At 55.0% G+C, this 141552-nt stretch overlaps 1 protein-coding gene across 13 annotated transcripts; it reads right to left on the bottom strand.

Annotated features, from left to right (window-relative positions):
- Positions 1–27699: 27699 nt before the first annotated feature.
- BCOR (BCL6 corepressor) lies at positions 27700–110877 on the bottom strand. 13 transcript variants are annotated; one of them, XM_074603868.1, is made up of 15 exons: positions 110766–110877; positions 66813–66942; positions 65198–65276; positions 61451–64282; positions 60666–60719; positions 59994–60177; positions 51593–51874; positions 50843–51196; positions 45007–45335; positions 44376–44645; positions 38503–38669; positions 31635–31780; positions 30361–30438; positions 29999–30149; positions 27700–28821 (listed from the first exon to the last, which is right to left on the bottom strand). In XM_074603868.1, exons 2-15 carry the CDS (start codon positions 66896–66898, stop codon positions 28527–28529), a joined length of 5307 nt encoding a protein of 1768 aa, XP_074459969.1. In that variant the 5' UTR covers positions 66899–66942; positions 110766–110877; the 3' UTR covers positions 27700–28526. The 13 variants fall into 13 exon arrangements, with proteins under 13 accessions (XP_074459969.1, XP_074459933.1, XP_074459942.1 ...); XM_074603832.1 differs by lacking the exon at positions 110766–110877 and adding an exon at positions 86759–86850; XM_074603841.1 differs by lacking the exon at positions 110766–110877 and adding an exon at positions 86125–86674.
- Between the last annotated feature and the right edge of the window lie 30675 nt (positions 110878–141552).

The following is a 141552-nucleotide window of genomic DNA, read 5'->3' as shown; positions in this document are numbered from 1 at the left end:
CCACAAGCTCAGGAAGTAGCTAAGTGGGGAACATGGGCCTCTGAGCATACCTAACTAGATGCCTTAGCTGATTTAGGCCTTATTTTAAAACTTTGCTACATATGTGAACCAAATCAGATTGGAGTTGTTCTCCATCAAAGCTCTGTAGATAAGCAGAACACTCAACCATCATCCTTCTTTTTCTTTGCTCCATCAAGAAGGAGTTATGCAACTTTAAACTGTGCTGATGGGGCATACAAAACAGACCGAGCCCTTCCCACAGACCATCCCTCAGCCATCCCAGGAAGCTCTAGCACGCATGCTTGGCTCAGTTTCAAGCCCCCAAAAGAGCTCATGTCAGTTACCAACGTCAGCAGAACATGACTTGAGAACCAGGATTCCTGGTTTGCAAAATACTGTCATGATGCCATCCAGCAAGTAGCTAGAAGCTAACTACGCGCATTATAATGAAGATGGGCATGTAAAGGTCCTCCTCGCTCGTTAATCTTGTTTGGGTTTTTTGGGGTTTGGGGATTTTTTTTGAGAGGGAAGAGGTTTTGGGTGGGTGTAGAAGACTTAGCAGTGAAATATCAGGAAAGCAAGTCAAATAGAGAAGCAGTAAGGACTTTAGGTTTTGCATCTCTCATCTTGAATCCCAGCTTTCCTGCAACTAAATTTATGGGGAGGGATGTGGGGAGGGAAATCTGCACTTATTCATTTCTGGAAGTTAAGATGAAGTCATTACGGCTTGCATGGTATGTTTGCTATTATGAAGCTGCAAACAGAGCTACAGAAAGAGCATTTAGTGGGAAATATAGTCTCGGGCACTTGAGTATCCTCCATAACATGCATAACGGAATCAATTTAAACCTAGTGAAAGGGACATTGTCTGATAAAGTAATTCCTCTTTGAACACAAGATGGCAGCCTTAAATAAATGCAACCCCGCACAGCTTTTAATCTTACACATCATTAAATTCCTAATTTACACATTATGTTTTCATGGGCCAACCCATAACTCATTAGTGTTGAACTCATGAGTTGTAAAGACCAACACACTAGACAAATGCTGGTTTCTTTATCCGCTTTTCTTTGGGTGGTAGTTCTCTTTTAATTTACCACAGAGCCAAACTTCAAATTCAACATTAAGAAAGCTTTCTGATCTTGTGTGCTTTGTGCACACTCTGCCCCAAAGAAAAACCTCTCTGATTACTGCTCTGTACCCACAGATTTTACTGTCAGAGGGTGGAGAAGGGAATGGGGAATACCAAGGTTTTTCTCCTAGTTCAAGATACTAGAGTTCCGTGGAAGATATATTTTTCTGTGGGAGGATTTCAAACAGGCCTTGGAGTCAAAACCAAAACAGACTACATAAAGCATAGAATCTGGAGCTGGTCTTCCCACTCTTCCACAAAACTCAACATACCTAATAATGTTTTGATCTCTTTTCTTTCCATTCTCTTGTCCGGGTGTTGCCTGAAAGATGACAAGTCACAAATGCCATCTGAAGAGGAAGGGCTCCATAGTGCTCCAGTACCATGATACTAGAAATAATTATACCAGAATATGTGGCAATGGCAAGAGAAAGACTACAACCACTTTCTCTGCTTTGGAAACTATGGGTGAAAAATGTCCATCATAGAAGTCTTTGCAAGAGACCTGATACCACTGCTTTAATATTACATGTAAGAACATAAATGGCTGTTGGAGCACGTCAGGCCAAGGGCTCTTTCAAGTCAGCCACTGGTCTCCGCTTCTCTATGCAGGCAGTGGCGAAGTGTGAGTCACCATGTGGGGCCATGGAAAGCAGAGCAGCCAGGCAAGAATTGAGGCTAAGTTTTTTCTTCCTGGGTTGGGCTGCAGTTTGTCTTGGCCGCAGGGTCACTGGTCTGCAAGAGCAGCTACTTTGAGCAAGCCAAGGTCCAGCAGCCCAGGCCCCTCTGTGCCCTGCTGGAACTGGGCTGAGGTTCTCCAGAAGGCCAGGAACACTGCTCACGACAAGAAGTTCAGGATCAGCCCTTTCAACCACAGTTGAGCAAGCTGCTGGGGAAAGTCAACACTCCTCTGGGGAACGTTCTGCTGTGCTACTGCCCAAGAAAAGCCATAAACCTAAAATCAAGTAACATTGATGAGGAGAGAGGAGGAATATTCCCACCTCAAGTGTAAACAGTTGCAGGATCTCCTCCCCATCCTCCACTAAGCCAAGTGGAGGCCATCCACAACACCAGCAGAAGAAATTTTGATGAAAGTCCCTGTCTAGGCTCTTGCCAGTCACATCTCCAGCATCTCGCAGCACTTGCACCACTGGGCACCTTACAGACCTTTCAACCCTTTTAGAGAATAACAGTGCTGACACAAGTCATCTGCGCAGCATCCCCCTGTAGCTAATTTCTTATTCCTATACTATGGATGTCTTCATTCATTTTTCTCCTGTTTCCATTCATTTTTCTCCTGTTTTCTTTATCCATCCCTTCTCTTTTCTTTTGGTGGGGGAGAACATACAGGTTTGTTCATAATGAGTTAATGTCCATCTAAAGGGGAAAAGAAAGACATAACAATCAGGCAAAGTATCTTTCTACTGGTACCAGTTTCCCAGTGGAAACTCTCAATGAGCTTGTGGATGGTGAAGGACACTTAGTGTGCAGCAGTGGGGGTTGTTCTTGTGCAGCGGATGAAGAGATTGCGTCTCTTTACAGAGAGTAAACTACCTGGGGAAGAAGGTGGGCCTGTGATGTACAACTAAACAGCAGCAGCAGGTTTTGCTTTAATCTCTAGCACAGATTTTCAGAATGACTTAAAATCATACTGTACTTCTCTATGCCTTAGTTTACTCCTGGGGTAAAAGGATCTAGCACTCAGAGCATTTATATGATGATTCCACTTCACACTCCTCTGCAAACACATTGAGACTTGGAGACCCAAGCTGCATTCTGTCCTTCCTCCACATCCTCCCCATTAGTGATCACTCTAGAGGTCCCCAGCAACATCTGTGCAACCTCGTAAGGGCATATTTTAAAAACAATGGATTGCACAAGCATACCGGGAAGGAATGGATTCCTTTCGTGGTTAAAGCACAGCAGGAGGGCCTCAAAGATTTAGGTTCTATTCCCAGCTCTGCCCAATAGTTTGAACAAATTATTCAACCTTTCCAAGCTTCCAGTTCCCCTTTATGAAAGGGGAACAGTACTTAATGGGGATGCCTGTGATGATTAATGCACGTGATGTGAAGGAGATGAGGGTTGTATTCCTAGATGCATAACAGCGAGTACTATCCTTGGCTTGCCAAATCTCCTTTACTCCTGGCCAGAGATGGGACACAGCCTCCAGAGGTGGCAATTACAGCACTGCCAAATATTGCAGCGATGTATGGCACAGGGCACAGCCACCCCTCCTTGGCAGGGCGCCTCTCCAAACAGGGCTGAGCCGCGCAAGTGCTCCGGGTAGGGCAGTGTCCCTGCAGGCAGCCCAACCCTGCCCAGGCAGCTCCGGGCAGATGCAGAGCCAGGGTGGCCGGCAGGCTCAGTGCCTGCTGCCGTGCTGCCGCCGCTGCTGCTGCAAGCACAGTGGTGGGGCTCAGTGCAGCCTGGAGCAGCCCATGCCCTGCCTGCGCTGCCCCACTGCTTGGCCCGCCCACACCTTGCCTCTGCTGCCCACACCCTGCCTGCCCTGCACAGGCTGCCCACACCCTGCTCCCCATTCCCTGCCTGGGCACTGCTTACCCTGGCTGTGCTGCTACCCTGCCTCCCCAGAGGATCCCAGAGAGCCCCCCACAGCCTTCTGTTCCCCCACACCCCCTGCTTCTGCACAGCCCCTCTCCAGCCAGCCCTCACCTCCAGAGTCAACGCTTCACAAGTGTCTGCTCCTGCTGCTGACACCCACACATATAGAGAGAGTCAGGGTTAGACATCTTTCCATGCTTCCCATTGCCACGCGCTGTCATGGGCACACCCCACCTGGACACATGGGAGCCCAGCGGCTCCCATCTCTGCACACCTTTTCCCTCACCCACAGCCCCTCCGCAGCCTCTCGTGTGCCCTCTTGCCCTCGCACGCTGCCTCTCTCACACACAGGGCTGAGGCAACCCTCCACACAGGGCCAGCCTCCGCAAGCCTCGCCAGAACACAAATGAGACGTACCCTTCAGCTACACACTGCCAAAGACAGCACCTCACACCGCGCAAAGGGTTCCCTCTCTTTTGGCCTCCTTTGCATGCCAGACTTACTCCACACCCTGCATACACCCCTCTGATCCCAAATATAGCCACGCACAGCCGAAGTGTGCACACACCAGCAGGTCCAGAAACCCTAACAGCGACACCCCACTGATATTTACCATCCAGGCTGTTCTCAAACACTACTATAACAGACAAACCCTGTGGCAGAAACAACTGCTCTGTATCTCTCCACCAGTCTTGCTCTGCATGTGCAAATACACAAGTCCTGGCTCCAGGGCTGTGCTGCACATCTCCCACGCGCTCCCTACCTAGCTCTATACCCATATACTTTACAGACAATACATAATTCTGTAAGTATCCCAAATATAGCCCCTACACTTCCACGGGAGTGACTTCCCAAACTCTCTGTGCAACTCAGACACCGTGAGTACATCCACACATCCCATATAGATTTTCACGCTACCCAAGTCAATAGTGCTCTACTGGCAGGACAAGTTACATTGTGGTTGCCAAATCAAGAGACAAGATCCCTTAGATCTTCGTTAGAGGTAGATGCAGTCTGCCCAGAATGGAGACTCAGACTGCTTAGGGCTTTTATTCAGCTTATTCATTTGTCCACTTGCATTTAATGAATTAGCAAAAAGCCATTGTAATATTTATCTCTATTCTTGCAGGAAAACATACATCAGGATCCCATTGTGTCTGATGCGGTGTGAAAACAGATCAAGAGCTGACCCTTGCACCAAACAGAATACATCCTAAGTAAGCGAGAAGACACAACAACCAGTAAGTACTAGAGATGATGGCATTATGCAGAGCTGTTCTCTCCTCCTGCCTTACCACATGAATTTACTTTCAAAATCTCTTATCATTCTTAACACTGCAGTGGGCTGCTTTATGCCTTCCTGCACTTTGGACACTAAGGGGAAAAAAAAACAACCATTTTTTTTTCTCTTTGTCACATTGGTGACATAATCAGCTCTGTCTTGGTTTTCCCTGGCTTCCATCTCCAGTTTCTGGCCATGGATAGTGCCTTTGGTGAGATTTCACCCCACTTTATGTCCTTTTCATTGTCACAAGGTCAGGTCACTTCCTTACAAGTGACCTGCTGTGGTCAAGGTTGTTTTCCTTGACCTGGTTTATTGCCTTTTAAATGTTTTAGTGTTTTGACTGTTTCTCAGGTTGAGCACAGGATGTTTGTTGCACTGGTAAGAGGTTAGTACTGTGAAGCGTAGGGAGTGATATATGGATGGCTCATGCTTTCTTTTGGATTTAATTTTTCATCCTCTAGTGCTCTGTGGTGAAAGGAGTGTTTGCTGCTTGCCTAGGGAGACACCTGACATTTAGACTTTATCTTCTGTAAAGACTTGGGCCAAAATTCCCTTCTCTGACTTTGGGAGTGGCAGAAAAGGACACACAGTTGAAGTGAAAGAGGGGACAAAGAGGGGTTTGTGCCCTTCTGATCCCACGCTGCAGTAAGGAACCATACAGCCCTCTGACGAAAATCGATTGCTCCAATATAAAGGGGGCTTTCATTCCCCAGGCACCTTGCAGTTTGCCCTGCAGAAACTCCTCAGTCCCGTAGTACTCCTGGGCCTTGTGGTGCGGGAGAAGAAAAGAAGAGCCACAGCGTCCTTCTGTAATGTCCTAACCAGAGGAGTCCCCAGTGCCTCTTTTTGGGCCTTTCACAGCCCCTGCGCACTGAAGTAGAATACAAGGGCTGAAGAAAAGGGAAAGAATCTTGCCCTTGAATACTTTGTGCTCAAAGCACTGAAATGCATAGGGTTTCCATTCTTTCTCTCTTTTTTTTCATTTATTTTTTTTGGCTGAGACCTAATTTTGCATTGTCCTAACCTGATTTGGCTGCCCCTGCCTCTGGCTGTAGCTCACGTCCTGAGCCAGTAATGTTGATTTAACAGAGACAGATCTGACAGGAGCAGAAAGAACAGGGAAAGGAGACCTTTCTGGAGATAACCCTCCAGTGTAAAACAGATAGGTGTGCGAATCTCCCCATCTCCAAGGGCACTGGGGAGCAATGATGTCTCCCTCCAGAGTACTCGCTTTCCAAGAACTAAGCACAGTGGCTTTCAGAAATTCTCTCCTTAGATGCTTACAACTGTTTTGCTAGATGGGGCCAGCACCAAGAGATGCTATTGGGTGCAGCTGGTCTTCCCATAGCTCTTTATTCCTGACTTTCCCTAACCCAAGCAGCCACAGCAGCAGACAGTTCTGAAGGGGAGGACACCTCTGTTGGGCATATGAATGGTTGATCATGGGTCAAAGATGCCAGGAGAGGTTTCTTCTGTGAATGAAAGGCTGAAAGTTTGTGTTCCCCACTCCTAAGACACAACCGTCACGTGAGGTTAGTTTGTACTGCCTGTGCCCACACCTGCGCCTTTCCAATTGTTCAGATATCTGAGCTGCAATGACTGATGGCCCATTAATAGCTAAAAAGCCCCCTTGGCACAGTTGCTAAAAGAGGTATGAACTTTCTGTAAATGGCGCTGTTTTATAGTTGTTGGAATAAATGCTACTTACCTGGTTTCCCAATTTTAGATAAGGATTTTGTGTCTTCTTTGATGTGCTCAGTGTGAGAAAGGATCAGTACGGTTGCGTTTTGTGGTTGCCACTGCTGGCCTCCCTGTGGGTAAGTAGTAACTGCTTGCAGAACTGTAGGCAAAGATCTTCTGCATAAATCTTTTATTTCATCAAGTATGATAGGCTGTAAAAGTTAGACCTGCAGCTTTTACTCCTAGGCAAGAAGGACCGAGTTATGCTCTGTCTAACTCTTTTTTTATCAGAAATTTCACTGGCGGGTTGTGTCGATCAGGTGGATTCTTCATAGTACAGAAAGGCTAGCGAGCTTTCCTTGTCATGCTTTGAAAGGAGGCCTGAATGTCCTTGCTCTGATAGAATTTAGAGTGTATGTAATTTCCATGTCGCTGAAATAAAATAGTATTTGTTTTAGAGATTTTGTGAAATACTGTTGTTGTTTTCTAGGCTGACCTTTAGAGGCTCTGTATTGCCGTGGCAGTATGTTGCTATGGGGATCACCTCACATGGGTGAGAGCACGAACCAGTACATAAAGATATACTGGGTGCTTTATGCTGCGCCTATTCAATGGTGCTGCACAATTGGAAATTGCTCCCAAAAATCTGGTAGGCTGACTCATAAACACATAGGGAGAGCTGGCTTAACTGACATCCCTGTTTTCCTATATTTTCCTGTATTGCTTGGTGAGGGCAACTTTTTCATAAGTTAGTTACTTATTTTCAGTGGTGCCATACATTTTGTTTTCTTCTAACAAAAAACAACTTGCAGCAAACTGAGGATCAGTCCTGGAGGAGTCAGATTAAGTCAAAGGTTTAAGCTATATATATATCTCTATGATGTAATAAAGTGCTTTCCTCTTTTTTCTTCTTCCTTTTTTTTTTTTTTATTTTTACATCACCTGTAAGGTAAAAGTGTATCAGTGGTTAATTCTTCCTGGAGAAATCCCATACAAATTCAGAAATACTTTGCTGCTGGACAGATGGCTGAAAGGAAATGATTAATCTACTAACCTTGGATTCAGGAGATATGAATTCGAGTCCCTGCTTGCTGCAGATTTTCCATGTGACACTGATGCGTAAATATCCTAGAATACGGCCACTAGCCTCTCTGCTTGAGCTCGCAGGCTGTAAAATAGCATCACCCTGTCTCTCAGGGCAAGGTGAGAAGAATGAAGGCACATGGCCTCAGTTGGGTAATCCCGGTTCCTTTACAAGGGAGGCTGCAGGCCCACGGCAGCAGGGTGAGCAGAAAATTACTAGGACAGTACCTGAAGCATGTGTGGGAGAGAAGGTGATGGCAAAGTATTTTGTTACAGTTCTGGGGTGGTGTAGACATATATCACAAACCGAGGCTGTTGGATGCTGTGAGGATGGGTGCCATACCAGCGCCTGGCAAAAGCAAGGCTATTTTCAGGAAGCTAAAAGATAATTTGCAGCTGCTCATGCTGACACAGATTTTTCTATAGTTTCATGTCTTGAGGACACTTCTGTTCAGTATGGGCATAATTAGTGCCAGTGACCGTCTCCCAAGGGAGTGTCTGAACTGGAATGCAGCCATCCTGAAGACACAATATCATGAGAAGGTTATCTGAAGAAAACAGGCATGTCGTCCTAATCCCCCTACCTGCTCTCTTTCTCTATCCCCATATCCCATATGCAACATCTTTTATATAGACCCCAGTACTTATTAGTTCCTCAACTATTCTGAAGGACAGATCTGACATTTGCCAAAAAATTCTCTCCTTCTTTGGAACCCTACATGCAACGTGAGACACACCATGGGCTGGCTATAGGCACCATGTCCACCTCTTTCAACACCACCATACAATCCAAATGCACAAGTCCCACAAAAGGAGACTTTGTGTGCAGAGTGAACTTGTTAAACGTGTGTGATGGCCTCTCTAGTGACTAATCTATGGGGGAGAATGGTTCGTGTTTGTTACTACGCATGCTATCTTCAGACCATCCTAAAGAGCAGAGACGAAGGCACACAAACACAGTGTTCCACATAGTCCCTCACACATCTTCCACAAAAGCACTTTCCCCTCTGAAGGAGGGTTTCTCTCCGCCTTTTTGATGAAAAATCCATCATCAAAAGTATTTATTTGTTTTAAGTGAATCCAGAAACCAAAACTCCGAGCTGCTGTCTTTTGCAATTTCCTGAGCTGACTCCACTTCTCTACGCAATTCATCATTGCTTTCTTTGTGCTCTGCCTGCTCTACCCTCAAGAAACATTCAAAGACATTGAGTACAGGCCTTAAAAGTACACATGCCTGCACATGGCAGTCTCTAACATCCTGAGGCTGTATAGGTTGAATTGTCTAGGATTTGGAGCTTGGGGGAGGAATGCATCCAGCAGACGAGTCACAGGCAGGGGCTGGGAGAGGTATTGCCAGGGTTGAGTGTAAAGATTGATACGTTGGAGAGAAAAATCACAAACATTCCCCAGCAACTGGGATCATGGTCCATCTCCAAGAAGGGCTTCACATCTGGGAAGAAACTGCCTGCGGGTAATTGGGTTTGCTAGAGTTGCCTCTCTAATTAATAAGTGATTTGACTTGGAGATTGGAAATAATAGTTGAAATGATGGCATAAGCACAGGGGCATTGGGGCTGCTGCTGCTGTACTATTAAGAAAGGACTTTCCTGCACAGTCTAATGACACTATATGGCAGTTTGAGGAATGTGAAGTTGTTTGCCCAGGAGACCAACAATGTGATAATATTGGCATATAACCTTCTAGTATTTGAGTAATTAGTTGCTTAGCTACTTTGGATAGGTCATTATTTTGCAAACTGGAAACATTTGCAAGTGGTGATATTTTCCCCGGTATGGTGAAAGAGCTAAACCTATTCTGGCAGTGTTCAACTCCTAGAAATATATATGCATAAATTGTTTCTAATGAGACCATCTGCCTTTTATAGCCCCTTTGGAACTAAATAGTATCCAAAGACCACTCTGTCTTTTAGATATCTGTGGTCAGAAAGGCTGCTCCTGGCAATAAAAGTATATAGTTTTTTGCAGATAGAGAAGCTTTTTGATTCCTACATTTCAAGACGTGTGTTTGTGTGTGTCTGTGCACGCACCCATGATACTTGCTTATATTTGTTAAAATTATTAGAACTCACTGGCCCAAATCTCTTAAGAAATAGCATCTGGCAACTCATCTGCTAAATTAGTATTTTCAAAGAGAACAGAAAGTCCGATTTTTCACTTACAGGGCTGGGGGGAGCTTTGCAGCCCTTCTTCACCATGTCAGTATCTGCAAATGGATGGCATTATTTTAAAGGAATGCCCTCAATTTAAAACCACAGCTGAGTTTCTCAGACTAGGCATCTCATGTTGAAGCAGTCACATTTTGACGCTGGCATGAAAATGGTGCAACGTGCAGGGCGCTGAGCCCGGCCGGTCGCCCTACGTGGGGGGAGACACAGAGGGGCCCAGCACCTCTCAGATTCCACACGGCTGTCATCCTGGTGCCCACATCAGGCCAAGGGAACAAGTTTCTTCTTTTACTTGCGCTTATAAGCGTACAACAATTACTACAAAAACAACACGATAACCTGTAATTCAGTGCTTGCTTCCTCCTTGCCTTCTCTTGGCCAGAGCCGACCAAGTGAGAACACAGGAGTCAGGTGCTTTTCTTCACCAGCTAGTTTTCAGTCAAATCCCCTTTAAAGTCCTTCTGTGGCAACACAGACCTTTAAAAAGCCTCCGCTGAATGTTTGTTTGGTTGTTGTTTTCCTCTGCGACCACGTGGATGTATTGGCATCAGTCTGAGGCTTCGTCAAGTCGTACTCCGTGTGGTTTCTCTTTAAACGCTCCCTGCGGTTTCTGGCTGAGGAGATGGCCGAAAGCGCCGGATCAGTCTCAGAGGGACGAGCTGCACAGGGGACAGCAAACCGGTCCCACAGCCATACGAGTGGTGCCGAGGGGTCCTAATGTTGGTGCAACAGGGCTGCATGCAGCAGTGTCATCTGGGTACACGATAATACACGTTTTTTTCTCCCACGGACTTGCATGCCTATGGCATCATCCCTGTTTGCCCCAGAGGAAGCGTCTCCCCGCTGGCCATGCAGCCCCATGCCCACAGCACGCCACCTCCGCCACCGTCCCTCGCCCCGCTCCCGTCATGGCTGCGGGCCCTGCCGGGCGCAGGGGCGCGGGAGGGGACCACCCTCCACTCGCTGCCCAGCCAGCCAGGGGCAGGGGAGGCAGGCAGGCTGTCATGGCAGCTGGGCCTGTGCCCAGGCTCGTGTCCTGCCAGCAGCTCACGGGGCCGGGCCTCCTGCCCCAAGCTGGGTATACTGGGCACACTGGTGAGGGAGCGGCGTTCACCCAGCAAAACATCTGGCACAGGCAGAGGCACACTGGGCCTGCAGGGAGGGAGAAGGCAGAGGAGGAGGTCCATGGCAGGGGGGCTGGAACAAGATGACCTTCAAGGTCCCTTCCAACCCAAACCATTCTATGATTCTATGAGGAGGCCGGGCGCCTGGCTGTTGAATGGGGAGGTCACACAAGGAGTGAGTGTCTTGAGGCAGCTCCGCAAACCTCTCCACCCCGGGGGAGGCCGTTCCCCTCGGCATGAGGCTCCAGTCCCTCGAGAGCTCTCGGGAAGCTGGAGAGCCCGGACAAGCCTACATCCAGGCCTGCCTGGCCTGAAGGGGCCGGGGATCAGGGCTAATCCACACCCCATCCCGGGGCGAGCAGCAGGGAGAGCAAAAGGAGGCAGAAAACCTAGTGTAGGCACAGCCCCGAGTTTCTGGATTAGCTGAACTAAAAGCTGTCGGTGCCCCCAGGACAGCACACAGGAGGGGTTTTTCAGGGCGTACCTGGTAGATGACCAGCCCTGAGGCAGTCAGATGTTTCCGTGGTACTCTGTCTTGAATTAAATATTATCTGCCAGGTCATGTTAATTAACATTCCATCTGTCATAACACAGCAGGGTAGTGAGCTGAGGGGGGGGAGGATAAACACTCTCGTATTCACTACCTGCTGCTAATTAGTGGAGGAATTAAATAATAAAAAATTTTAAAAGGCTGCACTCTTTCTAAGGGTTGGTGAATCAGTGCTTTGTGGTATCTCAGCTGCTTTGGGTGAATCCGGGGTCTCAACTGTAGCCAATATTAATCCAGAACTTCAGTCAGTGATACGAGTGCATATTCTTGTCTTAATTACAGCCTGGCTGTAGCCATGCTACGCACAGCTCAGGACACATGCACACTCAGGAGGCTTAGGGTTGGAGTTTTTTCAGTCATCATCTCTGCACCCCAGGAAAAAAAAATCTCTCCCTTTGAAACCTCACTTGCCCTATTTCCTCTCAGAGGAAAGTTTTTCTGGAAAGTTTGATAAAACTCCTTTGGTGTTTTTAGAGCTGTAGTGCTTTGAAATGTATCTGAACTTTCCTTTAGAGAACTTTTTCTTTTTTTTCCTTTTTTCCTTTCTCAGCTCAAACACACTCCACAATTGCTTGGCCTTGTTGTGTACCTGTCTGAGGCAGATTAACTAGCATAATAAGAATATCGACAAGTTAGTGGCTCGTCCTATTTCTTTAAAATGCGGTGAAATCCATTTTCTCTTCTCAGGTCAAGTGTCCAGTAATCACCACAGAATTTGTTATTTTAACTTACTTTACAGATAAGTATTTGTGCGCACCATTGCAAGAGATAATATAACACGTGGGAGTTCTTACACGGTAGATAGCTCTGCACCGAGCGTGTCCACCACCACAGCCATGCCTGTTATGAGACAGCATTAGTGTGATCCTGCCTCACTCAGGCACATTCCCATCAAGCTAACCAGTCACAGTTAGCTTTGATGGCTGCTGAAACGACTTGTTTTGCTCTTTGGCAGGGCTGTTTTTGTAGTTTTATCTAGCCAGCTTTACTGCTACATCGGCATTCACAGCAGAAGTGCTTTGCTAGCACAGAGCAGCAGTATTCCCCTACCTACAAAGCATCCCAGATGCAGATACCGCGTGACTTAGTGCTAAGAGGACAGCTCTGACAAAGAGCTTCGTCCCTGTTAGTCTTTGTTCCTGGGATAACGGGATTTTCAAGATATGGGGAGTGGGGAGAGGGTTTACTTGTTTTTTGAATATAATGGCTGGACTTGGTTTTGGTATTGTTTCCAGCAAAACACACTTTAAAGCGGAACTTTGGGTTTTTTCTTCATGAGCTTGTTTGTTTGCAAATACGGGGTCTCTATCAGCAGGCCAGGTCTTCTGCAAATATGTGTCTCAGTGTGCTTACAGGCCATCCACGCACAAAAGTTACCATCTGGTTTGTAAACCACAGCCCTGGGGATCAGAGGGGGACTTCCCTTGCAGCTTTTGTCAGAGCTTCGAGACGCCTTCCTCTGGACCGGGTCACAGCTCTGAGCTGCAGCAACGTCATCGCGTGTCTTTGTGCATTTCAGTAAAACAAGCAAAAGTTCACATCTTGGTCAAGAAAAGACAGCAGCCATTACACTAAATCAACACGAGCAAATTGCTTCTGTTGCATTGAGAACGGTGTGGCCAGCGTCACTGTTACGCACATGAGTGAAATGTTCAACCACAGGCAGGAAAAATAAAAGTTCAAAAGGAAATGCGAGACATAGGCAGAGCAGGGTCCTCTCTCTCCCTTCCTGTGCAGAAGTGGACAATCAAAGATGGACAGCAGGTGAGGAGCAGGGATGAATCTGTGGGAAGTCCAAGAGCGCGCCGGGTTTAACGTCTCTTTCACTGCAATTGTAATTTGCTTGTGTGACAGATCCCCTGGAGAAGGAGGGGGAAGTGACATTCATTTTCATACATTGGGGCACTGAAGGGCAGAATCCAAATTTGCAGAGTAGTTGCTGTCTTGCGGTATTTCACAGGGTAGGGGAACCAGTAGGAATTTTTACTCTTTACCATCTCCAACATTAGGCAGACTCACCAGAAAATACTGGGAGTAACATCAGAGGTGGACAAAGTGGTTGCATTTTAGAAAACAGGTCTTCTTTGTGCTGCCGTGTACCTTGTCTGTAATCAATCAGAGAGTTTGAGACGCAGAGATGTACACGAATACCCTTGGCTAGAGGATTGGTTCTGGACATAGACTTCTGTCCGTGTTTGTGACTCAGGCTCACTGCTCCGCCTACGAGCAAGCTCTGCGTGCCTCCTGCCTGGTCAGTCTCACGCTGGGCAACTGAACACTGACAGGTGAATTTTGGTCCTCAGACAGGGCAAGTTCCTAAATCACTGGCCTGTCTTCAACACCTCTCTTACCAAGACCCACATTTCAGGCAGCAAGCGAAGCAAAACGTTTTGACACAGAGTGCACATACAGTTCAGCTTTGCTTGTCGGACGATTGTGGCTATCTTAAACAATGCAATCACAGTCCCACTAGCAGCATTAATGGGAAAACATTCTTGCAATCAGCTTTCTGAAGCTTACACTGGTAATTTTCCATCTTCTACACAGCCTTAGGTAAGCCATGAGAGGGTGGGGGTCTATGTGCGCTGTGTGTATCCGCACACGGGGACAGGGCTTTGCTTTAGCTTTTCTTCCCCAAGTATCGCCATTCGGACATGAAGAATGTAACCTGCAGTAACAATTTTTCCAGAGAAAAATTGTACTTATTTTTGGTGTCATAATAAAGTCAGGAGGGAAAGTGTCTTCACCCCCACCTTGTAGCACAGACAACACTCACAGATTACTAGAAATAGCAATCCCTCCAATAAACCCTGCTGTTAAAATGTTACATAAAGCACAATGATTGCCGGGATCCTCTCTTTGTCTTCCCCTTCTGCCTTTTCTTCCTGGTCTTCAGTTTCAGCTCTATCTCCGTAGTGCTGCTCCAGCCCTTTCTGATTTTATTTTATCCTCTTTGCACAAAGACTGTTTTCTTTTAGGACTTGTCCCTGTTCCCCAAACTATTTTTACCAGTTCCACCTCCGTCTCTTCCCCCTCTGACTCACTGCTGGGAATCCTCTCTTGGATCATTCCTCCTTGCCTCATCCCCACAGCGTGACTCCTCCTCTGCTAGAGGTCAGAGCACGCTTCTCGATTCCTGGCTGTAAAAAAAGGGACATCTTGGAAATCCAATGCCTGGGGGAGTGGGTCGGCAGCTGCTCCTTCCAAAATCAGAGCAAACAGGCTTCCCTGCCTTTCACAGGGCTTAGTCAAAGTTCCCATCACTTGTGAGGTGTCTACATTGAAAGGGGAAGTGTCCTTAATGTTTCTGCTTGGTCCCTCTGCTTTGTCCTTTGGATGGTAGGCATCTGCCAAAGGGGGCTGGGCACTGGGTGGGAGCTGGCGTGCTATTGACCCCCTCCATGGTCAGAGACAGCTTCTCCCTGGAGCCGACCACCTTCAAAGACAAAACTCTGTTTCTCGCCCCTGCCTCCTGACATTGCTCACGCAGAGTTGTTCTCCTTGTCCTGTTAATAAATCTTTTAAAGGCAATAAATCTCCACTCCTTTTAATAATTCATTTTCATGCGACCAGATTCCAGGTAGGTGTTTAGGCTCGCACTTTTCTCCTGGGACTTTGTGGATGGCAAGGAGCCTGTAAACCGCACCATTTAAAAATACCCGTGCTCACACACCTGCCCTCAGCCTCCCTCACTGCCCCAGAATTGCTCCAGCGTCTCGGTGAAGCTGTGTCTTTAAGAGCTGCATCCTTTCCCAATGCCATGCCTTTGGGGTTGTGCTCTCCCTCCCCCAGACCTTAGATTCCCTCTCTGCAGGATGTCAGCTGTCCTCCTTGTCTCCTCCCTTCAGTGGGATGGCTTCCTCTGCTCTTACTGCGATAAGAGTTTGTTTTCTTCTCCAACATACCCTGGGCTACTGCCGCTCTCTGCATTTTTCTGCTTTGATACCTGCATTTATGTTCTGATTTCTCTCCCTCTCCTGGGGCCATACTGCTTTTCTTTTCTCACCCAAAGCCGCTCTGCCGTAAAGACAGGTATAACTAATAGGACTGGGCTCCGTCAATGAAGCAGAGTTCAATTTACCCTTTGCAGAGATCATACGGAATTGGGCACAGACAAGAAACGTCGGGCTAAGATTTATGTGGGACTGTTTGTCTAAATGGGTTCCCTACTTCCTTATTTCCATGGAGCGAGGAAGCTGCCAGCATCTGCTCTGTGCCTGATACCGCCTCCGATTCCACCAGTAGAAACTTTTCCCAAGAGACAGGAGCAGGTAATTTCCCAGGCTGGCGGGAATTTTTGTATCAAGGGCTCCGTTTCCACCAGGGAGATAGATAGGTGCAGGGTGTGGGTTTGCTCTGCAGCTCCTGGCTGTGCGCAGCCTACGTGAGCAGTGGAAATCCTTTGCTCCGGGCAGCTTGTGCGCCACTTGGGAAGGGGAGGCACAGAGCCTCAAGTCAGCCCTCTCAGAGGCTGCTCGTGGTGGGCACAAGGACAGAGGAGCTCTTGCTTTGCTCAGACGCCATGCGTTTCAGCATCCCCCCATCCTCTCCAGAGAGAAACCCCACTGTTGTTCCCGTTGCTTCTGCTGTGCGGGTCTGATGTGAGATCTGATGCTTCTCCTGCCCGAGCTGCGGCAGCCCTGTCTCCTGCGGGACAGCATGCAGCTACTGGAGAGCAGGCAGCAGGTCCAGGGCAGGCTGCCCACCACTGGGCGCTCCCTGGATTTGGGGCTGAAGGAAGACTCCGGCGAGCCACAGAGACTCTTCTATACCCAGGCTTCAACTAGAGAGAAATTCTTTTTTTATGCCTAAAAGTTATGTGGTTTATGGCTTTTTTGAAATGTGCATTAAAGGTCTTGCTTGTCACATGCGGCCCCCTGCATGGCTGTGCAAGCATCCCGGGATTTTACTGTGCAGATACTCCTGCCTTCAGATGGAAGGGAGCGTTGAAACTAACGAAAAATAGGCTGACTTTATACTAGCCCTCTAACAAAATAAATTGAGGGGAATGTGTTAACTTTTGTTTTATTTAACGTCGCCAACTTTCAAGTCAGCTCTCAAGCACCCAGAAGGTTTTAGAAAATGTTTAATCTAGCTCAGACAATTTCCTGAACTCCCTAACTGGACCACCCCATTTTCTGAAACACTGCCAGAAGGCCTCGGTTACTCGCAGGCTCCGGCGTGCTGCTCTTTCACAACTTCTTGCTGTCCTCTCACCCCCCCACCCTCAAGCCGTTGTGCGCGCCTTAATATAGTCCAGAAAGAGGAACCTCCTAGACCTCGCTGCCAGTGCCTGATGAAGCAAGCCCTGCTGATAGCCACCGACATGCCTGGCAAACGGTTGCCCTAGTACGCTTCGAGGCACGAGCACGAGCACGCAGCCTGCCTGCACTAGCCTGCCTGCTCCAGGTGTGCCTTGCCCACCCTCCCAGCTCCCCCTGCCCACAGCCTGAGCATCTGAGCTCTGTGTCTGCCCCTAGAGAGCCCGGGGATGCTCCCTGTCACTGGAGTATGGTACAGTGGTGTAGTCTTTCTTCACCCTGGCTCATACGACAGGTTTGCTGTGCTGGCACCCCTGATGCCCCATCCTGCATTCGGCACAAAGGAGCAGGGGCTGTATCTCAGGGTCATGGGACAGATAAGATGGTGAGCATCACCTCTCTCCTGTCACCTCCCTCACCACTGCATTCTGTCTATGCAGCTGTCGCAGGGCAGGGAGCATCCATCACACACGAGGGTGCTATGCTGACGCCAGACCCCTCAAAGATGCAGCTTTCAGACCTTAAAAATTATTTCTTTTTGCACCACAGCATAGCACAGTTGTAACAGAGTCTGCAGCTCACTGGGGTTTTAGACATTCCCCCATGGAGCGATGCTTGCTGTTTGGGGGCTTATCACCATGTGATAAAAGTTTCCTCCTGAAACTTAGTTTCCTGCTCTTCTCCTGTGCTTCCCTCTGTTGTCCACCCACGCCATTGGCTCCAAATAAGGGCAGCGAGCTCCCTAGAGCTCTCCACCACCTACTCATCACCGTGCTGTCCTTCCTCCCCTGCGCGCTTGCCCTGTCCCCTCTTGGTCACAGAGGAAGCAGGAGGACAGAAAAAACTGGCTGGGCTTTTCCAGGGATTTCTGGAGGGATTTGCTCTCTTTCTCTCCCCAGACCCTACTGGCCCCATCTTTAGGATTTTTACTGGAAGAGATGTCATTCAGCCACAAACACAAATGAAATAAGAAGTCTGGGGGAAGAGGATAAAGGCAGCAGCAAGAAAAGTGATGAATTAAACTGCTAGGATCACGCGTCTGTCTGCAGCTTCTTGCTGGCTAAAACTGACAGAGCTCATCAGAAGTCATCCAAAGCCCATGGGGTCAGAGCTAGCCCCACAGCACAGCCTCTGCTGTGGGATGCTCAGTCCCAGCATGTGCAGGAAGGGGGGTGGCATTCCCAGCTCCCCAGCCAAGGTTGGGGGGAACGATGAAACATCCAGGGCGCTGGGCTTTCCTCCCCTCTCCCCGAGGGAAGCAGCTCTGCAGCAGGGGGGACACTGCCAGTAGGGAACAGCAATTTTCTCGAGGTAAACTTTTGCCAGGGGCAAGGGCTTTCCTGGGGGTAGAGCCATTCGGGACTGGCAGGGCTGGGTTTCACCTACTCAAGATGGCTGGCTTTCCTTGGGTCCCGTAGGTGTCATGCAGCTCTTAGGAGGCTAAACCTCCTACTTCCACGTGCTGGAAGTCGCTGCTCCGAGCGCGATGGCACACAGGGTCTTCCACAGCTTCAGAGTCATAGAGTTATTGCTCAGATATAATTTCCCTGTCCTTCACAGAATTATTGCAGGAGGGAGAGGATTAGCAGGTATGCAAATCACAGTGGGTGGGGGAGGGAGAGAGGGCTATACTAAAAAATTAATAAATGCCACGGCGGTTTTGCTGTTCAAGCTCTCTGGTGCCTTTTTAGGAAAACTAATTTGTTTGCAGGGTGACTGCAGCTCTGATGGGAAGAGGGAGCCAACCTTCCCCCTCCTGGCTCCTGCACTGCGTCAGGTAACAGGATGTCCCCCACAGCTGGGGCTAGGGACAAGCAGCCAGCACCCCCCTACACACACACACACACACACACACACACAGAGTGCAGAACTGCAGCATCAGATGCTCAGGGCTGCTGCATGCTGAGGAGAGGAGATGGCAGATGATGGCAGGAGCACAGCAAAGGCTCTGAGGGAGGGAAGGGACTCCCCAGTGTCTCCATCCCCGCTGGGGTCGACTGCGGTCCCTGACACGCTGGGCTGCGTTGAGACCTCATGGCATGCTGCAGCCGCACCGCACGCCTGCTCCTCTTCTCTGGTTGTCATCTGTCAGTGGCCAGCGCCAGGCAGCAGCCCGGGAGAGCTGGGCAGCTGAGTCCTTCCTTCACCCTGGGTACTTCCCCAGTCTCCCTGTCCCAGCTCCCAGCTCCTTGCCCCGGTCTGATTTAGACATGAGGCAGCGCATCTGCACCCCCACCTCACCTAACCCAAGAGAGTACGCGCTGCTGCAGGGGGGCTAATGGCAAGCTAGAGTGACTTGAGTAAGCCCCTTAGTGCCCGATCTCAATTTCTAAATAAATCTGCTTTAAATTACATTGATTTACGATTCACGTATTTTTATGTGATCAGTCAGCAGTGCTGCAAAACCTTCAGGCGCTTAAGGTGTTTCTAATCTCCCCATCCTGTCGGATGGAGGCACCACTTGCAAAAGGCTTGGGTTTAACCCCTGAATCCACCAGCCACTCAGCCAGACTGTCAGACCAGCCAGAAGCCTGTCTCCTCTCCTATTACTGGGGCTGACTCTTTTCCCGGCTCTTGTACATCATGGTGGCCCGGTGTGATCATTGTGTAGATTATCCAGCATCTCTGGGGTCCCCTGCTGTCACCCCGGGACACTTAACGTGAAACTGGGGTGAGGATATTTTGGACACTGGCTGTGACAGTACACATCTCTGGGAGTTTACATTTTAACATTTGTACCAGGAAATCAGCTCTCTCGGTGTCACAGGGTTAGACAAATACCTGATAAAGAAATAAACCTGTCAAATAAATTTACTTTACAAAAAGACCGCTCCGTGCAGAAGTCTCCATTGTGTATTTTAAAAAAAATGCCTTATGCCTTCACAAACAGACTGCCTGGGATACCACATTCCTCCGTGCTCGGGAGCCGCCGGCAGCGGGAGAGAGACCGTCGTCCTTGGGGCTATTTTGCTGCGATTCAGCACCAGCTGCCGAGCAGACCCGCTCTCCTCCTCCTCCTCCGCCTCCTCCTCCTCCTCCTCCTCCTCCAGCGAGGGACAAGGCTGGCTCACCTTGCTCTGCCTCCAAAGCCACACCGAGGGTCCCACCGAGCGCTGAGCATTACCACTCAGTGAAGTTAAGCCAAACACTGTGCAGGAAAGACTGTAACGTTGTTAGAAAGTTAGCCGGATGTTTGAAGCCCTGGCAAGTCAAAGATGGGCTGAGCACAAGGCTGGTTTTCCGAGATAGTATGTAGCCATAGAAATAAGCCTGGGAAGGGGCTTTCTGGATTTCTCCAGCCTGCGCTGCCCCTGCCACCGCTCCCACTGCGCCCACAAAATAGCCCAAGGCTGAGCGCTGGGGCAGCAGTTGGTTGCTTTCCTCCTGACGGCACTTGTTTACTATTAAATAACCTTGAAGACAGAGACGCTGCTTTGTGTCCACAGAGCCCTGAGCTGGTCTGAGCCACTGGTTTCTCCAGAATAACACACCCTCCCTTCTCTAATATTTCCCAACAGCAGGAGCTGTTGCTTGCCGCTACCCAGGGCATTGCCTCCCAGACTAACAAGGCACCTTTCTGCTGCAGTGTATTTGCATCTCTTTGTTGACTTTGCTAATCAAGCTCACTCCAGAGCCTTTGAAAACAGTGGTAATCAAAGGCACGGTTGGCTCTTGGGGCATGGCAGCCGTTTCAGGAGAGGTAACCCCTTGGGGACCAGGTACTTTTGGTCACTAGACTGTTAACAGCTGCTTGGGGAGATGGTGGATGGGCTGAGCATCCAGGCTCCCGAGGCTCAACCATCTTTCTGAGCCAAGGTAATGCCACACTGCCACCAAAAGGGCAACGCTTCGTTGCCCGTCCCTGACCCCTTGCCCTGCTCCCACAGACAGGCAGCACTGCCTCCTCCCCTTGCATGGAGCTGGGGTGCTCTCCCACCCTATACCCCCCCACCCCGAGGGTCTCCTGGGTCTGGATTTAGCTGAGTCAGTGAGTGCAACCAGCTCATGGGGGTCCCAGCCAGGACCACCCCCATCCAGTAATAGTGATCGCTGAGACGGACCCCACACTGTCACGTAGCAGTCACAATCACTGGCCCTGTGGCAAAGCACCCCAAATCCCCAGGTGCTTGCACAGGTAGGGTCCCCAGGCTGGGGAAGCCAAGTCGGCCAGGGCAGCCGGGCAGCTACAAAGCCACCCTCGTGACACGGAGCTACAGGGCAAAAGGATGAACTCCTCGCTCTGCGTCTGCTCCCATCCCATGCTTCCCTCTGCAGGGAAACCCAGAGCAGAGCCCAGCTCAACTCTGCCTGTGGGTTGTCCCAATTCAGAAAGGGGATATTTTATTTTTTTTTTGTGTAGACTGACATCTCGCAAAGATACTCAAAACTGATATTTCTCCTAAGGTGCCACGGAGGGGGGAGATAAGATATCCAGCTTCAAACTACTAGTTTCAGTTCCCTCAGTGCTTTATGCTACCGGTTTCAGCATCTCAGCAAGGGAGCCCGAGCCTGGCCCCACCGAGCGGTCAGACACCAAACGCCCATTAGATTCCTGTGGTGGTGGAGGAACTTCTCCTAAACAAGCACCCGCAGACCACTGACCTAACACGTGGCAGTGGCAGCCCAGGTCTCCCCACTCCCAGCGCTGGGCTCTGTCATTAACGGCGGCGGTTTCACAGCAGCCAGGACAGGCTGCTGGAGAAGAGTCCCTTCGGTGCGTCTTGGCTCCAGTGCTAAATTTGCATACTGTATTTGCCAAGGGTTATTAGTGTTGATCAGCTGTTAAATAATCTGCCCTTTTCATTTCAGGAGGCCTGTCAGGACTTGCCTTCGCGTAGGCTTTACTTAAACAGGAGTTTCATGGCATATTGGAAAAGGGGTTTCATTAGAGAGCCTTTTCCTTGAGATTTTGACAGCTACAAATACTAAGCACTGTCTCTGGCATCACGATCGCCTGCCACATGTGTTGCCTAACCCTCTACATCCTCAGCGCACGAAGATGGCTGCAGCCACGGAGCAGTGGACATCAGGCCAGGGCCCCGGCGGGCACCCCTCATTGTGCCAGGCAACGACCTGAGAGAGGAGGTGAAGATAAGGACAGATCCCATGTCAGAAAATTAAATTATCCCCTGTCGGAGCAGGGCATGGGGAAGTTGCTGTATGCAGGTTTTAAAAACAGCCTCACCCTGCTCTGCACCTGCGGGGATACAGTCTTTGGAGTGGCTTACGGCTGCGTTTCACCATCCTCCGTTTTAGCTGTGTCTCTTCAGGGCCGTACACCCTTTGCAATCAGCCAGCAACAGGAGCTCCCGAGCCTGGGGAGGCTGGGAGCACGGGCCAACGGTTCAAAGAAGGGTGGCTTGTGACTCATAAGGAAGCAGCAGGATGGGGTAAGAACCGCATTTGGCCTCATGGTTAGGTAACGCCGTCAAAGGCCTCTGGAAAGTCAAGCCAGGAAAAAAAAATAACTTGAGGACTGAGGGGAACTTTGCAATATCCATCTGGTTCCCACACATGTAATTATGCCCAATACCCTATAAATCGTTAAAAGAGCCAGAAAGGAATGAAAAAATATGGATGCAGCAAGGAGCTGAAGAGGGTTTTGATATGCATGCTGACTAGTCTTGAATAGCCCGGCAGAAAAAAGTTGTGCTGCTTTGTGGGCAAAGGACCTTCGCTCTTACCAGCAAGGGAGCTAAAATACCTGCTTGCAGGATGTCAACTGGTGTCAAGGCAGCATCCATGGGGAGCACCAGCTGGTGGAGATAAGGGGGAATGGGGGGGGCCTGTGGAGCTGTGATGGCCACTTTTCCCCCAGCCGTGCTGGAGAGGTGTCCATAAGATAAGGGGAGTGTAATGATAGGACGAGGAGTAACGGTTTCAAGCTGAAAGAGGGGAGATTTAGATTAGATATTAGGAAGAAATTCTTTACTGTGAGGGTGGTGAGGCACTGGAACAGGTTGCCCGGGGAAGCTGTGGATGCCCCATCCCTGGAAGTGTTCAAGGCCAGGCTGGATGGGGCTTTGAGCAGCCTGGTCTAGTGGGAGGTGTCCCTGCCCAGGGCAGGGGGGTTGGGACTAGATGATCTTCCAACCCAAACCATTCTGTGATCCTGTGATTCTATTATTCTAAGATGGCAGCGGGTATCACGCCGGGCATAGACTTCACTTTCTCTCCCACCACTCTTCTAAGGGGGAAGAAACAAAAGCACCCATGAAAACCAAACAATTTGACTGTAACGAACCATAAAACACAGGATCAGCTGTCTGCCCCTCGCTCACCTCGCTGGTGCAGTGACTCGGTTGTGCCTTGCTCGTACTGCCTGAGTTATGGTCATCAAGCGTCAAAGCCAGCAGTTAGAATTGATTAATTGATTTGTCCATTAAATAGGTATTCCTGCTCAATTATTGGCAGGTCTGTTAATGGATTACTATTTAAACGATTCTGATATTTTAAATTACATATTATTTTATAGATGCACATTTACTTAAAAAAAGAGCACCCCTTGCATCTATTAACATATTAAAGAGAAAATAAAACATCCAGGATGATATAATGCACAAGGTGGCATTACTCTGGGTGCTTCCTAAGCTAGGGAAATCTTATTTGTTTAATAATAAGTTGGTCATGAATATGCAAATCTGCATCAATGCAGTACCTCACTGCTGTCACTATTAATGAGTTGCAAATTAATGTGACAACAAAAGGAAAATCTATTTAGTGGCAGAATTGTGGTTCATACCTGGCTCAAGAGAGCAGCCGACTACAGTCACGTCAATCCACTGGAGCAAAATGTGCACATGGTGTGGACAAGGTTTGCTTCGGGTCTGGCAATCCAGAAATAAGTAACCCGCTGCCTGCACCGCCAAGGGTAGAAGGCAGCGTTTCTCCTAATGATCCATCACGCTTAACTTTCAGGAAAATACAATTTCTTCATTCTGCAATCACGGTGAATCTGTGCAAAGCCCACTAACGGGTGAAATGCAAGACTGATGTAGGTGGGAAGACAGCGTGGACATCTAGACGCAGTACTTAAACAGAATTTCTTCAGATCTGTTTGGGGATTTTTTTCCCTCTGCCAATGCTACAAGCTCACAAAGTGAAACTTGTTGGATTCCAGTCACTTTCTTCTCCTGCCCCTCCTTCTAGCAGAAATGCAACGGTGACTAAACACATTGAGAAAAGACCTAATGTATGTCTTCATGAGTGTGGCATTCAACTCTTCTGTGCTGTGTAGTGGCGCCAAGCCCTCTCCTACCAACACTGGACCCACACTGAAATGAAAATACAATGTTCTGCAAACAATTTTAAACAGATACAATACTATTTTTTTCAGTTAGCTTGCATCTGTATAAGTTTAAAGTAGCAATGTGTGCCTTTTTCCTGTACGAACTGAAGAAACGATGCTGAATGTTTACCAGCAGCCCCGCAGAGCCTGGGAATGGCAGCTGGCTGGATTTACCACTCCCTGACACCTTGTTCGTATTAATGCACAAACGATGGGTCTCATCTATAGTTTTGTTATTTAGCACAGAAATGAAGGGAGGAGTCAGCTTCAAACTCTTTTGATTCACGGAGTGAGCTTGGTCCTGGGAGCAGTTCTGAAGACAATTTCCATTCTGCTCCTGTGGTCCTGCAAACTGGAAGCTGGGCTTCCAGCAGGCATCTGGGCTCTCCCTTTAGCAGATTGCTCCCCGAAGAGCACAAACAAGGACGAAACGCCTCTGGCCCTTGCTTGCCACTCACCGTATCAGTGTCTTTGGTGCAAGTCTCCAGCTAGGCCACCAAAGGGGGAGACAACAGTAAAGCAGAAGAAACAAGAAGAGTGTCTGGTGTGAGAAATAACCCAAATGGGAAACACCCGGGCCGACCCCACTGTGCAGAACCCAGTCCTCTCGGGTAAGGCAAGAAAGCGAAGGAGGAGTTCAATATTTTACGGTCCTCAGCAGCATGGCTTATCTTGGGGGAAAAACCTCCCAGCACTGCCTGTGCTGCGGCTTCCCCCCCACCTTAGACAGACAGCCTGGAGCCAGGCATTTCCTGGGATTTCCCAGCCAGCACCAAGTAAAAGTTTGACAAAGGGAACTCCCTTCAGTGAGGCTCATCTGCTTCCTCTATTTGGAGATGGGACTTATTGCACCAGGGGTTCTCCAGCACCTCCCTGGGGCAGCACAACTGGGAAATTTGAGGAAAACGCCCTGGCTTGGGCACCAACAGCATCAACGCTGCACTTTCACCTTGCAGAAGGCAGGACGCAGGATCGGCAGGGTTTTACCATCCCCAAAGGCTGTGTTTCTCTTTCCTTATTTTTTAATAACCTGGAGTGATGCCAGCGGCATGAAGCGAGTATCTTTGGCCCAAGGAGGATGCACAGAAAGGAGAGCGGTGTCAGCCCAGAAGCTGAAATACTGAACATCAGCCCCCTCCCAGCCCTGCCCTGCCGTGCTGGTTGGAGCTGGCTCAGTCCCCGGCTCTGCCCCGCGCACGATTCAGCCCGTTCCAGAGCTGGCAAGGCAGACAGCATTTCACTCCCCCGCCTAGGCTTGCTGTCACCGAGTTTGTTCCTTGTCGGCATGCTGCCATCCCCAGGGTAACTATCCCCTGGGCCTGCCTCCTGTAAAACCTCAAGGGTTTATCAGGGAGTAGAGCGATAGGACGAGGGGTAACGGCTTCAAACTGAAAGAGGGTAGATTTAGATTAGATATTAGGAAGAAATTCTTTACTGTGAGGGTGGTGAGACACTGGAACAGGTTGCCCAGAGAAGCTGTGGATGCCCCATCCCTGGAAGCGTTCAAGGCCGGGCTGGATGGGGCTTTGAGCAGCTTGGTCTAGTGGGAGTTGTCCCTGGCCACGGCACGGGTGTTGGAGCTAGATGGTCTTTAAGATCCCTTCTAACCCAAACCATTCTATGAGACTATGGAACTACATGTGCAGCCAGCCTCTCCTGTGACAATTTCTCCCAAACTGCCCAGAAAATGGTTGGCCAAGCCAGCCAATGCTGCCCTCCTCCTTCGCTGAACCCTGCGTGCTCTCTCTCAAGCACCCTTGCACAGCAAAGTCTCTTTAAAAAAGTACATCCCAGAGATAAAATGGTTGTGTTATGTCAAGGGACAGCACTCCGATCAGGTGTTCCCGCCATGGCCCTATGTTTAGAGCTCAAGCCCCAGGGCAGGCAGACGCTTGCATTACAACAGCATGAGGCTGTTACTGTATTTGAGCATGGGTGCAAGCGCCAGCATGGAGAAGGCCCAACTGTACTCGGTGGAGCCAGTGGAAAGCTGACTAAGCGGAGACGTGTGGAGAGCACATGCTCAAGATCATTTGAGGAGGAGACGGCCAAAAGAGGAAGCCGCGTCAACCTTCTGCTTGCCTGCAGGGCACGGCAAGAAGCGAGGTGTCTGCCATGCACCCCTGGAGGTGGCACGAAGCTGATTTATGCTCAGCTCAAACCATCCAAGCACATTACGCAGCTGATCAGATAAAGGTGTCTGTAACAATTGCTTTGAATGTTCTCCCTTGCTTTAGTTTTTTGGGCCCACCTCTATTTTCAGGATAAAACCAGGCATTAAAAACAGCCGGCACTGGAGAGCAGGGACGTCTGTTTCAGTTCCTTGCAGAGCTGGAGGCTGGCATAAAATGAAACCCAGGGTGCGCATGTAAGCCGCACAGAAGACACCATCATCATCCTTATCCAAAGTCTGGTGAAAGATGTCGGTTGTTGTCTTAAGACTAAAATTTCCCTGTCCAGTGGGGAGACGGGACTTCAGCTGCCAGCAGCAGACAGCTGTCGGAGCTCTCTCTCGTCTCTTGGCTCAGCCACAAAACCACCTTAACCCCCAGAAGCAGTCCCACTGCAAGCCACACACTACAAACATTTGTCAAAAGACTCGATGGCAACACACCACAAGAAGCTCTACGTCTTTCCCTCTGGGACACCTTCAGGAATGTGGCGTCATTCTCTTGCCTTCAGGATGAGGGTAATCTGCACTGTTTCTTAAGCCCCCCCAAGAGCAAAGATTTAACCTGCAGTATGCTGTTTGTTAATCAAAGCCTCTCAGCCTCACTGCTCCAGATGGAGAAACTTTTTTCCAGATGCTTTTCTCAGATGGACCAGGTGCTCTGCTGGAGACACTTTTGGTGGATGTCCTAGCCCTCATCAGAAGAGCAGCGCAATTTAAACATCTCAGCTGAAGCGTTTGGCGATCACAGGACAAACTAGCGTTAAAAACAGACCCAAAGCAAAACTCAAAGAGTTTTGGTTCCCAGCAAGAACTTCCTTCCACAAGGGGAAGTGCAGAGCCAGACCCTCAAGAGAAGGCCTGCCCAAGCCCAGGGAGCCCAGTCTCTTAGATGCAAGGTCCCAAGCTGTGTAGAAGTGACATTCTGGTCACTGTGTCTTTAGATCCCCCTAAAGCCTGCTTATAGCTTTAATGCTCCAAATTAAAACTAAAGCATTTTCCCTGGTACTATCTTCCTCCCCTCTGCAGACACCACTGAAAAGAGAATTCAGTCGATTCAACTTAAAATGATGACAAAGGAGGGAAAATAATTGAACCTATTCACAATTCTTTAACTAAAAGGCGGCACAGAAAGAATTGTGAATACCGCTTTTAAACCTCTGTCCCACAAAAGGCACCCGCTCGATGTTTTCTTGTAACCTTGAATTCAGAAAGCCGATGCAGATTCTACCTCAGATTTCATCAGCTGCTCGCCGGCACCTGTGCCAGCTCCGCTCCGCTTCGGGAACCGCACGCGGAGCCTCCTTTCATAAACATTAATGAGTCGGAGCTCATTTCGCAACCAGGCACGGAATTAATGGGAGTCACTTTAGCCTCTTCATTTCTCAACAGTTTTATTGCCTTTAAGAAAATTTTTGTAAAATATAAATACAAAGGCAGGAGATTTACTTACAAAGTTAAAACACAGATCTCAAACATAAACACACAATTCAGAAAATTTAGTTTATGTACAGTTTCAAGCAACTTCAACATATGTTAGTTTTTCAATATTTTACAAGGTACAGAAAAAATAGTTCAAAGTCTTCTTTAAATAAAGAGCATAAAATGTTTAAACATATATAAACAATCCGGTTTGATGTGTGAAAACTAAATTTCACAGCTTTTAAATTAGGATATAAAAGTTCTTACAATTAGTTGATGCGTATGGATATGGTTTAATTTATATTACAAACTATTGAATTATATTCAATAGTGCTTACCTGGCCAAAGCAGGTAATTCTGTAAACAAAAAAACAAAAATAATATCACCAAGTGCCTTACCGAATTCTATCTCCCAAACAAGCCACACGACTTTGATCACATCACCTAGAAAAAGTCTGTTCTGTGTAATCAGTGCTTTGTATGAAACAAAGTCAATGTGTGGGTGTGTTCTTTAAAAAAAAAATGTGTTCCGAGTAATAACAAACTTATCCCAAAGCCTGTGTGCATTTAAAGAAACATTATATAACAATTTTGTAAAAACTGATTGAAGTTAAAAAAAAATTCTTCCAAAATCCATCCAACTGGAATTCAGATCTCTTATATAAAGGAAAGATATTTTCATATTTAATAGTGTCCTTTCTTTACAGAAACAATTGCATTTTGAACACATATACATAAAGAAGTAACTGTATAGAGCACTGTACATTAAATGGCCTGATGGTTCACCAGAGGATGTCGAAGGGAGGGTCCTCGTGCGGATGCAACCAGTGAAGCGAGGAGCCCAGCAAAGTCTTGAGTTCGCTTGTAAACTCTACCAAGTCCAACAGCTCTTTGCTCTCCGGGTTAAAAGCTTCAAGGTCCGTAGCGCAAGAGAACAACTGGCTGAGGGAAGTCTGTTTGTAAAACTCTGCCTCCGTGATGGTGACGACTTCCAGATTGGGGAAGTTGCAGCGGAAGATGCGAGATGACATTTTTAGCCTCTTCACCACGTCCGAGAGCAGAAGCCAGTTTCGTGGTCTGTGGAAGCAAAGGAGAAAGAGGCTCCAACAACCGACATCAAGTCATGGCCACCTTGACGCTGTGTGACAAACCCTCCCCGACCATCCCCGCGCAAATAACCCCCCTGAAATCAAGACCCAGGAGGTGCAATATAACAGATGCACAGGCGCGTATGCATTTACTCGTAATACTGCTGCCCGCAGCTTTGGGGAAGGAGGGGGATCAGGCACGCAGCGGGCACTGGAGCCTATAAACCCCAGGTTTGTAAGCACGCGTGTGGGTCAGCGGCCATCCCGACCACTGCTCACACGGTTAAAGGTTCACCAGGCTGAGCCCAACTCCCATTTAGCAAGTTAGGAGATGGCCTAGAGTTATAATCAGAAATCTCAGCACCGCTGACTTCCAGAGATGCCAGTATTAAATACAAGTCAGCAGAGGGGTTTCTTCGCAGATTAAGAATACAACTTTTTAATGCAATCTTTGCATTTGCCCGCTTCAGAGAACTTAAGTTATACCCATCACCCAAATAATAAGAACACGCTAAAACCCACACTCCTGCATGATTAATATTTAATACTATTTTTCCCACAGCTGTCATCAAAACTGATGCAAATGACAAATGGCAGCTGTTTATGAAGCTAATTTATATCTTGAATAGAACAGATAATAAAATTTTCCAGGTCTTTGTTTATTATTAAGTATCATAGTATCTTCTGCAAGATGTTTATTTCTTTGATATGATTCAGGGCTTTAAACCAGTTTTGCTGCAAATTCTAGAAGAGCAGTAACAGTGTCATTTCGTCATCCACAAACACGTGTCCACTCAGCAAAACAAAAAAGCCCATTAAATAAAGAACACCTAGAAACATGATATCCAAATTTAAGCGCTTGAAGCACTTGTATTTTGGGGTGTTAGACCAAGATGCCTGCCTGGGATGAGGGAAGGAATCTATCTACGTACAAATATCATTCATTCAGCTCAGGAGTACGGCACTCAAAACACAGCCCTGACACGACAGCTTTTCCCCCTCTTTACCTCCCATGAGCTTATTTCTAAAAAGCCCAACAGTTACAAGTACTGCTCTCTCATTTACGTTAGATAAATGCAAACGCATTTCCCCCTAGACACAAACTGCTGCCACCCCAAGCAGATCGTCTCAGCTATTTTTACCCCAAACCCTGTATTTGTTCTTACCCCTGAGAGAGACACACTTGAATGTTGTAACACGGCAAGGGAGGCTCATCCGAAAATTCAAATTCAAACACATCACTAAAGCCGTCTTCATCTTCATCACCTGGGCCAGGAGGATTTGCCAAGATGTCAAATCCAGACTCATCTTTCGGATCTAAATAAAATTGAATAAAGGTGCCAAGTCAGCATTGAAGAGAGACTGTTGCAGGTCTTGCTTTTTCTTCCAATAACGTGATCTGTAAATAAAATCAGTTCGCTTCCCTCCTCACTTCCTCCACCATAAAAACAAAACAGCCCCCACCCCCACGTGCCGCATGTTTTGAAAGTCTCCGCATACAAAGAAATAAAGGGTAACATTTGCTCACCGCACACAGAGCTGCCATAGAAATCCCAGTACAAACCAGGGTCATCAACACTTCGACCTTGCAGGTCAGTTAAATACTCTGGAGAGGAAAAAACAACAACAAAAACATACTGATGAGAACAAAAAGCTGGCAAGTTTAGCAGACCGTGTGTCATGCAGCCTCACTATGCATCCTCCATACCTTCCATCAAAAAAACCCACACCGAATTCCTGAGGCACCTGCTACAAACAACAGCATATACACACCACTCTCGCAAATATTCCTGGAATTCGCTTTTCTCCTGCATTCTTTCTCCCATCACATCAAATAATGACCCGCCACATCAAATAATCACGCAAGGTCTAACAGGGACACAACCTTAAGCTTCAGAAACCGAGAGGGACGTTTTATTTTTGGGAAAGATAGGATGTACCACACTTTTTGGCCCGCACAGTTATTGTGGACGCCAACTTGGGGGTGAAACAGTGGCCCCAAAGAAACCGATGGAAAGGGTTTTTCCACACAGATAACATTCAGAGGGCGCAATTCTTTTCTACAGATATAATTTGGGAGATTTTCTAGTTGAGTTGACGAAAAGATACCGGGGCTCAGGATGATAAGAAGTCCAAGATACTGGACTTTACTGGAGTCCTGGTACACCTATGCGCTTTCTACACTGCACCATTTAAAGAGGTAAGTGGGTGAGTACTTAAACTCATTGACTGTGAACACTGCAAACGTTTTCAGAGGTAAGTTACTAGGGAATGCAAGGCTCTTTATCCAAAACAAACAGGAAAAAACCTAAAACCCTGTTAGAACATGGACATGTTTTAAGACAAGAGCCTTTAATATAGTTTTACAGCATTTCAGATACAAAATGAGGCAGAACTTGCAAAAAGACAAGTACTAGAAAGACAAAAAGTAAGACCATGGGAAAACATGACTCTGTTTAACAAACAGCTATTCCATTTGGCAACTTTCTTATTTTCATTTCAAGCAGAAAACGGAAGGCACCGAAACAGCCTGCTGACCTCCTACCTAACTACCAAATCTGATAGTGGCATAATCCTTATGACTTATTAAGAGTTTCAATTAGAAGGAGCCCCCATGCATGGCTACGCTTCTCAGCTGCAGCCGCTGGGGTTTTTGCGGGCAGAGAGGGAGCTCCTGCCACCTACCCTAACGCTCCTCGGCATGGAGCCATCCCCGGCAGGCAGGGGGGACTTTGGGGGGGCCAGCGAACCTCCCCCCATTTGCCACAACCAGCAAAGCCCCACGCCAACGTGGCTACGGACCTGTGAGGAAGGTCTCCATGAGCTCACTGTGGGTCATTTTCACGATGGTCCTCCCAGAGTAGGTCGCGAGCGTTGGATCAGCACCGTAAGACAGTAACAGGCGGACAATTTCCAAGTGATCGTTTTCGACCGCGTCATGGATTGGTCTAGGGGGAAATAAGAAAACGATCACAGCGTTACACTTTGACTCAACAGTATTATGCAAATGCGTCTGACAAGAAACTTCTGACTTCAGATCAAAGTTATTTATAGCAAATAACGCTATTAATACAGCTGCCAGTCATCTTATTGTCTGTTTTACTTGCGCATCATCCCCTCCCCTCTTGTCTTTTCACAGTCAGACTGCTCGGGGCAGATATTTCTGCTGCGTCTATTCGTTGCCGTACATATTTCAAGGGCCAGTAAAATAATTACACCGCTGTAACAGAAAGCAAGGAGTTTGCGTAAAGCCTCACAAACATAATTTTGCTGCAAGTCACTCTACCGTTCCAAATCTCTGCCAATTTAACAGCGTGTTGTGGAGTAAGGGCTCATTCAGCCTGCCTCTGGGCAAGCACGGAAATCAGTTACCCAAAGCTCCTAAATTATGTACACAGACGTAAGTTATGAAAATTTGCTAGGAATTAAACTTCCGCGCGATATCCTCTTTAAACAGTACTTGCGAATATATTTGCAGCACAATACAACCCTTATACTCGGAGAATAGAAAAACATGTTATTTAAGTTTAGTCCACCCAGAAATTAACACATTTTACGCGGCGTGAGCAATCTATACAAGCTCAGACATAGATTTTGTGAGCCTACAGAAGGATTATTCATTAATACACATGCCTGCAATTCCGGGTTTAGAATTCCTCATCGCTAATTACAAATTGCATTAACTTTTGCCTTTAAAATTGATTATACGTAACGGGGAGTTGTCTGGAAGCAGAACATATTACCCTTCAGACTAATGAAGATGTGTTAAAAATCCCATCTTTTCCTTAGAGAGCGATGAGCAGGGAATTGAAAGGGGAGTCAAATTCGAAGGCCAGCGATGGTGGCACTTCAACTCAACTCCACCTACACTCCTCCTCCTTCAGGCTCTCAACACCGCCGCCCCCCAACAAGACTTTCAAGCTCTCAAACAGATATATTAAAAGGTAAGAGAAGTAAGAAAGGACTTTAGCTGAAACTCCCTCCTGCAAGGAGGCCACATCCCAACACTCCTTCTGCCGCACACGGTGATGTCCCCTCTATGCCACCACCAATTTGGTACGGAATGGCATCCACAGGAGCTCAGGGCAGAGGGGAGGATCAAACCAGCCGGAAGAGGAAAGCACACCACTCTTTTCCCATCCATCACATAGCACTGCCGGTGGGAGGAGGACTCTGGTCCCTCTCAATAAGAAATATGTTCCAGGTATGTTTATTCCAAGTCCTTTCCAGTAGGCTGTGATTTAGGGCGATTAACATCTGTCACAAGTGAAGCCCTGTGGCTTGCCCCCATCTTGCTGGAAAGCTGTATGCAGTTTTGGTTTTGACATATGCATGCTACACTGACATGAGAAGATGCACTTGGAGAGTTTGAGGCTCATTCCCTACGGATAGAGGGCTCGTCCCGCCCTGCCTGCCTCCTGCACACCCCAGGCCACCAAGACAGCAGTCAAGGAGGTGATCCTCAAGCTGCTGAGCACAGTCCTCAACCCAGCTCCTGCCACCCCTCAGACCCCCAGGCACCAGAGAGCACAACACCTGCAGACCTTCAAAGCCTGATGTGCTGCTCTTTGGAAAGCCACGTGCTGATTTTAAGACTAGAGAGGAACCAGCGCATCCAGGATCCGGCCAGTGCTAAGCATCCCAGGCGATACAATGCAAGAGGTAGCAAATAACAGGGGTGCTGAGGGGGAGGCTGAAGAAGTATCGGGTGTTTCTGGCTGTCAGCAAGCATCCAAGGCCCGAGCTGCCGGGTCATGACACCCCGAGCATCTACAGCGGGAAAGGTCAGCCTTACTGCAAACCCTCCTGTCCCCCACCGGGCACGCCGCATCCCTGGCTGCAAGTCTGGCAACAGGCAGCGGGGACAGATGAGAGTTACAGCTGCCGCCAAATGCTGGGGACGCTATTTCTCCCCCACTCCCTCACTTCACTGGAGTCTTTAATTTCGAACTGTTTTCCATTTTATTTTAGAATTAGCATTTTCTGGTTCAGGGGGGTGGGGGGTGGAAAGAGTTGTGGGTTTATTGGTTTGTGGGTTTTCTCATTTGTTTTTTTTTTTTTGGTTTGTTTTTTTTTTTTTAAGCTGACTTACCTAAGTGGCTTTTGAAGCAGTAATGAATTCAAGATGATCCCTTAACTTATTAAAAACAGCATCTAAATCACCGCCCAGCGTTTCAATCGATTTAACGACACCCGGCCGAGTTTATTAAAGGGCGCCTGGGCATTCCCCGGGAAGGAAAAAAATCACAGCGCACGGGCTGTAACCCCGGGATGGGACCCCCTCTCCCTTCCTACGGGTCACCCAGCCCAGCGCGGTGGCGCAGAAAGGGGCAGGGGCAGTGGGGCAGGCAGGGGGGGCAGGCAGACTCGTCTTTGTCGCCTGCCAGAGCACAGAGAGGCTGCCCCGGGCACAAGAGGGGACTTTATAGAGGCATAGGGAAGGAAAGACGCAGTAAAGCCATGCGGAAGGAGGAACAATAAATAGAAGGAAGTGAAGGAACGAAAGAAAACACTGGCGGGGGGGGGGGGGGGGGGGGGGGGCGGAGATTCCCCATAGATAAGGCAGGGGGAAAAAGGCAGTAACAGAGCGCTGACAGACTATTATTGGCTAGCACAGCCTCTTGGCAAGCTCACGAGAGGGACCATGCAAAGGCACAGCTACACGTTTGCTTCGCCCACCAGGGCCGGCAGAGGAGGGAGTATGTTTCAGTCTTGGCAGAGCTTAGCCATCTTCTTTGTAGGATGCAGAAGCGACTAGTGGAGACGGCAACTTTTTCAGATGTGAAAAAAAGATCCCTGGGAGTCCTCTCCCGGGCTGCTTTGCCCATATAATCTTTTCCGCCCTGCGCATCGTGGAAATAAATACTCTCTATCCCTAATGGTACAGTTAACAGTGGTACAGCTCATTTCTAAAACAAACCCTTCGAAAGGCCCCAGAAGGATCCGGGGACATTTGAGAGCTGCAATATCCTACAGGAGACACGCATCTCAACCCTCTCTTGTGTACTGTTGAATTCTTCCTACTATTTTTACCGCTACTAGAGTTAGGAAAACATTTCACTGGGGGTTTATCATTCCACCACCAAAATTATAAACTATTTAGACCAGTCAGGGTTTGCTCTCAGCCTTTCAGGCACCATCAGCATTTCCCTCACGGCAATAAGAGGTCTCGTAACTCGCTGAGCAATGCCGTATCTCGGGGTTTTATTTTTGCTTCCATCTACTCCATTATGCAACGCTGCCCCACGGAAGAGGCCAGGCACAAGTTGCAGGAGGGCAGCGACGCCGGCTGCCTCTTCTTTAACGCAATTAGCTGCCGGAGGGTACCGCTCTGCCAAGACCAGCTGAAAGGCCGCAGGAAGAGAGCCATCTTGGCATGGTCCTCCCAGGGAAAAAATAAAAAAAAGGCTGAGCTCATCAGCCGCCAGCGAGAAGGATAAAGCAAAACTGGCTGCGGAGAGCAGATCGGGCGAACGAACTCTCTGAAGCAACGGAGAGGCCTCGCTAACAGGCAGGAGATGCCTGTATTTTTAGCATGCGGCTTTGTTTTTAAAGCAGCGCCGGGTTCAGCCAGGGCATGCTGCCGAGGTAAGAGGAGAAGAACAAGGAGATAAGGCCAAAGACACCGGCGACCATCCTTGCCAATGTCAAGCGCAGGTCATCAAACGCCCCTTGTCGAGCTACCCGGGTCCTGTCAGGGAAGAAAAGCCCTCACCTCTTAAGTACAGTCTATTATTATTTATAGGTAAGACGATTAAGAGCCCTTAGTGACTGTGGCACCTCTGAGACAGGTCTTAAAGATCTCGCCCCGTTCTACAATAATCTTTGATTAGCCACTAATTCAGCTGCAGAATGCTGTGTATTCAGGGTCTGCAGGCGCTGCATTTGGAGAGCCATCACCAGCATGGAGTTTCAGGGGAAAAACACAGAAGACAGGCCATATTTAGCCTGGCCAGACAGATGTGCTGCGACTAGGGCAGACAGAGGGACATGGCGCGCTGCTGGCAGCAGTACGTGTGCAGGCAGGGTGAAGGGAAGGACTGCCCCACACCTACACCCCTAAAACGCCGTCACCTCCTCGTCCTGCCACTGCAGTAGGGCACTTCTGATAGTATCAGAAACCAGAGGCTAAAAGCCTACCTCACCTTATCTACTGAACTCAGGACAGACTGGCTGTGTAGGTACATTAAAGGCAACACCAAAGCAAGTGGCTCAGGTCTTTGCTTCACTTTCAGAACTTAAACGCACGCACGCAAAACCGCCACATCGATCTGAGCACCTGCACTTCTAACAGGACTGAACAGCGAGACGCACCGACTTGGCAGAACTTTCCGACATCCTTCCCGTTCGGATGGACATGTTGTTCAGACTGAAGCCATACCCTCACACTTGCCACAACTTTTCAGAGAGTGTCCTCCCAAAAAAGCTGACCGCAGAGGCGGCAGGCAGCAAGTAACGCAGACTGAAGTGTCAGGCGGCTGGGATCCAAGTGACACCCCAGGCTGCCACGCTGATGAACACGGCGTACGCGGTTACATCACAGCCTGTGCACAGTTACATCACTCCTCTATGTGGATTTACGTTAACTGGCTGTACAGAACTAAACACTTCCACTGTTATTGTCTGGAGACTTGAGAGCCTCCAGCACAACCAGAAATGTCTTTGGCTACTGGGCTTGTGAGGTGGCAGAGGGGGCTATACAGTGTAGTTTAAAAAGCAAGGAAGGGGGAGAAGTCTTTGATGGTAGATTTGTTTGGTTTTGGTTTAAGATTTTAATATCTTTCCAAAGGGTGACAACGTTCAGGAATTTTAATTTAAAAAGCAACACAGTTTGAAGAAGACTGACACTTCTTTCCTCCTAAAAGCTAAAGGAGAAAAACTTACTGAAGGTTCAGCAAAGAAACAGGATTTGTCTTGTGAATGTCGTGATTTACTCCACAGCGACCAAGAAGTCTGGCCCCACCAAAAGGCCGGTGATAACACCGATCAGAAGTTTCTTACAGAAACTTCTGCTGTCTGTCCTGCCCAACTCAAGGCAGCTTGACCCTCTTTCATCTGTGTATTAAATGCGTTTTGGATTCACGCTGTCTGTTGGGCAGCTTTTCAAATGAAAAACAAGTCTGCCATCAGAAAAGAAAGGGAAACTTCTGACATTACTGTCTATGATCAGACCACTATCATTTTCATTTCTAAAATGCGTTTTCCCCAAAACAACTTTTCAGGGTACACAAGCCAAGTTTCATCCCTGAAAATCAGCTCCATCTGGGAATCGATATCAAATGTGGACTCTGAACTGGCGGGTGATTAAGACTGGTCAGAAACTTCCTGGGGTTAATTTTCTATAGAGGTTATTCCAGCAAGTGACACAAAAATAATTTAGGATTCTTTTTATGGCGAGTGGCCGCTGTTGCATAGGTCATCTATTAAAGCTGAAGACAGCAGAAAATGCAGGGCTGTTTGTAAGCCTAGAGAGCTCAGACTTCTTACAAAGAAGTGGGAGATGGAGAAGGAATCTGACAATCCAGCCAGAATTTCAATCTTTCTCCAGAAACGTCTCCTTTGGGCCGTGATGGGCCGGTAACAACTGACCATCATGAACCTCTAATGGACCATCCTAACCGGCCCTCTTGGGACTATTGTTTTCCCCGACTCCTCCCTTCCCAAGTTAATAAATAAAGAGCTCAAAAACAAAAGAGGCAGACTCTTAGTTATGGTAATTTTATCTCCCTGGCTATTTGGATGGTGATAGTGAACGCGATAAACCATTTAAGATAACAAGCTGCAGGAGCCTGGCAGAATACAAAGCGACCCATCCCCAGAATGCATAGACTGGATAACGTTCTGCATATGCTGAGGAAATGTTATCCCAAGGTCAGCCCCGCAGAGGTGGTCAAAGAGGTACTTTAGGAGATGCATAAGAAGTTTAAAAAGGTGTGGAGCAGCATTTCGGGCTCCACAAAGCCAAAAAAAAAAAAAAAAAGACGAAGAAAAGCTACGGGAACTAAGCACACCTACTATTTTGTGAAGGAAACTAAAAAAGCCAAATTCGAGATAAACAAAAGTAACTCCGAAATAATCAAATGAGCGGATAGAATTTAACAGTTCAGCAAAACAACATTTTCACGTAGCGTATACAGGACTCGCACACCCAGTCGCCGCCAAACGCTGGAAGTGCTCTTCCATTAACCCCGCTAACGAGGCAAAGCCCGCTCCAGTGGCACAACCCAAAGGACCCGGAGCGCCCAAGAGCAGGGCTGCAGCTCAGGTACCGCTCCTTCCTGCCCTGCAGCTGGGAATTCCACAAACTCTTTAATAAAAACCAAAACAAACCAAAACAAACGTATTAAAATTCCCAGAGGAAAAAAAAAATAATAAAATAACGATGGCTGAACTCCAGTCACACCAAAAGTGTACCCCCACCGCTTCATTAACCGGAGAGCGGAGGAGGAGGTCACCCAGTCCTGCATTCTCCTGCTCAAGGACCAGCAATGAGGAGGCCACCATGTGTCACCCACTTTGGGGGTCTCATGCAGGATGGGGGGGGAGGGGGTGGTCCAAGAGGAGGATAAAGAAGCAAGGGATTGCTTTCTCCCGCCACCATGGCCAAAGAAACCGCTGCCCAGTGGTGGTGACCACCCCGATGTCGGGCCGGGGGGGGGTTGCTGCTAACCTGGTTCCATCCTGAGCGCTGCAGTTGACGTCAGCCCCGTACTCAAGGAGATGCCGCACGATGCTCAGCCAGCCCCTGGCGCACGCCTCGTGCAGGGCACAGTAACCCGCGTTGTCACGATGATTCACATCACACACCTTGTTTTCCAAACAATACAGAACCACTTCCTGGAAGGAGGAGGAAAAACAGATACACCGAGTTATTTCTTGCTGCGGAGACGCACAGATTTCTTCTTCCTTCTTGAAAAGGAAGGGGGAAAAAAGGCAAAAACACAAAATCCCCACGATATGCCCATGTTACTCTCTTCGAAATGGGTCCGTCAAAAGGAAAAGAAAAGGGGGAGCCACTGAAAGTCGTGCTTATTCAGGAGACAGAGCAGAGAGCACGACTTCCCACGAGCAGACTAGCTTAGGCGAAGCAGCACCGAGAGCTCCACGTCCCGCAGGGACCTTCCTGCAGCCCCCAACACGCCAGGAATCGTCACAGAGGGGGAACATGCAACTTTCGCAGACAAAACTCACTGCGTTCCATTTCTCAAAACTTCCACGTGTACAGCTAGCAGGAAGGTTTTTACTCTTACAGCTGCATTTTTTAGCAGAAAATTCTGCAAACACAACAGCAGCACAGCCGACGTCAGTTTGATTTTAGAAAGAAAAAGCGCATGACCCGAAACAAAACACATTTAAGACACACAAAGGACGGTTTGCTACCGGCAAACAACAACAACAACAACAAAAAAAAGCCCGGCTCCATCAAGATTGAGGAAATCCCATTTTCACCCACCCTGGTTTTCTGCATGCAGAACTAAAGCCAGGCGCCAGGTTCCAGTAACGAGCCCGGTGCCGTGGGAAGCCATGTGAATTTAACACAATTCATCTTGCAGTCAAATATACCACGGTCGAGAGCCTAGGCCAGACTCAGCTCTACGCTGCCGTGCGGCCTTGAAACAATGACTGCTCCATCACTCAACCAAAAATTTAGGATGGTGCGAGTCGTTCTCTATTTGTGTCAGATGCAAAAGAAAAAAGAAAAAGAAAACAACACCCAAACACATTTCTAAGTGATGCTGCATGTATAAAATAGCCCCCACGTTCTCAGATTAGCGGCAAGCCATTAATTTTGCATTTGCTCCTCTCGGAAGGCTTGAGCGACATCCTCACAAAGCGGGATGGAGGTGTGGAGGGGGCGAGTGCTTGCTTTGCCAAAAACAAGAGAATAAAACAACCGCCGGGTGCGATGCATTTATTCTTCCCATTTCAAAATCTACCGGAAAGCCCGCAATAATCTGTGCTCTGGGTATTACCTGACCCGAGAGCTGGTATCCAGGATACAGCATGAAGCTGCTCTTTTAGCAGGCCCTCGCTAACCAGGCTAAAGCGAGGGAGCTAATGAGCTGCCCGTCCCAGGCGCCAGAGCACCCCCATCATCTGCTCCCGGGATGGAGCGGTCCGCCACCTACACCTGATGCGCCCACCGCTTTAACCGGGGATCCCCGCAGTCCCGCCTCTCGCCGAACAGGGCCTCTTCATGTGCCTGCTCATCAGCCCAAAGGCCAAAAATCGCTCCCAAACGGCTGCTCTTTACCCTGCGCTCGGCTCCAGCCCTGTCAGAAAGGGCTGTGCAAAATTATACCCTGGAGGTATGAATTTTCCTTCAAAACCAGACCACCCCGCCAGGCAAATTAGCAGATGGATATAGGCAGCAGAAGCAGCTGCCGTTCTCGGCTCCACTTTTAGCATGCAGTTACCATTTAAAATAGATTCAGCAACTCAAAATAAAGACCTTTCATCTATTTTTGTAAATAGGAAAGGATCGTCCTAGGGTGGAATACCTGCTACTGGACAAAAAGGCTAATTTTGTCGGGCAATTCTGTGTTAAGAGGCTATAAGAAGAATGTCATTAACCACAAAATGTAACCATAAAGACCATAAAACTCTACATTGTTAATTAATTAAATGCCTCATTAACTTTTTTTAACATGATTTATTCAATTTACAAAAAAATTAGCCATCACTGCCGAATACAGGAACACGTGGTGGCACAAACACACTTTTGGTTTCATAAGCATCTCTCGCTAACGTTAGAGAAAGGCTGCGAAAGTGCCACCAGGCAATTTAATGTCTGTTCAGGTGCTCTATTCAAACCAGCAATCTGAAAATCACTCGCAGTTAATCCAAAGAGTCAAGCGAGCAGGAAAAGTCCACGATCTGTGCCACCGCTGCTTCTGCTGCCTGCAGTTTGTTACCCCAACTGCGAACAGCCAGCGTTAAGAGGTGCGTGCAAACACGCACACTCCATCCTCATCTACGAAGAGGTGCCCTTCCCTTTCGTCTCTCCCACCCGTGCTCTGCAGCAGCTCCTGCCCCTTTTCCAAGGGACGGGGTCAGCATCCCCCTGGGCATCCCTCATGCCCTGGGTATCCCCCATGCCCTGGGCACACGTGCTGCCACCAAGAAGCACTACTTCCCTCCATCCAACCCCGAAACACAGCCCGTAGGCAAGCCCAGTTGTAACGCTTCCCCATAACACCCTGCCAAACCCCACAAGTGATGCTCGTCCCCCGGCGGGGTGTGGGAGCCCCAGGGGAACTGCACAAGGGCAGGATGATGCTCAGGAGCTCCTGCTCCCATGCCACCAGGGACACCGGGCCAGACCTTCATGTGAGGCATCATCCCCAGGGCAAACCCTCTCCCCCTGCCTGGATAAAGCCTGTCTCCATGAGTGTTTGAAGCCCCTGGAAACAAACACCATCTTTCCCCTACCACACACCGCACATTCCTCTGATTTCACTGCCTTCCCAGGCAGGACTTAATCCCAAATTCACCAGAGAACTTTCCACATCCAGACACACACACCAAAAAGCAACAAGCAGCACAAAGACAGCCAGTGTTTCCTCTCCCATCAAATTCATTACGCAAGCCTTCTGTAATTTTTTTCCCCAAAAGACTTTACGCTCCCTATAATTCCCCCTTCACGAAAAGTAAATTACAGTTTTAAGACTACTATTATCTCAAGTCATTTGTTTCAAATGGGGAAAACAGAATGGATTTGAGAGCACCCGTACACTGGGATGGGTTGCTAACATCCCGATGAAGCACAGCCTGGCGCAAGAAGCCTGGCGAAGGAAAGGCAGAGCTTCCCACCGGCTTCGGCAGGGTCTTCCTCAGACCATATGGATTTCCAGAGCCAAAGACCATTTGCCGCACTGTCTTTAAGTAGCCTTGCTGGTTGCGGCCCTGCAATTTATCTGGCCAGACACAAGCCGCATTTGTCCTTCCAGACACAAGCCGCATTCGTCCTTCAACATTTCACTCTCACGTCAGCTTTTACACACAAAATCCTAACTCTGTGTGTCTGTGTCCCTCCCTGCAACTATCTGAGGTGCATCCATACTGTGCAATTAAGAGTGGGGCAGAGACACCTGAGCGAGCAGCATCTGGGCTCCCCACGGGTCCAAGAGCGATATATACAGCTCGCCGGCATCTCTGCGTGCCAAAGCAGCTCTGGGTTTGGGGTGGGATCTCTGCACAGCCGCAGGGCATCCCTCCTGCACAGGCAGGCAGGCTGCCAAGGGCAGGCACGAACTCAACTGGCCTCAGGGCAGAGATGCTGGTGCTGCTCTGCCCCATACAGCATCCCTGATGCCATCAGGGCTCGCTGCTGCTCTGCCCCATACAGCATCCCTGCCACCATCAGGGCTCGCCGGTGCCTCACGGCTGCCAGCCACTTCCAGCCCCCAGTCCTGCACCAGCACTCGGCGTCCCTTCGCAAGCCACGGCCCCAGTGGTGCAGACTCATTTGCCTCTTCTGCTGTCGGGCTGGCGAGGGGCCACAGGGCTGCTGGCTGTCACCGCAGCAGCGACAAGAAGCCCCCCATGCGCCCATGAGCATCCAGCGCTGCCACTTCAGCATCGGTCCCTGGCCACTGCGCTGCAGCCATCAAAGCAAACAAAAGGGAATTGCAGCGGCCACAGGTCACAAACCAGCAAATTACCTTGACCCACGGAGATTTTTTTTTCTTTTCTTAAATAGAGGAACTTGTAACTTCTTGATCACTCTAATTTTTCTGGAGGCAGAGGGAATTCAGCTTTCTAAGAAATGCAGTAGTCTGGTCACTAGCAAGAAAAACAACACAGCTACAGAGCTTCCATGGCTGACCAAACTATCACAGCTCACCACAGGCCAAATGAAGCCCCAACCAGGCGTCGTGGCCACCCACCGCTCCAGTCCTTGAAAAACATGTCCGATGCCGGACCCCAGTGCCAGCTGGGGCACGCAGACCAGGCTCTCACCCTGTCTCACTGGGCTCTCCTGCCCTGCTCTCCACCTCAACACCAGCCAAACCATCAAGTCAAAACATCGGAATATTTAACCCTATTAAAAACGTGGTGTTTGCTTGATCTTTTGGGTGCATTCAAGTCAGAAAATCCCTGATCCGCTGATGATTGGAACATAGGGTTACCCCAGGTCCCCGACGTTGGTGGGCCTGGGCATCCATAGCTTTCTGCAACCAGCCTGCTACGGGTCAGTGCTGCAGACGGCTCCGGAGAGCCCTTGGCCCCTGCTTGAGCAAGACCCTCAGCCCATCACTGTTTCAGGGATGCTCCCATTGAGACCACGCAGAGAGCCCAAGCATCCCACAGCAGCCAGCTATGTGCCAGCAGCGCTCGCCCCGACAGACACCGCGCACAAGAGGAAAACACAACACCAACAGCTCGGAGCACATGCTACCACACATTTTGATTTTAGATGCGCAGGAAACCTTAGGTGCGTAGGAAATTAAATCACTTAAATTACGGAGATTACCATAGCAACGTTGTAACAACCACTTCTCCTCCTCCTAGCTAGAGCTGGAGTGCCCTGGGGTTAGAAGAAGCCTTTGTCTAGGGTAAACAAAACCTTTCCAACAAACCCCGCCTTCCAGAGCTGGAGAAGGCCTCTCTCCGCACGAGGTTCCTCAGCTATACAAAGGGCATTTCCAGGTTTCTACAAGCTCCTGAGGCTGGGCAGGCCCCACCTGGGCCTGGGAAGGGCTGATGCCACCTTCCATCACGGGGCTCGAGCCCAGCTCTGAGGTCCAAGAGGTCCTCTCACCACCAAGGCGAACCCTGCAACCACGGCATAGCCAGCCGTCGCTTGCTGCAACGAAGCACCTCTTCGCCAGATCTGCAGTTGAGCAACGACGACGCTCAATATACCTCCGTGCCCATATTTCCCCCAATAAAAGCGTGCTTCAAAACAGCAGAGCGAGGGGATTCATCGGTTTCTGATTTTTGTAGCAACAGGGGGGCCGTTTCATTAGACAACATTGTTCCAGCTCCGCCGAGCGGCTCCAGACTCCCGAGCATAAAAGCAGGCAGAGTGCTCCTACGATGCATCTGATCATGCAAGAGGACACTCCAAGCGCTACATCCTGTGTCACATACCAGATACTCCTTGGAGAAAAGAACCAAAAATAAAACCCTTCTCCTAAACTACGCGTTCGTCACAAAATAACAAAAAGCAAAAATCGTACAGCTCGTTAAAGATCACCATAAAGACGACGACTTTAAAAAAAGACATTCATTCTGTTTGCAGATGGCTTGTATTTAAACGGAAGCGAGGGTTACCAATAAAACTCTACCCTCTGCTCATTCCGGCAGGATGCTGCGTGCCCAGCATCCCCGCCAGCTGTGGGGACCCGTTCCCGCAGCGACCTGCCCCCAGACCCCCGCGCCCTGGGGGACAGGAATGCAGCATGGGATCGGGGCCGGGGGGACACCCTGCAAATCTCTCAAAAATTTCCATCTATGAAACTGGAAAGCGGGTTTTAACGTTTGGAGTAAAACCCCAGCCACCGTCCGTCGCGGGGTGAGGAGGGGAGGGACCCTCACCTCGTAGCCCAGGCGTGCCGCCCGCTGCAGCAGCGTTTCCCCCGCGTTCTTGTTGACGATGAGCCTGCGCGCCTCGGGGGGCATGGGCCGGCTGGGGGTGGTCTCCTGAGGGGGGCTTGCCACCGGCAGCTGGGGGGGCTGCGAGACGGGGAGCGAGGTGGGAGTCTGCTGCAGGCGATCGTACGGCTTCTGCTCGTAGGGCTTGGCTGGCGAGGAGTCGCCGTCCGAAGTAGGCTCTGGTCGCTTCCTGACCTTCCTCGTTACCGTCACCTGTCAAAACCATTGTTGTGGGTTGGTTTGGGGTTGGTTTTTTTGCCCATCCTCCTTTTTACAATACAGCGATGGGACTATATTTTGCCAGCAAAGAATTACGCTTTTTCTACTCTTATTTAATTTTTTAAGGAAGACCTGCTAACAGCTTTTAAATGCAAGATACCTCCCTCCCCCCCGCCCCCCCCAAGAGCACCTTTAACTCGGATTAGGAAAAGCAAATGCGAAATGTGCAAAGCATCCACGGACGAATTTGAATGCAATTCCCCGCTACCCGGCATGCACGACAGCGCGTTGGTTTTAAGCAGGCTGGCTCTGCCTTCCAAGAGGCTGGTGGACAATTAAGTCTAAATAAAGATACCTTATCTTCAGCATTTTCGATATCTGTGGTGTCATCCCCTGTCAGAGATGACCTCCTTCTCCTCTCCTGCAGTGCCAAGTGTTTTGTTTTACACTGACGTTTCCCTGATGGCTTCTCACACTCGCTGTATTTCTGCAGCAGAGATGCATGTTGGAAATCCTCCTCTTCGTCTGTGTACAGCCCATCTGTCTTCCGGCTTTCTTTAATTTTCTGCTGTTTGGCAGCCAACCTCGAGGCTGGAGTACAGCTTGGCTGAGCCTGCCTTTTGCTGTTTGCATTGCTGGATGAAAGGCTCTTCATGTGCGGAGACACTGGGAATACGGGCAAGCCTAAATGGGAAGGAAAGGCATTACACATCGCATGGTGTGTTAAAAGGAAAACACATTGCTAGCACTTAACACAAGCTCCTCGACTGCTTAAGAGACCTACCAATTACGTTTTCAAATCATTAATATTTCAAGCGTTCCACATTCAAATTGTGAATAGCATCGTGCCAGTTAATGTTACGTTAACAGTTATTAACGCTCCGATAAAAAAAATCCCTACATTAAATGCCCCGTGCCGGGTGCCGGGGCAAGGCAAAGGCTGTGCTATGCCATGCCATGCCATGCCGGATGGGTGCTGCTACAGACCCGGCCACCACCGGCAGAGCAGGAAGCCACCACCACACCCACTTCGCCGGGAGGGAAAAAAAAAACTCGCCTCCTTACCTGGAACTGCTTTATCTGAAGGGGAACCAACTCCTCTGGCAGCCTGGGCCCAGCCGGGCTTGCCCACCGTGGGCTAGTTGTGGTCGCAGGGCAGACAAATGGATGGCGGAGGGAGGAGGGGGAAAGCAAGAGAGGTGGGAGCACGGATGAGGACAGCGGGACAGCACAGGGGGAATGTTGAGCTTAGGCCCAGGATGGCAGTAAGACTGGGAACATCTCCCTGGCAGCATTTTTACTCGAAAAGCAAAGCAAGAGAGGAAAGGCTACTCAAGGAGCCGTCCCTACAGAAGCCCTGTGCAAACTATCAGAAAGCACAGGGATTTTGCAGGAAAAAGCAGTTGGCTGTGTTTTCCCAAGGACTACGTCCAGAAGCGAGTCTTTCTGCGAGACCGAAAAGCCCTGGGACATCGGGTATCTCAGGGCAGTGCTTGGCCACCAGCAGCGGGATGCTGGCAGGGCTGGGTTTTCTCCAGAGGCTGGCTCTAACAAGCCGGATCCCACAATCTGGGCCACATGCAAAAAGCATGGTTACCTTTTTTTTTTTTTAAAGTCAGAGTGCAGGCAGGTTTACAACAAAACAAGGACAGGAAAGCTGACTTTTTATAGTCTGAATTTCCCTTGGGAAGAGAATTGAGGTGACCTCAGAACCAACTCCTCTGCAGAAAAATTAAAGGTGGCTGGAAAGGAAGGGACACTTCAGCCAAACAATACCACACCACGGAGGGAAGGTGCGGAAAAAAACCCCTGAGCACTTGAAAGAGGCTCCTTTGCTCCAAGAAGTCTCTGAAGTGATGCTACTTTCAGAAAGGAAGAGATGGCAGGAGCAAATAAGGCAGCCGCTCAGAGAAGAGAGACCTTTATTTAAAGAGACTCGATGCAGAGCCAGCCGGTAAAAAAGAAAATAAAATCCAGAATCCTCTTGGTGGGCAACTTCGCACTTTTGTCTTCCTTTAAATAGATCTGTGAAAGCAACTTGCAGAAGGCTTTCTAGATTAAAGATGAAAACAGAAATCCCTCAGTTCTTTCAAGATGCTTTCTAGAAAAAGATGCATACCGCGGCTTGCCAAGCAGATGTCAAGGAATTTACGGGACACACGATGTGCAGATTGTTCAGCAAAAATCCAGTAAGTTTTTTAGGCTTTGCAATCCTGAAGGAAGGCGCCTAGTCATAGGCTGAGCCTACAGATGCAAGGCTCTTTCCAACTCCGCAGACAGCAGAGGAGGAAAGTAAGGAGTGTTTAATTCTCTTGTTCCCAACTAACCTAATTGGAGTAGCACATGTGAAAAGCCCAATTCCAATACAGGAGTTATCATCATTATCTACTTAATCACTTACTAAAAAAAATTGTGAAGATGGAAAGCAGCAGCGATGAGGTCTGGTGAGGGCAAAGGAAAGCAAGAAACTGCTGCACGGAGAAAAACTAGAATAGAAAGAAAGAAACCTCACAGGTCTGGAGAAGAGCAGAAATACGAAAGAATGGAGGGAAAAAAAACCACAGGAAGAAAAGCCTATCTCAAAGAACTGCAGGCTTTCCCATGCAGGGATGCCAAAGCATTAAAAGCAGAAGTTTAATCACCACAGAAGAAGCCTACTCCAGCCTGCAAGCTCCACGTAAACTCTGTGCTCCGCTTTGACCCTCCACAGTGGTGTGGTGACAGCAGGCGCCAGGCTAAACATGCGCCGCAGCTAAGAGACGGAGAGTGGCAACGCTATGCCCAGGAGCTTTGGGATCAATAACGTTGCAAGAGGCCAGCGCTATCCAGAAAAAGCCAAGCATCAGCTTGGGAAATGCAAGACACACACAGGCAGCCGAAAAAAAAAAAAAAAAAAAAAACAACGAAAAAAGGCAAGCGATTAATCCTGGAATCCCACCCCTTCACTGTATAACTGAAGGGAGAAGAAAAACAAGAATGAGCAGGAATATCCCCAAATATCCATGAAAAAAAACCAACTAAACCAAAATCCCAAAAAAACCCAAGGCCTCCGACTGATGTGGGTTGTGGCGAGTCTGACTCGGAGCAGGACCTGCCTCCCTTCCCGCGGGAGCGGGCTGCAGAGAGGTCCGCAGGGAAAAGCAGCTGCTGCCGCGTCACCTGAACGCTGGCTTCGTCAGCTCCCACCCCAGCAGCTGCCTCCTCCTGCCTGCCAAGCCAGCCGCCGCCGTGCTGCCTGCAGCCCGAGGGGCAGGCAGCGGCTTTCCCGGTGGGAGAGAGCCTCCCGGCTCCTCTCCTCAGGGCTTTCATTTCTGCGTTGCCTGGGTTTTCTCCTCTCTGCAATAACCTCCCGGTGCTGCGACTCCCCGGGGAGACCATCGGAAGAGCTGCCTACTGCAGCGCCGGCAGGTTATTACTCAGCTGGGATCCCAGTGGGGACCATGGCTCCCGCGTCGGCCACGGGTCCAGGCGAGCAGCACGATGCCCCGGGGTTGCCAGCATCCCCGTGCTCACGCACCACCCCAGAGAGCCAGCACAGGCAATGTCACCTCGCAAACGGCATGAGGCAGGGACTGAGATTATTTTGGGCAAGCCGCATCCCAGCTCTCGTGGTTCTGACCCGCAAGTGAGGCGACAGCCAGAAAAATCACCAGGGGAACATTTCCAGCAGCCACCGCCTGGTCACCAGCCAGCAGGCACCGACAAGGGACAGAGGGGTGACAGCAGCCCCGTGCTTGCTTGCAATGCCAATGCATGACTTCTCCCACACTAAAATCCCAGGCTGAACATGACTGGAACAACAAACCCAGAAGTCAGCACCCTCTGTCTTCCCAGAGATTTGCGGGCACAGGCGGCAAATCGTCCTGCTGTTAGACTAAGGCTTCACGGGCGCAGGGGCAGACCCCGATGTCCTGTTACAGCCCGCTTCTGGGGATACGGCCAGCTGCCCAGCAGCAGAGACCACCATGTTCGCAGGCAGTGCTTGGGCACGGGGAACAGCCATTCCCAGCCCCAGAGCAAAAAAAAGCTGCAAGCGACACGGTATATTCTCATATTCACAATATCTGCTTGTTTAAGAAAAGTTTGAGGACTAGTGCCGGGCAAGAAAGACAAGCTGGAAGTCTCTGTCCCCATGCGACTGTCACGCAGAGGATGCTCTGTCGCACAACGGGAAAAAACGTCCTCCTCCTGGTCAACTGCGAAAAAGGGGATTCAAAGGTTTACACTTCAGTGGGGCTGGAGGAGTGTCAGCAAAATGATCTGAACGATCTCCGGTGCCTTGCACAATGAATGGCAAGGCATAATTCAGTCAGGTTTGTGATTTTACAGCGGCTTCCAAAACCAAGAAGTTTTTCATAGCCATAGGGCGACTGAGTCTGAATGCCTTCGGGAACGGTGCATAAATCAGGAGCCACTCTTTTTCTTTCCCGAGGTCACGTGTTAAGAGAAGCCCGTCACTGCCACAGGAGGCATTGCAGGGGAAAGCGAGAGCATCCTTACACAATGCGGCTTCTTGTTAGTGACCCTCGTTTAATCTCTACAAGGTATCTCTTTCTGAAAGTACAAAGGGGAGCAGGTGATGGGCAGGGATGTTTGAGCCGATACCACGCTCGCCAAGGCAGCACATAAAGCAAGGGAGTAAGAGTCAAAGCTCCTTTTAAAACTAAGTTTTGATCTCCTGCTCCACAAAACCTGTTGGAGAACCTTCCCCATCAATAAGCATCAAAGTTTGGGGTTTTCTGCCCTCAGATAGTCCTACCAAGGGGAAGGATGGGTGAGGAGCTTTAGGACACAAGGGAAGCCGGTATTTTCGCCTGTGACCATTTTGGAGATGCTACCGAGGAAAACTTTCACTGGTGTGGGATGACTTGCACTCGGTCCTCTCCACGGCATGAGACAAGAGGATCCACTCTCCTCATGCTTCTCCCTTTTGAGGTGATCTCAGCTAAACTACAGGACAGGCCAGCTGGAGGGTGAAATGCTACCAGTTTGATGAAGCTGACAGGTCTGTGAAAGAGGAAGGAGCCCAAATGTCCAACTCAGAGCTCTCCCTCCCAGGAACAGCCTTTCCTCAAAACAGGCAGAGGACTTGGAGGGGTAAGAAGAGGAGAAGAAGGAAGAAAAGAAAGGTATCTGCAACCTTGTACTTGAAAAAAGTATACGTCTCCCTGCTGTGCCCAGAGGAGATGGGGATTCACGAAGAAGTGCAGGAGATGCAGGAGGGGGACCGGCCACGTGGGCTGCGTGCCGCCGTCCCCACCATCCTCCAACCAAACTATGGCAGTAAATGTCACAGGGAAGGGAGAAAGCAGCAGGGGAGACAATCTGCCCGCGGGCTGAGGAGAGTGGTGACCAGCGAGTGTCCTGTCCATCCAAAGGAAAAATTGGCGTATTGCCTCCACAGGTTCTCCTCCAGGATAGGGAATGGGCAGAAAAGGGGAAGACGATGGGGAAAAGGAGGAAGCGGAGTGAGGGGGAACAAAGCAGCAAAAAACAAGTCAAGGAAAGCTGATGCGCTTTGAGCAAGCGGCCCCTTAGGACAGAGACACTGGGAAGATCTGCACCAAGGGGCTGGGGAATGGGGCCACAGGGGTTTACAGGACATGCCCGCGATGAACCAGCACGGCATCCTCTTAGGGAGGAGGATGAGCCTTGCTCTTGCGTGTATACCCTGGGAAAGGCGGGGAACGCAGCAGTGCCGAGGGTGCTGGAGGCGTTGGGTTCCCGAGATCAAGAGCCGCTAGCTGAGCTGATGCTCTTTCAGAGGGTCACAGCCCCTCAAATCCTACGTGTGGTTAAATGCCCTTCCACCGCCTAGCAGCCTGTTTGCTCCCTCCCTCGCCCAGAAGCATGCCTGCGTTGTACGCCACCCCCCGCCCCAGCTCTCCTCTAGAGACATAAATTCATCTTCACGTTATCTATGAAAGAGTATTTAAAGCCAAAACACACACACGCACAAACACATAGTTACACACACATACACAAACACATTTTCTTGTCTGCCAAATATCAGCTACAGTGCAATTCTTAAAGAGGAGGTGTCAGTCCTTATACAAATTGACATCTACAGAAAAAAAAATAATATATAATTTAAAAAAAAAAAAAACTCTCGACAATTCCTTAACATCGGTGGCAGCATGCGTCACTGTAAATGCTAAAGCCGTCTGGTTTCCCTAGTAGTCTCTGCATACCTTGTTCATTGTCACTTGTTTTGAGGGACTCTTCAGACCAACTTCTATTGCTTTTGGCCTCTGACCTTTTCTTGGTGTGCCTTTCTTCTGTGAAGTCTTTGACCTTTGCAGTGGCCTCTGGCTGAACAGCCTCAGCTAAATCTTTCCTGCTTTGCCGGCCCAACTTGCCGGACGGGGATCTCTCTGGTGACACCTGCTGCTCCCATAGTTCCCTAAGATGCTGCAGGTGACGCTGCTTTTTGGGATGGAGCCCTGTTAATTCAATGCACACCTTCAGGTTGGTCACCTCATTACAATTGGGCTCTTCTAAGTGGTTAGAGGAATTGTTTGTCATTTCCCTCTCAGGCCAGTCATCTAATGGAAAAATAACTAAAAATTAATCAAAAAGCCCCCTCAACTTAAAACAAAAGCTACATTTCACTTTCGGGGCATATAGTCTCAGCTTTACCACCACACTATGCATTTTAAAGGTTCGCTCATTAAGGGTTACATGCACTACAGTAACTTGCACCGCTGTGGCTACAGTGTCCAACGACTAGTGCTTTACCCTTATATGCCAAGATTTTTATATATACATATATATATACACATATATATACATACATATATATACATATATATAATTTTAAGTGAAATGACAGTGCTCACATTAGTAACTATCAAGTTCAAAAATGGAAACACATTAAGCCAAAGGGACGTTCCTTTCACAAGACATTCCTTGAGAGAGACCAAAGCAAAATGCTGCCTTACCTTTGGAGTTCTTCTTCTTTTTTGCTTTTGATATAAGTTCATCCTGCAGTTCATCCACAAAGTTTTCATTTTGGCTGCCATCATTTTGCACTCTCTCACCAGAGTGTTTACGCTTCCTGTCCAGACGTGGACATGGATGTTGGCCAATATCTTCTGTTGGCTGGTCTTCCGCTTTTTCATATATAGAATGCCTCTCTAAATAACATTGCTCATTTGAGAGATCTTTTTCCTCTGGAGTTTCAAGAAAGTGACCTTGGTTGTTTTCTGTACTAGTAAAGTTACCTAAAAATGAAAAAAACAAACACCACAAGACCTAATAAATACAAAACAATTCATTGTGAGAAAGCTACGATCTCTGATCTCTTCAATGTCATCTCCACCATGACTTATGGTTTATGAGGCATGCAAATAAACACAAAACCTTACTTCAGAACAAGCCTCCTCTGGTCAGCCTAAGGCAGGAGTTTCCTCAATGGCTAAGTACAACCCCCCAAAAGCGCAATACTTCGTGTTGTTTTTACATCAATTTAAGAAGCACAACATTCACAATACTTGTAGCCATCGAAACATCACAATATGCTTTTTTAAATACAGAAACATCTTCAGATATCGAAAGCGCAGACCCTTTTCAGAAAGCGACCCTGCCCCCCAAAACCATGATAAGTAATAACCCAAGCTTCAACTGTGCAATGACTTTCTTTTCAGAAATACCTTCTGATGATAATAAAGTATCAGTCTTCCGCTGATTCGTAATCCTTCCCTAACTTATCGCATCGAATTGCAGAGTCTGACTTAAAAGCTTTCGTCCCTTCTTCTGGAGATACAAATGGGATACGGAGCACGCACACACGTACACGGGAATACCACTAAGAATAGCTGTGATATTTTGCAAAAAGCACTACTCGAATCCAAGGTTATAAAAAGGCTTCCTCGCTTCAAGTAACCAGCCAGTCACCGTACATCACATGATCTTTGTCACCTCCTTTTAAAAAAGACCTCGCTTTTTTCAGGCAATATTTCCAGCAGCAGCAACTGGGTGAGCTTTGGAAAGCTTACAAGAAACTAGTCTGACAAACTAGCCCCAAAACACCTACGTTGCCATGCTTGCCCTACGTTCAGCTTCCCCTCTCCAGTACTGTTCCCTCAAATTTAGAGACAGCTTAAGTGATTTTAAATGGATGCTTGCTTAAAACAGCAGTTAATCATCATCTTGAACAGGTATTTTTTCTTGCATTTAAACCGCACTAGCCGAGGCACAGTTAGGCAGACATGGGGCACAGACTGCAACACGGTTAATCAGCTTCCTATTTACAATTCTCACAAACAAGTTGCTTTTCCCAGGCGTTTTAGCCCTCCTGGCTGACCAACACTCCTTCTGCACGTCTGCCGCTCTTTGGCAAACTGTCCGTATGCTCCGTCCTACTTCCCCATGGCTCACTGCCCCTTTTCCTCTTCCTCGTCCTTGCCTTTCCTCCTTCTCCCACTTCCCTTCCTGCAAACACATTTGGTTTCCTACCTGGACTCCTGACAGTTTCCCTTCCCTCCCCTTCATCCTCCCAGTCCTTACTCAGCTTCCTCCCCGGTACAGCCTGGCCTTCAACTTCTGCTCTTCCCCCTCCACAGCCCCCCTCTCCCCTCTGAGACCCACCACACCAGTGAGACCCACCACACCAGTATCCAGGCCCTGGCAGCCCCTGGATGCAGCCCAGTTGCATCCCGCCTTATCCCAGGAGCACCTTTCTACAGCTCTGCCAACATCTTCTGGCTTGACGACCGTCCTTGAAATCCCTGTTGTCAGCAATGGAAGGCTGAGGCGGAGAAAAAAACCTCTCCGATGAGATTTTTCTTCGACACAATTTGGAAAAGTCTCCAAGTAGCACCTAGGGCTCTGGAGACGTTTGCAAGCACCAGAGCATCATTTTTACACTGCCTGGGAAGCTGCCTGCAGGGCTGCTTTATAAAACGGCAGAAGACATTTGGCCAAGAAAAATCAAAACAAAAGTTGACTTTTTCCAGGCGAGCGGAACGCTCGGGCCATTCTGCTATTTGGCGATGCTCCTCTCCACAAGGCCGTCTGGCCAACACCTGCTCCCTTCAAGACTTTAAAACGCAGTTTGTCACACTTCTTCCAGCCAGCAATGCTGACACGTTCCAGAGAAAAAAGTCTCTCGGCTTACTATGACTGTGCCTCTAAATCGCCAGTGTCACCCCCCGACACCAGAAGGAAACTGGCAATACCCTGTGTCTGCACATCTGGCACAGAGATGCTGCCCAACAGCTGTACCCTACAACCACACCACCCGCACCGGCAGCCCTGTTTCACACAGCGTAAAAGAAGCTGGACCAGCCACGTTCTAAGTAGCACTTTAGAAATGCTTCTATCAGATTTCACTTTACGTCTTTCATGCAACCTGCTACTTTTCCCCCCCTTTCATAAGGAAACATTATACTTATACGCTCGGTTTCCCCGGACAGACCCGGTAAGAGCACTCCTCCACCCCGCTCCCGCTCTTCATAGCCTTCATGTCTCCGGCGGGTACCAGCAGCTACACACTGCGGTTCACACCGAGAGTCGGTAGATCAGGACGGCTTTCCTGCTCCTAACACCGTCTGGCCTGAGAAAAGGCAGGCACATCCTGACCAATTCCCAGAGAAGCTTTCGCAGGGTCAGAGGAAGTATCAGGCTGTAAGGAAGGGTGGGGGGAGGGGGGGAGTGATGGTCTTAATCTTTGGGGCTTGCAGGAAACAGCAAGCTAATTCCAGCCCGCCACCACCAAAAGCGACCCGCTGCAAATTAATTCCTTGTCTTATCTGCAGAGAGGACTTGGCACAGGGATGCCGAGCGCTGCTCGCTCCAACTGTCCGTGCTAAAAAATTAAAAAGAGGGGAGAGACATTTTCTGTAACCTCTCTAACAGCCTTTCTCCGGGGCTCCGCGTGCCACTGAAAACAGCACACACATTGAAGTTTATCCAAAAAGCCCTCGCTGCCAGCTGCTCTGCCACACCTTTGCTCTCCGGTCACATCCGAGGGGGACATCCCCCCCCCCCCGGCCACTAGAGCTCCGTCTCCTTGGCTGCTGAGCCAGAAATCCCTCTCGAGGACTGCCCGCCGCCGCACACGCGTCCCTGAAATCCGTCCCGCTACGTGCGGTTAAGACCATTAGAGAAGCGACATCTCCGCACATTAATCCAGGCTTGCGTAATCATCCTGCATCCACAGGGCAGAACGGGGACAGCGAAGCCGGGCAGACACGTCCTTGCCGATCCGATCTCCTCTGCTGCTGCCACCGCCGCCGCTCCCCGCCTCTTCCACAGCCGGATTTTCACCGCGAAAGAACAAAGGTCGGCTGCCGTTCGGGACACGGCCATAGCCCAGGGGCTGCCAAGCTCTCCGCGCCGCTCACACGGACACATCGCACACCCAGAGGGTTTATTTTCCCCTTGGCACAGCGGCGGCAGCCACCTCACGGGGCACGGGCTCTATTAATATTTTACCACCGGATTCCATCCACTCCGTCCTCACAAACTGTTTTGCAAGCAACCCGGATCAGACACGACGGCTCCCCAAATTAAGATACGCATGTCAACATGAGGCACGGCAACATAAGCATATCTTGCGTGCCAAACAAAGACAAGGAGAATTTGTTTGCTTTTGTTCACCCCACCCCACCCCCCCCCACCATGTATCTACAACATCCTTTCCTCGCCCCGAGGAAGAAAACAACAAAATACTTGGGAGTTTTCTTATCCTCATTATTCAAACAGTGACGAGGTAGCCAGAAACACAGGATAAATGCTGAGTTCTCATAGCAACACACCTCTATGAATAAGGAGATTAAACTCCTAAACGTCTTCCTTCCTCGAGCCACCGGCCTTTGCCAGTCTCACACCAGCTGCCGAGAACCAGCACCAACAACTCAAAACCACTTCTCACTGTCCTACCCAACTAGAAAACAAGGAAGAATGAACCAGATGCTTTTTCCCTATACGGTTTCTGCCTGAAGCGGCGTCTCCTCAGCGCACGGTCTACAAACTCACGAGAAACAGTTACACGCACGCACAAACGCGCTACCCCAAAAAAAAAGCAAAAAACTTTCCTTCCTTTTTCCATCTTCCTGTTGCCGTCAGCTGCTTGAGGCCAGGCCCTCCCATGCGATGCAAACAAGGAAACATAGAGTTTAAGCTGCAATTCTTTTGTTCAAATAACATGGCAGCTAAAAACAGCCTTTCCTCTTCCCTGGAGCAACCTTCTCATTGCGCTCACTTACGCAAGGCACCCTTTCTTCATCCGAGAATGGTCACGACTATCCAAAGGCTAAACCCCAGCATTCGTCACGGAGATCACAACATCAGTAAGAAATTCCCCCAAGTCACCTTCAGCATCTAATTCCAAGCATCCCACGGGGCAGAGGGAACCCAGCCGATTTCATTTTTCCCCTCCAAGCACCTCTGCTTGGGAACCTTCCACATTTGTTTCCCCCTGCCCAAGCCCTCTGCGCTGCGCAAACAAGCAACGCAACCCCCATTCTCCCTGCGCAGACTTCTGATTTTTTCCTTTTTTTTTTTTTTTTTTTTTTTTTATGCACTATGTCCCATCGCAGGAAGGTAATAACTGACCGGGGCAAAGGACATGTTTACTGTCTCCATCTTTCATTTGCTCAGGTATACGCACAGCCCAGCGAGAAAAGCAAAGCAGCGGATTACCATGCAAAGGGACACCGGCACCTCGCTCTGACGCCAAACATCAGCTCTAAAGGCTCTGGCACGTCACACCATTTACTTTCACCCACAGAAACTGCTTTAACTTTTCCCCCATGACCTCATGCCTTAAGATCAAGTTTTTAACATATCGGGTTTTATTTTTCCCAGCTAAGGCTTAAACGGGCAGTGTCTTCCTCCTATAAAATTAGCTAAACGGTTAATCACACTCCTCGCTCAAGAAATTCGCAGCTTGTAGAATTTATTCAGTCTTTCACACTTGGGTATGATTTTTTCAACACCGCTAGAAGAGCTTTGTTATGAACCGACATGCGATCATCACATGCCCGTATTGATGCGCGCGTCCGTGCCAATAGCTTAAATCACTTGATCTCTGAACAATCCTATGACTCATGACATATGCATCCCATAATTTATCATGTTTGTGCTATGGAAATGCACCGGAGCAGCATCGCCTCAGCAACATTTACAAGTCACCTTGGCAACACAAAGCAGCTTCGCGGCTGCTCTCAGAACGCCCGGCAGAACCTAAACGAGATGGGAGAGAATTAAAGCACTTCTACTTTACTCCTTAGCTTTAATTGCTCATTAATTAGCTAACGCGGCTACCTCCCTTAAATCAGGCCTTTGGAAAAAAAAAAAAAAAAAAAAACAAACAGCAAACAAAACCACGTCTTTTACCCTTGTCCAGAAGGCACGATGAAGCTTAAGAAGGCTCTCGGTACGGGAAAACCATGCACCGCCAAATCAGAGGAAAAGTTCAAGGAATTGGATATTGTGCCTTCGCTTGCTTCAAAAAAAGTCCGTACGCGTGCTACAACAGTAGGAAAATGAGTAAGTCCCAGGGCAAGCTAAAAAAAAGGAGTTTCCATCCCATCAGATGCCTCTGTAAGCATCACCTGCCTGTGCGTTACTTCGCCTTTTGTTGTTGTCGTTGTTGCCGTGGGGCTGGTGGATTCAGAGGAGCCGAGGGGGCGAGCAGCTGCCGGGGCCCCCATCAGCTCCTTGCGCTCCACCACTGACTGGCGCGGCGGCAGCGGCGCAGCCCTGACAGCCGGCTCCGCGCCGCAATCACAGTTTCAGTTGCGGTTTTCCTCTTCCCTGCCGACACCGGGCAGGTGAAGCGCTCGCAGCGGAGCCGGAGCGGGGGGGGGGGGGGTGTGTCACGCTGTTTTTGCTCCTAAATTCCCCACTCCCGCACAGGACACCAGTTTGTAGCTTTTAGCCAGCGCTGGACGAACGCTCCGTCAAACGTGGTGAAACGTCTTTCCAGCAGCGAGATCGCTTGCAGGGGCCAGAAAGGAAAACGGAAGAGGTTGCAAACCATCAGCTAGCTGCTGTTTGAGAGCTTTAAAGCCAAAGGCACCCTCAGCGTGCTTAGAAATCGGGAGGGCCAGGGAAGGCGAGGGATAAGCAGCCCTGGCTCTCGCCAGGGGAAGAGCGGGCAGAGCCCATCGCCCCTTTGGCCAGTTTCTCGGTGAGAGATGCATCAAGACGGCGGGCGGCTCAAACCCCACCAGAGCACAGGCCACTACACTGGAGGCGTTCAAGAAGTGTGAAACTCGGCTTCCTGATTTATCAGCTGCTATCCTGCGGGGCAGGAGGTGAACCCACCACCATAAAAAAAACTTCTACTGAGAACTGGATCTGTACCAGTAAGTATTTGCTGCCGTGAAGGCAGAAGAGGAGCTCCCTCAGCAGAACAGATCCGTGCTTTTAGGAGTTTAGACATTCGGCCAGACTCCGAAATAGCCTGTTAAGTCAGAGCTAATTAGGAGAGGAACGAACTAATGTACTAACATACTTTCCCTGCTTCCAGTGGTTATTTAACAGTCTCAAACACATTTTAGCCAGCAGATTCAAGTGCTGGAGACCTCACTAAACGATCAATTTAAGGATGCACCGCATCATCAGCCTTTTGCAAGGATGAGAGGCGGGGTGTTTCAGCCAACGATGCTTTAATGCTCCCCCTCCCCGCAGCACCCCCCCCCCAGCAGCATGCCCCACGCCCCCGGCCAGGCTCTCCCTCCCTCCCCTGCACCCATTGCCGACCCCGCAGACCACCGTCCCCCTCTGCATCCCCAGACCCATCTCGCCCCGATGCCCCAGACCCACCCCGCTGCTGCTGCTGCTTTCCAGCACACCCAGGGTGGGATTTAACAGAGGACATCACCACGGCACCCTGAGCCTGCTGGGGAGCAAGGGGGTGCTGCAAGGGGAGGAGCCGGGGCAGCAGCTCTCGGCTTTTGCACAGGGACCGTAAAGGCAACGGTGCCTTCCTCCCCCGAAGCTGCCTCCATGCAGCTGGGAGAAGGGAAAGCCCGCTCAGCTTCCAGGGGCTCAGCCTCTCCCCATCCTGGTACCTCCTCCCCTTCCACAAGTAAAACTTTCCCTTGCTCTTTTGCCAGGCCGATTCTTGTTGAGGCCGCTATTCCAGTGACAGCCACACCACAGTAACTCGATTTCGGTGAGTAACCGAGCAAGTACGATTGACCAGCATGCTCTCTGCCAAAAGCATTATTTAAAGACCAGAACAATAATTCAAAGTTATTAAATTGCCTGAATGAAATTTTCTACTAGCCCCACTCATGAATCTCCACCTACGGAGGAGCACACTTAACCAACGAGTTACACAATGCGCGCGCGCGCGCACACACACACACACACACACACACACACACGATGCGGTCTGCAGTGTGTTTCCTCTTGTTTTGCAATACTTTTCAGCATAGGGTTGGGGTTTTTTTCCCTGAGTTGTTAAAAACAAAGTAGCAGCAGGAAGAACTGATCCATTCCTTAATTATACAGGTAAAAAAAAAAGAAGCTGGGAAATTGATGGAAGCCAGATGCTTACCAAGAGTTTAACACCAAAACAAAAAAAAGAGACAATTTTTCTTGCATACAGTAAAAAAAAACAATACCATTTAAGTTTGTCTTGCTTTTAGGACAGTGTTTCTAGCACGCAGCCCTCTTGACACCTTGCCGCAGCCTAGAGGGAAGAGCCAGCCCCACCGACCCCACAGGGAATTTCACAGGCCCCCACACACACACACATGCCTGCGAGGACCTGTGCTGGCCACCCCACACACCCCCCCGGCCACCGCAGCAAGAAGTCACCCAGGCACACTAGTTTCTCAGAGTTTTGAGTTTTACAGGCAGCCTTTATAGACAAGCCAGCCTGGCAGATGATGTCCTTCCCTGCTCCCCATCACCCTTCTCTCCTCCATCCTTGCTTTGCCTGGAAGCTGCAATAGCGGCATTTCCCACAGCTGCAGCACCTTCAGGAACCTAAACTCCTTGCTGCCCCTCACTCTGCCCCCATCTCCTTTCTTCATTTAAAACGTAACCTTAGATCTCCGCTTTCACTGGCTGATGTGGTACTTCATGGATTGAGCAGAACAGACACGGTAACTTTGGTGACAGTTAACTCTCTCTCCTGAAAAGCGGGTACAACCATAGCCAGGAACTTTCAGACCCCGAAACAAGCACAGAGAGCACCAGCCATGCGCGGCAGCTCCGTACCTGCAGAGCCTGAGGTGACAGTGACTTTAACCAGTGAGACACCAGTGACTTTAACACCCCGAGAACACCAAGACTGCGCTGCCCACCCAGCTTTGCCGCAAGCTACCGCGGCGCAGAGACACGCGTACGCGCTTCGGAAAGCCATCTAAATTCGCTTACATCTGTCATTGTCATTTTGGTCAGCAATGGCATCTTCCAGAGCGACAGACTTTGGCTTCTTTTCACTGTTTCCTTTCAAGTTTTCCCAGTCTGCCTGGCTGAATCTGCAGACCTCTGAGTCTTTGGTAGCTGTTTGGCCTTCTCTCTCTTTCATCTCCAACTCTGAGAAGCGCATCATTGCACGCTAGAAAGAGAATTGATATGAAAAAAAAAAAAAAAAAAAAAGTCTTGCGATAAAAGCTACTTCATTTACCTTACCTTATATGAAAGCATTTCCAAAGGAAAAATCGGCTCAAAACCAAGGTTTGAGATAGATAGCTAGGGTAGCAGTTTTAACACACCTGACTTGTAAAGCAGTGTTCTAGCATCTATATGCAAATAGCCACACAATTCTTTCATATATAAGCATATATATATATATGTAAGATATATATATAAATGTATACTGTATATAAAACAAAAACGTTCTGTTTTGGAGGTAAAAAGAGACAAAAACAATAAGAAAAAGAAAAAACAAAACAAAACAAAACCAAAAAGAAAAAAAAACAAACACAAAACCGTACAATGAATAAAGACGACCATGGCCCACAAACTTCCCTTTGTGTATTTGGAAATGAAATTTAACTCAAAGGTTTATGTAAGAGTCTAGTAATAAAAATTTGAAGAACTGACCTCACAGTAAGCAGCAGGTAGACATAAAATACTGTCCTCTTGTAATCCTTCCATCTATGTAATTAAAATGGGCACTCAATGGATCATTTAGATAATTTCATCCATTTTTATAAGCATAAACCAATTCTTTTCTTAACAATGCAAAAACAATTTGGCTTAACTCATCCCTTCATTAAAAGTAAAATACCTTAAGGATATTCCTACACGGTATCTGTCTGCCATCCCTCGGCATCAACCTCGACACCGCTCCTACTCTTTCCTTTACGCGTTTCGCTTGGCGCAAACGTTGCCTGAGACCCGCTAAATGCATGGCTGCGACTCCTCTCCATCGAGCGGCACGTTTGGCATACTAATCACAACTTCTGGGTACGCTCTGCTAGCTGGCACTACAGGCCAGCCGAGAAATTACAGCCATCGCTAGCGCCAAGGTAACATGCATGCCTGTCCGACTCCCCTCCGCAACTGCACAAACATTTCATACGTACATTAACATTTTTCATCAGGTCTTAGCAAAAGCCCTTTAAAAACCTTACTAGCGCGTGCACACGTAAAAAGCCATACATACTATTCTTTACAGCGCCTGGCTCTCATTAACAAACTTACTTCGGCTACTTAGAACCGTTTCTGGCGAGTACGCCCTAGCGAGAAAAAAAACAAAACAAAACAAAACAAAACAAAACAAATCTGATTTCTTCTCTCAAACTTTAAAACTTGACTGCGACTTGCCACAGAGAAATAACGACAAAAAAAAAAAGCGCGGCGGTCGTTGGACCGCGCGGACTCACCTGCAAGGCCCGCTGCTCCCGGCTGAGCTGGCTGGAGTCTGCGTACAGCTCGGTCGTCACACACTTGAATCGATCACCTACGTAACCGGCGGAGTTCGCGATCCTCTTGGCCAACTTGGACGGCTTGGGCTTCAGGATTTTGCCATCGGCAGACTCCGCGTCGTCGGCTCCGTCTTTGGTATAGCTCTGGTTGGCGTCGATGCCGGGCGGCGCGGTCCCCATGCAGAATGGTTTCGCCTCCTCCTGCACCTTGCCAAAAGCCAGAGCTGGAGCATCGCTCTCGTGAGCACCTTCCAAGAAAGTGGGCGAAGGCTGGACCGCCACTCTCTCTTTCGGCTGGCTCACAGGCAGGTCTTCTTTCCTTAAGCCGAACACCGACGAACTCTGGGCTTGCTTGAAATTATAGGTTTCGTGAAGATCATTACTTCTTCCAAACTCCTCTCTCATTACAATAAAATCTCTGTGCTGCGACGCCTGCTCTACCTTGTGCTTTGTAGGGTCATTAGCCTGATTACTGCTTTCTGTAGCAAAGCTGGCTTTCGTTACGTTTGCTTCACTTTTAGCCTCTTGCTCGTCGCGCAGAAGATCTGGGAAGAGGTGCTTGTCACTTTTGGCTGAGTTTTTACCGTGGCTGGAGCTCTGGTGCAATTTCAAGCTCTTGTCGCCGGGCACGTCGAAATGCACCTTCCCACCGCTCTCCAGGAGCTCCGGCAACCGGCCCCTCAGAGCCGGGTCCTCGTAGCGGACCCTCTCGTGCGACCGCGACCTCCTTTCCACCTTCTCCTCCTTAGTGATCTCCAAAGCCGAATGCTGCAGCAGCATGGGGTGCACCATCCCCATCCCCAGGGCATCCTGGTAGGTCATGAACTCCCCACGCCCCGCCGGCAGGCTGTAGGGGAGGCCAGGTTTGGGAGCCAGGTGGCCAGGGTAGAGACTGCCGTTGGGCAACAAGACGGGGTGCGGATACACGTGTCCTTTCCCGTGGAGGGAGAGGGGACTGATGGCTATCCCCTCCGGCACCGGGTACGGGAGGTAACTCCTGGGGTAGGGCAGCGGCGGGGAGCGGAACGTCTCGTTGTGGGGCAGGAAGATGGGGCTGGAGGCCAGGGCGGTCTCGCTCGCCTTGAAGTTGGCTTCCTGCCCGCAGGACTTGGCCACCTTATTGCTGTGTTTCGCGGGGGTGGCAACAGGCTGCCCGACGTGCTGTATGACTGAGGCGGTGCTCTCTGCGGAGCTCCGGGATGTCTTGGCGCAATCCACGTTGGCGTTGGGAGCTGGCGATGCCGACGCCGGCCGCCCCCCTGCCGACACCGTCCCCGAAACGCTGCCGACGACCGCCTCCGTGCCCCCCATCCTGGGGCAGGAGGAGCTCCGCTGCTGCGGGATCACCCAGTCCAGCGCCTTGTTTTTCAGCTGGACGCTCTTCCCACTCTCCTCGCCGGGGCTGGGACCGGGAACAATCCAGGAGGAAGGCGCCGTGCTGATAATTTCAGGCCTGTAGATGGGGCAGCCGTTCCCAGGAGAAATAGTTTCCTTCTGAACGATGTCGCTGCCGGGCAAGTGCGTCCCCCCTCCCGCCCTGCCGTGCACCAGCACCGTCGGTGTCATTTTCTTACCATGGTCTGACTTGCTGGCTGTTTCCGCGTCGACGACTTTTGCCGACAAATCCAGCGGTTTGTCAGTGACGTCTTTGGTGGGGGTCTGCTTCTCCAGGAGTGGGGGGGACCGGCTGTCTTTCCGCTCGTGGCCAGCTTTCCGCGCATGGGGGGCAGCTGGCGGGGGGGCATCCCCGGCATCGCTGCCCTTGGGGAGCTTCCCGTTGGAGAGGCGGGAGGGCGGGAATTCACCGCCGACGTTGACGTAGGGCTTGGGGAGGGTGACGGCGGAGGAGGGAGAGGTGGTGATCCTGGGGAAGTGTTTGTGGAAGTCGGCGTAGGCATCCCCAACCTGGGCGGGCAGGGGGAGGCGGGGAGATGGCCGGGGCGAGTGGGGCAGCAGGAGCGCAGGGTCAGGCGGGATGTTGGCAGGAGCCGGCTTGGCGGCAGGGACCCGGGGCTGCTTGCTGCTCTGGATGTGGGGGTAGGCATGCGCGTCCACGGGGCCAGTGCCAGGGCTGACACCCATCTTCCACGACAAGCTCTTATCCGGACAGTGCACCAAAGGCGGGATGGCCGGCGATGCCGAAGCCGTCGAGAGCCTCATGGGCGACGCCAGCGACGAGGGGATGTGGGGGGCAACGTAGTGGGAGGGAGGCAGGTATAAAAAACGTTCGCCGTTCGTACACACGGGCGAGTAAGCCAGGTGCTGCGGTAAGCTGTAAGTGGACTGCTGAGGTAGCAATGCCTTGTACATGTTCAACGAATACTTATTTGGTGAGTCAAGGAAAGGGTATATGGTGGGCGTCGCGCCCTCCATATAGGGGTTTACCCAGGGGAGCCTTAGGTAACTAGCACCATTGACACCGAGGGGACTCTGCTTGTCACCCGCAGCTCGGTCCAAACCCAGCGTCTCTCCCGTCGGGACAGAGTTTTTTTGTATTCCAGGTGGCGTTTTGTATATAGCGCTGAAGCCATTCGGGGCTTTTCCAGAGACAGCTGCGTTTTCTACCGCTTCGGGGGGATTAGACTTAAACTGTATCTCTGGATTTCTTTCAGGAGTAAATCCCAGCCCGGCTATAGAACTCGTAGCATCCCGTGATTTTTCTGAGCCGAGTCCGCACAAGCTGGAATAGACAATACTACTGGGGACTCTGAGTCCTTCTCGCATGAGTCCAGACCTGTCCATACTCAGAGCTGTGAGACTGTCAATGCGATGTGCTGTAGTCGCATCCACCTTTACAGAACAAGAAGTATGTTACTTTCACATTTCGCCACAGTGACTACCGCTCAAGCTACAAGACACGTCAGCACTTGGAAGAGAAACGATACCAATGCAAACACCCTGTTTGTTGGGAAAACACACAGAGGCTGATCGCACTGGAGAAGGGGAGAACAGGAACCTACGGAGCAATATTTATCACCACAAACAGCAATACAACTCTCTCCGCACCCAAAATCCACCAGCCAGAAACAAAGGCGTGAGGACCCGTAGCCCAAGAAGCCACAAGTGGCCCCGAGATGATGCTCGGTGGCATCACTCCCACGTGGTAACAGGCCCCTCAGCCCCAGCCCCGCCAGAGCACAAGGATGTCAGATGGCGGCGTGGAGAGTGGGAAGGGAAGGATGGAGAGCTTCTCCTCCTCCTCCAGGACCTCTCCCTCCGCCACAGCTCTGCTCCAGAGCTCGCCACCGCCACACAATTCCCGGGGCAAGGAGGTGCCTGAGGATGCAGCACGAAGAAAAGTCCACTGCTGAATTTTGTCCCCATTTGCTGCTTCCTGCATATGCTCGAAAGAGGAGAAAACCACCAACTCTGCTGAAACAGTGATGCACTTAACACTTACGCGAACTATTCCCATTAGACACGCGGGGATGCTGCACGACATTATTCGTAACAGAGCAGAAGTAAGAACATGATGTCATACGACAATGCACCACCACAAAGTCAGCGTCAAGAGATTAACGAGATGATAAATAAACAAAGTCCCATCTCACTGTTTCACAGAAACAAATCGTATGTGCCCAAGTCTGGCTAGAGGTAGTTTAATCATTCCTCCAAATGGATCACGTAATAATACCCGGGGGTGGGGGACAGGGTGGGGAGGACAGGCACAGATTTAGCTACAGCATGAAGCTATAAACTTCTTACCACACTGTGATTCAGGTGATTTTCTTCTCTCAACTCCAGTCTGCTTTTCGGCGCATCGCCATCGTTAACGGGAATTTTCCTATTAAGAAACAGAAGCTTACTATTTGAAAACATCCTGTGCATCTCAGATCAGTGAAAGATTATATTACCTCCATATTTTGATTCCCCTAGAGAAGTCCCGTATGATACCGTACTTATCCTCCTCTGTACCCCTGCACCGGCAAGGACTTCAGAAAGCAAAGACCATTTGAAGACAAGTATAAAGGGTTTTGACAGCAAGAGCACGCCATGCACACCTCAGAGCAGCCTCTTTCAACGCGAGTGATTTTTGTCAAGGTCTTCTCTTTTGCCCCTTGCCCTTTTCTTTTTGCAAGGAGCGAATACCCCATTTTAAACACACCCTGTTCATAAACACTGCCGAGGAGAAAATTAAAACACACACGCTAATATCATACGAACGTCAGCTGTTCCATGCTAAAGAGGGAGCTGCACATCTGTGCCATACCAGTGTTGCAGCACTGGGACTTGTTATCACAGAAAGCGCCGATAAAGAATATACCTTAGTGCCAAATTTCAAATCCCAGGGATAAAAATCGCTGACGTGCAGCAGAAGGAAAGTTTCAGCATTACCCAAAAGAACTCGTTTCAATCAAATGCTTAAAGGCACATCATCAGCTTAAAGTAGAAATGTGATTTTAAAGTATTTGTGTATTCGTTTTTATAAGAGTCACCTCTCCTGCAAGTGGCACGTAGTACCATTACCCCTGAAAAACGGGGAGGAAAGGGGGGGGGAGGGTGCAAAGGCAGAGTGAGACGTTTAGCTGTTTTCCTTCAGTTTCCATTTGCAAATAGTTTTTCCCTGCAAAGACCAAAAACCTTCCCCAACTTCTGGGAGGCCTTTTCCCACAACAGTGAGAACACGGGCTCAAAGAGAAGACACAGAAACACTAAAACCGCATGGAACTGGCACAGAGAACCACGGGGTACCCGCACCTTCAGTTCAGCGTCGTTTTGCTTTTTAAAAAAATGGGGTTTAAGGGAAGAGGACACCAGCCAGTGCCCGCATCACCCCACCAAAAATTACACAAAACTGTCATTTTAATCATCGAATGAATGATATTCAGCAGGAAAAAAAGGTGGGGGGGAAGAGAGATTCACTTGTGGGATATGGGAAGGCCACTGTTCCTATTTCCCGGGACAAGCTGTTGGTCCCCAGGCAGGGAACACCAAGGCGCAGGCGGGAGCCCCTCTGCCGTACAGAGTCACCGCAAGAACGCGTGCACTATTTGGTTTAATTCCCCTTCACGAATACGAAATAATAAATTAATTGTAAAAGCGCGTTTAAAGGCTGCTTTGGGGAGTAATCTCTTTAAAGGGCGTCCCTGCTTCACTGACCCAGGTTGCCTGTTAAATAGTAAATCAGCGGCTGGCTCTACCGCTCTCAGGCACATCGTGTTTCTCCCCCCCGTCCCCCCCAACTCCCCCCTCCAAGCCGGGCTGATCTCGATGCAAGGCGGCAGCTATCTGCTCCAGCATTAGGGAAGCGAGCGAACTCCGAGACCTCACGCTGCAGAATTACAGTGTGGTTTAACTTGCCAGAAGCTTAAATATTTACCTGTCTTCATTAATTCCACACATGCGGACCCTTTCATTGCTCATCCAGCTATGAACGTTGCCATACAGGGGAGTTGCAGAAAGCATGACGTCTTCTTAAAAATCGCCGCTTTTCTTCACGGTTTTATATTCTATTAAAAGAAAAAAAAAGAAAAGAAGAAAAAAAAAAAGTTGAGCAGATTTGTCTAGGAGGAAGTGCAAACATCACGGCGGAGCAGCCAGCCTCCCTCCGGGTAATTAATAATGAATGCAGGATTGGTGCGGGGAGTGAGCTGCCTACGTTAACCGCTAAGGGAGATACCCTGCAATAAAGGAGCAAATTGAGGGCATTTATAGGTCAGAGGAGATGGATCTTTTCCCCAGCGCGCATCCAGAAAATTAAGAATCATTCCAGGCTGACGACAAATAAAAAGTTTCCCCGCTGCATTTCATTTGAACAAGAAACGACTCAGCCGGCCCAAGTGCACACCGATCCCCGAACCTTCGTCTCTCCCACAGGCTGAACCACGGAGGGAGATCCCACGGGCTGAGGGGAACACGCGAAACTACCCACAGGCGCTGACGGAAGCCCCAGCCTTAGGAACGCTGAGGAGCAGGGGCGCATCGCAAGGGCAGCCCCATACCGTGTGCGCGTTAGGGACGCCAACTGCTGATAAAAAGCGTTCACGCGAGGACTTAAGAACTGAAGAGACGCTGCTAGAGAAGGGATCTAAATAAAAACCTCCCCTTTAGCGTCTGCACATGACTAACTTGGAGAAAGGGGTTAAAAATAGTAAGTGGGTTGGCGAGCTCCCCACCCCTTGATTTGATTAAGCACCGAGCCCTGGTGGCTTCTGCATCGGAGCCGCCGCTGCTGCTGCTGCTGCTGCGTGTGCTTTCAGTAATTCAATGATGCCTGCTCACTCCAGGGAAAGAAATCATTAGCAAGCTCGCTGGAGAAGTATTAGCAGTCCGCGAGGATCGGCGCTGTGTGCAGCCGGAGAGGCAGGTGAAAGGTAACCGCATTTTCGCGTCCATCCAGCGGCAGAGGGGGAACGGCTTTTTCCTCCCCGCCGCCTCGCCCAACGCCACCTCCGCTCGCATTAAATCCTAGTTTGCTGCATGAGCGAAGTGTCAGGACAAGCTGCGTTTTATTAACAGGATTATCGCGGCGCATGATTTATTCCAGTGCAAGATTTTAATTGCTCTTCGGAGGTTGAGTCGTTTCTTTTGACTGAGCTTCAGCCTGCATCCTGCTGCTAAATGCTGGGTTAATAAGTAGGGGGAGCCTTTAATGCACAGGATATCCCTCAGCTCTTCCTCTCTCTCAAAAATAGAAGCCTTTAAGCGGGAGGCATGATACTCCTTTTACACACACACACACACACACACACACAAGCCAGTAACGGGCGATTGACCACTGGGAGTTTAATGCCTAACGTCTCCCAAAGCATCCATGCTTCCCCAGCAAACTCATTTCCTTTGTCAGGCTACAAAATATGCAAATGACCACTTTGGCATTTAATGGGGAAGAAGCCCAGATTGGGCCTTTAACACAATACTTCACACACGTTCAGAGAGGTTGAAGAACTGAAACGGCAGGAAAGCCTTGTTCCCCAACACTTTTTTCTCCCCTCAGAGAGGCCTTTTGTGCAAAACTCCACGTCTGGAACAAATGTATATTAATGAAACGGCGTGCTGACCCTCCTCTCTCCAGAACGGTTAGCCTTCCCTAATGAAGTCTGCAAAAATTGCTGCGAGGAAACAAAAATCCACGGAGATTAGATACCGCGCTATCATTCAAAAGGAGTTATTTCACTGGAAAGACGGTTTCTGGACAGATTTACTGGTTTCCAGATGCGCTGCTCGTAATGTTTTCAATAGAGGCAGCAGCAGCACGGAGAGAGTGATTTAGGGTTTTACATAAGGTTCGTAGCCGCCCCGTGCGTGCTGCCTCACCCGTGAGGGACGGAGGCCGGCTCGGAGGAGACGGGACTCCAGTGGCCCACGGTCCCGCTCCCCTCCGGGGGCACGCGAGGCCAACCCACGCCTGCGCCCGCCTGGTTTCCTCGCTGGAAGTGTATCATTAAGATAAGACGCGGTGCCTGAATTAGAGCCCGTCAATCCCCTGACATGTGCAGATAGCGAAATGCTGAAGTTGCACCCGGGGGGGGGAGCTTCCCCAGCAGCAGCAGGGAATCTGGAGGCCCCACATCCCACCACCACCGCGGGAGCAGGGCAAAGCCCACCAGGGTGCAGGGACGCGGGGAGGCGGTGGGAATGTCGCAGGGCCCACCCGGGTGGGTCAGAGCCCGCGCCCCGACGGCTGCCAGCCCCTTCCCCAAAGCCACCCCCTCGGCACTCGCCGCCCCGGGTGCGCGGTTCTAATCGCCGCCCTGATGAACTTCTTGTGAACTGTTTAAAAGTGGAGGTCTGCTGAACGAGCAGCGGCGCCACTGCCAGCCATAATTTCATTGCAATAAGCAGCAGACTTTTAACTCTTCGCACGCCCCTTCCTTCCTTCCTTCCCTCCTTCCCTCGCTCCCTCCCTCCCGCCCCTCTCTCTCCCCGCAAGCGGCCGCCCCCGTCGGGGCCGGCGGCTCGCAGGGAACTCCGGCGGCTCGGCCGAACGCCCCGTCGCTGCGGGGACGGGGGGGACGGGGACGGGGGACCGGGAGGGAGGACACGGGGGGACCGCAGTTATTTATACCCAGCTTGTGTGGGGGCGCAGCCGCCCCCCCCCCCCGCCAATTATACAACCCCGACGGCGGGCTGCGCGCCCCGAGCGGTAGCCGCAGCGGAGGAAACCGACGACACGTCTCTTTCTCCCTCCCTCCTCCTAATCCTCTCCGCCTGTCACCCGCCGGGCCACCGCGGCTTCCCCCCCCCCGCCCCCCCCGCCGCTGTCAGCGCGCCCCAGAGCGCCGCAGCCCCCCCGCCTACCCCCCTTTCTCCCCGGGCCGCCCCCGCTGCGCTGCGCGGCGCGGGGCTCGGCCGCCGGAGAGCGCACGGCATTTCCTCCGGGAGGTGTCTGGCCGATAAAGCCATTTGCGGCTAAATATAGACGGTGATGCACGGAGGAGGGAGGGAGAAAAGGAGGGGGGGAGCGGAGGGGGGGAGCGGGGGGGGGGAGAGAAGCGAGACGCCCAACGCACACGCGGGTTCCGCAGCGATGCCGCCGTGTGAAACCAGTTGTGAAAAGCGCCTGCAAGCACTAACCTGCCTCCCGGCGTGCTGCCGAGCGGGGCCCCGGCGTGCCGGGGCCGTGCCGAGCCCCGCCGAGCGCCCGTCGGTGCCCGCGCCCCGCCGGGGCAGGCGGGGCCCCCGCAGCGCGCCGTGCCGGGCCGTGCCGGTTAAAAAGGGAAACGTTCGGGTCTCCCTCGCAACGTCAACAGACTTTTGGCAGCCATTGACGCCAGCAGCAGCGGCAAAGTTTTTTTTTGTTAACGCGCTCCTGGCGTGGAAAACGAGAAAAACCCGATGCCCGCGGGGAGGGGAGGGGGGAGTGGAAGGAGGAGGAGGAGGAGAAGGAAGACGCCGCTTCTCCGTGCCTCCGGGGGAAAAGAGGAGGGGAGGGCAGCACCGCCCGGGCCGGGGCAGCCTCTTCTCGCCCCCACCCCCGCGACACCTTCCCGGCCCCGGGGTGTGCGAGGTGAAAGTCTCGGCGGGGAAGCAGGAGGAGGAGGGAGAGGAGGGGATACGATGATGATGGAGGAAGCCCGGCTGGCTGCAGCGAGCCAGGAAGCGGGGCGGGAGGAGAATTGCAGCGGCGCACGAGTTCCCTTTTGGCGCCTTTACTCTTTTCCACCTCCGAGCTCCGCCTGGCAGCCCGCCAGTTTCCACTGCACAAGCCACGGAGCCGCCGGCGGCGGCGGCAGCAGCAGCAGCCGGCGGCGGGGAGGGCTCAGAGAGGTAAAAAAATAGAAGTCTGCGAGCCCCGGTGGCACCGACGGAGAGGGCCCGGGCGCTCCGGCAAACAACCACGGCCTTTCGGAAATTAAAAACGATGCAATAAATTACCTGGCTCTGATTTTCCACCCACACCACCACCACCGCCCCCTCCCGCCACCGCCGTCGCCGCCCGGTTCCAGGCCACTGGAAGGATCATTTCTAGATTTGTGAAAATCCCTGCGAGAGGAGGGAAAAGCAATCGGGGACTCGTAGCGATCTACTTCGATTAGCCCTCAGCCCGCTCATCCGGAGTTTGATTTAAAGGGCAGCGCTCGTACGGTATTTATAAGCTTAAATACGGGCAGCTGCTTATGAATGTGTTTAGGTACCTCGTTTATCTTGTTACCTCCGACTTACATATTTACGAGTTATAAAAACAACGACCTGTGCCACCGCTAGAAAGGAGACTTTAAAGACGCTGTATTGCTGCACCGTTTACAATGCGCCGTATAAAACTCTGGCAGCAGCCAGCGATCTAATATTAGACAAGTGTTTAAAGAACAGGGGTGGCTGCGCTTTTTTTTTAAAAAAGAAAAAAAATACCATGGGTTATTTTATGCAACCTCCACACGGCATCACCGCTAGCGACACGTTTTGTAAACCAGTGGAGGAAGCTGCAGACTAAGTAGCCGCCGCACGGATCCGCGGATTAGAGAAGAAGTTTGACCTTTACCCGGGACGTGTGGCATTTCATTTAACCATAAAGCTAAGCACAATGCGCCAGCGAGATCGCTAAACCGATTTAAAATACATATTGAGTCATGCACGACGGTAGTGCATTTCGGTTTAGGCAGCACGCAGGCAGCGCAAAGGGGATCGGCGTCTATTTTAAGGCTCCTGTCGCAGCCACCCCATCCCTGTCCCCGTGTCCCCGTTCCCCCGAGTGTGTCGTGTCGTGTCGTGTCGTGTGTGTGTGTGTGTCCCCGCGGCTCCCACACGTGTCGGACGGCAACCTGGACATTCTGCGCGGAGGAGCCGTCCGAGGGCAACCGGGGCCACCGAGCCACCACAAGCGCCGTCGGGGCATCCCCGGCCCCGCTGGGCATCGCTGAGGATGCCCCGACGGCGCTAGTGCTGGCACCGACTGGACGGAGACACCCCCCCCCCCCCCCGCTTCTGCTCTGCCCGCAGCGGCCCCCGCGGCCCCCCGTTCCCCGCCCCCCGCCTCCCCCCCGCGCCGTCTGTCACGACTTGGACCCTGCACAGACAGTCGCTGCGCCGTAGCGGCAGCGGCGCTTTCCCCCCTTTCCCATATGCTGCGAGGCGAATCATTGCATCGCTCTCAGCGCCGGCGGCAGCCAAAAAGGGAAAAAGAAAAAAAAAAAAAAAGAAAAGAGAAAAAAAAAGTTTCCGATTAATGATAAGCCTAGGAACTGGGGAAGGGGGCGGGGGAGGAGGCCAATAAGGGAAAGTTAAAATGGCTGGCGATCCTTCAAATAACCCTGGCCGCCTTCCCCCGGAGCCCACACGGCGCTGCCTGCCGCGGAGCCCCCCCGGGGAAGCCCCGGACCCTCAGAGAGAGAGAGAGGAGGCTACCCCGGCACACGACGATGCCCATACCTGAAGGTTACGGGACGTTTGCAGGACTGGGGGTCCCCCGCATCCATTCCTCCCCCCCGCCCCGTTAAAACGCATCGAGGGGGTGCGACAGAGAGGCTGCAAAGGCTCACACACGCACACCCCGGGGGGGTGGGGGGGAGGCGAGGCGGCTGGTACCCAACTTTGAGACATCCCTGCACGAAGGATTTCCCGGGGATTCGCGGGAAACACCGACCCCGTCCGCCGCAACGGCAGCCCCGCACCGCCGCTACGGAGCCCGCCCCTCACGGCCCCGTGTGTCGTCCCCCCCGGCGCGGGTGATGCCTGTGTCCCCCGGCGTACGCCGCGGCGGGCGGGCTGCTCTCTCTCCGGGAGGAGTCGGGGGGGGGCTGGGGCTTTCCTCCCCACACACACACACGGTTCAGCCTGCCTCCGCTCCGGCCGTGCCGTGCAGAAGGCTGCCGGAGGAGGCGGCGGGTGATGGAGGGGAGCCGCTAACCGGCTCTGCCGCAGAAACCCCCGGGCCCCCGCGCAGACGGGGCCCCCCGGCGAGAGCCCGGCCTCCCTCCCCTCGCCCACCCGCCGCGGCATCTCCCTACCCAGGCCGTCCGCGCCATTTTAGAGAGAGAGAGACACACACACACACATACGTACACGCAGTCACTCACCCACACACAGACACGCACACACACACACACACACACGCACGGCAGCGAGGTTTCCGCTGCTGCTGCCAGAGACAACAGGCAGCAGCCGAGCTCGGGCTGCGAAGGAGGAGCAGCGGGAGAGGGACGGACACACAGACACACACACACACACAGAGAGAGGCATGCACACCCACGCACCGCGGGCCGGGCAGAAATGTGCATTTCAGGTAATTTAAGGCCGCGTTCCCGGCGCGGGGAAGGGAGAAGAGCGCAGGCCTGCGCGCCCCCACCCCATTAACCCGCCGCGCACTCGGCACCCCGGGAGCCCGTCATTGTTGCCTTTATTCCGTGTGGCTTTTGCTTTTCAGGAGGGGGGATAGAAAGCAAAGAGAGAGGGGAGGGGGGTAAAAAAAAAAAAAAAAAAAGAAAAAAAGAAAAAAAGGGAAAAAGAAAAATACCACCAAGCCAGCCCCTTCCCCCCGCCCGTCCCCCATTGTTCGGCCGCGGGAGGCTGGGCGAGCGCAAACGCCACGGGCTCGCCATTCACCGGGCTCCGCCGTGCCCCCCTCCCCTTCCTCTAGGGAAACTGATGGGGCTCCAGGGATCTCCCCCCCCCCCTCCCCAACACTGAATACAAAAGTCCCAGCGCTCCTGCGAGAGAGTTGGGCGAAAGCCTGTGCTGGCTTCCGCAGCGTTATCCTTCCAGAAATACCGGAGCACGGCCCCCGTTTCCTTCCCCCAGCCCCCGCCGCACCACCCCCCCCCGGGAGGGGGGGGCGGGAGTGATTAATGCGACGTACGCCCTTGGTTTCCCTCCGGCCACCCCGGCGCAGCGCTCCCCGGCGCGGAGCCGCCACGGCACGCCGGGCGGAGGCGGCCCCCTCCCCCCCGCATCCGTCGGGGACGTTGGGAGATATTGATCACGGACGACTTCATTTTGCATAATTGCGGCTGACAGGGCCTGTGGTTCCCTCATTTACGGAGCAACAGCTTCGAGGGGCTGATGGATGGGGACCGGCTCCCTGCGCTCCCCTCAACTCACCACCCCCCCGCACCCCCCCCCCCTCCTCCGCGGCAGCCCCGCCGGGGGACGGCGGCTCCCCACCCCATGCAGCAAATGGCCGGCGCACAAGAGCCAAATATTAAAACTTGGGTGCCTCCGTCTCCCGTTTTACAGAGCGTAAAAAAAGCCTCCCGCTCCCCGCAGGGCTTTGTCTGCACAGCGGCGGCGGCGGGGCCGGCTCCCGGTGCACCGGGACCTTCGGCCGCCTCATGGAAGAAAAAGTGCTTGGGAAGTTGAGGCTTTTCCCTCTCTTCCCCCCCCCCTTCCCTCCCTCGTCCTCCCAACAACAAACAAATAAACATCTCGGTTTCTGCTAAACAATGCATAAAAATTAGCCTCGCCCCAAAGTTTATGTCGGGTTTACGGCGCTACGGTTTCTCCTTGATGGGAAAAACGCTTTTTCCGAGCACTTCTGGAAAGTGCTTGGCAAGGCCTCGGTGAGCAAAGCTGCGTTCCAGGCACCTGGGTGAACGTCTCCGCAACTCTTGTGTCCCAGTCCTGCATCACCTTCTCCAGACCTCTGGAAGAAACCCCCCGTCCAGGGCCGGCACAGCTAGCACCGCACACCACCCGGCTCGGCGTGCGGAAAACACCAGGCAGAGGTGGGGGGGAAGGAAAAGGAAACCCAACACCACCACTCAGGTTTTCCGTGAAAAATGAAAATATAAAAATAATAAAAAAAGGAAATAAAGTTGCCGGTGGCAGCGATGCCCCGCCGGAGAGGAGGCCGCCGCCGGCCCTGCCTTCCCATCCCGGCACTCCGCACCGAAACAAAGCAGCCGAATCAACTGGGATGCAGATGGGCGGCTATGAATTTTTTGCTGCTGCTTAGAGCTTTAATTACTCGTTCTTGATCCGTGGGACTACGACACGACACCGCCAAGGTTAAAATGCCCTGAACAGCTCTGAGCAGATGTGAACGAGTTGGCAGACGCGCAAATGAGGTCTGCCTCTAAGCATGATAACAAGTGACTAATACATTGCATATCGCTGAAAGAAAATTATTTTTCTCTAATTTGCATTAGCTTTTTTCCTTTTTTTTTTTTTTTTTTAACACCAGCGACATTCCCTCCTCAGCGGCAGCAGCATAATCCTGAAAATATTAGTCCGTGACTTTAAAAGATTTGGAAGGAGGCAGAGATTGCCAGTGTTTTGGCTATGCAGGCTTGTTTATCTTTCCGCCTTTGCTCCAAGGCGAAACTAGTTTCGCAAGCAGTATTCTTGCAGAAAAATGGCACATGTCATATAAAACACCAGTTTATAGGAATTGATGCTAAAATTGTTGAATGACTACTGGCGCACTTTCGCCACTAATAGCACAGTGTAATCCATAAAGGACCAAGGGGACAGTCAAGGCCAAAAGAGAAAAAAAATAAAATAGATTGACTGCAGAGTAATAGATAAGGGCAACCCATCGACCAAAATTACAAAAAGGGGGGTGGGGGAGGGAATAAGCATCTCCCTACCTGCTTTCCACCCCAGAGCCGCCTGTCAAAAAGACAATAGTATGTGGAGGTCACTTACTATATAAAACATAGCGATTCTCGTAGGTAGGAAAACTATGTCAGGTACAAATATAGGCCGGAACCCAGTTCTCCAAGTTCCCTCGACTTTCCAGAGGCTCTTCTGAAAGGGGTGGGAGATCACTTTGGGTACCGCAGCAAACTTCAAGAACAGGCAGCATTTTATATCCTACGCTCAAAAGGCGAACCGTGGGGCTTAGATGCAGAGAAGCTTTGAGGAGAAAATAGCCGCTGGGGCTATTTACGCAGGAGGAGTTTTTTCACCGAGGACCTACTCCACGGGTGCCTGGGTGTCCAGGTTATCGGGGGGGAGAAGAACTTCTCCTCTGCCAACATGTGCTGGGGAAGCCAACACGCACTGTGCCCTGCCCGAGGCCACCGGGGCTGCCCCCTCCTCCCGCGGGGCTCCCGAGACGCCTCACCCGCTGCTTCCCGCAACATCACCGGGGGCCACCGCAAACCCGCCGCCGCCGCCGCTTCCCAGGGATTTCCCAGTGCCGAAGGCGGCCGGGGTCGGGCGCGGAGCCGCCCGCTCCTCCCGCAGCCTCCCTGCGCTTGTAAACCAAGCGGAGGAGGAGAAAAAGGCGGGGGGGACGGGGGACGGGACGACGAGGCTTCTCCCCGCCCAGCGCCGTTTGCCCAAGCCGCGCCGCCGCCGCGGCAGGGGAGCGCGGCCGGGCGCCCCGTCGCCGCCGCCCGGGCTGCCCGCCGAGCCCCGGGGCTGCCCGTCGGGCCCCCGGCAAAGCGGCGGGCGGTGCCCTCCGGGAGCGGCCCCGGGGCTGCTCCGGCCGCAGCCAGAGCTTTTGTGTGCGAGTGCCGGCGAGGCGCGGGCTCTTCGCGCTCCAACAGCTGTCACATTATTTGCGCTGGCTGTAAACAGCCTTCGCCTTCACACACACACACCCCACACACACACACGCGCACACACCCCTCATCCCTCCGCTCGCCACAGAGTTAAATCCAGACTAACAATCCCCAGCTAGAGATCAAACCAACAACAGCAGCATTGTGTCTGCCTTCCCTGCTCTACCATCAACTACCGCAGCTGGTTTACTCGAAACAAGGAACACCCTCTCTACCCACCTCCCCCACACCCGGGGCCAGAAACGGGCTCGTTCCCGGCGGCTGGTCAGGCGGAGCCGCGCTGCTCCGCGAGAGGGGGGAGACTTCTTGCGGGGGCGGCGATGGGGTTCTCCGCCAGCCCGATGCCGGCGGGGTGCTCTCTCCCACAGCGGAGAGGGGTTTCCAGCCCGAAGTGGGAGGAAGGGGGAAAGCCTTATCAGAAGTTGAGCTCCGCTCCCGATTCGGGCTTTCGGGCAGGGCGCGGGGGGAGCCCCGCGGCAGCGGGGAATGCCGCGCCCGCAGCTGCGCAGCGGCACACGGCGGGCGCGCCCCCGCGGCGCGGCGCGCCCCCGAGCAGCCCGTCACCCGGGAAGGTCGGGCAAATCCCCCCCTTGGAAGCCACCCCCGGCCCCTGCCGCTTCGCACCGGTCTGTCACCGCAGCGAAACCTCCCGCCGAGGGGCCCCTCCGCCGCCCCCACTCCCGGCGATGACCCCGTCGCTCGCAGAGCCAGCCCGAGGCGCGTTTCCACCTTCAGCCCTTTCCCTCGTAAGGAAAAAACACGTGAAAAAACACCCTAAACAAAACATCTAAAAGACGAGTCCAGTTTCGCTGGCGGTGCAACCACCTGGCCAGCAAAGGAGTGTGCAGCACACTCTCAGCGAGTTTTTTGTTGGGCGCAGCTGGAATTTGAGTGTAAATCCCCATACTTCTTTCCCTGCCTTTACTTATTGTTGTATCGGTGGCAAAGTCGGAGGAGAGGTGGAATATACTGAACAGAAGCAAGAGAAAAATACATCAGCTGGAAGGAAACCTTTCCTTTGCCCAGTTTGACTCCCAGCACTATCCAAATCGTGCATCTCTAAAGTAAAACCGCGACAGGGCGACTTTCTCTAAAATGTGTGTACCGTGTGAACTCTTAAAGAGGCCACAGGAGCTGGAAGCACACTTTCGAGGGGCTCATACGCAGTTTGGGAAGCGGCACTAGCAAGGGGAAACAGCCGGTTTTATTGGAAGCGCATCTGCATCTTGGCCTGGCTCTTGCCCTAGGGCAGCACTCCTCGGGCAGGTTAAGGTGCTTCGCACCACCACCGTGTGATACATCTCCAATCGACTTCCGAATCGGATCCACCGACAAATGATGCCAGGACGACGTACTCGCAGGTCAGTATCATCGACTATTCATTGCCGAGACGTAGCTAGAAATCTGCTGGCCTGGTAAAAACCACTGCTAACAAAACAATGTCAGCAAAGGCTGCAACACACTCTTGTGAGAGACCAGCGATTCGTGCCTACTGAGGCTCTTTCAGCACAAAGGCTTTTAGAGGAAGACGAGAGAGAAGTGGGGGGGGGGGAAAGGAGGGAGGGCTCTCGTGTTTCAGGGCTGCTGTCCCCTGGGAACCAAGAACCAAGTGTAGCTTCAATCAAATGCTGACTTCTCCTCCGGGAGCTCAGTAGGAAACCTGATCTCACTCGCTCATGCCTGCCTCCATGCATATAGGCTGGGTTTTCTTTCATACCAGCAATTTGTATAAAGAGAAGAGAGCCAATGCAGTTTATTGCAAACGAGATCTCGCAGTAACGGATCTAGAGATATTTCTGTAGCTAAAATAAGACAACCTTCAGCCGCCTGCTCAGGGCAGGCCGCGCCGCAGCCGCCCCCGGCTCCGCAGGCAGTGCTCCGCCGTGGGCGCCCCTGGCACGGCACGGCACGGCCTCCCACGCATCTTCCGGAGCCCTGCATCCTCCCCAGCTGGCGGCAGCCGCCCTGGGTTGGGTTTTTGTGCAATGCCAGGTTACACTTCCATTAAAAGGTTTTTACCCCGGGAGATCACTTCCTGCTTGCAAGTATTGTTCCGGCTTCCCCTGCCACTCGCAACTTTAGCCGGAGCGATTCCTTCCCCTCACCCACCAGCTGCGTGGAGACCCTGGGAAGCATCCACCCCTGCCCACTGGCCCCAGGCTGCCCTGGCACGGCAAAGCACGTCACGGGAGGTCTGCCGGGGGTGGGGGGTGGGGGGGAAAGGCAGGCGAGTCCTCCAGGCAGAGCTCGGCATAACTTTGCACCGGGCTGCTTAATTCTGCACGGGGCTTCGCTAATCCACTTTGTGCTTGACTACTCAAACGGGAGGAAAGGAAAACACCGCGCGGGGAGCACGGCCAGGCCAGAGCAAGGTGAGCCAGGGGGACCGCAGCCTGTGGGAAGGGCTTCCCCCAACACCCAGCTCAGCCTCCTACTGCTGTGGGCAAGCCGGAGCAGCTTACAGCACATCCCGGGGGCGTGGGAGCAAAGGGGATTGCCCGGGGATCAGGGATCCCTGTAGGATCTCTCCATAGCCAGGAGCTTTCACATGGAGAAAGTTTGGCTCAGGGAAGGAATTTACACTTAGAAAGAAGAGGAGCTCAGCCCACCCCTTCTCTCCTGCCATTAGCGAGTTCCCTGTGAATTTCAAGGAGAGCTGAGAATACGCCCCTCCAAGCTTTGATTTCACTTCTCTGTCCCTCCCTGCCACCATGCGCAAACGCCGCACTCGAGCCGTTGCTAAATGACCCCCGCAAAGCTCTCCCACCCCCTCCAGGAGCTCCCCGGCTGCAATGCCACTCCGCTCCTGGGGAGCCGGGGGGGAAACGCGGCAGCGCGTGAGGGACAGGCAGCCCCACGACCCCTGGGCCACACAAGCACAGGGACTGCCATCAGGCTGCTCCAGGCATGGTGTCTGCTGCCTGTGCAAGTATGGGCGGACGTACTTCTCTTTGCTATCAACTGTGCCAGGCGCCGGCTACTCCGATCCTCCCGTGGAGGAGGAGATCTGACTTTTATAACTGAGGACACAGGCACAAATGTTTTATAATATGCAAATACTGAAAGACGTACGAGGCCCCTAGATGAGGTATCCGCCAGCGTTGAATGAACACCTGGGATAAGAGCTAGAGCTACTCCAACTGAAAAAGAATAAGCAAAACACGCTCTGAGGAGGAACAGGGCAGGCTGGTAGCAATGGCATACTGCAACCCACCCCGGAGCCGTTGGGAAGTGCACAGGGAAAGACCCCCATGCAGAGCTGCGCTGGCCGGTAGGAGATGGCTTTGAGAGCAGCGGGAGCCGCGGAAAAAGGAGAGCACTTTTGGCTGGGAGGGATCTCGCCCCTCCTGGCCGAGGAGCGGGGCAGAGGAAGCACAATGCCAGGCTTTCCCAGTGCCGGCTCGGCTGCCGAGCGCAAGCCCCGAAGCCTCTCCCCCTTTCCCCAGCGCTCTATTGAACACACTCAGCTCTTTATACCAGCCATTCCCAGTGTGGCTGGTGGATTCTGCGCTTTCCACTTTAATTGTCTTATCCAAATAAAGCTTTGTTTTCCTTAGCACGACAATCCCAACATTCAGGCCGCGATTTTCATTGGACAGAGGAGATATTTTATTCTCCGATTGTTTAGAGAGTCGGGGCTTACACGGAACAGCCCTGGCTTGTGTGCCTCTGCTCACAATGGGGTCTTTGCAGCCCCTGTCTCCCGTCATGTAGATTCATTTTCCGGAGGAATCGGGATGAGAATCATTTTTCTCTGAATTTCATAGCTTTCCAAGTCTACCCTAGGACTTTAACAAGTCTTTTAGTTCGCACCTAGACAATAAATTTAGTTTAATTTAGCTTCCGGTCTTTAATTTTAGCAGGTCTTCTTTTTGCATGCAAATCAATATGGCAATTACCATCTAAAAGCTCGCCCAGCCCCAGGTCAATGTAAATTGATCATTGTCCGCCTTCTACAAAATAACACCGGGAGTCTGTGGTGCATAATGAGATTATACTGGAAACTGTCTTTCAGATCACAAATTATATTTCATGCTGTCAGGATCTTCTCCAAGCGGACTTCCTTGCATGTCTAATCACACGGCACTGCATCTATTAGCTCACGAGGTAGGTCTGGGGGGCGAGGAGCACTTGCGAGCGGAGGGAGAGTCCCGAATAATTCAGGAAACAGTTTAGGAAAACAGGCAGGCAGGTCCTGAAGCGTGCTCTCACTCGCTAACTTTTCCAGCGGTGGAAGAGAGGAGGGGAAAAAAAAGTCTCCGCTCAGCCAAGAACTGCTGTCCAGCAAACAAGGAAAAATGAATTCCCTGCTGGAAGGCAGCAGAACTTTCCTAAATCCACATTTGCGACGCGTTCTTGGCCTCCTCCTTTCCGTCCCCACCTCGTCTGCTCGTCTGTTCAAAGGCGCCCTGGCTGCCCGCTCCAGAGAAACCCCCAGGAAAGACGTGATCCCCCTCCCCAGGAGAGACACCCCATCCCACCGCCGCAGCCTCGGGACCCGAGCGGCTCAGCTCAGAGGGAAAGGTCGATCCGGAGCAGCCAACCGCCGTAAGCCCCCATTCCCTGAAAGGACAGGAGGATTAACAGAAGCTGCTCACGGCCCCGGGAACTCCCCCTGCCTGCAGCCTCTGCGCTGCCTCCTGCACACACACATACACACACAGAGACAGCGAGCGCTGCTCCTCATAGTCAAAAAGGGGTTCCCCTGGCTCTTCCCAGCCAGTCGGCTCAACTCTGCCACTCGGGTTAGCACGAAACCAAGAAAAAGGGGAGCAGGCCCGCACTGGACATCAATTATTTCTAAAGCGAAACCCAGCCTAAGGAGGAAGTATTAAACTTGGCTTCACGCCGCTCTTTCTAAGCCCGCACTAAAACGTGATCTATTGCGGTGTTCGGGGGAAAGATAGCGTATCACATATCACCTGTGCAACCCAACTACTCTGCAGAGTCCCAGCAATAGCCCACACCTTTGGCAAGATGCGCAAAAATTAAGAGACCGCTTCTCCTCTGTACCGAGCACCAATTTACTCCAAGCCACATTTACTCCAAGGGCAACGTGGCTGTTAAGAGCTAAGACCTGAGCTGGAGCAGGCCTTTTACCCATCTCTGCAGGGGCCACTCACCGGTCAAAGTTGAGAGACCTTTTAAACGACAGCCACAGATTGCTAAAACTACTTTGGTATGCACAGCACTCATTATTTTGGGCTGTGGTGGCCTGGGTCCATTTTCTCCGCAAATGGCAACCCGAAAGCACGTCAACAACTTTGTGTGGTCTCACAGCTGCACAGATCCACAAAGTCTGCTTGCCCAGACTGTACAGGAGCCCCTGGTGCTCAGTCACCTTGCCTCTGGCATCCCTTTTAGGGGACCTTGGCTTCTTTATCAACCTTAAAAAAAGTGAATTATCATGGAGTGGGGGGAAGAGGAGGGAAACGGGACGACAATTTCAAACAGCCTGAGAAGCTGCAGGTCTCGGCACATCCTGGTAAAGGCAGATACAGTGCGTGACACGGAGCCTGGATTGTCCACCAGCGCAGGAATAAAGCCAAGGCACCAGTATTGTTTCAAGACCCAGTCCATATTTGGGCATTCAGTTCACACATCCTAAGTATTGCTTTAAATATTAGAATAGAGACATTTGCCAATGTGGTTCATAATGCACTCAAATGGGAGAAGTCGTTTCTGTTTGGCCTCAGATTACTAGCTTGGTCTTGCTAGTCTTTTTTTTTGGGGGGGGCAGTGGTGGAAAAGAGAGGGAAACCCTGCTGAGTCTGTTTGCACTGGTCTCTATTAGATATGCAACAAATCTGCCATTTCCGGTGTTGCTTCTATCTAATTAGAGATGTATTTAGATGTGACGTGTAAATAAGCGCTGAGCTGCCTGCTGCCCTGGCTGCGCGGACTGCTCGGGAGCATTTCCAATAAGGCTGTAGCGCCCGGAACGAGGGCTCAGACAAAGAGGAATGGGAATGGTCTGCGCTGCAGGCGAATCCAACAAAACCAGCTTTTATCTATCGCTCGAAAGCCTTAACAGCTTTTAATCTGTACCGCCCAGGCTTGCACGCCACGATCGCATCTCATCCAGCGAGGACGCCTGGGCACAAAAGGCAGCACACACGCACGCAGGAGCCGCAAAGAACCCCCGGCCCCAACGCAAAACCCCGCTCCCCGCCAGCCCTTGCCCTCCATGGGGCGTGCGTGCCCCCGTGGGCTTCCACGCACCCCCTCCAGGCAGGTACGCCCGGCTTCTGCCTGCGCAGCGAGAGGAGCCGAGGGCTGCCCCCCACGCCGTGGGCACCCACACACAGGCGGCCCCGTGGGGCGAAGGAGGACGAGGTGCCGGGGGGGGAAGAAGCCGACGGGACCCGACGGCGGCCGCGGAAACTCGCTTTCCCCGCGGGGCCGGGAACCTCCGCCGCGGGGTTTCCACTGCAACCCGCGGAAAGGCGGGGGGGAGGGGGGAGCCGAGGGAGGGAGGCGGAGAGCCACCGGGGACGCCCCGTCGCCCGCGGCTCGCCCGCCCGGCCACCCCACGGGGCCCGGCCGAGCAGGAGGGGCTGCGGAGGCTTCCCCGGCCCCACGGCCGCCCGACCCCGGCTCCAAGCGCTCCTCGGAGTTTCCAAGAGAGAGGAAACTCCTGGGAACGAAATAATCTGGCGCTCGCCTCATGAACTCTTTTCCTGTTGTGGGAAACAGCTTCTTATAAAGCCATTCGACGGACGGGGCAGCGCCGGGGGCCCAAGGAGCGCTGCCCCGTCCCCCCCCGCTCCGGCAGCATCCCTGACACCGCTGCTGCTGCTCCTGCATCCTTCCAGGCTGAAGCAGCCGGCCGCGATCCCCTCTCGGCTTCAAGGGTTAACAACCATCGCCACGAAAAAAAAAAAAAAAAAAAAAAAAAAGAAAAGAAAGAAAGAAAAAAAGAAAAAAAAAATATCGCGGTGACCTTTTCCTCTCCGACTCCCCCACTCTCCCTTTCAGGCTCCGGTTCCTGAGCTCGCAGGGAGCCTGAGCGGCTGTCTAGACCGATCTATCACAGACGGACAAACAATACCAGGAGAAGCCCCTGCCCGGTCCCTCAGCCTCCGCCACTCACCTTAGAAATGGCGAAGAACAGAAAAGTGACCGCGATACAATCCTCCCCGGTATATTTATAGCCTTCCACACAGCCCACCTTCATGCCTGACAAATGAGATTTTGTCTGCTCTCTCAGCGTACGCTCCAATAAACACACACTTTTTTTTCCCCCTTTTTTTTTTTTTTTTTTTTTTTTTTTTGGTGCCTGTTTGTTTTTGGTAACATTCCGGGCTCGTCCTTCCGACCTCGGGGCGGGCGAGGGCCCTCCACGCCCGTGGCGGGGAGGCAGGTTTGATAACCGGGGCGGGAGGGGCTGGAGGGCGGGGGGGGGGGGGGGGGGCGGGAAGCGAGAGGGGAGACGGCCACTCGTCCACCCGCAGCAACCTCCCAACCTGGAAACTTCAATGTCCGTATTCATCACGCCCCTTCGCACCCAGCCTCCCTCACCCCAAACGCTCCCCGGTCCCGGCCAACCCACCCCCCTCCCGGGTTGCCTACGAAGGAGGTGTAATACGGGGCGAGGAGCCGGAGGTCCAACGCTGCAAAAGGCTGGGGAATAACTAATGAGCTGTGCAGCCCATTGATCCGGTGCATACTTCCTAATTAACTCTGAGTCACCTATTTGTGACAGCAATTCAAAGAACTGCACCAGGGATAAACTGCAACCCCGGCGCGCGAAGGCAACCGCGGGGGGGGGGGGGGGGGGGAAGAGGCGGCGGGGGGGGGGGGGTGAGAGGAATTTGCTCCTAATCCTCCTAAAAGCAATTAGGGTGAGCGCTGCGCTGGCTACCGCTCGGGGAAAAAAAAAAAAAAAAAAAAAAAAAGGGAAGAAAAGGGGGAAAAAAAAATAGAAAAAACACCCAGCGGCTCCGACAGCAGAACCGAAAGGAAATGAATCGGTGTGTCGCAAGCGCGACGGCACCGGGCTCCAGACAGATAGGGAAGCACCGGCCTCTCGGGGAGGAAAAGCAGGCGGGAGCGGCGGCGGGGGGACGCGGTACGGCGGGCAGCGGCGCGCACAAAGCTGCGGAGAAGCGCGGGGGCGGGCGGACGCGGGGGGGGGGGGCAGCAGCGCGGGCGGCGGCGACCCGGGCGCGGCGGAGCCAACGGTGGCGGTGGGAGGGGGGGGTGCCCCGGGGGCCCGGACACCGCACCGCCCGCCCGCTCTCGCCCCCAGCTTTGTTTCCCAAGCGGCCCTGGCGGGGCACGGCTCTCCCCGGCCGCCCCCCGCGGTAGGGCCACGGGGAGGGGGCGGGAAAAAAAAAGGGGGGAGGAAAGTTAATAGAAACCTTTGGAAAATCCGGGCTTTGCTACGAGGCTACGTGGTGCGGGCTGGGCTCCCCCCGCACCCCCCACCCCTTTTAATACAAACACGAATACAAAAGCTGCAGGCTCCAAAGCGCAGATGAAAGCAATGAACGGAGTTTCTGGAAAAGATTCATTAGTGGGAATTAATGCTGCGAGGAGCTCCGAGGCGATACCATTAAAGCCAGTCCTCACACTTTGTCAGCTCTACACCGCTCACTACGGTCGGGGCTTTTTTTTTTTTTTTTTGGTCGGGGGAGGTGCTCTTCGCCTCCCCCTCGACCCCTCCGCGATCACCCAACCCGGGATCCGACAGACATCGCGGAAACGAGGGAGAGGGAGAACAGGGGAAAAAGAAAAAAAAACAGAAAAAGAAAAAACACAACACACACACACACATCGAGAAAGAAAAGAGGAACGTGAACGCTCCGCAGCCCTCGCCCCCGGACTCGCTCCGCGAACATCAAATGCATGCCTCATATGCTGCGCAGAGCCGCCCCACTTGGCCCCGGCTTCACAAAGCAGCCTCCGCTGCCTCCCTGCCTGGCCGTCCCCCCCCCCCCGCCCCCCCTCCGGCCGGCCCTTTGATGGCAAAAGCCCCCGAGCCTGCCTGCCTCCGGCTCCCTCTCCCAACTCCCAAACTACATTTTAGGGCTGACTAAACTTCCGTGTCACGCCGGACCTCACGCCAGCACAGCTCCGCGCACGGGAAAGCCCCGGGCCGACCGGCCCCACGTGCGCGGCGGCGCCCGCCCCGCTGGGGCGGAGGGAAAAGGGGGGGAAACGGAGCCCCGGGCTCTCCCGGTGAGGGGAAGGCAGCCCGCAGCGGGCTCTCTCCTCCGCTCACCTGCCCGCCGCGCCCGGACACACACCTCCCCCCTCGGCGCAGGAGCCGTCCCCGCTCGGCGGGTCGCCAGCGCCCGCTCCTCGCTCAGCCCGGGGAGCCCCGCACCGCCGCTGCCCCGATCGCAAAGTGTGAGACGACGGGGAACACCACCGCCACCCCCCGACACACACACACACAGGCGCACCGGAGCCGACACCGTGACCGGCAGCCTCGCCCCCGCCTCTCCCCGCGCCTCTGCTGCCCCAAACAGACATCTTTACAAGCAACTGCCTCCAAACTTCGCCGCCGCCACCGCAGCCCCGCAGGCGCACCGGGAGACTCCTCTCCCCACCGCCCGCCCGCCCGCCACCCCCGCTGCCCCGCGCCGTAACTTTCGGTCGCGGCGCCTCTGCCGCCGCCGCCGGCGGTGCCGTCCCCGCGGCTGGGCGAAGGGAGCCCGGCGGCCGCCCCCCGTGGCGGCGGGACCCGGCAGCGGCGGCGGCGGTTCCCCCCGGGAGCTGTTCGCGGAGCGGAGCACTGACCTTCCTGCCGCGCCGCGGGGCTGCGGCGTGCGCGGCTCCCCGCCGCCGGTCCCCACACCGTCGCCTCGCCCTGCTGCTCTCCCGGGAAGGGCAGCCCCGTCGGAAGCGGAGGGGATGGGAGGGGGGTAGGCGAGAAAAGTTTCCCGATCCCCCTCCCCTTTGCCGTGGGTGCGTGTGCCGCGGCTTGCCCCGGCGCGGGCGGATCGGGGAAGGGGTGCGGGAAGGCAGGGAGCTGCTGGGGGGGGGGGAGGGCAGGAGCGCCGCCGCCGCCGCCTGCGCCGACGGGGCAGGTGCCCGCGGGAAGGGCTTTGCTTCCTCGGCTCGGCTTGGGCTCAACGGCGGGAGCGGCAGCGGCAGCCCGCGATGCTCATTCCGTCTGCCGGCTCTGGTTTGGCAGCGCCATGTTGCTGGCTTTGCTCCGGGCGAAGTTCCTGCGCTGGCGAGCGCAGCGCTCCCCACATCTCGCCCGCGCCGCCGTCTCCCGTGCCCTGGCCGCCGCGGCTTTGTGTGTGTGTGGCTGGGGATTTAATTCTCCTCCTCCTCTTCTCCTCCTCTCTCTCTCTCTTTTTCTTCCTCTTCCCCCCCCCCCCCCCCCCCCGCTCTTTAGTCCGCCGGGAAAGCCGCTCTTCCTCACCTTGCCGCTGGGAGACCGGGCTCCGTCTGCTGCACGCTGCGCTCCCCTCGCATCCCCCCTCCCTCTCTCCCTCCTCCTCCTCCTCCTCCTCCAGCCGCCGCCTCTCCTCCCTTCCCCTCCCCCCGGGCAGGCGCTGCACCGAGGGAGCCGCCGCCAGCAGCGGCAGCAGCAGCAGCGCCGCCACCGCTTTTTCCCCTCTGCAAGTTTCCCCCTCCCCTGGCTGCGTTTCCCTGCCCAGGCAGGGCTCGCCCGGCCGCTCGCCCGCTCCCCCCCGCCTTGCCCTGACTAATTGATTTGCCCCCCCCTCGTCTCCGCTCGCCGCGCCGCCGGCCCCTCGCCTCGCCTCGCCCGCTCCCCCCCAGCTGGCACAGGTCACTGCCAAGCTGCGGAGCCCCGGGGGGGGAACTCCGTGCTCCCCGTCCGGCAGGGAGAGGAAAGCCGCCCCCCCCCCGCCGATACTCCCCTCGCTCGCTACCCAGAAGGCCAGTGGAGAACCGCAATTACCATAAAGCTCCGCTCACTCCGCTCCGCCAAGCTGTCAAAAACCCGGCGGCGGCGGCGCTGCCAGACATCGCTGCCAGGCTCCGCGGCGGGTCGCGCCGCGATGCCGCCCCCCGCCGCCCCGCTCGCCCCTCGGCCCCTCTGCCGGACGCCCCCGGCCTTCCCGACTCGCTCCCCCTCTGCCGCACCGCGGTGCCCGGGATCCCCCCACCACCACCCCTGGCGGTGCAGCCCGCGCCCCCCCCGACAGAGCCGCCGGCTCCGGGTTCCCCCCGTCGCGCAAGGGCATCCCCGCCGCCCCAGGACTCGCCGAGGGCTCGCAGCCGTCCTGATCCCCCGCACGGGTCACGACGCGCACGGACCTTTTCGCTCGCACCCTCCCACCCGTGGTGGGGGTTCCCCCCCACCCCCCGGGGCTCCTTTCTGGTCCCACCCGCCGCCCCCAACTTCGCGTGGTCCGCGGCTCGGCCGCGCTGATTTGCGCCTTTTTTTCCCGGTCCCCTTCTCCGAGCTTTCAAATCGGGATGGGAAAAAAAACCCCACTCGTTTGTCAACGTCTGCATTGCGCGGCGCGAGGGGAGCCGGGGCGGGGGGGGGGGGGGAACCTTATTAAAGCGCGTTTTCGCCTGATCCGGCTTTGGCAGCCCTTAACGCGGTTTTTACGGCGTGTGAGCGGTGTGGCAACCCGGGGTGGGGTGGCGACTGAAACGCCGTTTCCCTCGCTGGCATTTCTACGGCTGCTTTAAGATTTCTGCCCAGGTTGAGGAGCCCTTTAATCTCCGGGTTGGTAGTTATCGGCTGCATCTATTTACTTTGGCAAGGCAACTTTTGGCTCGGCGAGCTCGACTCGTAAATTTCACGTTCATAACGCCCATCCCCGCCGATACTCCCGGTTTGGTCCCGCGGAGCCCGCGGCGTGGAGGCTCCCGGGGTGGCCCCGGGGCCGCAGGGCCAGGCGGGCCCCGCGGCCCCGCAGCTCCCCCGCAACCGCCCGGCGCCTTCCCGGTGGAGCGGGAGCTTTGCCACCTCAGCGCCGCCGGCGCCGCATCCAGCCCTTCTCGCCGCCGCTCCGTGTGGGAGCGACTGCCAGCCAAACGCCAGGCGATTAACGCGGACAGTTCGCCCCGGGGGGGATTTTTAATCGCCACGTCCAAGACCCTGCGCGAAAAGGCTGCGGAGACGAGAGCTTTTCTCGCCGAGAGCGCACAAGCAGCAGGCAGGGCGAGGAGTATTCAACGCCAGAGAAGCAATGGGGCTGCCTGCCTGCTCTCCGCCGTTGCCGCTTATCCCCGAAGATGGAAAAGCACGAGTTGCCGAAAGTTGTCCCTACCAAAGCAACCCCCCCACCAAAAAAAAAAAAAAAAAATCCAGAAGTCTTTCATCTAGAATCTAAGCCACGTCTGGAAAAAACGCGGGGGACGCCAGATGCTCGGGGAAGGCTCCACAGAGTGCACACACACACACGCAGACGGGTCACGGCCAGAGGGTTGGCATTTCGTGAAACTGCCATCACGGGGCTTTGGGTTTGGGTTTTCGCTACGTCTCTCTTAAAAAAAAAAAAAATACTGGCCCGCCTCAAAGCAGAAGTGAAATATCCACCGTCTGAAACCCGAAACTCCAGCCGCACCGCTCGGCTTCCTCGCAGGGGAGGCCGGGGAGCCGCCGAGCGCGGCGGCCGGGCTGCGGTCCCGGGATGCCGGCCGGCGGGGCGCACGGCCCCGGGCAGCCGCCGGATTTGATCCCGAAGCGGCGGGCCACGCATCTGAAAAGGCTCCCACACGTTTTTTTAATCTCCGATAACAAGCAGAAGGACACCTGGCCTATTACACTGTAAAGCTATTTTTTATAAAGATGTTTTAGGGCTAGGCATTAAAAGTTATTAGACTGAACACACGTGAGTTACAGGCACACAGCTGGAGGAAAGACCTCTGTTGGTGTGGGTTTTTTCCCCTTTCCTAGGGAAAACCTCATTAAAATTGCTTCTTTCGGTAGGAAAGCAGAACAAGTCCGTTTCCCGGCGAGGTGGCCGCAGCCGCGGCTTCCCGGCTGCATTGATCTGGGCTTTGCCTCTCCCCGGCAGGTCTGGACCCGCGGTGCCATCGGCCCGCACTTGCATCACAGAAGTCGCCCGCTTCCCTTCCCCCGGGCTGCAAACTCCGGCTCACATGTGTGTGCCTACAGCGTGGGGCTGGCTGGTTGGGGGTTTTTTGTGGTTGGTTTTTTTTTTTCCTCCTCCTTAACTAATGACTTCAAGTTATCTCGGGGTAAACGCTCTCCACTTTTATTTTTAACCGTAGTTAAACTTTCTTTCTTTGTGAACCCAGTTTCCTCAGTGGCGGGGAGGAACAGACCCGCGCTTGTTCGCCTCTGTGCCTTTTTTGTTCCTCGGGTCCCCGAGCTTTGCAGCGGGAGGCTGGCGGCTCCCGGCGAAGACATTGGGGCTTCAGTTCGCTCCTCCCGAGGCCTGGCTCGGCCCGGCAGCGCTCCGCGCCGCCTTCCGCTGCCGCGGGTGCGGGCACCGCCGAGATAACACCGCAAAATTCAGAGCATGCCCTTGCCTTGCGGATTACCGGGCTCCAACACACACACACCCCCCCCGCCTCCGTCTCACACGCCCCGGAGGGAGCTGACCCCCGGGTCAGGCCGCTGCACATTGCTCTCTCCCCAGGAGCGGCGGGGGGGGGGGGGCCTCCCCGCACAGATGCTCGGGGCTCCGCGCTGCTGCTGCTGCTGCTGCCTGCGGTTGCTGCCGCCGCGGAGCCGGGTGAGGATGCGCTCGCAAAAAAAAACGGCTGCTCCGATAATGCTAAGTACTTAACCTCCTCGTAAAGACAAATCCATTGTTAATGGCAGAATGGGCTTCTCGCAGGAGGCTTCCAAGTGGGATGGCTTTACGCCGGCTCTCATTTACCTCCAGCGCCGCCTCTAATTGGAAGCCTTCCCCACACCCCCCTTTCCCCCCGCTCCTCCGCCCCCGGCCCGCGCACCTCTGAAAGTTGGGGGTTAAAGTCCAGGAGCGGAGAGGCCGGGCCCCGGCCCCCTCCGCGCCTCTCTCGCCTGCCCGCCAAACGGCAACCGGAGCACGCGGGTCTCCCGGGCAGGGGAAATGAGAGAGAGGGGAGATGGGCGCTGCGAACGTAAAATGAATTAATGCGAGCGAGGTGCTCAGACAGCCTGGTGATGAGTGCTAGGAAAAGCCTATAAATAACAGATCACTGTCCTAAGCTTTGAATTGCCCTGCTTGAGTGTGTCTTAAATCAGACCTTTATCATTGCTTATTGTAAGGCTGTTTTTAATGGAAGTGTAGAAATCTGAATAACAAAACAAGACAAGCCTCAATTGGCGTTATACAGGGTCTGCAGCGCTTTCAGACCTGACACGGTGCCAGCATATTGTTACACCGCCATGCAAACTCCCCGTGCAATCAAGGGGGTTTTGCGTAGCAGAAGTACTGTAATTTTACTTCGTAGTTCAGGGCTACTCTGTTGACAGGAGATCCATTATTTTCTCTCCCTCTCCCCAGAAGAGCCCGAGACGCGCTCGGTTCACGGACTAAGCGCCCCTATCTTTCTTACAAAGGCGAATGACAAATCTCCCCGGTTGCGTTCGCTTTTGCTCCGCACCCTCTATCCCCGCTGCGCAAAAGAGCGGAGATGCCGGCGGGTCCCGCGGGCCCCGTTTGCCGCTCGGAGCGGCCAGCCCGAGGAGGGACGGGCAGGCAAACACGCACGTCTCGGCCAGCCTCCAGCCGGGAAGCTCGGCCTGCCGCCCGGGGCCGGGGGCCGGCTGCCGCCGGGCCCGGGCAGAGCTCGGTGGGGACGGCGCAGCTCCGAGCCCAGCGGGGCGGCCGCGGGGGGACGGGCTAGAGGCACCGAGCTGGGGAAGGAAGGGGAGGGGGGGCGGCAGCCCCGGCCGCCCCCGCTGCAGGAGGAGGGCAGGCTGGTTGCGAGCTGCCCCCTCCACCTCTCCCACTTGCATACCTCGGCCATTTTGTCTGCTTGCGGAGCGCGTGTGCGTGTGTGTGTCTGTGTGTGTGTCCCCGCCTTGCCCCCGCACCGTCCCCTCGGGCAGAGGGGCTGCTGCGGGGCGCTGCCCCGGGCGCAGGGGCCGGGCCCTGCCGGTGGCGGGGTGGTGCGGGCCGGGCGGGCGGGAGGAGGTGAAAGGAGGGCCGGCGGCAGCCCCGGTCGCTCCTGCCAGCGGGGAGATGCAGCCGCTAGGCAAGGCCCTGCAGGGGAGGGGGCGTGCGCCGCACAAGTCTGGAGAGGAGTAAAAATAGCGCCGGAGAGGTTGTCGCTCTCCTCGTCTTTCCCCTCACCCCCTTCCCCAGCCCGGCGGGGGGCAGCGGGCGGCGCGGCGGGGGTCGGCGGGCTGGCGGTGAAGGGGGGGCAGGACCCGAAGGCAGACAAAACGCCGGCCCCGGCGGGAGAGCGGTGTGGGCGAGGTTGAGCCTTCGCCTTTGAAGGCGATGCGCGGGAGACCGGGGCCTGCACCCCCTTTTCCCGGTGGGGTCCCTCATCTCTGGGGGGCGCGGGCTGCGCCCTGGTCCCGGTCCCGGTCCCGTCCCTCGGCGGCCCGGGAGGCGCGGCAGCGAGCGGCAGCTCGGCGGAGGCACGGCAGCCACCGCGCTCCCGAGTTTAAATATAATACGGCGGCCGGGGGAACCGCCATGGTTTGAAGGTGTGTTTGTGCAGACTACAGCTTGTATGTTAATAATTGGATACAGTCGATGAATCACCTCCGTCCTCCTTCTGGTTTTGTTTTTGTGTTGTGTTTTGTTTCGGAGGGGGTGGGGAGAGAAAGCGAGGAGACGATGCCGTGGCTCGGCGCTGAATACCAATTCCCCGCCTGGGTTCATAAACACTGGGGTTATTCACTCCGCCCCAGAGGTGACAGCGGAGGCCTCCGCCGCCGCCCGCGCCCCGCGGCGCAGCCCCCGGGCTCACCGGCGTGAGGAGCGGGATTTGCGCCCCGGCTGGAAGCCCGGCAGCGGCGGGTGGCTCGCCGGGGTGCATACATATGAAATGAGAGCCTGCAACATCAAAGCGGCAGCGGAGCGGGGGCAGGGAGGGGCTCTCGGTGTGTACACGTGTGTACTTTTCCAGAGAAAAGCCCCTAATTTTTCAAATCGTATCCTTCCCCCCCCCCTTCACTCGCATGGCAGACACGCGGAGAGATTCTTTAGTCCTGTACTTAACACTTCACAGTGTTTTTAGCAATTAAGGCGAGAGGGGGGTGGGTATAAAGATAAGCCACTTTTTCGCCCTGCAAGTGTGAAAGATAAGATAACAGTAAGCTGGGGCAAAACGTCTGCTTACAACCTCCCCCCAGCGATTCTGATCGGTCACCTCTTATCGCAGAAAATGTTCATTTCGAAAGCAGCTTCAAAAAAACAAGGGAAAATAAAAGTATTTTCCGTTCAGAAATGCCATTTAAAACCCCATCCTCACTTCATCTCCCTACGTTCCGCCTTCCCCCCCCCTCCCCCCCGCCCTCCCGCCGCCGCGGTACCCAAACCGGGGCAGCAGCCGCTTCCTTAGCGCGCCTCTCGGAAGCCAAATCACGCAGGTAATCAGACGACTGAAACCTGCCCGGCGCCGAGATTAGCAACGCGACCCGCTCCCCGGCGCGCCCCGGCCTTGCCCGCCCGCCGCCCCCGTCGCCGGCGGGTGAAGCGGCCCGCCTTACCGGCCCCTCACTGCCCGTAAAGGGAGCTGCGTTGGGGAGAGCCCCACGCCAGCACCACAGGCAAGAGCGAGAGTGGGGCTGCCTTTTCCAGGTCGTTTCGCTGCGGCACGCCCGACGGCATCGGGGCGGCGATGCTCCCCTCCGTCCTGCCCCTAGCCAAGCTGCAGGATCCGCTGTTGACGGCCGCCCTCGGCATCGAGTCGCTTCTGCTTCCTTCTCTCTCCCCCCCCCTCGCCCGGAGAGCCCCCCCGCGGCCGCTTCCTACCCCGCGACCGCCCCCGCGCCCCGCCGCCCGGCAGGCACAGGCGGAGGCCGCGGACGGGCACGGCGCCCGACGCACACGACGGCGGCCCTGCCCTCCGCCGCACAGGGCAAGGCCCCGCCGCGCCCGCACCCGCCCCGGGGCCGGCGGGCAGGATGCGGGCGCTGCTCCTCCCCCCCCCGCCAGGCAGCGGGGCTCCGTCGCGCCCACGCCGGCCACGGCCGGGGCTACATCGCGCTTGCCCGTCCCCGAGGCCTCCCCCCCCGGGCCCGGAGTTTCCCCTCCCGTCCTTGAGCCGTCGCCACCTGCGATAAGCCGAGATGCCGAGTCGAAAAGGTTTCCCGACACCTCCCCGAGGGCAAGGCGCGGCCGCGCCGTGTCCTCGCTGCCCTGGGAAACCTCCCCAGGGGCCTCCACGCGAGGCAGCGGAGCGCGCGTGGCGTGGGCGTGCGTGCCTCCCCTCCGTCCCACGGCAAAGCCACATCCAACGCCCCGCACGGGAGCCGGGATACGCGGGGACCCCGCGCAGCCCCGACCTGCTCGGGGCCGGAGCGGAGCCGGCGGGGAGCCGAGACGGGGAGGAGGGGGCTTCCCTGGGCTCGCCGCATGTCCCCGTCTCCTCCCGCCGCCCTTCTCAGAAACCCGTCGGTGCCGTGCTCTCGAAGTGAGTGGGTCAGCAGCTGATGACAAGGGGAAAAAAAGAAGAAGAGAGCGAACGAGCGAAAAAAAAAAAAAAACCCCAAAAAAAAACCACCACCACCCTCCCAAACCCCAGCCTGGCGCGATTACTCATCCCGAGTTCCCCTAAGTCAGAGAAACTTGGCGAAGTCCCAAGGCCGAGCCGTTAGCACGGTCTGAGGCTCCCCGGGCACCTTCCGCCGTGGGGCCGGGGCCGAGGGCACGGCGGGGGCGGAGGGACGGGGCACCGGGAGCGGGGGCCGGGGCCGGCGGGGAGTGCGCGTCCCCATCCCCGGCGCTCTTCGCGCTCGAGTTATTGTGAAGCGTTTTATCTTCACAGTCACATCGTCAGCTAACGAAGCTCGGCGGCTGCAGCCCACACGACTTTGGTTCTCTGCATTTATCCTTCAATAAAAGCCGATTCCTTTATTAGAAACAGGAGACGTGTCTCCTACCGCCCCTATCAAATCCCAACTGGCAAGGCGCAGCCGACACCTCCCCCTCAGCCCCCCCCTGCCCGAAAGGGGCAGGCGGCACCACCCCACGGCCTACGCCTCCCCCCCTCCGGACCCCCCACCGCGAGCATCCCGCTCTCCCCCTCTCCAGCCCCTCCACGAACAGGGGCAGCCCCTCGCCCCCTTGCACCGGGGCAGCCAACGCCCCCTCCCCGCGATCCCCCCCCCGGGCAGGAGCAGCCGAGGCCAGCCGGCCCCTCGCTGCTGCGCGCCCCCCCCCGCCCCAAACACCCCGCGCCGGCACGGGCAGCCGCCTCCCACCCCCCCCCCTTCTCCGCCAAATCAATCGCCCCCACCAGGCGCACCCACACGACTTTCGTTCCCCTGCATTTATCGTTCAATAAAAGTCGTTTCCTTTATTAGAAACAGAGGAGACGCTTCTCCCACCGCTCTCACCTCATGCCCCCTCCACAAGCGCAGCCGGCGGCCCCCCCCTTCCACATCGCCCCCCGCTGAGCGTGGCCCGCCCCACCCCCCCACCCTCCCGCTCCCACCACCGCCGCCGCCCCCTAAAAATAACAATAACAGTAATAACAATAATAACAGCCGCCGTCCCCAGCAGTCGCGGCAGCCAGCCCCCCCCCTCCACCGAGCCCAGCCACCCCCCTCCCCTTCCTTCTCAAATCCCCCATCGCTAGGCGCAGCCAAACCTCCCCCCCCCGCTCCCCGCCCGCCTTTCCCCAGGCGCAGCCAACGACCCAGCAAATCCCTTCGCCAGGCACGGCTCGGCCCCCGCCCGCCTCGCAATCCTCCCCCCCCCTCCCCGCTCCCCGCTCCCCGGGCACCGAGCAGGTCTGCGCGGCGGCTGCTTGTGCGACTCCGATCGGAGCTGCCGCCGCCGCTACGGGGCGGGGAAGGTTTCCTCGGGGCGCCGCCGGGAGAGCCGGTGCTCGGAGGATGCCAGCCCGCCTCGCCGTACCGTGCCGTGCCGTGCCCTGCCGTGCCCCGGGGAGAGCGCCCGGCGGAGATCTCGCCGCCGAGGCGAGGGCCGGGACGGAGCGCGCTCTGTATCGCATTAAATTAATCGCCCGGCTCCGGAGGAGGCAGGTGATTCTGCCAAACACAATGAGGGGTTTGAGCGCTGCGGAATAAAGCGCCGTTCATGGGGGGCCGTGGGCGGTGGTGCCCGGCTCCGCCGCGGGAATCGCCGCGTCCCGGGGGATCCCGACGCTGCTCCCCCGCCGCCGGCCCCAAAGCGGGGAGCTCCCGCTCGGCGCACCCCACCCTCGGAATGGATAAAGGGAGGGCATGGGGGCGGGGGGGAAGCGGCGAATAGCCGCCCCGGCACCGGGGGAGCAGCAGCCCCCGGCAATGGGAGATGGGGGGGGGGGGGCCTGCAGCCAGGTGCCCCCCCCGCCAGCGGCCCCCTGGGATGGGGGTTGAGCATCAGCCCCCCCACGGGGAGGCAGGGGCCAAGTGATGGGGACAGCGCAGCCCACCGGGCAGGGCAGGGCGGCGGGGAACGCGGGGCCCCCGGGGCGGGCGGTCCCCGGGGCGGGCGATGCGGGGCGGGCGGCGATGCCCGGGTTCAGGCGGTGGCAGGCGTTGTTTTTCCTCGGAGAGCGGAGGAGGAAATCTCCGGGTTTTTAATGAGGGGGTGCAGCAGGGCTGAGCGCTGGGATTACACGGCGCGGAGACGGAGCTGCGGGCTGTGTGTGCGCGCAGGGCTGGTAGTCTCCGCCCGTCTGCCTGCTAATCGCACGTTTTCCGCTGTTAAAAAGAAACCGAGACGCTGTGGCCGAGCCCAGCGCTGTCTCTGTGACTGTGACATGAAAAGATGGCGCTCTCTCCCCTCCCCCAGCCTCCCTCTCGGCTTACACTTCCTCCCCAACAGCTTTTGCCTTCCAGTTTTTTAAAGCCCTCTTTTCTCCTTTCCTTCCCCCCCGCTCCCGCGGCCGGATGCCACCAGCTTCCCAGCCGATCGGTGGGTCCCTCGGTTGCGACGATTTTTTTTTTTTTTTATCTCTACCTCCCTATTTTCGCCTCTCCCTTTTCTCGGAAACCTCGATCTCCCTCTCTTTATGCCTCGCTCTCTTGTGAACTTCTGCTGCTAATGGGAGGCAGTTTGCAGGAGACGGGGGGGGGGGGGGTGAGGAAAAGCGGGGAAGGGGTTACCCAGCCGCTTCTCCCCCCGCATCTATTTCCTCCTTCTCCCCCGAGGCAGCGGGGGCAGGAAAGCGATCCGGATCGAGGTGTATGCCTGTCGGGGGGAGGGGGGGCCAGGAAGGAGGCTCCGGGAGGTGCCTGCCCGCGCCGGCGACCCGGTCGCGCTGCAGCTGTCCCCGCAGCCGCGGGAGCGCCCGCGGGGAGGGGAGACGACGGCGGCGGGAGGCATCCCCGTCGGAGGAGTTTACCTGCCTAGAAATGTTTTACGGTACTACGTGCACTAAGGTGGTCCCGGCTCCTGCAGCAGCTCCGCGGGACCGGCCGCGGTCCCTCTCGGAAGCAGGAGGGCTGCTTTCCGCCTCACTCCCCGCGTTCATCACCAGACCGATCCAAGTGCTAAATTGTTTGGGGTTTTTTTTACCCTTTCTTTTTTTTTTTTTTTTAAAGCCTGCAAATTAAATTCAGCGCCGCTCTCTCCTCTTTTAGTGTCTGTTATGTTAATTGCACTTAGCGCTGGGGCGCTGCTCGCCAGGGATGCACGAAGGCCTCGGAGATTAACCGCAGGCTCCGGCTCGGACTTTTCTCAGCTAACGGCGAGTTGCGAGCGGCTGCCGAGGAGTTCGCACGATCCCGTGTGATTTCGGGCCGTGCTGATGCTGAATCCAGGGCCAGCCGCTCTTGGCTGGGAGGTCAGGGTGGCAGCGGCTCCCTGTGTGCCCGCAGATCTATTTGCGTAAGGATTTGCATTGCGGGAGGACGGGTATTTTTCCTCCCCGTGGATGGTAAAAATGCAAAATTAAGTGCGACAGTTTCTAGGCAGAAGACGCCACGATTACGTGATCTCGTAGAACCTGTCGGTTGTGCTTTCTGGAGCAGCAGGGAAACCGGACACCTTTATCAATGACTCCTGGAGCCGTTCTTCCGGCCGTTCGCCGTATTTCTCGCCATCTAACCCCAGGCAGCCCGCAAAGTGTCGTGTCGCAGCCCCTGCCCTGCCCGGGGCTGTCCCTACGGCCGGCTGCGCCCCGCGGAATTACCCGGCCTCGCCGCGAAGGAGCGGGTCATGCGTGGCCTTCCCAGACGCGGCCATTCTCCAGCGCCTACTTCATCTATTCGTTATCAGGGGACGGCGTGTGGAGTGACTGAGCCTAATAAGTTGTCCACTTGTTCATTTCAGGAGCATTGATTTCTGGCTCCAAGGCACTCTGTTCTAGCACTGGCTACAGCTGCGGGGCATTTCGCAGCTGGTCTTTGGCCTAGACAAATATCAGCGAGAATGTGAGCGTTATTAGCCACATAAATAAATCATTAACGTGCACACAAATGTTATTTTAGCGTAACTTCCAAGCAGAAAATATCTCGGCGGGGCAAGACGGAGAGGCGCGTTTGGCACAGACCGGCCTCGGGGCAGCCTGGCCGACAGCGGCGGACGGGGGTCGTCGCCCCCCGGGGCGCGGTACCGGGAGGAGAAGCACGGCTCCCTCGCTCCCGATTGAACATTACACAGGGCCGGCCCGCCGTGGCACGGCCGCGGGGCCATGCCTCACAGACCTTTGTCTGCTCTCCCGAGGCCGGGCGGGGACGGCGGCCGCTTTTCTCCCCAAACGCGACGGCACTAATGAGATTACCGGCCGGCTGGCCGCAGCTGATGCCGCGACGCTGCCGAACCCGCCGGCAGAGCCCGGCCCCGGCCCCTGCGCCTCGTTAACGCGGAACCCCGGCAGAAACGACGTTTTGCTTTTCGGCCTCCCGCGAAGGGCTGCCGGCTCTCCCCCCCACTCTCCCCCGTGTCCGGGGAGCGGCGGCAGCCGCCGCCGCCGCCGCCCGGGCCGCGCTCGCCCTGCCCCGCGGAATCCCGCGGGTGCCAGTAAAGCCCTGCCTGGGAGCCCTGCCAAGGCGGTCTCCCTTTGATATTCCGCACCACGGCCGCTCCTCCGCCCGCTCCTAATCACGCAAATGCGAGCCTGCGCCGGCACTCTCCCTAATAAACACCGAGACGCGTTTCGCCGGGCTCCCAAAGTAAATATTGTATGGGAGAAGCGGGGCTGCGCTGGAAAGCTGAAATCTTCCACTTTTTCGCCCTTAGCAACCGACTGAAGCGTTATGCGTTCCCTCTCCGAGCCAAGGCTCGGTGTGATTTACTTTCTGGTTGCGATGCAGATATTCACTTGTCAGTTCAAGGGCAGGACAGAAACTGTGCAAGCGGAGTCTTGTGAACGGAAATCTCCCATTTACGAGGTTCTGCTCCACCACCAACAGCCACCCTCCAGCACCTTTGTTCTGCATGCAGCTGCTTTTATCTCCCCCCCCCCCACCGCCGCCCCAACCACATCTCCATCCGACCCTTCTTCCCACGTCTCACTCCTCAGATGGATTCCCAGTCTTTTCCCGACTGACCCTGGGGGAGGCGGCGGGGGGGGGGGGGAGAGCAAGGGGGAGGGAGGGAGACCGGGAGAGGTTGATGATGAATGACAAGGCAAATGATAAGAGCCGAAGCGACAGCAAAAGCAAACAGAAGTGGTCTCTGCTCTCTCGCAGGGCCCAGCCCCGTCCGCAGCCAGGGGGACTTGTGCCTATGCTCATGAAAGCAACGTTGGCCCCCGCAGGCAGCCCGGCTTCTCCGGGGCGAGATAAACACATTTCGGTCACGTGGCGAGCCTATACGGTGCCATGCTCCTATTTGCTTTCCCCGCTCGCTTTTCACAATAACATGCCATCCGCCAGCCAGCTCCGAGGCTAACCTCACCTCCCTGGCCCCCAGCCAGCCCGCCCGGGCCCGGCCATGCGGGGGAGAAGCCTCCCTGAGGGAGGCTGTACCCCGGCCCGGGGCTTGGGGTAGGGTCCTGCTGCGTCCCAGCTTGGGGCTGGGGCAGGGGCTGGCCGCATCCCCGGGACAGGGCTGGGGCGAACACGGTGTCCCCGCGGAGCGGCGGGGTGGGGTTTCCCCCGGGGACCGCAGGTGCGGGGCGTGTGCGGGCGGTGTCGGCTACGGGGCGGCGGGGGGTGGGGGGGGAGCCCCGCATCACCGGGAGCCACGTCCCGGGCGCGGGATGGGTTCGGCGGAGAGGGGGGAGGAGCGGTTCACCCACGGCGAGACGCCAGCTTTGCCGCTTTAAAATGGCTGCGAAAGGGTGTCCCCGGGCATCCCCTCCCCGCTAGTAGCAGCGGCGGCGAGCCCCGGTCGCCCCGAGCACCGCGGCCGCCTGCGGCAGCCCCGGCTGGTTACGGGAACAATGAGCCACCGCGGGCGCGCCCGGTGCCTCCCCGCTGCCGGGGCCGGGGGCAGCGCCGCGGGGCCGAGGGTGCAGGCGGCGGGGGAGGCGTGCGGGGGGAGCGGGAGGCTGGAGCCGGCCAAGTGCCCCCCCCCCCCTTCCCCCTCCCTTTTCCTCCGCCCGGCGGAGCGAGCGTGCCGTTTAATCCCTTTATCCCCGCTCGCTGGTGGCGGTGCGAGCCGCCGGGCCGGGAGCCACCCGCCAGCCGCCCGGGGAGGCGACGTGCTGGCTCCGCGGCGCAGATGTCGCCGGGTGGGAGCAGGGAGCCGATCCCCACCGGCACCACCTTCACAACGGCAGCAGCGGGGGCGGGAGGGGTCGACCCCCGGGGACCCGGGCACGGCTTGGCCGCGCACCGCGGGGTTCTCGCTCTTCGGAGCCCCCTCCCCCCTCCGCGAGTTGCCTGCCGTCGGGCACCGGAGCCGTGCCCCAGCGTCCCGCCCGGCGCCCCGCGGCCTCCGTATCCCCGCTGCCGGGGCAGGCCTCGCTGTCTCCCCGCGGGGACAGGCTCTGCAGCCTCCCCTCTCTCCGGGCCTCCCCGGGCGAGGCGAGGAGCAGCCCCCGGTGCGGTGCCCAGGTTGGCCAGCCGCCACTCGTCTGCCCCGTGCTCCGAAATCCGGCAATTATGCAAATGCCCGGGATGCTCTCCCCTTTGATCTGAACTTCCTCGGAATGATCCCTTCTCATTACGAAGCATGAAAATGCCTCTCGGACGTGTAAAGTGAACTACAGAGCTCCTTTCATCCCCTTTTGTTACCCGCACCGGGCTCGCCTCTCCAGCCCCGCATTCCCCAAACGCCGGGAAAGGGGGACGGAAAAGGGGCTCCCGGGGCGAAGGCGGCGGGACGTGGGAGCAGCCCGGGCCGCCGGTTGTCATGGCGAGGCCGAGCGTCTTCCCGAGTTATGTGCGACTAATGGGTTTGTGCCCCGCTCGGCTCTGGGTTCACCTTCCCCCCCCCCCCACCTTTCCCTCGCTGCTCGGCTCCCCGCCGACCTCCCCGCCCGCTCCCCGGGAGGCAGCGGCATCCCCCGCCCCGGCCGCCCCGCCGAGCAGCTCGCCCGGCCCCGCTGCCTCGTCCCGCTGATTCACTGCCTGCATATCAAACGCGGCGGGGTTCAGAAGCGGAGGCGGAGGGAGGGAAGGAGAAAGAGGGAGGGAGGGGGTGAGGATTCCCGCCGACGGGAGGGCAGCCCCCCGAGCGACTTTAAACTGCATCTTTTGTTGCGCTCCTCGCCACCTTCTTGTCTCAGGTTTGATAACTGAGACTAACGAGGCACCGAATGTATCATAGATTTAGTGTGGCCGCGCAACCGTGGATATGATTTTTCAAGACTTCCGAGAGCCATGAATGGAATTTTTGTTATCTTTTTTTTTTTAATTTTTTTTTCCCCTATTCGAAGAGATATTAACAAAGTTTGTGCTGTCTTGAAAACTACTCCGGTGTAAGAAAAACATTCTGACCATTCGCTGGAGGCCATTTTAAGAAACCTCAAGGAGGTTAGTAGCTTGCATAATTTCAGGAATACCAGGTGTCTCTCTCCTTAATACCTTTTCCCTTTCCGATTCAGACAAGCCGGGAGCTCTGCAGGCCAAGTGCTCCTGTGACAGACAATGGATTCCCACCTATCACAGGGGCCTGGGCTAGAAAACGGATGGACTTCTTCCCTGCTCTGCTTATGTACAGTGCAGAGAGAAAGCCTGCTACGTCTCTGTGGGACGAAGGAATGCAGGTGAAGGAGGGCATGGAGTAAAGGAGCTACCCTAAGTATGTAGGTTGCTTATTATATTTTGCTAGAATTTGCAATTTCATCTAGAGAAGCACTGGTAGGTGCAACATTAATGAAATTGTGCCACTGCAAAACAAAGCTGAGCAAACGGAGGAAGGCAAATTATTTGAACTGTTTTAAAAATGTTGTCATGTTTGTTAACGGATGCTTAATTCTAGTGCCTAACAAGCTCTTGGAAAAGAAGTTTTATTAATGAAAAAAAAAAAAGGCAGCAATCCCCCTCCTTGCTTACTATTAAATTATGACAGGTTATAATGCATTCCTTCAAGACCTCCAGTAATATCGGGGCTCAGGGGACTTGAAATACCTAATTCATAGATTTTTTTAAAGCAAGAACGGACCATTGTGATCAGCTGGTGTGACCTGCTACATATCATGGGCCAGTGAATTTCAGCCAGACGTTCTTGTATCAGACTCATAAATTCTGGCTGAGCTTTTAGCCTGGCATCCAATCTTGCTCCGAAGACTTTTAAGTAACAGAAAACCCACTGTTGCCTCAGTTGTTCCAGTGGTTATGTCCCCTCACCAGTTTGAAAAAAATGCACCTATTTCTGCTCAGAATTCATACAGCTTCATTTTCCAACATAGGATCTCATTATGCCTTTGTCTGCCACATTAAAGAGATCTCCACTATCAGAAATCTCCCCATAGAGACACTTAGGGCACTTAAAGACTATGATCAAACCAAGTCATAGCCTCCTCTTGGATAAATTAATAGATGGGATTTCTTTAGTCTTTTGCAATAAGATGTGATTCCCAGACCTTGAATCACTCTTGCGCCTCTTTTCTAATCCTGTATTAATTTGCCAATGCACTTTTAACATGCAAACACCACAACAGAGCCGGACACGGTATTCCAGCAACGGTCTCATTCATGTCGGAAGCGTTAATGGCGTCATTAAGTTTACTTGTTTAAAATCCTATGCAGATTACCTTTATAGATAGCCTTAGCAATACTGACTTTATTAAAACACCATTTAAAAAGTCGCCTGTCTTCATGCAGACTAGTGTTGTTCATCAAATTCACAACGCTGAGCATGGCTTGACCAAACTGCAGAGCTAGCTTAGTTTTTCTAGCTGGGGCTTTTTCAGTGCTCCACCAGCCCTAGCCTTCCGTAGGGCTTCGTATTTTTTTTTTCTTTTGTCTGTAAGAAGCAACTGCTGCATATTCTCACAACGGCAGTAGCCCTGGCTGTGCACTAACAGAGAAGTGCATACACAGAGCTCCACTGCACCATTCCCTCTTCCTCTCCTGCAATGCCGAAGCCCCCAGTTAAGTCCCGGCAAGACTCAGACTAGTTCAGTCAGTGGCCATGGCGGGGCTCAGTTTTGAGATGCTCCTCCCCAGATAGTTCACAGGCAGCTTCCACGAGGGATTCTTCAACCATGGCAAACGGTCTGCTTTCACACCTGAGCCCATTCCCCATCCACCTTCATATGAACCTCTGCTCCAAAAAATGGACAGTAAGCAGGGTAGAGCTGTCCCACTAGGTACCAGATGAAAAGTATCTGACAAAAAATAGGAGCTACCCTTCCTCTGCCCATCCTGGTGATGCCCATCCATTTTTCAGTCTGTCTCAGCTTCTGAGAGAGCCTTGCTGTGCAAAGGAGTGTGGAACTGCAGGATCTCTGGGGATCAAGGTCCATGTGTTACAGAAGCACTAACTGCATTGCTCCAGTACCTTCCCAACCTCTGATCTTCTCGAGCTACACCAGGAATCACTGCATGCAGTGAGTGCCATTGCACTGGGTGCTGCAAGCCTGAACTCTGCTCTGCGTGAAAGGTGGCCTGAGTTGTAGCTGAAATGCCCTGGATTATTTGGGTGAGACTGGCTCCCTAAAGCCTCCGCTGTAGCTAGGACTGTGTTGTGCTGGGACTTGTATAAGGATGGTGAAACAGTCTGTGCCTCAAAGATCTCTTTCCATATCATTTGTGTCCTCAAAAGCAGAAAATCACATAGGACAGACACCGTCTTGGAAATGGCTAGGCCTCGGCTTCATATACAATCCCTGTGCTTCCTAGCAGGACTCATACCTGAGCAACACTCCCTTACTTATTTTCCTCCCAAATGAGAGGTCATTTTCCATAGTCCTAGTTGGAGATTCACATTAATCATCATGTCGTGGTCATGCATCAGACCAAAGGTGCTTTTCCCATCAATGGCAAACAGACTGCCCCATGGCATCTTCTAGCTTGCTCAGTTCCCCAGGCTGTTCCCACTGACATCTCTGCCCTAACAGAGGTCATGGCACAGGCTGGAGACCGGGTGAGCGTAGTGGGCACCTTCTAGTGGGAAAGCAGCTACAACCTGCCTGAGAAAGGTGTTCCCCATGTAGGGGTGATTCTCCATCTGCGCAGAGCTGATTAAGGGACTCGTACTTCTTCTGCCACTGCCCCCAGGGACATGGCGCCAATACAGCGTAAAGCCTGTGTAGCTACGCTTTTTACCCTGGGGTGAACTATAATGTAGTTCACATTACGTTAGAGGACCTTGAAGCTGCTACTCCTACACCCAGGGAGGCCCAGCCTGCGTAAACCAGGACCAAGAGGAGGGCAGCGCAAGATTAAGGGTTAAGTTGCTTTTGGGTATATTCCCCACCTCACAGTTGTGTGCCAGCAGTCGCACCCCAACTGCCCTTTTAAGCTTAAATTACCCACAATGACACATGACACAGCCTTCACGTCCTCCTAGTAGCGGCCCTCCCTTCATTTATACTTACCATGTGCCCTCGTTTTACTATGAGTCAGACACACTTGCCCTCTCTTCCTATGACTTACACTTTCCTACCTCAGAGGACACGTATATCAAAAGATATATCTGATGGCCCAGTTATGGATATCTTCTCGTACAATTGGCATCACTCCTTTCCAAAACCACCGCTAGATAGCCATCAGGTTCAAATCAAATTCTCCGTTAGCCTCGACCGTGAAAAAGCGAGCGCAGAGAAGTCACCTTTGTTGTAACAAAACACCCTTGAGTTGCACTTAATTCTAGTAAGCAGCACATTAGCCTCTCTCGCTGTACCAAAATGCAATTTATAATTTTAAAAAGCAATAATCATTCAAACCATCAGACCTGCAGCTTTGAGGCACTGCGTACCGCAGGATGGGATTGCCTCTCTTCTTTCTAATTTACCCGCGAGCGCGCGTCACCCAGCCGCTCGTGACAACCTGCTCTTTCTTCCTTCCAGGCTGCTGCACCTAACTGTATCTGGGGCCTGAGCGACTTGTTTTGGGGTCTGCTCTCCTCCGAGAACTCTCCGAGGGGTCTGTCATTAGTTTTCATGGAGAGCAGAACGAGGCTGTATGTGGAAAACCAATATTGACATTTCCTTGTTTAAATATCATACATCAGAGGGGGGTCACGGGAGCCAAGGCCACCAGAAAGGGTTGCCCCACAAGCTATTATTTCCTTTTAAAAAGCACCAGGGACCCAGCGGTCTCCGCTGGGCCTCACACCCGCATGTCTGCTCTCCTCTGCGAGCTGGCTGACTGCTGCCGGTGCCACTTAGCAAATACAGATGTTCAGGTCTTTTTCTTTCACCGCGGGTCTCACTCATCGCTGCGCAGAGGCCTGGTACTAAACGAACGCCTCATTTAAGCCCTCTTTTCAAGGCTGTTGCGAAATACACACCCCGTTCACACTCACCTCAGTCTTTGCTTGCAAAAATCTACAGCACTTTCCTATCAAGTTTGAAACAAATGGCACTCGAACTTATTTTAAAAATTAATTGAACCAATACATCAACAACTTTCATGTTTTCAGAGCCTGCGCGGCCCTCGCCTGGGAAATTAGAACTGCGGGAGGATAATTTTGCATTTAAATCAATGGAGCTCTCTTTGCCGACGAGGTTGCCTTTACACTTCGCAAAGCCAAGCAGTCCTACCGGGGTTCAGAAGAAGAGAGACCATTAGGTGTCCCGCACCTACAGCACACCAGATCTCCCTGCCAGGGGGGCTTCCTGGGGGGTTGTGGGGGTGTAACCCCCCGTGCTAGCACCAGCCAGTGCAATGCCATTGGGGAGTACTTCTACGCCCTACACCCCAGTTCCCTTCTCCTCCCAGTCATCCAAGCAGCACCTCGCCTGCTGTGCCTCATTCCTTATGTTTTCCCAGTTCCCCGTGTGTGTGAGCGCTCTTTGCCCTGAGGGTGGGCAGGCTCCCAAGGCAAGACTGGATGCTGAGCTAGGAAAAAGGGCATTTGGGGACTGCTCAGAAAAAGGACCAGAGAAAGCGACAGAAGACATGCCCCTTCCCAGGGAGGGAACGGCTGCAGGATTTCTCTTTTTTTATCTAAACCCCTGAACGGATTTGCCGCTAAAAGAAAGATAATCCACATTATGTAGAAACAAAATTACATTCACATGAACACACGCATACAAACGCACACTGTTCTCTTCTAACTGCAGGACACTGGCTTTAGGAGCGGTGGCCTGGGAGAGCCATGGCAAAGGAGCCCACGGCTGAAGCTGGGAGCTTGCCTGTCTCCCAGTACCACTGGCATCGCTCTCCTGGTCATCTGCTGTTGTAGTTTTTACAGTTTTGCTTCCCTTTTTTGGGCAGGCAGGAACAATCTGCCTTCTGTGCACACAGAATGCCCAGCACGCTAAAGCTGCTGTCAGGTAACGCAATACTTTGGAACCTGGAAACATAAAATACCACTGAAATTTAGCATGCATCGATCCCCCCATTTATCTCTACACATCCTGAGCCTTATCCTAATCCAAAACTTCTCCCCGCTGTTTTGTGTTTAGGTGATAGCCACAATACATGAGATGATGCCAGGCAGAGTCATACCCCAAAGACCAGAGCCCAGACAGGCAGCACAAACAGGGGCTACAAGAATACAAAGACATCATTTAGGTGGTCATGTAGACAGGTCTTTAAGAGGTCTCAGCGACAGGACTTTTGAAATCATTTTTCCCCTTCTCAGGAGCGTTCTGGAGGCAGCGAGATGTTAGGAAGTGGTGACAAAGAGAGATGTTGCGACTTGACAAATGGTTACTGGGCGAATGTCAAACGTGTAAGCCCGGCTGCAAGAAGGGCTGTGGGCTGGTGGGGATGGGGTGCCTGCAGCTGGCTACTGCTGGCAGGAAAGGGCCGGGCCTATGGAGGGAGCCTGGGGTGCGCCTGTGTTCCACACTGAAGCAGCTTTCATACCTTTTGGTGTCCCTGCCGACTACTCCAAGCCATCAGGGTTTGCCAGTTCTGCTTTAGTAGTGTTCTCCACCTCTTTGTTTCTGAGGCTTAGCCACTGCCGTGCAAGAGCACTTCCAAGGAGATTTTAAAATGCCTTCGGGGCAGCAAGGGACAGCAGCGGGAGGACTATCTGAACCACTTTGGTCAGAGACATTTGGACTTAGATGCATCCAGGCGTTAATTCAGTGAAAGCCAGACAGGATCAGGCTGAAACTGGCATTATGCGCTGTTGGAAGCAAATCCAATTCACATAGTTTTAAGCACACGCAAACCATTTTCTATGGGGACCTGGAGTGCTTTACAAGAGCGCTCGAGGGACCAGGTGACTTTTAGCGTGGGGAACTTCAGTAGCATAAGCAAGGCTTAACGTTGTGGTCATAGCCCTCCCTGAAGTAGGGATGACTGCAAAAGCCAAGCCAACAAGTTGGAAAGGGTTTTTTCCCTTTTCCATTGCCACTGTCTTTTTTTTCCAGCTTCTTGTAACTGCTTGAAGAGAAAAGCGCTGTATCTTATCCTCATGACACAAGCCTGTGTTTTTCTCTCCCTGCAAACATGCTGGAGGTACCTAGTGAGAGAACAGCTTTGTGCAGGACCCAGAGGGAGGGCCCATTTTTGCCTACTGCTCTTCAGGTGGCTCAAAAGTTTCAGTCCTACCTTCAGACAGTGAACAACAAGGCCCAGGGCTGGAAACAGCAGTGGTGGTGTGTAATACCTATGCAATCTCTCTCCTGTCACAAGGCAGGGACCTGTCAACTACACCCAAACCCCATCAGGCCCCTGGGAAATGGGTTCCAGCATTGGTTTGCCACAAACCTTGCCCCAAATACGGAAGAAGGACCTTGTCTCAAGCCAACCTGAAACAGTTGTGTAGACGCACACATATCCGCTGTTGTCTCGTTCTTGCACTCTTCCTTCAGGTGCTTCCTTGCCGTGGGAGGGGGTGCCCCCAAGCCCTCACTCACATGTATCTACAGGACTGTTTCCCAGACACAGCTTATACTCAGCTTTCCCCAGACAAGAGTTACTCTGACGTCTTCATGCATGCACACACATAGGGATCCTTCTGAATGCCTTGTACGTGTTCTTTTGCTCTCCCGCTCCCCAGCAGACTGGGGCTCAGCCTGCCCAGACATGTGCCACTGCACACCTCATCCCCGTGCTCTGCCCAGGGTCTGTCCCCATCTCCCGCTCCTTTCACAGCTCCGACACCAGCCACGTCTGCAGCACCAGAGCAACCGCTTGAGGTGCAACAAGGGCACGAGTCATTTTCCTCCTAGCCAGCCCCGTCCGCTGTGTTCTGGCTAGAGTGACACGGTACTCTTGCTCCTGGTTCTTAAGCGGCGCTCAGAGGCCCAGGCCGGGTTATAGATTTTTTTGCCTCTCTCTGGCTTTTGGGCTTCAGAGCGGCGCTTTGTACTCATCAGGCCTCGCTGTCTGCTCGGCTGCACGGGCTGCTGGCTCGCTGCTTTCCCCCTTCGCTTCCCCCGCCGTCCTCAATGCGTTAAAAGCTCCTCCTGGCCAAGGAAGAAGGGGAGGACGCAGAAGGAGCAGGCGGGCTCTGTGGGGCACTGGGGCTGGGATTTGCCCCAGGGTGCTGGTGACAAGCATGAAAGTAGCTGGCCTGCTCTGCAAACCCAGGACACTCGGGAGCAGGGGATCGCAGACAGGGAGGTGTCACTTACATGACCCGGGGCCGGGGCCACCACCGGGTCGGGGGGCAAACCACCCCGGCTGGCTGCCGTCGGGCTCCCCCGGGGCCGGGGCACGGCTCGCTGCGGGGCCAGACATCGCTCCTTGCCCCACGCCGTGCTTCACAGCGTCCTCGGAGACTCTCAGCTCCGCAGTCCTCCCGGCGAGGTGGCCCCATGGGACACCCGGGGCAGCCCGGCCCCGCAGCTGCCGACCCCGACCCTGGCGGCACGGCCGGGCCCGGCCCCGGCCCCCTTCCCCCGGGGCTGCGAAGTGGTGCTGGCCCCGAGCAGCGGGTGTTCCCTAGGCTGCGGGACGTGGCCTAAACCGGCCCGAGTCACAACCCCGGCGGTGCACGTCAGTCCTGTCGTGGGGAGAGCCCGCGGTGTCCCGCCTGGCTGAGGGTGAGCTCTAGAAAATACCGAGTGCGTGCTTGGACTGCATCGAAGGTATTTATTTTGATTGTCCTTGGCTATAACTTCCATCGTTCCCCTTTGTTTTATAGCTGCTCAAGTTTACTTGCAGAATTAAGACAGATTTGGGGGGGAGGGGGAGGAAGGGGGTAGGAAGCCTTTGTTCTCCGGAGTGTGCTTGTCTTACTTTTGCATCATGTGGCCTGAGCGGCACCCCCTCTGCCCCCCCGCCCCGATCGTATTTACTCTATCTTGAGTGAGTGCTTTGAAGGAGAGGGCAGAGTCGTCGTTAACCCTCTGCGTGCCTGCTGGGCCCTCCGCCGACAGAGCCCGCCTTCCGCGGGGCCGCAGCCGGTCCCGAATCCCACAGCCGAGGGTTGTCGCTTCGACGGAGGGCATCGGTTTCCCCTCCAAAAAATAAACACCACAGCGTCCATCCCGCGGCCGGTCTCCGCGCCAGCCGTGCGCACCGGGAGCCGGCGGCGGTGGGCCTCTCGGAGAGAGCCCGGGGATACCCCCTTGATCACTAGCAGGCTCGCCTGCTTAACACGAGGTTGGAGATGCCTACAAACTCGAAACAGCTGCCGGGCTTTGCTCTGGCCTGCCTGCTAAAATACGCCGATCTCCTTTTAATCTGTTTCATATTCACAAATTAAGCACTTAGCCTAGGTAATAAATCATGAGGCAGTTTACGAGGCTAGCAGGAGACAAACAAGTGGAAAGGGAAAACAATCGCCTAAAAGTGCATTCAATGTAACTGGAAAGACGCGCTCGGAAAACCCAGCCCGCGCTCCCCGGCGCGGCGGCAGCACCCCACGGCCCCGGCCGAGCCCGGCCGCCGGCGGGGGGTGGGGGCCGAGCCCAGCCTGGCAGCCCCCGCACTTGCCCGGTAGCAGCCCGGGCTCCCGCCTTTGTCTCCCCGGGTACCGGCCGCCCGCACCGGCTCCACCTGGGAGAGACTCTCCCGGCAACCGGCCTGGAAATAATGACTCGGGCTGGCGATAACCTCCCCTCGCACATACACACCGGCTCGGCCCCGGCTGGGGCGGGGGGGTGAGGAAAGGGATGCTGGAAAAAATAAAGTGCGGGCTCGCCTCACGCCGGAGCCGCTCGCAGTGCCCGCGGGGGACGTGGCGCTGCCCGGTGTCCCGGGGGAAGGCAGCCCGGAGAGGTGCCAGGGGCTCCGGAGCGCACATGCCTGGCTGCTTCGTCCCGGTGCTACCGCGCGCGGGGAGGGGACAGCTGAAAGTAGCTCTTTGGCTACCGGAGTTGCCCCCCGGCCCCTATTCCGGGATGGCCGGTGGAGGGGAGCACCCCGGCTGGCGAGGGACACCCCCCCCTCGGGCCACTGTCACGCTCACCAGGCGAAGGGGCGGCGCGGGCAGGAGGGGGCTCCGGAGGGCAGGGTTCACCCCGAGCCCTTCGGCTCCTGCGGCGGGAGAGGGGAACCGGGAGGCGAGGGAGCCTGCAGCAGTGCCGGCCGGGCGCTGGTAGCGGGGGGGGGGCCGGGGCACTGCTGCCTGCGGCGGCAGCCCGGGACTCCCCGGCGCTGTTCCCGGAGGATCTTCCCGGGAGAGCCGCCAGCCACCCCGGGGGACGCAGGCGAAGGCCCCAAGACAAAAGGCCCGGAGCTAAGACCCTTCCTGGCAAAGGCGCAGCCCGCCCAAAGTATTTCAGCAGAGACTTTTCTCCCCTCCGGCGGGGCTCCGCGCCGTGCCGAACCGTGGCAGCGGGGGCCGCAGCCTGCTGCGGGGGGGGGGAGCGCACAAGGGAGGACGTGTGGAGCCGAGGAGGGGGGGGGAAGGTCGGCAGCATCCCCCGGGAGAGGTGAGGCGGGCGGGGGGGAGGGGGGGGAGCGGTGGTTTAAAGGGACTCCCGCGAAAGGGAGCGACACAGACCTGCGGCCGTCCGCCGAGTGCAATCTGCCGAGCGGTGGGTGCGAAGAGGCGCTGTCAGGGGCTATTTATCTCTCGCCGGAGCGGCGGCTCCGGTTCCCCGCATCGCCCGCCGGTAACAATGGCAGCGGCCGGCGGTTCCCCACGCGCCTGGGCGGTGGAACGGATGGCGGAAGATGCCGCCGCGCTCCGCTCAGGCGGGCTCCCTCATGCATCCCTCTTGGCCAGAGCCTCTCGCTACTGCCGCTCCGCCGAGAGCTCTGGCCCGCTCCCCCCTTCTCCCCCCCGCCCCATCCACCGCCCGCCCTTCCCCAATTTTCCATTTTCAGGACTTTGGCGCGGAGCCAGAAATGTCAGGAGGGGATGAAACTTGACACAGAGATCTCAACCCAGAGCGATTTCCTCCCGCCTTCCCCCCCCCCCCCAACCTCCCCCGCCTCCGTCCCCAGCCCCTAAGTTAACTTGAAGATAGTTTGGCCATATTTCAGTTTGAAAAGAAGGGGAAATTGCAGGTCACTGGTGCATGGTCGGGCCGGGTGCATTTTTTTAATTTAAAACGGTAGACACAGAGGCCTGAAAAGCATATGCAGCCCGTGCACTTTAACTGCTCCTCCCGGCTGCGGCGCCGTTAACCCCTGTGTGCCTCGGCCGCTAGCCCAGCCCCGGCGACATCCCCTGCCCGGGGGGACTTCGGCCCCGTCCGGGCAGCGAGCCCGGCGCAGGGCCGCGGAGAGGAGCCGGGGCGGCAGAGCCGAGCACTGCACCCGCCCGCTCTCCCCCCCCCGCCCCTTCCCCGGCTTCGCCACCAAACTTCGGGGCTGGGTCGTACCCGCCAGCAGGATGAGGCCCTCGGTGCGGAAGGGCGGCCAAGCGACAAGCCGCTCGTTGAGGGAGGGCTGCCCCCCAGCGCTCCCCGCTCCCGCCGTTTCGGCCCGGCGCTGCGCTCCCCGCTGAGCCCCCCCCCGCGCCAGCAGGGCAGCCCCAGGGACCCGGGCAGCGGGAAGGATGCTCGTCTGCTCCCTCCGGCCCCCGTGGTTCGGGACCCCCCGGAGGGCTCTCTTTGCTCCCGGCCAGCTGGACGTGCTGATAAGGGCGGGCGATGGGCGGAGGGGGGGACAGGGGGAGGGAGCCGGGGTGCGGGAGGGAAAGCTCCCGAAACGAGGAGCGCAGGGAGCGGAGCCCGAGCTAACTCCGGGGAGGATGCCTCAGCACTTTCTCTATTATGCATTTCCAGCACAAGGAAAGCTAATTCCTCCGCTGAGGGCCTCAATCAGGCATTTATTTGACACTCATGATGCATGAACGGCTAAACACTAGTCTAAGCGGAGGATCAGCCGCTAGTTTATAGCTCGCGAGGTTTTTTTTGATGCAGGTGAATTATGTTGATCTCTGAATGCCTCGTATTCCTGGGGGGTTGGGAAGGAGAGAAGGAGAAGGGGGGGAGAGAGAAAAAGAAAACAAGCGGGGGGGAGACGAACTTCTTCAAGCTCTTCTCCCTCACACCCGGGAAACTGTCTGGCCGGGGTTTTGGCTGGCACACCTCTCCACGGCCCTCTCCTGAACCCCAGCCTTCCCCTCCCCGTCCCCTCGCCCCTCCGCGCTACGTGCTGGCCCGGCTGAGCCCCTCGGGCATCCCGGCCGGGCCGGGCCGCGCTGCGGGGCCTCTCCGCGCCGCGGCGGGGAAACGCTCCCCCGGGGGCCGGAGGCGTAACATGGAGCGGGGAGAGTCACGGAGACAACATGGAGGGGGGAGAAGAGGAGGAGGAGGAGGTGGGGAGAAACCATATGGAGCAGGAGGGAGGGAAACGACGCGGAGCGAGCGAGCCGAGAGAGCAGGGGAAGGAACCGGGAGCCCGGCGGCCCGGGGCGCTGGGGCGGGCGGGGGTGGCCCCAGCGGGGCCAGCGGAGAAGGGGGGCACGGAGAAGTGGCGGGGGGGGGGCGGCCGAGCCCTGCTGCCCGCGCTGTCGAGGGGCTGTGCTTTCTCCCCATCTTCCCCGCACTTTCCCGGTCACTGCCCCTTATTCCCCCCGTGGTGAATTTATTTTTAATTTTTTCCCCCCCGCTTCTGCTGGCCTCTTTCCAACTGTTGTTCTAGGACCGAAAAAAATAACAATTAAGTAGGAGTCATGTCTTGTGACTTGCACAATCTCTTCTAACGCCTGAGTTCAATTTTACACAACATTTAATACAAATATTAAAAATCAATATATCAAGGGGGTTGTTAATGAAATGTTACAGTGAGTGTGTGTCACCAGATAGAATTTCGGTGGGAAACGTGTCTGATTTAGCAAAAGCTGAATGCGGTTGTATTCTTTATCGTCCTGCTAAAAACAAAAGATAAAGGTGTTCATTAAATCATATCAAATCGAATTAAACTCTATTGGCGGGTCCCTCCAGCAGAACAGAAGTCTGAAAAGCAGGGGATGGAAAATGAATCTCAATGCATCTCTTGACAACGGAACAGGAATCGGAACGCATTAAAAATAAATCAGAGCGCTGCTGTAGGTCACAACACAAGGATTAGACTGTGCTGGAATAATGGGACGGGAGACAGAAAAGCAGAGACTACCCTGCAGGTACACCCTGGCATTAGAAGGGGAAGCCAGATTTTTTTTAAGCGGTAGGTCACGCCGGGTCTGTAAGAGTCAGCCTTTGCCCCTATGCTTCTCCATCGCCCCTTGCCTGGCTCTCGGGACTGCAGTGCGCCCCAGCTCCTCGGCGTGCTGCCAACTCAGCATTTTGCAGGCTGGTGGCTTTGCCTGTCGTCGTGTCGTCGTTCGTCCCCCCCGCCCCCCCGGGCTCTTTACACCTCTCCTTTTCCTCCACCCTGGTCGGTCCCCGCTCTCCCTGGCTCGTCTCCGCTAGCCCGGCCTCTCGCACTATTCAGCTATTCCCCGTGACCCCTCTCAGCCCTTGCAGGAGTCCTTGGGAGACGTCTGCAGAGCGACCTGCCAAAAAGCTGGCAGCTGCCCGGGCGGCGAGGAGCAGGAGTCGCCGCTGACAGCCGCTGCCGCCGCCGCCCTGCCCGGCGCCCGTCCCGCTCGCAGCCCCCCCTCGTCTCCGCGCTCAGCTGCGAGCCCTGTGCTGGGGGGAGCAGCCCCGGGAGGGGGATATAGGACCGGGAGGAGGCCTCTGCCCTCTGCCACGGTGTGGCCAGGAGAGATGATGGTGACAGTGGAACAGCGCTGGGAGCCCAGGCCGCGGCCCCGTGGGAACTTGGGGTGCGCGGCTGCCCACCGTGCCTCCTCCTGGCGTACCGGGGCCCCAGCCCGGGCCGTGCTCCGGTGGGAGCCGAGGGCAGCGGCGAAAGGTGCCCCCCTGCCCCCGCTGCGCCCGGAAAGGGCTATGACCGCCGGGGCGGGGGTTGCCGTCCTCTCCCCGAGCCAGCTTCCCCGGGCTTGGACTTCGCTCTCGGCTCTCCGGCCCCGGCTCCCGCCGCCCTCCTCTCCGGAGGGCACGCCGGGCCAGTCCCTCCTTCCTATCGTGGGCGGCGGGGCTTCTCCAGCCCGGTTTAGCGGGGGGGGTGCTGTGCCCGGCGAGCCCTCCCCGGGCAGAGGGGCTGCACAGCCCCTGCTCAGGTGGGGGCCGCCCCTCGCCCTGCGTGGGCCTGCAGGGAGCGGGTTGCAAAGAGGCTCGGGAAGGGACCTGGGGGGGGCTGGCGAGTGGCGGAACGGACCCCCCAGGGTCGTGGCCCCCTCCCCGAGGATGCAAGGGCGCAAGTCTGCGGCCAGTGCCGCTGGGGAGACCGCGGGATCCGCGCTGCCCTGCCTCCTGCGGAGCCGGGAGTGAGCGTGGCGGCGGCGGGAGGCTGATGCGCGGCAGCAGCCGGGAGTGCTCGGGCACCGAGCCCGGAACGCGCGGCGAGAGCGGGAGCGCGGCGCCCCCGCGGTGCGGCCAACGGGGCCGGCAGCCGCCCAGCCCCGCCGACCTGGCGGCGGGAGCCCCGGGAGCCCCCCGGGCAACGCTAGAAACCCTCCGGGCAGATGCCGTCCCGCCGCTTCGCGATCGGGCGGCTCTGCTTCCCCCTCCCTCCATCTCTCTCTCTCCTCCCTCGCCTCCCCGGGGCCGGCCGTGCCGCACGGCAGCGGTTCGGCGTGCAGCAGCGCCGGAGAGCGATGAACAAGAGCGGCCGGCAACCCTCCGCCCGCTGCCAGTCCGGCGGCACCGCGCCCGGCCGCGCAGGGCGGCGGCTTACCCCCGGCCCGCTCCCCTCCCGGGGGCTGCGGGAAGCCGGCGCGCCTCTCCCGCAGCCGCGGAGCGGGGCGAGGTGGGGGAGAGGGGGTCAGAGGTGACTGGGGGGGGTCCGGAGATGCTCGCCGCCGCGGCTCCCTGCGCGGCTGCATGCTCGCCCCGCGGACCGTGCCGCGGGCTCCTCTCTCCGGGAGCGCAACTTCTGCTCCGACCTGGAGTCGCAGCTCCTCTGTTTGTTTATTTCCCCGGCCGCGGTGGCCGGCTGCCAAGCACGCCGACCTTGCCTATTAAAAACCCATTTTTCTTGCCCTGCGCGGAGCAGCAGTTTGCTCGCCGCGCTCCGTTGTTCCGTTAAAATAAAGCGCTGCAAAGTCTGCTCGGGGGTGCCGGGGGGGGGTGATGGGGGTGGCGGTGGAGCTGCGCCCGCCTCCCGCCCCCCGCCCGGGGCCAGTGCGGTCTCCCGGGGCGCCTCCCGGCGCAGCCCGATCCCGCGCTGGCCGCCGCCGTGCCGTGCCCCGGGATGGCGGCGGGGCGGGGTGACCGCCCCGGCTCCCCGGCCAAGCCATTTCCTGCCCTCCGGAGCCGCGGGCCCCTCGCCGGCGGCCAAGCGGTAGCTGGGTCTGGCCGGGGGACGGCGGGCAGCGGGGCCGGGCGGAGAGGCGGCGGCGGGCTGGAAAAATCAACACGCGGCGGCGGTGGCGAGGGCAGCGGCTGATCCCATTAGCCGCGACGAGCCGGAGCCAGGCTGAGCGGGAACAGCGGGGCCACCGCTGCCCGGGGGCGCCCTGGCCCGCCGGCCGGAGCGGCGGGATGGCGACGCTCGTCCCCCTCTCCCCCCACAGCCGGTGTCCGCCCCGGGGCCCCCCCTCGGCCTTATTGGCGGCGGAGGCGACGTCGCTGCCCACCCTCGGGGGCGGGAGTCCGACGGCTTTGTGCCGCTGGGCGCGGGGGGCCGTTTCGCCTCGCCGCTTTGTTCGGCGGCGGCGGCGGCGTTGGCCGCCGGGATGCGCTCCGGTCAGCCCGCCCTGGCCGGGCCCCGGCTCGCAGCTCCCTCACCCTTGGCACTGCCCCTCGGCTCCGAGCCTCCTCCGGCACCCGAGGGACGCGTCTCTCCTCTTCTTCTCTAGGACGATCTAAAAGTCGTCCGAAGCAAGCTGCTTTTAGAGCAGATACAACAATAAAGTATATTGAAATAAGTCTGCGGTTGGTGAGTTTCCAGCGATACTTAATGGCACTCGCGGTAAACAGTCCCTCTCTGTGCTAGCGGGGAAAATCATCCAGACACAAGCACATTCCACCCTCTTTAGGGCTCCCTGGCTGTTATTATAGTTATTGCATTACTCTGGTGTAAGCCTTTTGTAACTAAGCTTCTATAAAGCCCCGCTTACAAGCACCCTGATTAGAATTTTCCTTGCCAGTAACCAAAGGCCACCCGCTTTCCAGTGCTATACAGAGGGAGCCGTCAACAGCCACCCCTCTGAATGTACGCTTTGTTCCTGGCAACAAGGAAACGAGTGGGCTTCTATTGGGGAGAATGCAACCCTTCTTTTAAATATCACTCAGCGAAAGCTGATGGGGCACCGGGCTCCGTAGGGGCCGCGATAGAGGGAGAGAGACGCGGCGGGGTCAGGGGAGCGCGGAGTGGCCGAGCCCTAACGCTACCCTCGAAGCGTCTGCCACTCAGCCGACGGCCAGGGGATCATCTGGCTGATCCCGGCTCAGGGGCGGGCGGGGACGGAGCCGGGGCCTGGATGGAGAAGAAAAGGAGGACGCCGGATAATGGTTTCCCAGCGGCGCACACCGCTCCGGCACCCTGGCTTACAGCTCCTCAGGCGCGGGGCGGGCAGCGGCCGGCAGGCCCGCGGTGGGGTGGGGGACTCGGGCGCAGGGGACAGACGCGGTCCTCCGGAGAGCCCTCCCGGCACATCAGCATCCCCTCTTTCCCCCGTCCCGACGCCGCTCCGGGGATGCTGGGTGCCCTGGGAAAGCAAACGCCGGCGGGGCGGGTTGGGACATCGCCGTTTCTGCAAACACGGCTTGGCTGCCGGGCACCCCCGTCTCCAGGGGCGAGGAATCCCCCGGCGGCGGGGACGGAGTCCGGCTCCCCCGGGGCGGTCCTCCCCCCGCGGGCAGCTGCAGCGCGGCAGCCGGCCGGCCTCCCCCCGCCGGGCTCCGCAGCCGGGAGTCCGGCTATTGTGAGCGCCCGAGAGCCCGTCTCGCCGGGTGTAAGTAATTACTGTGATATGTCCAACATGTATGTTAGTGACATTACTAAGGAGGTGAGAGCTTGGCGCTCAGAGGGCCGAAACGCTGGGCTTTCGCTTTCATTCAGGATGTGTGTAACACAGAGTCTTTTCTCAGCTCGCCTGATTTTTAACTTCCTCTAAACCTCTCTCTCTTTTTTTTTTTCTTTGCTCGGAGAGCAGCAACGAGAGACCGAGAGGAAACACGCTGCTGCTGTTCAAAATGTGGACCATGTGTGGGAACTATTTACTCAGAGTGCAACTGCAGGCACCAGGCGAGGGGCTGGCAGAGCCGGGGGGCGGTGGAGAGAGAGGCTACGTCTCTCGCTCGCTTTTTTTCCCCTTCGTCTTCCCTAAAGCCAAACCACATCGCTGTGTGTGTAACGGTGCGTTTTACTGACTTCTCGCTGAGCGCGTGTTGGGTGTTTTGTTGGTTTTTTTTTTCCTTTTTTCCAGTCCAAGGCTTTCGCGATCTGCTTTTGTGCTCACCCACCTCAAGTCTCCGCGGGCAAAGGGTTAAATCTTCGGAGCCCTGCAAGGAAGCAGCTGAGTTTCAAAAAAAAAAAAAAAAAAGAAAAAAGAAAAAAGAAAGAAACGGGGGGGGAGAAAAAGGAGTGGGAGCGTGAAGAAGCGAGCAGAGAGGGCTGCACGGTCCCCTGATCGTCCCTCTGGCTGCTGTAGAATAATAAAAATAATTAATAACAATAATAATCCCCAGCCTTTCTTTTTCTATTTGGCTGTATCAGGAAGTGCCTCTGGCCTTGAAGCTCCCTATTACCTCTGTTCCTCCCCCCCCCCCGTCCTTTCCCTGGGAAGTGAGAAGAAAAAGGTCTGCAGCTGACAAATATTATCCATCCTTTTCATCGATCGGAGCATATACAGATGTGATAGCTTGATGTACACTGCAAACCGGCTGATCCATTGCTTTCTCCCTCTCTCGCTGGCTCTGGTTCGGCCCCCTCCTCCTCCTCCCCCTTTGTTCTCCCCCCCCCCCCTTTCCCTCTCTTTAAATAGATTTCAAGGCGCTGCCTGTTGGAGAGCAGCTCTCCAGAGAGAGCGAGCTATTGCTTCCCTGCCGATAGCCTCCCCCCTTCTCTGGTTTCCAAACAGAAAACAATCCCCGGCCCGAGGAACCTGTGCTGGGGCTGCAGGAAGGAGTTAAACCGGCAGCGAAGAGTGCGATAAGGAGGCAGCTCCCTGCACCATCTCTTTCAAGCCCTGTGTTAAAAAAAAAAAAAGGGGGAAAAAAAAGAGACAAAAATAAAAAGAAAAATAAAGAAAAATGCAAATCGGGGCTCCCCATGGCGCACAGTCACATGGGGAAGGGGCAGTTTGTCCCGGGACAGGGCCGAACCTGGCTCCTGGCCTCGGCGGGAGATGCCCCGAGCCCCGGGCTAGCCAGCGCGGCTCGGAGCGGGCAGGCGAGCGGCTGGGAGGCGGCTGGCGGCGCGGAGGGAAAGGGTTAAGCCTCCCCTCCACCGCCCTCCTCTCTCGCCAGAGAATAAGCGCTCGCACGAAGCGTTTCTGGGGAGGCAGGCTGCGAGCAGGGCCTTTCGCCGGGGATCCATGGCTACCTCGCTGTCTGTCACTGAAATGATGACCCTCCCCTGGTGCCCCGTGCGGTCGGTCCAGGCTGTTAACAGGCACTTGCAATCAGTTTTTCAAAAGGTTAGCCAAGGTCCCCGGTTCTTGCAGACGGGAGGCATTACGAAACCGCCTTTGTATCTGCATATACTTATATTAAAAAAAAAAAAAAAAAAGCAAGGAGGAGGCGAGGGAAAGAGAACACCCCTCCCTAGGAGGGCAGCGAGCTGGGGGCGATGGGGGCTCTCCCCGGGCGGGCGTGGGGACACCCACGGGCATCTCCCTCCGCCGAGGCACCACGCCGCCCGGCAGGCAGCTCGCCCGCGGAAGAGCTGGGGTGGCCCTCGCCGCAAGCCCCCTCCCAGCCCTGCCCGGTGCTCTCCCGGTGCTGGAGAGAGCCAGCCGGCGGCGGGTCTGCCGAGGCGAAAATGGAGTGGGAGGAGGGAAAAGTGCTACCCGGAGAGCTGTTGTGACAGATGCTAAGCTTTGCCCTACGCGTGCTGGTGAGAGAAGGAGTTAAAAGCAAGCTGCTTTTTCGATCGAGCTGCTTCCCCGAGCGTCGGAAGGAGCGGCTTGCTAGAAAGCCGTCCATCAGCAACCAGTCCAACCTGCCCGTGATAATATGCGATCAACACCAAATCACCCCCGCTAGGCACGATCCATCATCGCTACGATGCAATGGGCCCTTGTATGGATGTGTCTACACGGGGGGCGGGCGGGGAGAGAAGGGGAGGGAGCGGAAAAGAGAGAGGGAGAGCGTGTGTGGATGTGTGTGCGGGGGGGGGTGTGTGTGTGTAAAGGAGGGGGGGAGAAGCATCATCCACCGGAATGGGAATCGCCGCCTCCCCCGGCTCTCGGAGCTGCCCGAGCCAGCGGAGCCGAAAGTTGCTGGGCCGGGGCTGAGCGGGGAGCCTGGCACACGGCCCCGCCGCCGCCTCCGACTGACATCAGCCTCCCCTCCCCCCCCGCCTCGCTCCTCCTGGGCAAGCTTGACTGGCGTAAAATTAATAATTAATAGGGTGAAATTGATTAAAGGGCTGGGCGCGCGATGGGGGCGCTCGGAGAGCCCTTCCCCTTCCCGGCCGCTCCGCATCCGCCTCCCCGCCGGCAGCGGCCCGGGAGCGGGGACTGGCCGCCGCCGCCGAGCCGGGGGAGCTGCGGGGCAGCCCAGGCCGAGCAGGAAGGAAAAGGGCGGCGGGGACCGGGGAGGGGGAGGAAGGCGGCGGCTGCAGCAGCAAACCCCGCTGGGTGGCTGACTGTAACCCAGACCGGCCGCGCTAACAGCGGCGGCAGCAGGCAGGGGCTGGCCCCGGGGCTGGCTCGGCTCGGCTCGGCGCAGCTGGGTGTGTGTGTGTACAAAGCCGGGTCCCGGGAGCTGCCCGAGGGCGGTGCTCGGCACCACAAGGCCAGCCTCCCCCCCGCCCCCCCATCCCCCCCATTTTTCCCCTACCGCGATCGTTCTCTGCCACGGAGGGAGTGGGGAATCGCAGGGGACGCGGCCGGGCCAGCGCACGCCTCAGCCTCCAGCCCCGTGGAGGTGGGAAAGGGTTAAACGTTGGAGGGGATCGCGGAGCGTGGGGGGGAGGACGGGGGATGGGGAGCGAGGGGAGGGGGGCTGCCGAGCACAGCGCTAAGCGCAGGGAAACCACAGCGCACCTGGGCTCGGCTCGGGAGCCGGAACGAGCCGCCGCCGCCGCCGCCTCCTCCCTCTTTCCCTCCCTCCCTCCCGCCCTTCCTCCAGCTCGGTGCCTGCCTGGCCCGTATCGCGGCTCTATCTCTGCAGCAGCGGGAGCTCAGCTCCTCTGTTCCTATCAGCTGCTCCCTCTAACCCCAGTGACCCAGATAAGCGCGGCGGCCCTCCCCCCCCCCGCATCGCCACCCCCGCCCGCCAGCCCGCCGGGGGCCCCGGCCCGGCTTCCCACCAGCTTTCCGCGCCCGCCTCCCGCTGCCTCCCCGCGGGGCTGCGGGGCCGCCTCCCGGCTCGGCTCGCCGCCTGCAGCCCCAGCGGGCTCCTCCTGGCCCCGCGGCCCCGGCCCCGACCTCCGGCGGGGGCAGCAAACCTGGTCCCCCGCCCGCCCCCCGTTGGGCTCTGTCCGCCCCCCGGCTGGGGCGGCGCTGCCCCCCCCCGGTGCCCCTCTCGGACGTCTCGCGGACATTGTTTGCCTGCGCTGCGCCAGCCCGCCGTCAAAATAATAATTAAAAGCAAAACAAACACCCCGATCCGGTCTTTCCTGGACACGCGGGTCGGAGCCACCGCAGCCCAAGTGTTGTTATTCCCGGGCTGGAAATAGCCCTGGCTCCGCCCTGGACAATCGCCTGTCAGAGGCCTCTTCTCTCCCCTCCCCGGAGGCCCTTCCCTGCCCTGCTTTATTTACTTTTGAAGTGTCTGGATTGATGGAGAACTGCGGACGGCACTTTCTTCCCCCGACTCCCTCCTGCACCGGGGCTCCGCCGGAGCCTCGTACCGCACCCGCCGCTCCGCATGACCCAAGATAACCCAGCCCCGGGGAGGCCGGGGCGAGCGGGGGAGGGCGCTTAACCAAACCAAACAGATCGATCCGTCCCCAGCCGGGGCCGCGGGAGCCGGGGGCGAGGCGGGGGGTCGGGGGAGGTCGGGGGCACCCCTCCCAGCGGCGCCCGGGGCGGGCGGGGGGGGTGGGATGCGGAGGGAGCTGCGGTCCCCCCGCTCGCCCTTCGGGGGGGGAGGGGGAGGCGGAAGGGAGATCGCGGTCGGGCCCGTAACGACACAAGGGATAAACACCAAAGTTATCACCAGCCGTGACCAAAATAAATGCCTGTGATAAAAAAGCACTGACAGGATGATCCATTACGCGGGTGTCACTGCCTACAACGAGGTTCAATCAGATACGCCGGTTGCCGTGGACAACGGGGGAAGCGGCGGTACCGGGCTGACGACTTTTCTGGAGAGGCGGGTGGTGGTTGCCATCAGGGAGGTGACACGGCGCGATCCGCACGAGGGTGGCCCGGCGTCGCGGGAAGGGACAGACCGCGGCGATCTCCCGGCCGCTTCTCTCGCTCGCCCCCCGGCCCCTCCGACCGGCTGCCCGCCCGGGAGGCGACCCCGAGTCACCGGCACGTCTTTGGGGAGAAGGGCGTCCTCCCCACAGGGTGCCCCGGGGACGTGCGCTGTGCGGCTGGGGGGGGACACACCCTCCCTTCTGGGAAGCTGTCCGGTACCTTGCCCGGTTCGTGTCCCGTCCCGTCCCCCCCCCCGTCACGGTGCGGGGCCAGGAGTACGGCTCGTCTCTCCGCGGCTGCCCTCTCCCCGGGCGCTCCGCGTCCCTCCGCAGCCCGGCGATGGAAATCAATGAGTGTTTGTTTCGTGCAGCGCGGCCGTCTTCTGAGCGATGCCCTGTTATTAGCGGGGGAAGGGGGGGGGGAGGGAAGAACGTCTCTCTGCGGGCTCGGTGCTGCACGTCCTCACCTCCGGCGCAGCCGCCTGCAGGTGCGGGAGCGGGGGACAGCGGGGGCCGGGCTGGCTGGCAGCGCCGCCGGGGAGAGCCCGTACCCCGGGGCGTCGGGCTAATCGCATGGCAGGTCAGCTCGGCGGGACGCCCGGGCCCCGGGCGGTGCGATTAATGAAGGCTTAGCGGCAGCGGGGACGGGCTGCCGGCCGGTCCCCCTTGTGCCACATTCCTCCAGATCGGGCCGGGCCGGGACTCGCCCCTGCCCGGAGAGGGGGTGGCGGGGACAAGGTCCCCGGGGGAGTCAGGCGGAGGAGTGGCCCCTCTCCCCCGCCCCGGGAGCAATCAGCCTTTGGTGACGGCCGTGACCGAGGTGGGGGATGGCGGGGCACAAGGGACGGCGCGCCCCCCCCGCCCGCGGGAGGAGCGATGCCGGGGCCGTCCCCGCCGGTGCCCCGGTGCGTGACACGCCAGCCCCGTGCCTCTTTCGGTGTAGAGAAACTTCCCGGCTGCTAGCGACGGGTGGCTGCGCCGCCGCAACGCATCCTCCGGTCCCGAGCTTACCCCCCCCCCGCCCCCCCCGAGCGTAAACGCATCCTCCCCCCCGCGCTGCCGCCCCCTTCCCGTCACGATTTAATGCTTTTCATGTTCTTCGGCAACTGCGTTTCCGCAGAGAAACCCCGGCGCGCTCCCAGCTCGGCGGCTCAGCTGTATTGTGGCGAGCTCAGGCACAGCCGGAGTGAATCCATTACGCCTGGATCCTACAATACAGGTTTATGCGGATACCCTCTGATTTACATTTAAAACAGCGCACGGGCATTGTCTGCTAGCCTGAAAAGAAAACACAGCCCTGTAACTTCAAATGACCTTCAAAGCAATGCAATTAACTCTCGTAATTATCAGTACACGCCTTTTAGAAAAAGACACAGGTGCTCGCCTCGGTGCTGTTCCACCTGGTTAAGCAGCCTCGTCCTACCAGGGAATGACCCTCCTCGCCACACACACCCACCCACCCCTTTGCAATCCCCAAATCTGGGACTCGCTCCGCCGTTTCCTACATTTCGAAATCTCCCTTCATCCTCCCCTTCCCCCGCCCGCCGCCCGGGCTGAGGGACAGCTTGCTCAGCGCGGCGAGGCTTTGTCACACCGCCACACACACACACCACCACGTCGCTGGCTGGTGCCGGCGGCGGGCGGCGTGTTTGCTTTCCCGGCTCCCACAAAGCGCTCCCCTCCCGCCGGCCCCCGGACCGCAGGCCACGCAGAGCCGAAATTTAGGTTAATAGGATGGGCTTTGATCCGTGGTCCCCTTCGCCCTCCCCTCACCCCGAACGACATCGATCCGCTGCATTTACTCCCGCGCCGGGCGGCCCCCGGCGCTCCCGCAGTCACGCTCGGCGCGACCGGAGAGAAGAAATAAATGTCCCCGAAATACCCGGCCGGTGGCGGCCCACGGCCCTGCCTCCCCACGGCCCCGGAGGTGCGGACGAGTGGCCGGTCGCCTGAATGTGCAGTGTCATGATGGCTCCCACGGCCCGCGGGCAGCGGCGGGGGCGGCGGGGACGCGGGCAGCTCGGGGAGGCGGGGGTGGGGGGGCTGCACGAACCGCTGCCCCCCCCTTCTCCCCTCTTTTGCACACACACATACACAAAATAAATAAATAACGAGGCGGCTGGAGCCATCTGGGGTTGGATGGCTTCTCATCTCATTACAGAGCATTAGGAGAAACAGGCAAATATACAGCTATTAAAATTAATCGCCTCGCGCTGTCAGCTGAACATAATGGAAATTATTTATAGGCTGCCTACGATGCCTTTCTCGTCACGGAGGCTTGGTGCGGAGAGGCGCACTCGCGGCTCCCAGCACGGAGAGGCGTGCGGGGGGCGCCGGGCTCGGCTCGGCCCCGGCCAGCGAAGTTTGGGAGCTCGGGGGGGAGGGAGGGGGAAAAGGGAAAGGGAAAGCAAGCGGCGGAGGCGCCGCGTGTAGCGAGCGAAGGCGGCCGAGGCGCAAATAGGGCAAACCGCGATGCTGGGGGCCTCTCCGGGCTGCTCTGGCGGAGCGTCCCCGGGGCGGTGCGAGGCAGGGTCGGGGGCAACCGGCGGGCTCCTCCAGAGAGAATAACCCCCCCTCGGAAAAGGGCGCTGAGTGCTTAGCAGCCGCCGTGCGATGCGGCGAGGGCACGCCGCGGGAGGGGGGCGATGCGCTTCCCGAGCGATCTGCCTGCAGATCTCCGCTACCAGATGAAATGTTAATTGTCAGCCCTTCCGCTTCTGCCTCGGGAGCCGGCTTTCGGAGCGGTTTGCTTCTGCTCCGGGGGACACGGGGATCTCTTCCGCTGGGGGGGGGAACCCAACCTAAACGCAATCGGCGATGCCAAGCAGAGCTGGCCTGTTCTTCTGACCGACAAAGAGATCGCGTTTGGGAAGCGGGAAACCACTGCCCGTGCGTTTCCCCGCTCCGGCCGGGGCTGTTTTGGCCAAGGCAGCCGTTCCCGGCTCGGCCGGGGCGATCCGCCTTCCCCCGCAGCCGTGAGGCTCACGGCCGTGCTTTGCTGGCCCTGAGGACTGGAAGCCTCCTTCGCAGGGGCCGGAGGAGGCCAAGTACGGCTGCCAGAGGCAGCGGGAGCCACCGGAGCAGCCCGGGTGGCACCGGCTGGGGTGGTGGGGGGCGAAGGTGCGAGAAGGTTTCCAGCGAGAGGCTGGAAACGCTGCTCCGCCAGGCTTGAGAGGTTAATAAATACACCCGTCCCCTCTCCCCAGCCCGCCTGAGGCTACGACTCGCAGCTCAGCGGGTAATTGACAGTCTCAATCCAAAATTGAAACATGTGTTAACAACAACGCCACGCATCCTAGGAGCTACCCGGGAGATCGCCACCTCACGGTCTTTATATATTATTTGAATCCACCGGAGGAAAGTGTCACGAGGTTTTCCGAGCATTTTTCACCCCTACCTGTAAATCAGTTCTTATCACTGCTGGCTGCTCAGACAGAACCAGCCTCTGCTTTATAGCGCAGGAGGAGGAGAGCCATTGCTCCCTCGCAGCGCCGTTTCCGTGCTGCCTCCAGGCGAAGCCCGCCGACACCCCCCTCCCGACCGGGCTGCCTCCCGAGGGACCCCCCGTCCCCCGCAGGGGCTCGCCCGTGTTCGGGAGCGGGCGAGGATGGGCGGATCCAAGATCCGGAGGCCGCCGGGGCTGCGCGGCTCCTCGACGCTTCCGCACGCCGCAGGGGCGTCCGGGACGTGGCACTCGGGGGAGCACTGCCGCATCCCGCATCTGCCTCCCCTAGGCATCCCCCCTCCCTACCAGGGCAAGCAGGACCCGTGTTCGTGCCGTGTATCCCTAGCCCCCCCGCCACCTCTCTCGAGCACGGGTCACACAGCCGCAAGCGGGAACCGGTGCCCGCGCCGATGCAGCATCTTTCCCATGGAGAAGCCCGTGTATCTGGGATCCAGTGGAGCTGCAGCCGCCCCCTGCGCCGAGCTGAAGACCTTTACCGGCAGTGCCCAACAGCCGCAGCGGCATCGCCTACCGCCTGCAGAGCAGGGAAGCTGGGGATCCCCCCCCGCCCCAATCCCCTTTAGCTGAAATCCCTTTAAGGGCCTATGCTGTCGCCGGCAGGAGGGATCGGGCCGGGGCAGGGAAAGAGCAAACTTGTGCCGAAGCAGTTGGACGTGCAGAGGCAGGACAACACTGGCAGAGTTCCCCGCGAAGGGCAGGTCTCCAGGGCCTCCCACCGCCAGCTCCATCCCTTCCCCCCACCGTTGCCATCGTCCCCTCCGCACACCGGCAGCCCGTGCGAGAGGCAGCCTGCGTCCTCCGCCGGGGAGGCGGCGGCAGCTCCCGCTGCCCCTGCAGCCCGACCTCCGCTTAGTGCCTGCGAGCCCTGCGCGGAGGTCACGACCAGCGGAGCCGGCAGATGGAAAATCCCAGTTCCTGCCGCGCATAAACAAGGTGGGGACGGGCAGAGCGGCCCTCGGCGCTGCGCGGGAGGGGAAGGGCGTGGGGTCCCTCCTCCATGGCCCGCTGCCCGGCTAGCTCTTGCCCCGGGAGCTCCCTCCCTCGGCGGGCGCCGGCCGCGCTGCGCGGAGGCGGAGGGGCCCGGGGCGGGGGGGGGTGGGGGGCTCCGTCCGGCGAAGGGACGGGGCCGCCGGCGGGAAGCGGCCTCCGCGGGCGGTGCCGAGAGCGGGGGCCGCCCGGGCCGGGCAGGATGCCGGTAGGGCAGCGGGGCAGAGTTTCTGCCCGGCGTCCCGGCCCCGCGGCGCGCCCGCCCCCCCCCCCCCCCCCCCCCGCGCCACTCGGCAGCTCTCGCCCACGCGTGCACTCACACGCACGCAGGCTGAGTCACACCGGCACGCCGCCTCTCGCGCACCGTGACACGCACACGCTCCGTGTGGCACACACGGCCCCTTGTTGCGCGCGGCGTGCCACACGCACCGCCGATTCCCACGCACGCTCGCTGCTCCTCTCCCACGGGCACTGCCTCCCCCGGGGAAGCACGCCATCCCCCGCACCCACTCGGGACACAGGCCCAGGAGCTCGCACCCACAGCCACGCATTCCCTCTCTCACACCCGGGCTCTGCCACGCAGCCACACGCACTGCCGCTGACCACGCACACGCCACCGCACACGCTCAGGGTTTTCCCACGCAGGCACACGCACATGCACGCCGCCTCTCTCGCAGCACGCTGCCAGTCCCCCCACGGACATCGTCTCGCAGGCGCTCGCCGCCGCAAACTTCTACACAGGGAGCCGCACGCCGTCCCCGCCTGCTCCCCGGGCACGTCGCCACCCGCACACGCCCACACACACACACCACACACACACACGCAGCCTCCGCCGCTCACTCTCGGGGCAGCGGGCGGCCCCACGGGGGCCGTGGCCGGCCGGCCGCCCGTGTTGCGCTTGCGGGAAACCCGAGGACCTCGCCTGCGGCCCCGTTGGCAGCGCTCCGCCGCCACCGCCGGGCCAGCTGCGCGGCCCCGGTCCCGAACAGCTTGTGTTTGTTCCCAGCAGACGGCCGGGCGGGCGGGGGGAGGAAGGGTCAGCCCCCCCCCCCCCCCCCCGCGCCGTGCAGCCCGGGGCAGGGGGCACCGCGGGGCAGCGGCGGGGGCTCCACCTGCCGCCGGGCATCCCCGCCGCGGAGGCACCCCCGCCCCGCTCCTCCGTGGCCGCCACGCTTTATCCACCCCGTCCCCCCCGTCCCAGGCTGATGCTGCGGCCCCCGGGCGGGGTGGCCCCGGCGGAGGCAGCGCCGTGCGCTCGGCGGCTGCGATGTGCGGCGCTGCCAGAGCCAGCCGGGGAAAGGCCAACAGCGCCCGAGGCGCGGGCAGAGGTAGCGCTAGGCTGATCTCTTGGCAGATCTGAGAGCGATTTGGCCGCCGCTGCCGGGAGGCCGGCCCGGATTATTCATCACGGGCGGACGAACACAATCCCTCTCCCCCCCTCTTCCCTCCGCTTCGCTCCCCCTCCGTCAGCCCTGGATATTTTGTCCCGGCCGTGCAAACAATATTCAACTTGTATCCTCTTCCGTGAAGGCACCGGGAAGCCGGCGGCTGCCAGGAACAGGCTCCCGTGCAGCGCACGGCAGCGGGATCCTGTTTCCCTCGCAGCCGGCGCAGAGCGGCAGCTCCGCAGGGAAGCGGGCGCTTCCCGCCCCCTCCCGGCGCACGGCGGCGGCCCCCGGGCCCTGCCAGCCGTCCCCGGGGGGGGGTGGGGGTGGGTGGGAAGGGGGGCAGGGGGGCGGTGGTGTTGGCCGCCGCCCGGGCTCCCGGCTCCCGCCCGAGGGCCCCCGGCGTGCAGCCGCTGCTTTGCAAACCGCACGATCGCAGCTCTGGGCGGGCGGCGCGGCGCTGGCAGCCAGCCCTGCCTGCCCCTTGCCAAGCCGCGGGCACAGCGGGGCTCGGCGGCCCCAGGCGCAGCGCTCCGGCTCGCCAGCTAAAGCCGAAATAAAAGCCAGCTCCGCAAACGCCCCCGGGGTTTGCCGGTTTCCCCTTTTCCTTCCCGCAGCCGCCGGGGAAGGGCGGGCCTCTCCCCAGAGGGAGCCGCCGGCGCCGCGGGGGGGGGAGGACCCCCGTTAGGCGAGCTCCCCCCGGGCCCCCTCGCCGACCCCGCTCCCGCGGGGGCTCCCGGCGCGGCGGCGGAGCCGGGCAGCAGCCGGGCTTCCCTCGCCCCCTGTTGGGAACCGGGGCGCAGTGCGGGGCCGCGGCGGCGTGGGGGACCCCTACCCCCCCATCCCTCAAGCGGGCCGCCGCCTCCGGGCGCAGGAAACGTCCCCGCCGCGCTCAACGGCGAGCGGGGGGGACGGCGGGGCCCGGGGGCCGCGGGCGTCCTTCCCCTTCCTTTCCTCTTCCTTCCCCCTTTCCATCCCTTCACGTTTCCTTTTCCCCTTCCCTTCCCCGACCGCGCCCCCCCCCCCCCCCCCCCCCCCGGGGGCCACCCCGAGAGTGCACTGAGCCGAGTGCATCTTGCTCTTAAATCAAGCCTGGATATTTAAAGCTTAACTCCCAGTTTATTTTCGTCCTAGACCAAAGGCGCTCGCTACTTATTCGGGAAGCTATTTAAATACCTCCCCCGACCTCCCCTCGAGGTTATGAACGTTTGCTGCCGGAGAATTTCACAAAGGTATTTGGTCCCGTCGCCCCGTCTCACCAGGACACGCCGCGGGAGCCCGGCAGCATTGCCGAGGGCGAGGCGGGGGGATGTGTTTGGGGGCGCCGAAGGGAAAAGACCTCTTTTCAGCCAGGGAATCGCGGTACTTCACACGCACTTCGTGGTTTTATTACTACAGGAGGAATCTGTTTATAGTCAAACCGTATTACATTGGGCCGTATCGATTTTCCGGCAGTACTCCCCACCGATTTAATTGTTTTTAGGAATGTCAATTGCAGCTCTCATGTTCCCTGAATTCATCAGCGTTCAAATGATAAACCTCATCATCGCTCTAAATCATACGGCAATCTGCTCGTTACTTGCTGCGTGTGTCATGTGTCCGTCCGGTCCCCCCCCCCGCTCCCCCCGCGGCCCAGCCCCACACACTGACCGGACTGAACGTGTCTCAGGGTGTATTACACTTCACGCAGAGCCCTGGCTGTCTGCTCCCACCTCTCTCAGAGGATTCAGTGTGTCGTGTCCCCCCCGTCAATCTTTTAAGTTTTACCGTATTCAAATGATGCGCTGAAGAAATACACCCCTAAATTAGTCACGGTTCCTGGTTTCGGGTTGTACAGCTCAAAATCCCCATTGCAGCGCAGAGGAGACAAAACCAGAAAAAAACCCAACCAAACAACAACAACAACAAAAACAAAAGCCCAAACCCAACAAAAACCACACAGAGAAGTCATCGAGTCTTTAAAAAATAATTAGGAAGAAAAACAAGCTGAAACTGCGGACAAGGCGCTGGAAACTCCACGCTGGTGCTGCTGCTGCTCGTGGCTGCGCTAATCCCCGCGGGCCAGCGCAAATCGATGCCTTGCCCGCCGCCCTGCCCTCCGCCTCCCCACCCGCCCGACACGCCTGACGGCGCGCACACGCGTGGGCAGCCGCGGGGGAGCCCGCCAGCCCCCGGCCAAGGTCACCGGGCTCTCAGCGGCGCTGCGGTTGCCCAAGGGACACCGGATGGCGTGGGGGGGGGGGCGACACACGGGACACGCGGTGTGACCCGCTCGCGGCAGGGACGGGTTCCTGAGGGCCAGCGTGGGGACCGTCCCGGGAGGGCGAGCGCAACCAGCGGAAGGCGTGGGTCGCGGCCGGTCCCCCGCGGGAGGGGACGGGTGTCGCCGAGCGCCGCGTAGCCCAGTTATTTCGGCATTTTTCCCTGCTGCTGCTGTGGCTGCTCGGGAATCCACTTTTCCCCGTCACAGCGTGCCATGCCCGCGGGCAAGCGCAGCCCCCACGGCGGTTTCCCTCCGCGGCTACCTTTAAGCGGGCTCCTTCCCTAATCCACTCGGCGGGTTAGTTTTCCAGAAAGACAGCCAAGCGCCTTAATGGCGAGCGGTTTAATTTGGGCTACAAAGTTAGCTGCTATCGCTCGGGGCGGCGGCGGGCGGGGGTGTCGTTGCACGGGGGTGGGAAATGAGGTGGTGGGGGGGTGCGAGGCCGGCTGCGGTCCCGCGTTTTAGAGGATTTGCGGCTTAGCGGGCGACGCCGCCGGTGACTTTGGCATCCTCTAGGATGTTTAAAGGCGACGGCAGCGACCGCCCTGAAGGCAAGAGTTACCCTGCAAACTCGGGGAGGACACCCCCACCTCCCCACGATATGGGGCACCCCCCCCAGGAGAAAGGGCAGGGAAACCCTTGCTACCGGCTCCGCACGGTTTCGCACGGCTTCCCCCCTTCGGGCTACAGCCCGCCGGGAGGGCTGCGAAGCCGTGCGGAGCCAAGAGCAACTTGGAAGCGGGGTACCGGGATGCACAGGGGTATTTTGCACCTCGCCCCCCCCTCCCCCTCCCCCATCCCTCCCGGTCCCGGGGGGCGGCGAGCGGGGAAAGTCGCCATGGGCTGCACGACGGGCATCCATCACCTCGCTCTGCCCTCTCCCGCGGGCAGCTCTCGGCTGCTGTTTATTTTGTTATCAAATCAATTAAGCTGCCGCTCTCGTATAAAACGGGGGCGGGAGGGGAAGGAGGAGGAGGGGGTTTGGAGTAAAACTGTGGCCACTCCTTTGACATCGTCTCACCAAAGCAAAGAGCTCCTCCTGTTGGAAAAATGTTTTCTTGCTGGATGAGAAAACCCCCAACACGCAAGCGATTTCATTTTATTATTTTATTTTGTGTTATGTAGCTTTATGTTATACTATGTTATATTTTTATTTTACTTCATCTGCTGGCGGTCCCTGCACCAGCAACCACGCCAGGCACCTCATTCAAATGCTCTCGTGTGGTCTGCTTCTCTGTCAGCATCACGTCTGGCCACCGATGCAATGGGGAGGCCTGGTCAAACACTGTCCCCAAATCGGTGGAGCCTTCCTGTGCTGTGCTCCGGTAACACCAACAGTGCCCTGACAATACTTGGCACCTTGTAAGTAACATTTGGCAGATGCAGGATTTCTTGGCTTGATCCAAAGTTTCCCGCAATCTGCAGAAATCAGCATCCTGGGCACCGGAAGGATTCACGTTGGCTCTTGGAGGCTATCACATCAACTCATACACAGGGTGGTTTCTAACCTGTGCACTACTAAGTTCATGTCCAGGATTACTTTAAAGTTTTTTTAAACTTCGTGGTTTCTGTTAAATGAGCTAAGCTGAACTGGGTAGCCAGTATAATCACAACTGATACCTTTTGGGGAAACCTTAGCAGAAAAAGCCAAGTATTTGATGAGCAGAGATTCTCTTGGAGCCTCGTGATTTGCTGGGAAGTGCTCCTCTGAAGGCGGGGTCTGGCTGGAAGTGTTATCTGGCTACCGGAGGAGAGTCCCTGGCCAGCCCGCCCTGCAAAAAGCGGGGCTGCTGGATTTCGAGCAGGGGCTTTTGCTCCTTCTGTTTAAATGAGCTCTGCTCCTTACCACTCAAGTTGCTACCAAGGATTTAAGACCGTATCCTACTAAATAGTGATGTATCATATAATTTGATTCTTTTATAGTAGTGCAAAGAGGACCACGAACTCCCCAGTCACAGAAGGCTATGGGTGGAAGAGGACGTATTTATCCATTTCGCTCTCTCCTAGCTGATGTGATCTCACTGGGGGACCAAGCCCTGTAACTGGGCTACTTTAATCCCAAGGTATATTGCAAGATGGACCTAGACTTCTTGTCCTACCCTGCCTTTCCTCAAGTAATAGGACTACTTACCCCAACAACCTCCCCCCACTTCTTTCACTCATTCGCTTCCTGGGAGACACAGATACTGAGGCTCTGGGATCCCTTCTGCTTTGGCATGACACCGGGGGAAGGAAGAGTTCTATGGAGGGTGCAGAGCTCCTGCAGCTCCCCACTACTCAGATGGGAAATGTATCCTGCAGCTCTGAACAAGAGTGCGACCACGATGTGGGGAGTTTGAGGAAGGCAGAGGGGAGGTGGAGGTGCAGCAAGGCTGGGCATTGCAGAGCAAGGTGAGGTGACGGGGCAGCTCCCAGCGGGCGTAAGACGGGTATCGCTCATGCTTGTATTGCACCAACTGGCTCCTAGTCATCAGGGGTCATGCACATTTTGAACCGTGGTACCACGGGGATAGCAATGCTCATTACAGACACTGACATCAGGAGAAAAATGGTGCTCTTGCTCCCTCCTCGTGTTGTAAGTAGTCTGAAGAAAGAGTTTGGTGCACTGGGTCGGTATCTTATGGAAGGTGCTTTCACAAATAGCCACTGATTATGAAAGCCTTCATTTTTGGGGCACTCAGCTACACCCTGTATGCAAAAGCGGGTCCACTCACAATCAGTAGCTTCTTAAAAAAAAATACCCTAGCTTAATTTTGGTCACCCATAAATAGATAAAAATACTAAGACATGCAGGGTAGGTGCGGTAGTGTTGGAGGATGGTGAAAACTGCGAGCAGTGGGTGCACACTAAGATATTTCCTACTGCTTCTGCACGATGAGTTTACCCATTTTAGAAGAATTTACTTTGCTACCTTTGCAAAGTACAGTTGATTTCTGTTGTTTAACCAACAACTGCACTCTCTCAGGCCATCTGCTTCTCCTACACGGTCCTGTGGCAGCCCAGAGCTTTGTGAGGTGCTATGGCCATGTCCTAGCCAACACACAGCGTAATGGCAAAAAAGCACTCTGATGTATTTGCACTGACATGGGGAGAGAAGTGGGAGGGGGAAAAACTGTGTGAAGCCCATAGTTGTGACCTTAAGGTGTCAACGAAACAACAATTTGGAAAGAATGACAACAAAACATTATTTTGTTATGTTTTCATTGTCAGTCCTTACTGCCACTCTTGTCTTCTCTCAAAATTGACTGAAAAGAGAAGAAAAAAGTCTCCCTTATACCAGGCGCTACTGGAGCCGTATAAAAAAATCAATGACATTGCCCGTGTAGTCCTCAGCCAGCTCTCGCAATCTGCGAGCATGATTTCACCTTCTCCACATTACGTCAGCCACATCCACCACCCACAACCCACACGCCTCCTCCCTCCCTCCCCACACGAGCTGCGTAACCGTCAGCTCAAACCCCGCGGCGTGGTTTGCGAGAGGAGCGGTTGTTCGGATCTACGGCGTCCCGTGAGGCAGCCGGGGTCCAGGCTGTATGACATTAGCAGCTGGCGGAAGGGTTCTGTTGTAAGAGTATCGTGGATGGTGCAGGCCGTTTGTTTGCTTGCAAGTGGGAATCGGTCGTAGGAAGTTCATGGTTTTGAGAAGTTCTCACCTGCCCGCGGTGCTGGTGTGCGAGTTAGGCGGTGCACCGAGGAAGCACGGTGCTGCATTTTGTTTTCTCGGCTGGGGAGGTTTTGCTCGCAGGGTTCAGGTTAAAGGTTTCGAGTGGGAAGGGAAGGAGGAAGCCTGCGGGTTCTAGAAGCCGGTGGGGTGATGTGCCGACGGTGAAACTGCGGTTAAGGGCTTCAAAAGCCAAGGGAAGGCTTGGCTAGGGACTTCATGGCTTTCTAATGTTTTTGTTGGTGGGATGTGCCATGAGCAACTTCAACGGATTTTTAACAATATTTTTGGTTTGGTGGGATTTCTGTGCAAACATTGACAGATGGCATGGGTAGCTCGTGTATTTTCATCTCTGTTCCTCCTGTAGTGTCTTGCAAAGCCCTAAATCTTCACTTATCACCTTGCTTTCTGTATGACCTCTTTACTTGACTCCCCTTCTCTGTCTCCTTTTCCAGACCATGTCCTGGATTAATTCTATATTCTGTTGTTCCTAGAGTCCAGACTAACCCTTCTCTTCTCTTTTCTGACTCTTTGGTCAGATCTTTCACTGCTCTTTTATACAGAATCACTGGAGATACCCACACGAGTTGATATATATGGGCACCAAGATGAAAGTAAAGGTGCCAAGGGAGCAGGGAAGGAGAAAGGGGATATGTATGGGGTAGTAGGGAGGGGAAGCCAGCATGACGAGGGGTGGTAAAGATACTGAAATGGAGGTATGGGCTTGTCTATAGTGTACCATGGGGGCCTGCAGGACTGACAAGCTCCAAGGGGGTGGGAGATGAGAGAAAACTGTCTCTGTAGCCAGTCTGGACCTGAACAGGAAGAAACAGAGGGACTGCATGCTGACAAAGCCTGGGCAGCCCTTCTCCCCTGAACATCTCTCATTTAAGCTCTCCCTTCCCTTCCGTGATGCCCCACACAACCCCACCGCTGCGGCTGCATCCCCTCTGCCCCTGCCAGCCCAGCTGACCGTGGTGCAGCTCACCAATATGTTGGGGGATGAGACAGAGGGAGCAGAAACAGGGTTGGGTTCCTGGGGGGGGTGATTTTTAAAACCCAGGAGCCTGTGTCCCCACGGGGGCAGCCCTCAAAGGGAGTCCCTCGCTCTTGCCTGAGCTTTGTGGTGCAGTCAGGGCTGGTGGGCACCGGCACAGCGATGCAGCTCACTTGGCACGAGCGGAGTGCAGAAGAGTGGAAGGTGACACGCGCGAGGCATCCGCAAAGAAGAGCTGCTCAGGCGCTGCTGCCGCGGTGCAGTACCTCAGGGCCCGGGGCCAGGCTTAGTCCTTTCCTCCTCTGCTGCAGAGACAGGCTGGAGCACTCGGGGCTTAGCAGGGCTTAACCGCTTACACACAGCCAGCGCTCAGCCACTTGCTCGTCGCATCGTGTGTGCACGCACACACGCATATCCCGCTCATCTCACTCCCCCTGTTACCTTGAAAATCCGCCTCCATAATTTCTGTTATCAGGTGGGCAACGCAAGAGGCGGAAGGGTTTTAAACCCCCCCCTTGCTGGCAAACCCAACCAGTCCTGTCGGCTCGGATCTGCCACCCGGAGCAGGAGGAATGATTTGCTGTGCCCGAAATTTCTAAGAGACAAAGCAGCAAAAGCCTTGGGGTGCCATCAGATCTTCCATCTGTAAACACTGGTATTTACAATTACTGAGAAATAAATGTGAAAGGAAATGAGCATCATTTAGAAATGGTAGATATGCTAGAAAACAATGTGTTAACCCCTCTCTGGTTTATGCAAGAGCTAGTCTCTTAAAATCTGGAGATTAAATTAAATCATGAAAGTTTGATATGGAGGCATTTGATTCCTGTTTTGGCTGCAAATTCCAAACCAGCTTTAACTATGGCCTCAATACTGACATCCTCCCTTTTATTTGATTTAGCACAGCTTATTTTAGCTAGTGTGCACACCAGCTTCCCCTAATATGAATCCCTGCCATAAGAAATCACTGACATCCCTTCAAAATGCAACAGAAAGTGTTTGGTCACTGCTTGAGAGCAGAGAAGGTATTTCAAAGGGAGAACACGACTGAAAGCTGGATGTGGAAAAGGAAGGATCTAATATTTAAACCGGGCTCTGAATTGCCCTGGTTACAGAGGCACTGGGAGCGAGATTTGGCCCTTGCTTTGCACTGTCATATGCACCTCTGCAATTACCGTGCCTTGTTCTGTGGTGCAAGCCAGAAGAGGAACTGATCCAAGCTTTCAAGCAACAGGCTACACACTATCAGCATCACAGGGTGGCCAGTTTGTTTATACAGCTCCTAATGGAGGTGATGGATTAGCCACTCCTTTTGCACCAGAGAGATTGATGCTAAAAATGTTTCTGGCCTCACCTTAAAGGAAGAAACTATATATTTGCCTCCATCTTCAGTGTTTTGAATCACATGGCCAGAGCCAGACAAAACACAGGTGTAAGCCAAATTACAGTCATGTAAATATTTATGGCAAATCATTGGGGTAACCTTTTTGCTTCTGGTTTGACAGTTTAATGTTGCTATAGACCTTAGCCTGTATGGGACAGGTAAGAAGGCTGGCAGAGCTTAGTTAAGCATCATTTTAAAAGCCAGATTTAAAAAAAAATGTGAAATTTCACCAGGTTGTGGATTATTGTGCTCTCCTTTGTCAGCAATTCTTACTGAAGACAAATTTTAATGGTATTCATGTCTAAAAATACTTTAAAACCTGCTTCTTGGGGAAGAATATAGACTCCAGGTGCCCGACCACAACAGCAAATTGCTGTCAGTGACACAGCCTATGCATATCTAGGGGGCCCAGCTTTGCCCTCTCCTTGACAGGATAGTGGGTTGCCTTGGGGTTCATCTGCTCATATCACTGTCATCTGTCATGACATATTCATATGGGACCCAGCTGCTGAAGCTTACACTAAGAAAGAAAAAACATAAAAATAATTGGTTGATGTTCATGTGGTTCCTTAGGCTACACCTGCACAGTCCTTTTCAGGGCTCGCTATTTGAAGAATCATTAACCTTACATATATATGCTGTCCTATATCTTAAGTAATATGCCCTTCTACTGTTAACCTGTAAATGCAAGTGTAGAAAAAGCCTCGTCACTACCGAGCACCTCCCAGTAATATTTGGCTGCAGTTTAATGTCAACACTAAAAGCATCATAACATTTTAGTAAACCTCTTTCTGAGGTGAGATTGATTCTTTTACATTTGCTGGGAGATTAAGCATCTTTTCAACTCGAGAGTTTTAGAAACGCTCCTCGCTGGAGCCAGCAGTCTGAAGATGATGAAGGCTTTTGTGCCGGGGCTGAGCTTGTTCTGGGCCTGCCGCAAACTAGCCAAGAAAAAAGAAAGTCAAATTGTGTCCCACCACAGGCATCTGCCTCAGACTCACTCCCTGCAACAGGGGCATCTGGGATCTCCTGGGAATGCAGTCATCGTTGTGGTCCCTGCCTCCTCCAGTGCTGGGGCTGGAGATGATACCCTGGTCTTGCCATGGCTCCCCATGAAGGAGCAGTCTGAGGGCTCAGACCTCAGCAAGGAGCAGTGAGGCTGTTGGTGCTGCACCGCCTACAGGAGTCATCCTGGAGAAGAGAGGGGAGCCCAGACTGGGTAAAGCGTACGGCAGTGGCTGCTTCCCTCTGAAGTGGTCTCCCAAAAGGATTTGGTCTGAACGATGCCGGATCATCACGGTAACAGCAATAACAAAGCAATGATCTGGGTATCCCCATCACAGCACTGGGTCTTAGATATTATCATTAACCTGGCTGATACAGTTATAGGGAAAATGAAGTGACCTTCATTTACAAGATCAATTAAACTGAAATGGGTAGCTATGGAAATAAGTAGAAGAGGATGCCCGTGTGTATGGTAGGTAAGGGAAACCATGTAGACAGCCACAGGAAAGCTGGCAAGCAAGCAGAAAGCATAGCACCACTCATAGTGGGACTGAGAAAGTGCTCAGAGAAAGTGCTCTGGGGTTAAAGTGCTTCCAGAAAAAAAAAAAAAGTTGAAGCTGTAGGCAAAGAAATTGCCTCCTCTTGCTTGATTCCTTCTGCGTTCTAGGAATCAAGCGGTTGCAAATAAACAGGGCTGCACCAAAGAAATAACTCACTGTTTCCGATTGCTAATAGATCCGAATGCTACATTTTAGCCATGCCGCCCGCCAAAATGGGGCAACTATGCATTGAAAAAGATGCAAAAATGTAGACACATTTTCAAGGAATGAGAATTGCCCATGTTCCTTTTTGAGAACTCCCAAGCTGCGTTTTCTATGATAATACCTCGCCTCCGGTTCTGCGAGGAAAGCGCAGCAGGAAAATCTTGCAGGTTAGCCATCGAGCAAAACGCCCTTGTTTACGGCCTTTGAGGCTCGCAAACGCCGAGCCCCTGCCTATTCTAGAGAAGCGGCCTCAGGGTGCTGCTGCCACCAGGTCACTCTGAGCCAGCGTAAGCTGCCCTGCGTGCAGGGCTCTGGCTGTGCCCGGCTCTGTCTTGGCTCCCGTTGCTCCCGGTGGAGTCAGCACCGTCAGAAGCGTTGGCAGAGCCTCAGCTTGGGTTATGTGCTTAGGCGGTATGCCCTGTGTACAGCAATATGCTATATGTGGATGGTATTTGCTTAGGCGGCATGTTACTAGCATTGGGAAAGGTTTAAGGTGCGGGGGAGGGAAAAAGCATGGCCCCTTAACGTAGAGACGCACACGGCAAAGGCTCTATAAAGGAAAGCCCCGTATCCTCCCAAACACAATTTCAGATCTATTATTAGAGAGTAAAAAGGCAGTAATTATGATTGGAGGCCAATTGCGCTCTATTGCCAGGGAAGATAATTCTCACCGCAGATACACAGCTAGCTCTATTTTTATTCTATCATTTCTTTTTTCAGCATGCTGAAAACCTCAGAGAAGAGCAAGTGACAAACAGAATTCAGAGGTGTCCACGTAAAGTTACTTTTGAGCAGAATGTAATCCATCAGGATACCATTTGCAGTGTCTATTCTAGTAAAAGTCCCCAAACTACTGTTTTTTGAAATTAAAATAAATATTGATATAATGTGTAATATAGGCAGCCGGTTTCTGGATTGTACTGTGCTCTCATCTATCACCGTAAGTAGTTTTTAACGTAAAAATGAAATATACATTCTGCTGCAGCTACTTATGTTTTGTACTGGGTTGTTTGTTTGTTTTTAACCATCTTGTGTTAGATGGGGAACACGAATTGACTGTCAAAGGGCGATGTCGTATATACATCTTTTACAACCACTAGCCTGAGCGGCTCCTTGTGCGAAGTTGTGCTAGATCAGACCATGTTGTGTTTGGTGCGTGTCATCAGCGCCTACAGGACCAAGGCAGGCCGTGGCCAGGCACTGGGACTTGCTGGAGCGTGGTGCCAGAGCCTGCCAGGGGCGACAGGGCCACCGGGGAGTCCTGACCCATTTGTTGCCGCGCATTGACCAGGCAGCTCCAGCCCAGCGCTGCCTGACTGCCACACCAGTTCAGTGACCTTCTCGAGTTCCCCTTGTTACCCCAGCTCCGGCATTAGTGAGCTCTCGGATTTACCTCAGCAAACTTAGATTGAAACAAAATGCAGAATAGGCTCACCCTAAACATACCCAAACATTATTTTTGGCCCAAGTGAAAATGCTCGAGTGTACAAAAAAGAAGCATCACAATGCAGAAAAGCTTAAGATGAGCTAGAAATATACTTGTTGCGTGAGCTGGAACTTGTGTTTGTGTCATCTGAGCTATCATTTGTTTTAGAATGTAATAACCCATGATCCCAGCCCAGAAATAAAGAACATCAAAGTTTGTGCTCTCCACAAGTATATTTCTGTACATCCTGGATGCTGCCTGTAGCTTCCTATGGTGGAGCAGAGAAGACAAAAGACATATTCAGAGGGAGCCATGGTTTCCTCCAGTGTCTGGAGGGTCCAGCAAGAGCAAGCCACATCAGGACCAGCATTGGTGAGGCCAGTGACATCTTCAGAGAGATGGGGGAGCAGCTTCAGAGAGCTGCACAATCAGCAGGACACATACAGAAAACTTTCCAAAACTGCAGATGAGAGACGCTGGAGGCAGGTTTAGGTGCCTGGGGATACCCAGGATCTGACAAGCATCTTAAAGGAGTCGTCTGTGTCACGCTGCACATTTGTGAAACAAGCTTTCTTCAGCGCTTAGGACAATAACTGCAAGGACACCTTCACAAACCTTCACAGAGCGCTGAAGACTGCTTTGCTTCTCTGGGTTAGAGAAATAACACCACTCTTATTTCACTGGAGACTTTTTTTTTTTTTTGAGACAAGTGGAACATGTTTCTCCCTTTCCTGACTGGTGCAAAAAGACTGTTTTCTCTTCTAATCGCCATTTGACAAAAGAATGGTAGAGCAAACGTCCTACGTTTTTCCACTGTGACATTCCTTGCTTCCTTTTATACCTTTCTCTCTGAAAAGCCTTCATATCCCTCTGCCCCCTATTTCCCAAGGTTTTCCTGGTGATCGTGTGTTATTGTGGGGATTAATGCAGGGGAAACTTGAAAGCAGCAAGAGGGGCCTGCAGGCTCTGTCGGGTATGAGGGATGGGCTGTTATCCCTCACACCTCCTTGTTGCAAATCCCATTTGCCGGTGTGTTAGTGAAAAGAAAACCTGCCCCTTTGGATCAGCCAGGGGAGAAAAGAGCCTGTGACAGGGTTGGTTTTAGTAACAGAAGGGACTGACTTGTCTCCCACACCGGGCAGCCTCTTCCTCTGGCCGGTGAGAGCCTTCCTGAGAGCCCTTGCTGCCACTTTGCCCCGCTCTGGGCTTGTCTTTCCTATCCACAGCATCTTCCCTGCCAGGGAAAGGGCTTGGGCCAGGCACCCTGCTCCCACCCCTCGGTCCTGCTGCCTGGTGAGGTGGGAGCTGCGGGAGAGCAAGGTCTCAGAGGAGGCAGTGGGACCTGGGCTGGAAACCTGAATGCTGCGGAGAAGGAAACAGGCATCTGTCCTCTGCTGTGGAAAATCTGCCTGTTGTGTCCCATCCTGCCTCTGCCCACATCAGCAGGAGCTTGGCCTTTGATTTGGACGAGCCTACTATTTTCTGAGCTCCTTCCATTAAGTTCAGGCTAGTTAGGAATAGTCCAATCCATCGTAATAGTCCATCCCTGCTCACAGACTTACGCAGGAGCAGGTTTCCCTTTGTACAGGCTTGTGATTTACAGCTCTTCAAGTACCAATGCTCTTTAGCAAATTAATTTTTCTCCACAAGCCAGTCGCTGAGGGCATTTACGACTTGCTGTTCATGCAGTACGGTTGGTCGCTGTATCCCAAGGTATTGTCCTTGTTCCCAGGACTGGCCCCACCTCAGCTCTATAAACCGGAACCCCCTCTCCGCTCACAGATTGTCCACAAGCATATTGAATAATTGTTCCTTGGATCCATTGTGCTCACCGGGGACAAAAAAAAAAAAAAAAGAAAAAAAGGCAGATTTCCAAAACAGCTGCAGAGCTGCTTCCGATACAGAGCCTCTCGCAGGCACAGGGTCATGCCAGTGCATTTTATTTCCTACAAGCACTCTGGGGAATAAAAAACCGATGTACCTGGGCACTGGTGAATAATATATCTAAATCACTAATAAATATAATAATAATATAAAATAATTAAATATAAAAAAAGAGATGGCAAATGGCAGCAAAACTAATGAGGAGGCTGATTCCTGGGACTGAAGTGAAAGCTTTTCAGTAGCGTTCACCTTGCTGACATAGATAGGACTGGAGAGTAACGCTAGAAACCAAACCTCCTTCCCAGCCGGCACAAGCTGTTTAATAGTACGTTACGTAGACTTCCTGAAATAGCTGCCCCCTGATTCCTCAGCGGCGCTTGGGGAGGGGGTGGGAGGGAGTATATACGGATGGTAAATGCCACCGCAGGCTCCCCTACGCAGGCACCCCCTTCGATGCCAATTTTTGATCCGGCAGCACAGGCCGGATTAGCAGTGGAAGATTAATTCCTTCCTGTCATCTCCCCGGGGAGGTTAAATGATCTCAGGAGCAATTTCTCTTGCTAGGAACACT

This window comes from Larus michahellis, chromosome 1, assembly GCF_964199755.1.
Source record: "Larus michahellis chromosome 1, bLarMic1.1, whole genome shotgun sequence".
NCBI lineage: Eukaryota > Metazoa > Chordata > Aves > Charadriiformes > Laridae > Larus > Larus michahellis.
The sequence above is the reverse complement of the archived record's forward strand: the minus strand, read 5'-3'. Positions and strand labels throughout refer to the sequence as shown.

Coding starts and splice junctions, on each gene's coding strand:
- BCOR (XM_074603868.1), bottom strand. CDS start 66,898: ATGCTTTCTGCAACTCCCCTGTATGGCAACGTTCATAGCTGGATGAGC. Junction 65,277..66,812: donor TGTGGAATTAATGAAGACAG/GTAAATATTTAA, acceptor GTTTCTTAATAG/GAAAATTCCCGTTAACGATG. Junction 44,646..45,006: donor TCGAAAATGCTGAAGATAAG/GTATCTTTATTT, acceptor TGGTTTTGACAG/GTGACGGTAACGAGGAAGGT.